Source organism: Ceratotherium simum, chromosome 17 (genome assembly GCF_057802395.1).
Source record: "Ceratotherium simum simum isolate JZ-2026a chromosome 17, ASM5780239v1, whole genome shotgun sequence".
Taxonomy (NCBI): domain Eukaryota; kingdom Metazoa; phylum Chordata; class Mammalia; order Perissodactyla; family Rhinocerotidae; genus Ceratotherium; species Ceratotherium simum.
The window spans coordinates 61,698,390-61,842,568 of NC_141916.1; the positions used below are offsets into that span (position 1 = coordinate 61,698,390).

General features: G+C 41.8%; 1 protein-coding gene, 1 long non-coding RNA gene and 2 pseudogenes across 4 annotated transcripts in view; 3 read left to right on the forward strand and 1 right to left on the reverse strand.

Moving 5' to 3' along the window:
- The first annotated feature begins 19,482 nt into the window (after positions 1-19,482).
- Positions 19,483-49,395, forward strand: LOC101391872 (small ribosomal subunit protein uS5-like; annotated as a pseudogene).
- Positions 49,396-49,712: 317 nt separating this feature from the next.
- On the forward strand, positions 49,713-102,966 carry LOC101392123 (long-chain specific acyl-CoA dehydrogenase, mitochondrial). Its single transcript, XM_087441932.1, has 12 exons — positions 49,713-49,721; positions 51,022-51,224; positions 54,390-54,545; positions 56,705-56,842; positions 58,125-58,289; positions 64,176-64,242; positions 69,032-69,196; positions 69,909-70,010; positions 70,995-71,108; positions 87,507-87,634; positions 96,371-96,457; positions 101,487-102,966. The coding sequence occupies exons 1-12, from the start codon at positions 49,713-49,715 to the stop codon at positions 101,578-101,580; spliced, it is 1,428 nt and encodes a 475-aa protein (XP_087298058.1). The 3' UTR covers positions 101,581-102,966.
- A 31,076-nt stretch (positions 102,967-134,042) lies between these two features.
- LOC147914845 (uncharacterized) overlaps positions 134,043-144,179 on the forward strand; it is an 11,042-nt gene continuing 905 nt past the window's right edge. Inside the window, exons 1-5 of one of the 3 annotated variants that reach the window (XR_015555022.1) lie at positions 134,043-134,528; positions 135,608-135,640; positions 136,004-136,124; positions 136,334-136,424; positions 143,710-143,831. This is a non-coding gene — a long non-coding RNA (uncharacterized LOC147914845). Of the gene's footprint in view, positions 134,529-134,984; positions 135,641-136,003; positions 136,125-136,333; positions 136,425-143,709; positions 143,832-143,988 lie in introns of those variants that run through there. The other 2 variants (XR_015555020.1, XR_015555021.1) reach the window with 2 other exon arrangements.
- Positions 139,611-140,275, reverse strand: LOC101392390 (methyl-CpG-binding domain protein 3-like 1; annotated as a pseudogene).

The window sequence follows — 144,179 nt, forward strand, 5'->3', positions numbered from 1 at the left end:
CAGGCTTGCTATGGTTGGATCAAATCTTGCAGTTCTCCAGCAGCAGCCTGACCTCAGCTCTCCAGGGAGTGGTGTAATTTCAGATCGAATCGCTCCCCAGGAATCTGCTGGGCTCTGTCTGTGCAGCTCCTGTAATTTTGTGGAGGGGCAGCAGGGCCTGGCCTAGCTGTGCCCTGTGGAGAAACACAGCCAGAGGGAGCACCAGAGGGAGCAGAGTGCACACACATTTATTCCCAAAAGTCCTGGTTACACATGATGTAACTTTTTACATACAATAGTTTCAACAGAGCTATTTTATGTATTTTTTTCTACCGGAAGGTAAAGAAAAAAATTTAATAAACTAATCATTTTTGCTATTTTTATACAAAGTGACAGGTCATGCACTTTTTTTGGTAAGTTTTTAAATCTTTTGATAAGTGCAAATACTAGATTCCTCTTTCTGGGTTTAAGGAAGGTGGCATGGGGCTGTCGCTGGGTAGCCTCTGGCTCCAGAGAGAGGGAAGGGGCTGGCTGCCCCTGGGACTCCTGCTGTGTCCCTTGGACAGGGGCTGATCCCCACGGGCACCACTGGGACAGAGATCCTCTCAAGGAGCCTGGGGTCCAGGTCCTGCCTCAGGGTCATTGAGACGCCTTGAGGGTCATTTCACAGACCCGCGGGGACTCGTGCTTGAGTCAGAACTCTCAGCAATGACCTTCGATGACTATGCTATGTCTGCAGTCCTGTGAGCCACCCCACAGTCTGGCTGGAGGAGGAAATTGAGAAATCAGGCACCCCAGGTTCAGAAATGTAGGAACGGTTCCCTAGCAGCCACGTGTGGCTAGAAACAGCCAGAACGCATCTTGAAGGATAAGCCTTTGGTTTGGCCTTGAAGGGAACCATCACTCTGGTCTTTTCCCTCCCATGCCAGGGGGACATTTGAATGCCAGGTTCTAGGGGACTCACTGGATGGCAGTGTCAGGGGCACATCACCCGCCTGGGGTCTGTCCTTGCAGCTGCCCCAGGCCCTCCATGGAGCGGCACACCCTGGGCATGAGATGGCTCTCTGCTATCTCATCTGAGAGGGCCAAGAGGGAAGAGGAGAGAGACCCCTGAGTGGTCACCGTGGTGGTAGCCTGGGATTCTGGACTTGAGGGGCACGGTCCACAGCCTCTCCACCCTGAGCGATGCTCCCAGGCCCACGGACATTGCCCTGCCACCTCTTTGCTTGAACCAACCATGAGCCTTTGTGAGGTGCTGGCCCCCCAGAGCAAGGCGTGAGGGACAGCAGGGCCCTGAACCCCTCAACTACAGACATGGCTGTGGCTCCGAGCAGCAGGGCGCCTCCCTCTAGGTGGCCTCAGTGGAAAGAGGTGGCAGGACTTGGCCTTCACGACATGGTTCAGATCGCTCAGATCTCTCCAAGCCGCATGATCTGTGACTCCAGCTTTACTATTATGGATCAGACAGCTGTAGTAAGGAAGGCCTACGTGATTTTTAACCGAGATACTTCTGTTATCTGCTAGGGGGAGGGGATGGAGGCAAACATGTCCCTTTGTCTCTTTCTGCAAGGACGTGAGTGACAGAACAGAGATGGGCTGCCTTGTGGCCAGGGCCACTGCACCGCCGCTAGGTTGGCAGAGCTCTTCAGGAAGAGGGTTTGGCTGCCCCCTTATCTCTGGCCCAGCGAGCACCAGACCACTCCTGTTACAGGCACCCAGAGGGCACTGGCCTGCCAGTCACTCTTCAACGGACATTGGCCCTTCCCAGGAAGGAGTGGGAAGAAAGCCAGGCTGTCCTCTGGAGAGCCAAGTCCGTCATCCTTACTCAGAAGGCATAGGCAGAGCCATCAGCCTTGGGGGAAAAGGGAGCATCTATCCAACCCCACCCCACACAGGCTGGGGGCTCCAGGAGGGGTGGGGCTCCAGGCTGTCAGAAACAATGCCCCTGCTGGGGGCCAAAGTGCACAGGCAGGCTGTGCTCCAGTGGCACGTGGATGGGGGTAAAGCCCTAGTTGACCTGCACGGTGGGCAGAGGGGGCATGTAGGGGCCATGGGGGGAAGGGCGGGTGCACAAAAGCGTAGTGGGGGACCTGAAGCTGGTGCAGGCTCTGTGGGACGGGCCTCAGCAGGGCTTTGATCCTCCGGACTTTCTCTGGAAGCCTCTCCAAGGGGCCCAATGCATTTGAAGGTGTTCTCTGAAAAGGAGATAGGATTTAGCAGAGAAAACAGCTAAACCCAACTGTGCATGGATCTGGTTTCGGAGCAGGGCTGCACATCCTGACCCTGGCCCCACCGGCCAGAGCTGGGGGCCTGAGAGCCTGGAGCACGAGGCAAGGCCAGGCACCTCTGACCTTCAGCATCACTCTTACCTGTGGACACAGGGTGGGTGACCAGGCCACAATAGGCTGATTAAAGCACAAAATGCAGCACACGTGTACCTGCACACACACACACACGCACACACACACACACACACACACACCAGCCATCACCAAGGACAAAACCACACTTCTGAACGTGTTAACACTCCACTGTGATCACCTTGGAAGGCAGTGCATTTATCCACCTCAGAATAGGTGGAGCTTGTGTGAGACTTACCTTTAGAGCCAAGGCCTGGATGGCCGTGCACAGAAGCTCCAGTTCATTCCCTGTAACCTCTGAAGGGTCAGGGTGGGCCTACCATCTTTTCAGTCTGGTTTGGCTTCTGTTTGCTTCCTAACTTCAAACACACCCCTTAAGACCCCCTCACCAACAAGGAGACGCTGAAACTGTATTTAAGCTTTTCCGGCATTGCCCACAGGGAGCTGGATGTGCAGGTGGAGTGTATCTGCAGCCACCTGAGGGACAGCACTCCCTGGGTCGTCCTTGGGTGGATGGAGAACCACGATCCCCAGGGAGGGCCAGCAGTGGGGTCCCCTCCTCCCCTGAGCACATAAAGGGCCCAAGGCCTGGGCTGGGGGAGCACTTGCCTCTGTTCTTTCTTTTCTGTTCCTCTTTGGCCTCCTTCTGGATTTCCTCCATCAGCCTCTCATCTTCCTAGAAGAAAAGCAGCAAGACAATGAGCTTGCTCCCAACCAGCTCCACGTGGTGCTGAGGCCCTGCTGGGACAGAGGGGAAGCCGGCTTGCTGCTGGTCAGCACACCATCATTCCTGGTTCCCTGAGAGTCTTCCTCCTTCATCACTGGATGGTGTTCCCATGAGGAAGCCCATCTGAAAGGCTGGGACCCAGGAGAGGGGTCTGTGCATGGCAGGTGGCTGTTGGGGGGCTGGGCTGAGAGCCTGTGTTGCTCACTCAGCTGTAGGGGAAGCAGAGGGAGAACTTCTGCAGCTCAGGGTGGGGCTGGGGGAAGATTGATAAGCCAAGGGTTTTGGAAGGGGGTGAGTCTGGGGCAGGTAGGGCCTGAGGAGTTTCAGATCCTGCGTCTACAAGCTCTGAGTACAGCACCCCTTTTTTGTAGAGTCCACTGGAGTCTTGCTGACTCCCTTAACTGAGCTGAACAAATGTCCCCTCAGGCCTGGTGAGCCCTCAAGCTGGTCTTTAGCTCTTTGACAGCTGGTGGCCTGTGGAAGGAGCAGCATCCTGCCTGCACAAGGGTAGCCTGGGTCAGGTCTCCAGTACAAGAGGAAGGGCACAGCAATTTAAGGACAAGCCCCTACAGACATTGCTGTCTCCCCTTCCCAAACTCAACACTTGGTAGGCCTGATATACTCACTGGCAATTCAAATTTGGATGATCTCAACCTGGGAACAGGAGCCAAAGATGCACTCTGGGCACAGGCAGCTGTGTGGGCTTCACCAAGGAAGCTCTGGGGGCCGCTCTGGGCAAGCAGGGGGCCGGGTCTGTGCCACATGCAGCTCCCACATCTCCACCTGCCCCAGGCACTGTGGTGGGAGAAGTGGGCTGCCGCCCTAGGACAGACCACGCCAACCATGGCTGCCTTGTGTAATGTGCTGGAGTTTGACCGTCTCCTCAGCAGCCCTGCAAAGAGGCTTCCCAATTTATCTGGGGACTGCAAGGATTGCAGGGACACTCACTGTCTTGAAAAAAACCCACCAAGATGGTCCACGTCTTTGATGGTGCTCAGGGCTGCTGACCAGCTGCTGACCAGTGTGGCCGTGAAGGTCCATAGGACTTAGAGTCCACCTGCAGGGCTTAGGCTCAGTGAAGAGCAGAGTGGGATACTACAGCCACAATCTGACCGCACTGACTACACTGATTCAAACTCAGTGACAGGCAGGCGTGGTCTGTTTCCTGGGGCTTCCCAGGTGCTTCTCCAGGAGTTAGGAGCAGTCAGGCTGGGAAGAATTGTGGAGATGGCAGGAGGGCACGAGCAGGTTTCAGTGCTACAAGAAGCCTCCTGGAAACATGAATTTCCCTGGACGAGACATCAGAGCCAACCCATGTGGCCAGGGGTGTTCTGGGCTGGAACAATATCAGTGATAACTCTGGATTTTTCATGCTCCTCTGAGGCTCTGACTGGCTGATGACACCCATGGAACTTGTACAATGTGGATGGAGGGCCACAGAGGGGAGCACATGAGCTGGAAAGAACATCCGGAAATCCTTGGACCAGAGGAGAGTGTGGCAGCCCCATTGTGGGGCCGAGCAATGGACAGTTTGCATATTTACTTAGCATGTTATTAATGTCACAGCCAAGATGGTAATTAATGACTTCACCACACAGTTATAAACCCTCAATGACTCTGGACTCATGGATTTCATCCCGTCAGTGTGTATTGGACACCTACTCTGTGCTAGACACTGTTCTAAGTTTATTGGTTAAACTTTTGATCAACAATAAACCGAGAAGTCATACTGATGGAATGAGTAAATACCTATGTGATATATTCCCTTTATTTGATGGATAAAAATATTTTAGGACACAGTCCCTGTGTTACCGGTTACATCGCAGGTTTTTTACTCACCACACAACAGGGGCCAAATAAAAACCGGAATGCCAGGCTTATGGCAAGGAAAGCGTTTTTATTTTGGGTGATGTCAGCCATGAAACAAGAGCTCTGAAATTTGTCCCATCTCCCCGAAAGTTGGGAGGCAAGGGGTTTTAAAGGTTATGAGGAACGTGGCTGCTTGTAGGGAGGGGGAGCCTGTGGCCTTGTTGGTCGGCGCTTTCCCATCAGCCTGCATTTGGCCTTGTGAGGCTGCTGGCAGAGAGGAGGGTGGTGAGATAAGGGAATCGTAGGTGGGTGTCTTTTAACTGTCTCCGTGGTGGATGGTGGATTCCGGTGCCAGGAAGCCAAAGAGTTGAGGCCTGAGAAGCTTTAGCTTCTTGATATCAGTTTCCCTGTAACAAACCTCAAGAACTGGTTATTAGCCAAAACATCAGTGTGAGCCCAGTTTGAGGCCACCTGGTCTTTTAACAATTTGTAACCTCTATCGGCCTTGTGAAGTTCAGGGATACAAAGGTTTAAAACACCCATATTTACATATGAATGTAACTTAGAGAAACAGGGATAGAGGGTGAGTGCTTTTGGTTTTAACCCTGTATACTCTGGGTCTAATGTAGGGGAAGTGATATCAGGACCGGTATCACGTGGAGACTGTGGGCTCCATGGGCAATAGTGGGAGGCCCTATTAAATTCGCCTACATTCTCCAGGCCTCAGATGTCAAATGACAGTCTGGACTCAATCATCTCAAGGCTTCTTTCCACCTCTGACATTTGGAAATTCTTATCAAACACCCAAGTCTTTTTCAGCCTCACCTGGCCAGGTATTCTGAGCAAGGCAAGGGGAAGAGGAAAGCGGACAAAGGTTAAGTTCCCATCAGAGAATCACACATCTGGGAGGAATCCTGGTGGGCATCATGTCCACCTCCCAGGTGATGCATACAAATTCTCTATAAAAACCCCAAGACATGGTCATCTAGCCTCTTTGCGATCACTCCAAATGAGGGACTTATTACTCTACCAAATGATCACTAAGCCAACCAACATAAAGGGCCCTAATAACTCAGTAGTGTTTGGTGGACACGGTCTGAAGTCTCCATGTGATTGTCAAGATAAATTCTACCAATTATCTAGAGTAGGAGGTGGCAAACCTCTTCATTTGCGTCGCAGTGGCAGGCCTAGGAAAAAAGATTTTAAAAAAAGGAAAGTGATCAAGAAAACTGGAAAGTGGGAGAGCAGTGGCTCTACATCCCTCACTGGCACCTGGGGCAAGTTCCTGAACATCTAAGTCTCAGCACTTCATCTGTAAAATGGGTTGCTGTAAGGACTGAAAGAGCTGACGTGTGTAAAGGACTCAGCACAAAGTAAGCACTCATTGTTAAAGCAGGAATGTCATGAAAAATGGCAGGAATAAAGATTTTAGAAAGATGAGAAGTTTCAAGAAAAAGTGGTATTCATTGGTGTCTTGACATGAGTACAGCCATGTTTGGCCACTCCATTGACCTACAGCCACCAGCACAAAAAGAAATATAAAAGCTGCTTTCTGCGTGGTGGGAACTGGCCCTTCTCTCACGGAGGGAGTTGCACGTTGTAACATTTCAAGGCTCTTGGAGCGTCGTAGCACGGGATGGACTGGCCATCTATGCCGGGCTGGGACGATAACCAAAGAGAACAATGCACGTACACAACTACTGTGCTGGGATGTTAGCCAGGGGGCTCAGTGCACCTACGCCACTGATAACCATTTTGTGCATGGGAACACTAAATGCTTGCTCTGCAAACTCTGTAATTGCTTACTCTGAAAATTACTGATGGTATAAAAACTGCTGGAAACTGAGCCCTAGTGAGAGTTCCACCTGTGGAAGGGACACCTTGCCCAGGACGTGTGATCCTTGCCCAGCCGCGTCGATTGACAGGGCTCTCCCGGCAGTGGGGCGTGGATGTTGTGAGTAACTGATTTGATGTGAAGTAATTGATTTGATATGAAGTAATTGATCTGATGTGTTCTCTTTTCGGTCAACCTGGTGTTTCTCTTTCCGGTTGATTTGTGTCATTTCTCTTCAGCCGATGTGGGTGTTTTCCCTTTCCAGTCGGGCTGATGTTTTTTCCCTCTTAATATTTGACCTATTTGGATCTGTTTGCAGACTATCGCCTTTACTATCCTCTATATAATAAAATATACCTTCAGTCCATTTGTTTGGAGTGGAAAGTGTCTTTTACATCTCCGATCGAATCCCCAAACCTCTCATAACAATTGGGAGATATCCCCAACATTTCTCTCAGTGGTATGAGGGACAGGTTTCCTGACTCTGGTCATTTATTAATTATAACTATTAGCAGTATATCACCACCACCTCCACTGCCAGCACCACCACCTCCTCCATACCATCCATCACCACCACCACCTTCATATGTAGCTTGACATAGACAAAGGTGGTTTCAAATGGAAATACTTAGATATGTGAGTATATACAAGGGTCAGTATACACACCTATCTCTCTGTGCTTTTTCACCTGAGAGGGCCTAGAAGCAACAATACTCTAGTAGCAACAAGCAGACCAAGTGCCCAGATATTGGTTTCCAATACTGTTCTCCACCAGAAGAAGCCAGAGCTCCTTGGAGAAGTGGCCAATTTGAGGTCTGGGATAGGAAATATACAAGATGATCCTAGAGCATCTTGTAGAGAAAGTAAGTGCTAAAAGCAAACAAACATACAAAAAAGAATAATGGAGTATGTCAGAGGAGTTTAAACAGGAGCCAACTAAAAGAGCTCCCAATGTTCAAAGCTGGAATGATATGAGCAATAACATAAATAAAACAGTATTAGATTTTATCCTAAAGCATAAAATAAATACCCAAGAGTCCATATTAATGTAAACAGATGATTGAGTAAACTGAAAAATAGGGGAGAAGGGAGAAATCTCCCATTCGGAAGAATTTCAAATCATTGATGTAAATACTTCACCCTTAACAGGACAGAGCATAACACCTCATTCCTTAAGTGTGGGCTGCACAAAGTGATTCTCCCACATAGCAGAGGATGGGAGGGTGAGGGAAAAGAGGAACTTGACAGTAGAGACCCAATGAGTACTACCTTAGGCCAGGTGATCAAGGTTGACATCAACATGGTGACTCCCGTAGGTAGTACCCTTGATAAGCAGTGCTGAGAATGACAATTTACGTCACTGTGGTCTTCCTCTAGAAAACTATAACTCAGTCTAATCATGAGAAAAACATCAGACAAATGCCAACAGAGGGACATTCTACAAAATATCTGACCAGTACTCTTCAAAACTGTCAAGGTCATCCAAAACACAGAAAGTCTGTGAAACTGTCGCAACCAAGAGGAGACTAAGGAGACATGAAGACTAAATGTCTTGTGGTGTCCTGGATGTAATCTTGGGACAGAAAAAGACTTTAGGAGAAAACAGAACATTTGAATAAAGTGTGGAATTTAGTTTATAGTAATATACCGATATTGGTTCATTAATTGTGACTAATGTACCATACTAATGTTAGATGTTGATAACAGGGGAACCTGGATGTGGAGTATATAGGAATTCTAGCACTAGCTTCAAAATAATTCTGTAGATCTAAAAGTGCTCTAAACTAAAAAGTATACTTAAAAAAATAAATGAATTGACACAAAAACTTCAGTTATGAGTGAAAAAAATGTTTACTGATATTTTGTTTTGTTTTCAAACCTGATTTCTAGCTTAATTATACTGTGATTAAATAATTTACGCTAAATAATTTCAAGTTTACTTTACACTTTGTTCAGAGTTCATATTTCATTATTTAAATCATCAGAAGTTTGTTGAAACTTCCTTATGGCCCAATATGTTTAATTTTTAGCAAGTGTTCCATGTGGACTCGAAAACAATAAATATATTCTTAATTATTCAGTTAGAGTTTCATCTATTTTCTTTAGAAAAAGGTAGATAATTGTGATGCTCAAATTCTCTGTTTACAGATGTTTCTTCAAATCTTTTTGAGTTATGAAGACAGTTGTGTTAAAATCTACCCAAGGATTATGGATGTTTCTATTTTTCTTTTTAGTTCTTTGCATTTTTGCTTTATTTTATGTGAGATAATATCATATATATTATGTATGATAAATTTAACGATATATACAAATTATATACATATATATGTTTGCATTTAGATTTGGCATTTAGGGGGCCGGCCCAGTGGCTTAGCAGTTAAGTGTGCGCGCTCCGCTACTCGTGGCTGGGGTTCGGATCCTGGGCGTGCACCGATGTACCGTTTCTCCGGCCATGCTGAGGCCATGTCCCACATACAGCAACTAGAAGGATGTGCAATTATGACATGCAACTATCTACTGGGGCTTTGGGGAAAAAAAGGAGGAGGATTGGCAATAGATATTAGCTCAGAGCCGGTCTTCCTCAGCAAAAAGAGGAGGATTGGCATGGATGTTAGCTCAGAGCTGATCTTCCTCACCATCAAACAAACAAACAAACAAAAAATAAAAAATAGATTTGGCATTTAGACTTGTTACAGTTCTTGATAGACCCATACTTTCTCTACTGTACAACATCCCTAAAGTCAGTCTTGGTCAGATATGAACGTAGCAACAGTTTTCTGTGGTTAGCGTTTGCATGGGTTATCTTTTTCTGTTTTTTTCTTAAAAGTTTTTACCTATAGGTACCTTGTATTTAAATGTGACTGTCTAAGAGCCTATAGTTGTTTAGTTTTAATCAATTTAACAACTTTTTTATTTAACTGAAGTAATTAATCTATTCATAATAATTGGGACACAATTGAGTTTGAATCTTTATTTTACCACTGCTCTTTATTTGTACCAATTATTTTTCTGCCTTCTCTTTCACTGATCAGTTTTTGTTATAACATTTGCTTTTCTATTATCATGGCACTTATACATTTTTTGCTGTTACTGTATTGATTATCTAAGAGGTCATAACATGCATCCTTGCTTTATTAATAAATGCAAGGTTTTATGACATTTCAACTCCATTTTTTCCCTTTCCTGACTTATATACTATTTTTGTCATGTATCTTAATTCTATATCCATTTTAATATCCAGAACATATTATTATTATTGCTTTTAGTCAATATTAATTTGTTTACCCCTATATTTAACTTTTCTATGATTTTTCATTCTTGCCTGCATCTCCAGGCTTCCATATAAGCTCTTTTGAAGACTGTATCTAGAAGGTAGGCATGCCTACCTGATGGAAATAAGAACCTAGAGAGAGCCTTGAATCTTGTTTCCTTTCCATGAAGCAAATATTGTCACTGACTAGGTGCCTCCCGAGAAACTAAGAGGTGGGTTTGGAAGCAATTAACTGTTTTTCCAAGTTGTTTCTTTTCCTTTTGTATGTTAAGGAGATGTAACCACCAGCCATCCTGAAACTGACCAAGCCTCACCACGAGAGCTATGCCTGTGACCTTTGCCTTATTTTTAATGCAAAGATCTCTCCAGGAGGAGCTTAGGCCTCATTATGTGGAAGCATGTTCTCCAACTGAGGCTGTGCAAGCAAATAGCCTCCTCTCCCTTTTGAATATTCATTCCCCAACCAAGTAAAAGTTCCTGCTTTCCTTTGTTCAGGGACACCATGATTTTGGAAATGATTCCTCATGGCCTCCTATTTGCTGCAAATACACTTTACTTTGTGAGACAATTTCCACTGGTGTAGAGTTTTGTTTAACTCACCAGGAGGTGAGCCCACTTGGTTCAGTAACAAAGGGAGGATGTTGGGGGTAGTGGTTTAGGACTTCAAAGGGGAGGAAGGCAATTCACATGGTGATGGAAAAGGAAATGTTTGTAGACAACTGTTTACTGCGCCACCTATAGAGAATGTGGCCTGAGAAACAGAATTTCAATAAGATGGGCTTGTTGGTGCATTTCTTATCACACCCACTTTACATTATGCTATAGTTATCTCATGGTTTTAGTTCCTTCCTGGAACAGGCCTTCTATCTTAAATTCTTTTAGGCAGTTAGGGGGAAGGCCAAAGTTTCTTTCAGAGCCTTTTGTTCTTAAAAATAATCAAGGAAAAGAGACATATTTTGGGGTGGCCGATTCTGATCCCCTACACTTCCCAATTTAGTCAAACTTACACATTTTTATAATGTCCATATAGTTAATAATGTAGGTAAAGATAAAAAGTGATCTGTCCCTAAGTATTTCATACAATTCAAAAAAATATATGTAGTGCTCCTAAGAAATCAGGTTAGATCTGAAATTCAGTTGAGAATATAAAAAGTAAATACTTTTCTGTGCCTTTTGATTGGACAAGAGAAGTAGCCCATCGTGAACAAATATGTCAGAGGACAAAGTGTGTTCATGTTAAGAACACCACCATCACCACACAGGAAAGACTGATTGTACTGAAGTGAAAGAAAAAATGTATATGATGTACCTTAGGTAATTGTTAGTACATTGGAAAAAGGTAATTGTTGACAAAAAAATGTCATTTTTATGTACAGATATTATACAGTAGTGACTGCGGCAGGTGTACAAAGTGGTAGAAGCCATTATTCCTCCACTGAATATGATTGTTACCACACAAAGGGCACGATCTGCTCACCGCTAGACAAAAGCCAATCATCAAGAGGCAAGACGGTGGAAAAGAAAGGGCAGTTTATTACAGCTTGCTAGCAAGGGAGAAGATAGCCAACTAATGTCTCAAAGACCCATCTTAAGGCGGCACAAAATCTTATGGCAGTTAGATAGGCCATTGGGTTACAGGTGAGCGGGTTGGGAATGTTGACCTTCTGGTGTTACAGACTGGGAGTGCCACACCAGATCTTTCAGTTTCATTGATGATGGCTATCAGCATAGACTCTCTGTTCAGGGGGTCATCACATTCTTAAGGAACTCAAAAGAATGAAGTTATCATCTTATCACAGCTGGGAGGTACATGCACAAGCAGGGGTCGTAAACTCTACAGAGCAGTTAGACCTCCTGGAGGGTGCATATCCAGCTGGGTTAGTTTGTCAGAGGTCAGTCAATAGGGTTTCTTTTCTACAATGGCTTCCCTCATGTCAACCTTGTCTTGAGCTGGTATCATGATTATGCCAAATTTGTGCCTTGTTCAGCTCATAATCTTAATGGACAAAATTTCTGCTCCTATGAACTAAAATATGACAACCTTTAAAATATTTTACAAGGGATAAACATGTTTTGTGAATTCAGTGAGCAAATGGGATATTTTCATGTCTGTTCTAAAAAGTACTTTAACATATAAGAATACTCAATGGTCATCAAGATCAAACGTAATCAGCCACTGTTCCATGCAAATTAATGACAAATACTAATATATGTGTGCACATTTATATAAAACAATATTAGTATACAATATATAACATAAAATAAAATATTATATATTAATATTTAATATTAAATTACATTAGGAAACACACCATGCTTAAATCAGAAGCATCTTGGTGCAAATAGATCACAAATTTTTTGTGCAGTTACCGTGATGGGATACTGTCAACCAAGCGGAAGTTGTTAAGAAAGCTCTCAACAAGAAATCCTGACTATATGTAATGATGCATGCTTATTAGAAGGCCTCTGCCCTTGCTTACAATCAAAGTGAAAATTAATGAGACTAGTATTGTTAAAAATAATAAATCCAGGCCACTACCAAATTTTTTATGAGAATGTGATAAAAAAATATCGTGAATCAGTTTTATAGGATCCAAACACAAGGGTGATTTTTAAAATACCAACCTTTACATGCTGCTTAAGACCAGTCATTTAAGATGAAATATATTAGAACTTAAAGCTTCAGAATATTAAAGAGCCAAGACAGCGGCTGCTTTTTGTAAATTAGATACATTCATTGTAAATAGATTCTATCCTATTTAAATGCAAAATCTGAAGGCATTTAGGTTAATTTTGTATATCTCCATTCAAAAGGTGAAATTAAGATATCTATAATCTTTTTTTATGATAAGCCTCTTTCTTATAAGAGTTGATATTTTCATCCATAGATTCTGCATTGTCCATCTCTTTACTTTTTATTGTTGTTTATTTTCTACATCAGAAAGTATATTCCTATGTCTTGTTAAAGGTTTACATTCCTCTAACATATTTCAAAGGTACTTTCTCACGTGTTGATTTTCCTCCAATCAGAGACTCAGGGACCCGGCTACCTTCAGTTTGTGGATTTGCCATCATCAACGCGTGGCTTCAACTCTGGGTATGTTCCTGGGGTTTCTTCCACTCAGTTGTAAAGGGGAAATGTGTGGCACATCATGGGGCATGTTTTCATGGCCTGAGCCCATGCGTGGCAAATATCACACCCACCCCCATTTTCTTGCTGAGGACCACACTGCCTGGTCACACTCTGAATAGCAAAGAGGCTGGGAAAGGAAATCTTATTGTGGTGCTAGTGGAAAAGGAGAGAATTTGGTGAACAAGACCTCTTTTGTTTTTTAAAGATGTGCACAAATGCTATTTTTAGAACAATTAATTTTCTGGCTTGCACACGTTTTATTCAGTAAAAAATGTGACACAAAATCTGATTGCACAAATTAATCCCAGGGAACAAACTTATGAAAGAGAACAAGGACGTCACTCAATCAAGTTCACAGCACCACTGGCTCCTTGAAAAGCTGATTCACGGTGACTATCAAAAGGCGGTTGTTTTCTCAACTATAAGAAAACACACTACTAACAGTTGTAGAAGTGGGTGTGGGCTGATGTGAACCCCATTGCTCGGTCACAATGAGACACTGTCATGCATCCAGGACGGTGGACATCGCTATTCACTCAGCACACACAGAGCTGGCAGGGGAGCTCACTCCCCCCTGGGCTGTGAGCACTCTGCACTGCCCCGTGATTTATACGTTAGTGTCACATGGACACACAGGTTATATTCTCTAGTTTCAAATAAATTAATCCTTATAAAATGTATAAGTGGCTGAAAAATATTCCTGAGGAAAAAAATTAATCAGGTTAATTCCAAGATATGATATGGAGCAAAGATATCCTTAAGGATTGAAAAGAAAGCCAAACAAAACCGAAACCACAACAAAGGCTGATGGAGATGAGCTAAAACTAGGAGAATTCATCACCAGACAACTTGCTATAAAATATTATGTGAAGGGAACTTCTTCAGGCTGAGGCAAAACAACAAAGAGAACAGCCCGCACCATCAGGAACAAGGAAGAGCATCAGAAACGGCCACCTCTGGATAAACGTGAGGGCCTATTTTTCTCCTCTTAAATTATTTAATATACATATGACTTTTGAAGGAGAAAAGTACACCACAGGCTCAGAGGGTGGCGTTCAAGTCATATAAAGGTGACATGCATGACAACTACAACAGAGTGGAAGGTAGAAGAATCTATATGGCTGTAAGGCTCCTACATTTTGTTTAACTGGTAAAATGTTAAGTCCTAATTAAACTGCGAAACAATTTGTACACATAGTGTTATTCCCAGGACAACTAAAAATCATTACAAACTCATTCAAGAAAAATTGGACAACCCCAATAGTCCTATATGAAGAAATTTGAATAAGGCAGCAAAAACATTCACCACACACAGGTTTTTGTGAGAACATAAGTTGTGATTTCTCTTGCTTTACTGCCTAGGAGTGGGCTTGTGGGGTCCTATGTTAAGCATGTCCCACCCCAGGTCCTCGCCAAGTCCTCTGCACAGGCACTCTTCCCTCCCTCCAGAATCCTCGTGTGAGCCCTTTCTTCCCTCACAGTTTCCAAAGCTGCATCCTGGCAACAGGCCACATGGTGCACACTCTGCCACTGGCCCAGCTGGCAGCTGAAGGAGAACCTCGGAGCCCAGCTCTCCATTGAAGTTCAGACCTCCCCCAAGTGCTCTATGGGCTGTTCCCTGGGCAGGCTGTGCCCCTCACCCCACCCCGGGCACCGGGGGGCCAGCACCTGCCAGGAAGGCAAGGCTACCTCCAGCCTGCTCACTGCACCCACCCACTTCCCTTGGCCAGCTGGGCTCACCCAGCTGTCCCTGCCCCTCGGTCAACTCCCAGGCCACCCGAGAGGTATCCAGTGACTTTGCACCAATGCTTTCTCATAGCATCTCCAAAAGGATATTTCATGATCCTGCAGACCCTTTGCTCCTTTCTGGGGGTCCTGATCTCCATCCGCAGGCCTGGCCATCAGAGGAAGGCCATGCTGTCTGCTCACACCTCTGAGATGTCCTGCAGCTCACCGTCTGCTGTGGGCAAAGTCACTCCCTGTCTGGTCCAGGAGCAGGGAGTCACCCTGATGCTGCCCACAACACCCAGGTGTGCCCAGGACACCTGCACAGAGAAGACTGTGTTGCAGGCCCTTGGAAAGAGTGGGAAAGAGATGGCCAAGCAGGAGGAAGACCGCCCAGTCATAGAGAGGCAGGACGATCAGGGAAGGGGTCCTGATGGCACTAGGGGTGCACAGCCTGCTTTCAGGCCCCTGGGGGTCCAGGGAGGCCTCTGTTACTTCGTGCCCAGGCCCGGGTCTCTGCAGAGAAACTTCTATATCACGAGCTCAGAAGACAGATCCAACCAAAAATCCCAGACCTCACATGTGAACTCCAGCCCCAAAGGATATGCCATCACGAGCTCATACAGCTCCACCTGAGGGTTCCCGCCAGTTCAGAGGAGGAGGGATCTGGCCACATCCCAAGCCCAGCTGCCCCAGAGGTCCTCAAAGAAAGTGAGTGAGGAGGGCCCTGGTCTCCCTCTGCAGCTTCAGTGCTTTCCCAGAGGAAGAGCCAGCATGGGAAGGATGCAGGGGCAACAACAGGGCAGAAACAAACTTGGAGGAACACCCCACCCAGACCTGACAGTTCCAGGCCCCAAAAACACAAGATTCCTCTGCTCCCACACAGACAAGGGGACCTTCTGAGGCTGCCAGCACCCCGCGTTGGGTTTCCAAGTCACCACTGAAGACCTAGATTCAGAGAAGGAAGCAGCGCTCTAGCACATCAACAGTGCATTGCGGGGTGAGACCGAGGCATTCTGGGACTGCGGTGCCATGCACCCTTCCTGTTCTGTCCCCCTGCCTGCTGAGAGACTGCTCCTCCACCAGCTGCCCCTCCAGCCCCCTGCATGAAGCCACAGCTGGAGAAATGCAGGAACATCCAGGACTCCCTGGGCCCTGTGGCCATCCTACACTTTGCTGGAGTGGCCTCCTCTGTGCATCCTTTGTCTCGAGGAAGCACAGTTCACCAGGCCCCCTCTTCTCCCTGTCAGAGCCCCTTCCAGGCATGTCTTCATACTCGTTGCCCTCAGCCCCGTGCACCTTGCTGACCCCTGCTTCCTCCTCAGGATCAGGCAGGACTGACCTGTCTGCTAGGCCCCAAACCCCTCCACCCTTGCTCCCTCACCTGCACCAGGCATGGAGTGTGCAATCAGAAGCCCAGCTTCTCCCTGGCCTGTGCATGCAGCTGCTGCAGCGTCCCCTCCTCCCTTCATGTTGAAGCCCATCTGGGGGGCCCCTCTGAATGGGGGGAGGAGGCCATTTGCAACCCAAGGCCTCAGTCAGGGCTGATGCCAGTTCTGCCTTCACTGTAGCTCTCAGCACCTCGAGAATGGAGTCCCCCACACTCATGTGCATAGACTCTCCTGTCTTCACCCCACAGAGCACCCCTCCCATCACTGATCTTAGTGCCCCTCCCTCCCACCAGCCTACTGATCACTCCTGCTCTCAGTTCCAGCCCCTCGACCAGCACATCTGCAGGCTTGGCTCCCCAGCCAGCTTCTGACACTAAGGTCACCCTCATGGACACCACTCCACCTCCCCAACCTCTCCTCTCGGGGTCTCCCCTTGGCTCCAGTGGGAGCCTCTTCCCATCTGCCCAGGTGCTTCAGACACCCCCCCGTGACAGCATGGCCTCAGTTACAATCACCTGCCTGCACAGAGGTTCTGCAGCCCCATGCCAACTCTGAAACTTCTCGTTAACCCTGGAGCCACCGCCCAGCCCATATCTTGGGCCTCTGATGGATAGCAGCTCAGAGCGACCACCACTCACAGCTCTCCCCAGTATGGAAAACTGGCACCTCCAGCCCCGGCCTGGGCCCCAGCCTCTGCTCCAGGCCAGCCAGCCTTGGGCAGCACCACATGGGCAGGTTTTGGAGGTTCATCACCCACACCTTCCACCTTGGGCACCCATACCAGCACCTGGCCAGCCTTTGCTGCCACCCCAGTTGTATTCCCCTCTGGCACAGCCACTACCTCTAGCTTTGCAGCAGCCACCTACATGCCCAGTGCTGTGACCAATGGTGCGCTCAACATCTGGCAGCACTGATCGACATTTAACAGCACGAGCCCAGCCCCCTTCAGGTTGCAGGTTTTGGCAGCACCTAAGGGCTTTGGGAACAGAGAGGCCATCTCAGATCTGATCTGTTCCTTTGGGGCACTCAACATTACAGCACAAACAAGTGGGGCCCCAGGCACCACAACTGCTATGGAGGAATCGTAGACCTGAACACCTGGGGTCCCCCTCACTAGAGCACCCCCATGGTGACCACAGGACCCAGCACTAAGGAGAACCCTAGGTTTGGAGGCACAACTGCCCCCTCCTTAAGTCACATCCCCCTGGGGGCCTGCCCAGGCAGAGGTTGGGGCAGGTGCTGGTATGGGTGCTTATTTCCAACTGAAGGCCCAGCACCACTGCCAAAAAGGCTGCCTTTAGGGGTGTTTCCACCCTGGCCTCTACTCCTAGCAGCCCTGCCTCTGCAGCAGGCACAGCAAGGAGCAGCCTTGCCACTTGGGCCCCTTCTTCTGTCCCAGGCTTGGCTAACAGAAAACTGTTGGGCCATCAACCAGGTCATTTTCCTCCAGAACAGGATCCACTCCCTTGGGGTCTAAGAGGCAAATGCTGGCCTGAGATCCCTGTTTCCTCCAGAAGTAGCCAGTGTCCACCTTCCTCCCAGGCTGGACCGTGTGTGCCATGTGAAATGCAGGTCTAGACCTGACCTCCGTGATCCTGGATCAAACTGGGCACCAGAGACACAGCATTCCATTCCCACCCCTGCCCTGCAGTTTTCCCCAAAGGTGGGTGGTTTGGGGCAGTTGTCCATCCCAGTGGTCAGAGTCCTCAGGACAGCAGAGAGAGGTGTGTAGCAGGTTTACCTCCAGTCCTGGAGCATGGAGGAAGCCCCCTGCTGCCTACAGTTGACCATTCCCCTCTCGCTGTCTTCCTCCCAGAACCCTCGTGTCTTCTCCATAACTTACAATAAAGCCTTCTTCTTCCTTTGCATAATTCTCCTGTGTCTGTGCTCTGGAGATCAAGTGTGCAAGAGTATTGACCTGTGTGAGTGGTGACATGGGAGGCCAGACCTAACTGTTTAAAGGTTCCTGTGGCCCAGCTAATGGGGTGTAGAGAGGACACAACTTGAGGGCTACAAGAAGTGACACCTGAATATTAAAGGAGTGTTTTGAGTTGAAGTGATGCAGCCCAGGATAAAATGGGCCCAAGGGAGGGATCGACAGGGAGACTCATCCTTGAGTTTAGAACTGCTGATTCCCCCAACCTCTCTGACCCGGAGCAGCTGGTCATCCCTAGTGGACACCAGGAGTCCACACTCTCCACATTTATTCTTTTCTAATGGAGCAATTTCTTTTTTGACTTTTTACTTTTAAAGTTCTAGGCAAGTCACCTACATACATATCTCATCTACGGAGTAGAGGCCTGAAATCAAAGCTTCTGGGCTGGGGCAAACAAGGAAAGCTTTAATTCTAGAATGCGACATATCACTGAGCAATTTGTGATGCCTTGCTTTAAAAAAAGCAGAAGAACTCCCTAAATACATCTCTTCCCTTTTCCAAAAATTGGGGTGAAAGAGAACTATTTGCAAAGGAAACAGGTTAAAAGTTCATAGTAATTATAAAAGACTAAAAGACTTCCAGTTTGTGGTCCAATATGTATGGAGCTTAGAGATCATCACTCCTGTTGTCACAAAAAAAGGAAAAGCTGAACAAACTGAAAATCAACAATTCTTCTTAAATCCATCAGAGAATTGAGGTCACAGGGCAAACAGTCACCAAAAAACCAGAGAGACAGGTGAATACAAAGAATCACAGCTTAACGGAGCAGGCCTCTGCTGGAGCCAGGGTCTGGGCAGCAACACAAACTGTAATTGATGAAGCTCTGGAGGCTCAGTGTGGACAGGCTTGAGAGTTAAAAACTGAAGGAAGTCTTATGGGGGCCTCCACACTTTCATGAGTTTTACCTCCAGTAGTCCACCCCATTCCCAGGGTGAAGATCCAAGAAAACTCCTTCTTGCTTCTGGCAGGGAGAGCAGAAAAGCAACCATTTGAAACACACCCAGCACAGTCTGTTCTCCTTAAGAAAGTCTTCCCTCAAGGGAAACGGTTTTACCAGAGCAACCACCTTGGCTTCTACCAGAGCATCACTGGCCTGGGGAAAGGAAATACCCAAATTTAGTCCCCTCTAGCTTTCCATGTGTAGGAAGGCAAATACCCAACTCCAGCACCCTCGAGCATCCTCTCACCTAACAGAATAAAAGTCTGAGAAGCACTTGTAAAGGTCAAATCCAAGGGACAGCCTCACTAAAAGAATGAGATCCAATCATAGAACTATACAACACTTCTCCTTCCCCCACACCTTACCACTGCATTAATATGGTTCTTGGATCAAAATGGGATTTCAATGGAAAGAACTTCAAGTCTCAGATCTTGCTGAAGAAGAAGTATCAAGGGAAACCCAAAGAGAACAGGGCAGACAAAATAAACAACAAAAAACCTTGCAAAAAACAAAGGACCCCAGAGGAAACCGAGCTTCTGACACCTGTCGCAAGCAGCAAACAGTAAACATGGTTTAACTCCTAGAACATTAAAAACTCACATTAAAGGCCCATTTACCTCAGTTGCTTTTACCCAACATGTCTACCAGGCAGAGCTGCCCATATGGATTGTGTTGAGGGACAGTTCGTTTTGGCTGGGCCCCTTCTGTATATACAATTTGAGTCACCCCGGCTCAGCACATCAGCATTTTGGTATCTAATCTCATGCAATCCAGCAAAGAAATACCCTGCTGAGCCAGCAGTACTGGTCCACTGACTAGGCCACCTCAAGGAACTGGGGTTGGCCACAATGCCCTGGGGTGACATGATAGGTGCAAACCTTGGAACTCCTCTGGGTATTTGGTTGGGATGTGGGGGAATGGCTTGGCGTATGCCCTGAACAGGGGAAATGGGGTTGGAACCCCATTCTGACCAGGCACTGGGAGCCATGCCAAGACAGTGCTGGGAACCCTACTAAGATGACACTGCTGCCCTGATGGGTCCAATCATGGGAGAAACTTAGCCGTTGAAAGTGCATCAGGGCCCTCTGCAGCAGGATACCACTTGTCTGGGTTTAAGGGTGTTACCATTACCAGATATCCAACTCTATTATAAAACTCTTGTGATTCAAACAGTGAGTTACTGGTAGAACGGTAGAGAAAGAGACCACTGGAGCACAAAAGGTAGCCCGGAAAACAAAACTACACGTACACCTAGATTTGCAATATGACAGTGGCACTGCAGGTCAGAGTGAAAAACGGACCAACACAGCAAGTCCACATGGTGTGCGTCTCTGAGATCCTCTTATGAAAGTGCACTGGGGATCTTGAGAAAAAAGTCCACGAGTATTGTCGTCTCTGTGAGGGCGGGAAATCCTATCTATTTAGTTTAGTGATATATTACTGGTACACAGAACTATGCCTAGCACAGAAAATATTACGTAAATAGCTTCATTTTTGATTAGCAAAACCACAAAAATATATACCATCCCCAATAGCAGAACGGATAAATACATTTTTATATATACACACTGTAGAATATTTTGTATTGTTAAAAATAAATGAACTAGAGAAACAACCATAAAAATTTCAAAGGGCATAATATTAACCTATAAAGGGAAGTCACAGAAGAATACACCGTACAACATTTAATTTAAATAAGCGTAAAATAGAGATAGAATTAAATATGATACTCTTGAGTACTATAAACTAAAGCAAGGTAACAATTAACATAAAATTCAAAATAGTGGTAAATAGAGAAAATGGAGATTGCAAAGTGAACAGTCATTTTGTATGACTCAAAGTGGGTACTGGAACCTTAGCACTGTTTCTTTAAACTGTTTAAATACACACACAGGAGACTATAAAGATAAGTCTTTTTCTATTTCTTTATCTGGATGTGAGAACATGAGAGCCCTTTTTAATTTCTTTCTTTAAACCACACACACACATTTAAAACAAGAAGAAGAAGGACTCTTTAAGTTTCTGTCTGGGGCAAGTTGATGATCTGTTGGTTACTGTCGTGAAGACTAGTTTAAGAGGGGTTGGACACGATGAGAAACAGGGTGACACATCCAACGTTGTCTTTGAATCATGACCTACACTGGGTAGCAAATGTGAAAAAATAGATCATGGATTTTATTTCACTTTTCTTTAAACTTACCATGTAAGTTTTTCTGGCACATACGAAGTGCTTAACAAATGTTCTTTGAACGAATTACTTACTGTGATAACATTTAAATGTTTAACTTTCATAACATCCCGTCCTTACAGAGCTGATGAATAGCGGGCTTCACACCCAGGCATTTGGGATGATGCGGCTCCCTCTCCACCACTGTGTCATAATATGTGGTGAAAGGGTGGAAGGCTATGTAAACTCAGACGTGAATGCCTGCCACAATGACCAAAGCCACAGGGGAAGGGTTACAAGCGGTTTTTGTTCTCCCTTTCATGTCCCACGTGGCTTTTGACTTTAGCACAATAAGAATGCATTGATTTTATAAATAGGGTACTGCTGTTATTAAACAAGATGTAAAATATAGAAATGAGGAGAAAAGATTTAAAATCTCTAGAACATTTTATTTCAGTATACACTCTTTTATTTTTTTCTGACATTAATTTTTACAATTTATTTTTCATTTTGTTTGAATTAATTCAAAATTTAAAAACTTAACAGTTAAACACAGATAGTACTCACTCCCAGTCTTGTGCCCATCTTCCCATCGGCCGATCTTGACGTACGCTGGGTGAGACTTTGTTTTTACCTAACACATCCTGAATGTATATCATATCTGGACATAGCAGCATAGTACTCCATCAGGCGTATAGATCACAGATAAAATGTCACAATTTTTTTTACGTTATCCTTACTACTTCTAGAGTGGCAATAATTTTATCAGATTTTTAAAAACCTTCTAAGTGTTCTAGTAATCTTATGAAAAGACAGCTGTCACCTCATGACAGCCTTTCATGCAGGACCTCGAAGTTAACCAATGGATCCATGCGGGTCAAGGGACCAAATTTCTATTCCGAGGTTTTCCAACCCAGACCAAGTTTTAAGTTTCATTGGTTAGTTCAATGGGTGTTCAAGTTCATGACTTTCACACAGATTTAAAGCTTTAAACTTAATGTATTTTGGGGAAATGATATACACATTGACTTTCACACAACCAACGCTGCCAAACTCACTACTCCGTCATTATGACACATGGATCTTGCCTCTCAGTCTTACTGGATGTTTCTTTTCACCTAATTAGAATCTCATGATAATTAATATGGTATCTGGATGTTTCTCTGCATGGACAAGAGGGATTGAACCCATGTGGTTGATCTGATTCTTAGAAACATGTGGTTAATTTATCATTTTGGCATACATATTCAAACTTTTTAAAATTGCTTATTGTGATGATTGATGCTGTTGATGACACCTTCATATTTTTGTTAAGTCTATTAATACTGATTTGGTTAATCTGATACACACACTGACGTGCATTATAAACCATCTGAGAGGCTTGCAGCATGAACACAGGGGAAGGGGTGATAGGGTCACCATAGGCCTCAGTTGGGACTAGAAGGCGGGTAGTGGGGTGAGGGGGGACCCTCCAGGTATGTGTCCTCAGGACCCCCAGACCTGTCGGAGGGGAAGAGCAGGAAGAAGTCGGGCCCAAGGGAGCCCCGCGGATCCCGGGAAGCTGAGTGAGGACAGGAGGAGCCCATGGCCGGGGAGATGGAAGGGGGCTGGGCGGACCGGACTGGCCTGAGCCCCCGCGCTGGGGATGTCCCTGGCCCCCTGGGGGCAGACAGAGGCCCCGGGCCCTGAGTCCGGCCTCGGGGCTCTCGCTGTTCATCTCGGCCCCGCCCGGCTTGGCCTCCATCGCCTCCAACCCCAGACTGTGACTCTGTTCCTCCACCCCGGGACGGCAGAGCGCGACTTTTCTTCCTTTGGCTCATTTCTTGTATCTCGTTTTCCCTTTGTACTAGGAGCACCCCATCGCCCAATTGGACCTGAGGCTGAGTGTTGGGAACAGTCAGCGGGTAAAAGATGCAGATCCGGACAGACTTGATTCAGCGCCCACTACACGCCAGCCGCTGTCAAATTTCCAGAACCCGCCGCCTCCTGTCCCCTGTGCATTTGTCGGGGACAAATTTGCCCCCCACCCCCGAAATGCCTAGTGGAAACGTCTGAAACCTTGAAAGAATTCATTATGATCTCAAAGCAACAAACGTTAATGATAATATCAAAGTTTGGAGGATTTCTCATATTTTGTCAATGTGTGCGTGCATTATGAATTTAAAGTCTATTCCTAAGTTACAGATTGAACTGTACTGTGAAGCCACAAAAGTATACAGCACTTGTGTTCATCTAAAACTAAATATGTATCATTTTTAAACCAAGCAAATAGTGATATAGTGCTGTCATAGGAAAAATGAATATTAGAAATAACCTTAAAACCAACTTATCAATTTTATTTTCCCCAATCATTTTTTAGGAATAATCTATTTCATTTTAATAACAAGACTGTCAGTTTTGGGGAAATTAGAATTTCCCTCTATTTTTCATCTATTTTTAAAGTATTTAGAAGATATTCATCTTCAAGAGTAATGATATTCTAGAAGGGACCTGGACATCCTCTAGCCGAGAACACTTTTGATGCTAGTAAATTTTGAATTATATTTTACTGATGAGTCACATCCTTAATTGAAGTTAATAAAAGATTTGTTACAATAAAGTAAAATGCTCGTTATTAAATACTCTCTTCAAAAAAGATAAATTGTTTATTTTACTAATCTGGTATTTTTGTTTATGGAATATTTGAATTTTGATCTTAAAAAAATAAATGTACTGAATTTAATCTTTTAAATAAACTGCTCCTATGTATTTTTTTTTTTTTTTTTTTGCTGAGGAAGATGCCACCTGAGCTAACATCTGCTGCCAGTCTTCCTCTTTTTGTATGGGAGCCACCACCACAGCATGGCCACTCACAGATGAGTGGTGTAGGTCAGTGCCTGGGAATTGGGCCCAATCCACCAAAGCAGAACATGCCAAACTCAACTACTGGGCCACTGGGTTGGCCTGCTCTTATGTTTTAAAAAGATAAAATAAACCGTCTGCCAAAACCATGTAACCACCTATGTATATTTTACTTTCTTATTAATATCCACAAATATTAAGCCTAAGCAACCACATTTACTTTTATTTGGTATGAAATTACTACTTGATACTCTTACTTTACCTTGGAACTTTTGGCGTATTATTCTGAGCTAAGGGACTTGCCCAAACATTTTTCACTGGAAATTACTACTACTACTTCCACTAATAACAAACTCCAATTGCTTGCTTCCATTCTCATAAACATACTAGAATTGGGGACAAAAGTAGATGTTCCAGACACATCTTGCTTTTTGCTAACTAAAAATATGACTCAGCACAACTTCATGGAGTCTTGATTCCACTTAGTGGGGGCTTCGTAAGAGAATAAATTCACAGTAGTGTTCATGAAAGTTACCGGTGGACTCAATGTTTTCAGTGGTGCCCGTAGACTACATTTAGGAAAAGAACAGGAAATTTTTTTTTTTTTTTTTGCTGAGGAAGATTCACCCTGAGCTAACATCTGTTGCCAATCTACCTCTTTTTGTATGTGAGCCACCACCACAGCATGGCTGCCAATGAGTCGTGTAGGCCCACGCCCAGGAACCGAACCTGGGCCACCAAAACGCAGCAGGTCAAACTTAACCACTAGGCCACGGAGGCTGACCCTAGGAAAAATTTGTTTAAAGTCCTAACTTATACTAATTACTTAATTATTTGATTCATTACCACATTATAAAATATTTTACCTTTGAGGTTTCTGCTTTTCCTGAGATGGATGAACGTTTGATATACCACTGCTCCAGCAGTGGACAACTAAGTAAGACGGAACACACACAGTACACAAACATGTAGCAGCCTGAATGAACTAAGACAGCTGGCAAGCCCTGTCAGTCCTATCTCCAAAAAACATATACGGAGAATCTATTCACTTCCTTCCATTTCCACTACCATCTATTTCCAGGTGACCATCATCTCTTACCCAGAAGAGCCCAGTAACCTCCAAACTGGGCTCCATAGAACCACTCACTGATCCCTTCTTCACAAATGTAAACAATCATTCCACTCCACTCTGCTTAAACCGCCCCCATGGCTTTTTTTGATGCTAAAATGAAATCCCAAATCCTCAGCTCCAATGTCCTGCATGACCTGGCCCCAGATTGCTGCCCCCATGTCTCATGCCACTCTCCCACTCACTCACTACATTACAGTCCAGACACACCAACCTTTCAAGTTTTTCTCCCTCCAGGCTTTGCAACTGCTCTTCTCTCTACCTGGAAGGTAGAGGTGATCCACAAAATGAAAAACCACCTGCTACTCCATTCTGGAGTCTCATATATCTTTTTACCTTAACCAAGAAATAGTATATACATTGAGCATCCACTCCTCAAAACTAAAGGATGGTAGGTAAAAAAGAAAAATGAGGGAAGTTATGGAGACAGAACTATATCACAGAATCATAAGGAGCATGTATTTAGTATTGGCTGGGCAAGATGAGGAAGAAGACAACATGCACCTACCCCTCCAGCCTCCTATTTCCCCCCCTTGTGAGAGCCATGGACAGCAAGGAATTTCTCTCTGGACTAAAGTGCTAGCCAGTACATGACTGTGCTCCCTTATTTACAAATTTAGATGTTTTAGAGCTGTCATATTTAATGTCACTTTCCTGCTAATATCAAGAATTAGACTATTGGTATAATTGCAATGATTCTAGATGGAGCAGGAAAACTGAATTAGGCATCAATGGGTTTCTTCACAAGCATCCACCCTCCTTAGAAATGTTTCATGAAACTGAGTTACTTAACTCTAATTATTGGATCTTTATAAGTCTGACAGCTTTCAAAACAGTAGTTCTCTAGCTTCATATTCAAAAACAAAATCTGCATTATTTACTTTCTACAGCTGCTTTATTCTTCATTGAAGTCAAAAGAATGACCATGCAAGCAGGGAGCATGAAAACAAGAGGGCACACTCTTGGCCTGGCCTGCTCAATATCTGAGTTCCAACTGACTGTAATTGAAGCAAGTACCACCAGGATTCTGACTAAATTCTAAATTTTCAGTATATATTAGCATTTTCCATAGAAACAGAACCAGCTGGAGAAGATAAATGGATAGATAGATAGATAGGTAGATAGATAGGTAGATAGATAGATGAGAGAAAGAGAGCATACACATGAGGGAGATTTATTATGAGGAATAGGCTCATGTGATTGTGGAATATAAGGAAACAATGGAATATAAGGAAAAGTTAATATGCACCCACTGTAGATATTCAGTATTCATTCACTCATGTAGTAAGTATTCACTGAACACTTACCATATGCAAGACAAATGTGTCAGTGAATAAGACAAGACAATGCTGCACTCATCAAAATTCTATTAAAAAAGATATTTAAAAGGTATAATAGCTAACAGTTCTTTGCCACTGATTATGTCAGACCCTATGCTACATGTTTTATTCGCATGCATTTCTCATTTACTCCTCACAAATCTCATATTTTAAAAATTACATGTGAAGGAAATGTGGTTTGCTGAATAATGGCTTCCCAAAGATGTCCGTATCCTAACCCACAGAATCTGTGAATATGTTAATTTACACGGTAAAATGGAATCTTAGGGATGTGACTCAATTAAGGATGGTAGATTCTGGGTTCCAGGTGGTCCCAATATAATCAGAAGAGTCCTTATAAGAGGGAGTTGGGGGATCAGAGTCATTGGTAGATGTGAAGGCAGAAGCAGAGGTTGGAGTGATTTGAGAAGGGACAATGAGCCAAGAAATGCAGGCAACCTCTAGAGGATGAAAAAGGCAGGAAAACGACCCTTCCCTAGAGGTTCCAGAAGGAACACAGGCCTGCTGACACTCTTGACTTTAGGCCGGTGAAACTGATTTCAGACTTCTGATCTCTGGAACTGTAACATAATAAATTTGTGTTGTTTTAAGCCACTGCATTGGTGGTGATTTGTTGTACCGGCAGTAGGAACCTAGTACAGGAAGAGAATTTTTAGGAGGTGGGTGCACTAAACCACTGGTTCTCAGTTAGCGCTCTACCTTTCAGTGATTGAGTCATGAAATTTGATGTGGGAGCAGGTTATTTTGAAAATGTTCCTTGAGTGACTCTAATATTCACTCACTGCTGAATAAAAGCTTTTGGTAGGGAAATGAGAGATCAGAACTTGCTCAAAATTTCACGTGGGAGGTAGAACTTCCAGGCAACAACTACATTTCATTGCATCCTGGTGATATTTATAACTTTAAGTTGTTAAATCCCACTACCAACCGAAATTAAACATTCTAACTAAATAGGAGTATAAAGTCAAAATCATAAAAGGTACAATTCTGTACACACAAATATACAATTTTGTGAACAAGTTTTTACCTCTTCACAGATTTACTTCTTCACAGATTACAGATGGAGGTACTTTGCCAATAATCTTTAAGATTTTTCAGCATTTTACCTTCTGTACATGCCTAAAGCTGTCATTTAAACTTTTTGTATATTTTTCATTTGATATTTAATTATAAAAAATAAAACCCTCATCTGCAAAGGTCCCTCTGCACTCTACCTCAGTATACCTCAAAGTCGTTAGGAATCCATTCATCCTTCCCTTATTAGCTCCCTTACCCATGTGTACTCACTCATCACATATCATGTGTGTTTAGCACATACAAGACTCCCCTCTACAATCCTTTGTGCTTGTGGAGATACACAGACAAATAACACACAGTCCCCACCATCAAGAAACCATTTCCTTCATGTTTTATCAGTAAGTCCTAAACTCCTTTATAACTGTACCTTTTACATCAGATAATAATTGTTTATGTCTATCCCAAGACAGGGAGCTCCTGTGGGCAGGGAGCAGGTCAGGTTCATTTTCACATCTGTGGAATTCACAAATGTGTGCTTACACAGGGTTCTGATGGACTGAATCAACCTAAAAGGAGAATAAGGTAAACACACAAAGAATTCACTCTACAGATCAAATTTTTAAAATGAGAATATGGAAAATCACATTCTATTGGGAGAATTTTACCAGATTGAGATAGCAGATATGGCAGAGTCAGGGCGCTATGGTTACCAACCATTTCTGTTTCCTCCTGAGCACAAAGGAAGACAAGATTTTCCAGCCTCCTCAATACAGGTGGAGTCAAGCGAGGTCACATGGGATCACGTGACGAGTTATGGCCCATGGAACATGGGTCAAAAGAATATATGGCCCCTAATGTCAGTCTCCCTTCAGATTTTCTGTCCACCCTCTTCCTCTTTCTTGGCAACACCAGAGGCCACAAGTCAAAGACATTGGTCTTATAAAATGGAAAGAGTCTGGATACCTAAATGTCTGCATGTAGTCAGCCTCCTCCCCCACTACCACTTTCATTAAGAACCGTGATATAAGCAAACAATAAACTTTTTTGCAACGAGCCCCTGAAATGTTGGGGTTGTTTACAACAGGAGTTATGCCCTAACTAATATAGAAGACGATGGCTTTCCAGGCAAAAGGGAGCCACATGAACAAAAGCAGAAAGGCAGGAAAACACAGCGCATGGCTGGAAAATATGAGGAAGAAAAGAGTCAGAAGTCCATCCTAATGAAAAACTGAGGGGCCGGCCCGTGGCATAGCAGTTAAGTGCGCGCGCTCCGCTGCTGGCGGCCCAGTTTTGGATGTCGGGTGCGCAGTGATGCACCGCTTGTCAGGCCATGTTGTCGTGGCATCCCATATAAAGTGGAGGAAGATGGGCACGGATGTTAGCCCAGGGCCAGTCTTCCTCAGCAAAAAGAGGAGGATTGGCAGATGTTAGCTCAGGGCTGATCTTCCTCACACACACACACACACACACACACAAATCAACAACTGAGAGCCAGATGCCAGGAAGGCCTTGACTGATGAATGAATCTGAAAGAAAAGGAAGATCAATAGTTTTCTAAAAGTGATGCAATCGAAATAGTATTTTAGGAAGTACGGCTTGGCAGCAATGTGATCTGGACAAAAAATTTAAGTTCTTTCTTTCTTTTTAGCCCTGAGCTAACATCTGTGCCAATCTTCCTCTACTTTTTGTACGTGGGACACTGCCAAAGAATGGCTTGATGAGCACTGTGTAGGTCCGTGCCTGAGATCCAAACCCGTGAACCCCAGGCCGCAAAAGTGGAGCACGCGAGCTTAACCACTATACTACCAGGCTGGCCCCCAAATTTAAGTTCTTTTCATGGGATAAAATCCTAACTCAAGTTAGATTATAGAAAAAAGAGTTACTGACTCACATAACTAAAAAGCCAGGCATAGTTGGATCCAGGGGTTCATCAGAACTCAGTCTTTCTCTTGATTACTCAGCTTTCCCTGTAATGGTTTTATCTCAAGACATGATGATCCCCAGCAACTCCAACCTTGCTTTCTATTAGCATCAAGTTCAGCAGAAAGAGATTCTCTTTCCCAACTCAGGACTGAGTTTATTTTCACAGGACCTGATTAACATGTGCAGCTCTGAAATAATTACTGAGGTCAAGTTCAGGTCACATGCTCTTGGCTGCAGGAGAAGAGCAATCGTATTGTATCCATTACTTATTGCTGCAGTAATGCTGGGTAACAAACACTCAGAGAGCTTCAAGGGCCTACAGTGATAAGCTGCTCACATGCCTGGGGTCTGCTGGGATTTGCCAGGAAGGCCCTGTCCCACTCATGGCCTTCCATGGCATAGCAGAGGCAGAAAAGAGGATTCAGAAACATCCAAAGCTTCTTGAGGCCTCGATTCACTTTTATGTAATTCTGTTGGCCAAAGGAAATCACGTGGGTTGGGGAAATAAATTCCAACTTTATAGGAAAAACCCGAAGTTTTCAGGAAAAACCCCAAAGGCACATACTAAAGGGTGTGATGCAGTCAGGGATGAAGAACTGGGACCATTGATGCAAATAATCTATCACACCCATCAAAACTCCATGGGCAGAGTGGGAGAGGGATGATTGTCCAAGGAAAATATGAGTGCTATTGGTGGAAAAAGTGGTGAATAGATTCCGGTTAGCAAAGTCAACAGAGGGCCACTTGTGGCTGACAGAGCAGAAGCAGAGTGTCTGAAAATAGACGCAGTATTCGTTTCCCAGATCTGCTGTAACAAATTACTACCAACTGGGTGGCCTAAAACAACACTGTATTCTCTCACAGTTTTGAAGGCCAGAAGTCTGAAATTGAGGTTTCAGCACGGCAGTGCTCCCCTGAAGGCTCTGGGGAGAATCCATGCTGTGCCCCTTCCAGTTCCTGGTGGCTCCTGGCGTTCCTTGGCTTGGGGCTGCAGAACTCCAATGTCTGCTTCTGTGGTCACATGGCCTTCTCCTCTGTGTGTCTTCTCCTTTTCTTATACAGACACTTAAAAAAAAACTTTATTTTTTTAGAGCAGTTTTAGGTTTACAGCAAAATTGAGAGGAAGGTGCAGAGATTTCCCATATACTCCCTGCCTCTCCATGTGCATAGCCTCCCCTATTATCAAATTATTATTATATGACCAAAGTCATACATTTGACAAAGCTACATTGACACATTATAATTATCCAAAGTCCATAGTTTACATTGGGGTTCACTTTTGGTGTTGTATAGTCTATGGGTTTGGGCAAATGTATAATGACTTGTATCCATCATCATAGTGTCATATAGAGTATTTTCACTGCCCTAAAGATCCTCTGTGCTCCATCTATTCATCCTTCCTCCCTCCCCCAGCCTCTGGCAACTACTGATCTTTTACTGTTTCCATAGTTTAGCCATGTCATGTAGTTGGAATCTTATGGAATGTAGCCTTTGCAGATTGGCTTCTTCTTAATATGCATTTAAGGATCCTCTATGTCTTTTTATGGCTTGATAGCTTACTTCATTTTAGCACTAAATAATATTCTATTGTCTGACTCTACAACAATTTATTCATTTGCGCACTGAAGGACATCTTGCTTGCTTCCAAGCTTTAGAAATTATGAATAAAATTGCTATAAACATTCTTGTGTAGGTTTTTGTACGGACATAAGTTTTTAACTCCTTTGGGTAAATACCAAGGAGCACAATTGCTGAATCATATGGTAAGAGTAGGTTTAGTTTTGTAAGAAACTGTCAAACTGTCTTCCAAAGTGGCTGTAACATTTTGCATTCCCACCAGCAAGGAATGAGGGTTCCTGTTGCTCCACATCCTCACCATCATTTGGTGATGTCAGTGTTCTGGGTTTTGGCCATTTTGGTAGGTAATAGTGGTATCTCATTGTTGTTTTAATATAGGCACTTTTCATTGGGTTTAGGGTCCACCTAGTGAATGCAGAATGATGTCCTCTCGAAGTCTTTAACTTAATTCCATCTGCAAAGACTGTTTTCCCAAATACAGTCACATTCACAGGTACCAGGGGTCAGGACTTGGACATATCTTTTTGGGGGCTACAATTCAACCCACTACAGATGCTGTTATAAAGTGTCAGTAAAGATAGAATACAAGCTAATACAGACTTTTCAATAGTGGGAATGCAAAGAAAGTAATGTCTGAAAAATGTTAGAAGTAGAATCACTAGTATTTGAGACAGGTGAAACTTGTCCATTTCCCCACACTTTGATGACAGGTTATAATAAAAACAAGTCTCAGACCAAATTCTACCATTTCTACAGACATTTATTAGACATGTATTTGTGAGCAAGCACAAAGCAGTTCATACTACATGATAAAGAACCCAGTTCTTTGTCCTCTTAAGTGTTCTAATGACCTTTGTGTAAAAGTCCACTTGAAGCTGACTCAAGGATCAGGAGTGACGTCAGCATCATGGTGGAGTGAGCTTTCCCATGAACTCTTCCCCTGACAAGATACAACAAAAGGAACAGTCACAGACCAACAACGGAATCCCAGACAGTGAAAAGCTAGAGTGGAAAGATCCACACTGCCGCACATCTGAGAGCAGAACGTGCTGGGCCCCCGGAGGAAGTGGGGAGAGGTAAGGAGAACTCCTCTCCCTCCCCATCAGATCAGCGATCCCGGTCCGCGCAGCTCCCAGAGAGGGGGGAGGGGCGGCCCTCGGCGGGGAAACTGCTCTTCGGGCTCTCTCAGCCAGTGGGAAACTCCCGCACAGAGGACTCAGAAGAGCCACAGGGATACTATCAACATCTGAGCACCCCAGAGAGCGGATAAAGAGGGGCAAACGAGAAGCCTCCCACATCAGGGACCCAGAGGGCAAAAGAGAGCTCCCCTCTCCCCGCAAACCAGACCCTGCAGCTCAACCGACCAGACCAGACCTAGCGATTCACGGCAGACCAGACCAAGAGATCTGCGACAGACCAGACCAAGTGATCTGCGGCAGACCTGATCAAACGACCGGACCTGTGGATCGCAGCGGGAAAAAAACAAAAAACAAAAAACAAAACTGCGGATCACAGCAGAAAAACTGGGGCAGAGCGCAGGGGGCTTAGACTACACAGCCCTTTACCACCAGACAGTGGCGGCAGGTGGAAATTGCAACCAGAGATTTCCAGGATGAGGAAAAATAAAACCAACACAGGAACCACAATGCAAAAATATATGAAATCACCAGACCAGAAACAAAATGACAAGCACCCAGAAATCAACCCCGAAGACACAGAAATCCATAAACTAAATGACAGAGATTTCAAAATAGCTATCATAAAAACACTCAATGAAATACGAGACAACACAGACAAACAATTCAATGAGATTAGGAGTTTCTTCACAAAAGAGATTGAAATCATAAAGAAAAACCAATCAGTGCTGATGGAGATGAAGAACACAATGGAGGAGATAAAGGAGAATCTGGAATCTTTAAAGAACAGAGCGGACAATATGGAGGAAAGAATTAGCAGTTTAGAGGATAGGAATACAGATATACTCCAGATGGAAGAGGAGAGAGAACTAAGACTAAAGTGAAATGAAGAAAGACTCCGAGAAATATCTGACTCTATTAGAAAATGTAACATAAGAATTATAGGTATTCCTGAGGGAGAGGAGAGGGAAAGAGGAACAGAGAGCCTATTCAAGGAAATAATAGCTGAGAATTTCCCAAATCTGGGGAAGGAGCAGGAAATACCAGTAAGCGAAGCCAACAGGACACCTATATATATTAACAGACAAAGGCCTTCACCACGACACCTAGTGGTAAGGCTAGCCAGGGTCAACGACAAAGAAACCATATTAAGGGCAGCTAGACAAAAACAAAAAATAACGTACAAATGAACTCCCATCAGGCTCTCAGCGGATTTCTCAACAGAAACTTTACAGGCTAGAAGAGACTGGAATGATATATTCAAAATACTGAAAGACAAAAACTTTCAGCCAAGAATACTCTATCCAGCAAAAATATCCTTCAAATGTGACGGAGAAATAGTAACTCTCCCAGATAAACAAAAGCTAAGGGAGTTCATGGCCACGAGACCCCCACTACAAGAAATACTCAACAAGGCCCTCAGGCCTGAAAAAAGAAGAGAAAGGGAACACAAAGCTTGGAGCAAGGAGAAAAGTAGGTAGACAAACTCAGAAAAATAGTAGATCTTTACCGGAATAGGTTAGCAACCACTTAAATACTAAATTCAAAGATCAAAGGAAGAAACTCACCAAAAATAAATTTAACCTCATCACTGTAAACACACAGCCACAACACAAGATAGAATAAGGTACAACAAGAACAACTTAGAAGGGGAAGAGGAAAGTGATTGAATTGACTTAGTATAAGGAAATAGGAGGCCATCAGATAATGGACTATCTCATACACAAGATTTTTTGCCCAAACCTCAAGGTAATCACTAAACAAATAATCAAAACAAAACCACATGTGATAAACAAAGAGAAAACTAGAAGAGTCATAAGACACAACAACCAAACTGAATTGGCAGTCCAAAACAAATGGGACAAGAAACAAAGGAAATGCAAAAGAACCAGAAAATAAGTGAGAAAACAGCAACATTAAGCCCTCATATATCAATAATTACCCTAAATGTAAATGGATTGAACTCTCCAATCAAAAGATACAGAGTGGCAGGATGGATTAAAAAGCAAGACCCAACAATATGCTGCCTTCAGGAAACACATCTTAGCACTAAAGACAAGCACAGGCTCAGAGTGAAAGGATGGAAGACAATACTCCAAGCTAATGGCAAACAAAAGAAAGCAGGTGTTGCCATACTCATATCAGACAAAGTAGACTTCAAGATAAAACAGGTTAAGAAAGACAAAGAAGGGAAATATATAATGATAAAAGGAACACTCCATCAAGAAGACATATCACTTATAAATATATATGCACCCAACATAGGAGCACCAATGTACATAAAGCAACTATTAACAAACCTAAAAGGAGAAATGAACAACAACACAATAATAGTAGGGGATCTTAACACCCCACTTACAACAATGGATAGATCATCCAGACAAAAAGTCAATAAAGAAATAGTAGACTTAAATGAAAAACTGGACGAATTGGACCTAGTAGACATATACAGAGCACTCCATCCAAAAACAGCTGACTACACATTCTTCTTAAGCGCACATGGAACATTCTCTGGGATAGACCATATGTTGGGAAACAAAGCAAGCCTCAATAAATTTAAGAAGATTGAAATCATAACAAGCATCTTTTCAGACCATAAGGCTATGAAACTGGAAATGAACCATGAAAAAAAAACTGGGAAAGTGACAAAAATGTGGAGAATAAACAACATGCTACTGAACAACCAATGGATCATTGATGAAATTAAAGGAGAAATCAAAAACTATCTGGAAACAAACGAAAATGATAATATGCCATATCAAACCATATGGGATGCAGCAAAAGCAGTCCTGAGAGGGAAGCTCATAACGATACAAGCCCACCTTAACAAACAAGAAAAAGCCCAAATAGGCAACCTTAAATTACACCTAACAGAACTAGAAAAAGAACAAACAAAGCCCAAAGCCAGCAGAAGGAGAGAAATAATAAAAATCAGAGCAGAAATAAATGAAATTGAGACCAAAAAACAGTAGAAAGGATTAATGAAACAAAGAGTTGGTTCTTCGAGAAGATAAACAAAATCGACAAACCCTTAGCCAGGCTTACTAAGAAAAAAAGAGAAAAGGCTCAAGTAAATAAAATTAGAAATGAAAGAGGAGAAATTACAACGGATACCACGGAAATACAGAGGATTATAAGAGAATACTATGAGAAATTATATGCCAACAAATTGGACAATCTAGAAGAAATGGATAAATTCTTAGACTTATACAACCTCCCAAAATTGAACCAAGAAGAAATGGAGAATCTGAATAGACCAATAACAAGTAAAGAGATTGAAATATTAATCAAAAACCTCCCAAAAAATAAAAGTCCAGAACCAGATGGCTTCTCCAGTGAATTTTACCAAACATTCAAAGAAGATTTAATACCCATCCTTCTCAAACTATTCCAAAAAATAGAGGAAGATGGAACACTTCCTAAATCATTCTACGAGGCCAACATCACCCTGATACCAAAACCAGACAAAGACAATACAAAGAAAGAAAATTACAGGCCAATATCGCTGATGAACATTGATGCAAAAATCCTCAACAAAATATTGGCAAACCGAATACTACAATACATTAAAAAGATCAAGTGGGATTTATACCAGGGATGCAGGGATGGTTCAACATCCGCAAATCAATCAACGTGATACATCACATCAACAAAACAAAGAATAAAAACCACATGATCATCTCAATAGACGCAGAGAAGGCATTTGACAAGATACAACATCCATTTATGATAAAAACTCTCAATAAAATGGGAATAGAAGGAAAATACCTCAACATAATAAAGACCATATATGACAAACCCACAGCCAACATCATACTCAACGGGGAAAGACTGAAAGCCATTCGTCTGAGAACAGGAACGAGGCAGGGCTGCCCACTCTCCCACTCCTGTTCAACATAGTACTGGAGGTTTTGGCCAGAGCAATTAGGCAAGAAAAAGGAATAAAAGGAATCCAAATAGGTAACAAAGAATTGAAACTCTCACTATTTGCAGATGACATGATTGTATATATAGAAAACCCTAAAGAATCTGTTGGAAAACTATTAGAAACAATCAACAACTACAGCAAAGTTGCAGGGTACAAAATCAATCTACAAAAATCAGTTGCATTTCTGTATGCTAATAATGAACTAACAGAAAGAGAGCTCAAAAAGATAATACCATTTACAATTGCATCAAAAAGAATAAAATACCTAGGAATAAATCTTGCCAAGGAGGTGAAGGACCTATACAATGAGAACTACAAGACATTATTGAAAGAAATCCATGATGACATAAAGAAATGGAAAGATATCCCATACGCGTGGATTGGAAGAATAAACATAATTAAAATGTCTATATTACCTAAAGCAATCTACAGATTCAATGCAATCCCAATCAGAATCCCAATGACATTCTTCACGGAAATAGAAAAAAGAATAGTAAAATTTATATGGGGCAACAAAAGACCCCGAATAGCTAAAGAAATCCTAAGAAAAAAGAACAAAGCAGGAGGCATCACAATCCCTGACTTCAAAACATACTACAAAGCAATAGTAATCAAAACAGCATGGTACTGGTACAAAAACAGACACACAGATCAATGGAACAGAATTGAAAGCCCAGAAATAAAACCACACATATACGGACAGCTAATTTTCGACAAAGGTGCTAAGAACATGCAATGGAGAAAGGAAAGTCTCTTCAATAAATGGTGTTGGGAAAACTGGACAGCCACATGCAAAAGAATGAAAGTGGACCATGTGCTATGGCCATTCACAAAAATTAACTCAAAATGGATCAAAGACCTGAAGGTGAGACCTGAAACTATAAAACTCATAGAAGAAAATATAGGCAACACACTATTTGACATTGGTTTTAAAGGAATCTTTTCGGATGACATGCCTATGCAGACTAGGGAAACTAAAGAAAAAATAAACAAGTGGGACTTTATCAGATTAAAGAGCTTTTATAAGACTAATGAAACCAGAATCAAGATGAACAGACAACCAACCAGCTGGGAGAGAATATTTGCAAAACATACATCTGACAAGGGGTTGATCTCCATAATATATAAAGAACTCACACAACTGAACAACAAAAAAACAAACAACCCGATCAAAAAATGGGCAGAGGAAATGAAGAGACACTTCTCCAAGGAAGATATACAGATGGCCAATAGGCACATGAAAAGGTGCTCAACGTCACTAATCATCAGGGAAATGCAAATCAAAACAACACTAAGATACCACCTCACACCTGTTAGAATGGCTATAATCACCAAGACAAAAAACAACAAATGTTGGAGAGGATGTGGAGAAACAGGAACCCTCATACACAGCTGGTGGGAATGCAAATTGGTGCAGCCTCTATGGAAAACGGTATGGAGATTCCTCAAAGAATTAAAAATAGAGATGCCCTATGATCCAGCCATCCCACTACTGGGAATCTATCCAATGAACCTGAAATCAACAATCCAAAGAGCCTTATGCACCCCTATGTTCATTGCAGCATTATTCACCATAGCCAAGAAGTGGAAGCAACCTAAGTGTCCCTCGACTGACGATTGGACTAGGAAAATGTGGTATATATATACAATGGAATACTACTCAGCCATAAAAAAAGACAAAATCGTCCCATTTGCAGCAACATGGATGGGCCTGGAGCGTATTATGTTAAGTGAAATAAGCCAGAAAGAGAAAGACAAACACTGTATGATCTCACTCATATGTGGAATATAAACCAACACATGGACAGAGAAAACTGGACTGTGGTTACCAGGGGCAGTGGGGGTGGGGGGTGGGCGCAAGGGGTGAAGGGAGTCATATATATGGTGATGGACAAACAAAAATGTACAACCCAAAAATTTCACAATGGTAGAAACCATTAAAACATCAATAAAAAAAAAATATTCCAGAGGCAGATTCTATTAACCTTATAGCTGGCGTCAGAAATCCAATAGATGGACACACGACCGTTTGAGGATCAAGCTTGAGGTACTAAGTTTGAGAAGCATTTCTGATATATTTCAGCTAATCATATATCTTGAACACCACTAATTATCCCAGTGATATCTGGTTAATGAGTATGATGAACAGGTCATTAATTTTACTAATGAAAATATATTTCTGATATTTGCTTTGCTAGTTAGCAGGGCATCTGGGCTTGGTATCCACATCTGGTGAGACACAGAAGGCAGGAGCACTTGGTGAAACTGAGGCACAGAAAGAGTAAGTGATTCCCCTAAAGTCACATAGCTCGCGAGGGGCCTGGCTCATTATTCTGCATCCCACAATGATGAGCCCGTGCTCTTCCTCTTAATCTCTCTGGACTACTTGTATTGGTAAATACTCTAGAAGCAGCTTGACTCTACTGTTTTGAGGGTAGAACTGAAAAGAACAAGCTGTAATTGAAGACGTAGAAGAGATTAAAGAAAATCTGTGATGCAAGACACCCATGTCAAACTTTTCCCCAGTCACTGTGATCTAACAAAAAGAACCTTCAGGGTTGTGTGTGGCCAAATAGTTTAAGGTCCATTCACAACAGCAGTTACTTTGAGTGAAATACTTGTTTGAAATAAAGTATAAGCAATTAGTTCCTAGTTTCGTAAGTGCTAATATAAAAGATTCTGTTTAGTACCCCCAAATAATACTAATTTTATTTTATTTTTCTTTGTTTTGTTTTTTGGTGAGGAAGACTGGCCCTGAACTAACATCTGTTGCCAATCCTCTTTTTTTTTGCTTGAGGAAGATTGGCCCTGAGCTAACATCTGTGCCAATCTTTCTCTATTTTTTGTATATGGGTCACTGCCACAGCATGGCTGATGAGTGGTGTAGGTCTGTGCCCAGGATCCGAATCCAAGAACCCTGGGCCACTGAAGCAGAGCTCACTGAACTTAACCACTATGCCACCGGGTGGCCCCAATACTAATTTTAGATGGGGAGCCAATATTTGCTGCTATTGTATTTTTAAGGGACTTTACTTGCCAGCAATTTTTTTTTTTTTTTAATTTATTTATTTATTTATTTATTTTTTTTTAAATTTTTTGTTTATTGCAGTAACATTGGTTTATAACATTGTAAAAATTTCAGGTGTACATCATTGTACTTCTATTTCTGCAATTTAAATATATTATTTGTGATCACAGTTCCTCCATGATCAAATTGTGGTCAAATTGTCCTCCGTAGGAGGAAGAAAGTTCAAAGAACTTTTAAAAATTAAAAAATAAAAAAACTCTTATTTTTCCCCACTGGAAATCAATTAAACTCTTGGGATATTTTTTGTATAGCTCTAATTTTGCAATAGTGTGCCAGGAGAAAGGTGATCTCTAAAGCAAGTTTACACAGCTTTGGAGCAGATCAAGGTCTATCTATCTATCTATCTATCTTTCTATTTATATATCTTATCTAATTGAGTGAAACTTCAAATGTAATTACCTTCAAATTTATGGCTTGCTTTTATAGATCACAAAAAATACTTTGTTAAATGTCCCAGAAGGTAAATATCTTGAAATTGAGAAAATGGGACATTATTTATCAACTCTTTGTCAATCTAGGAAGGTAACATTGTGCTAGAATTTTCATTAGCTTCAAAGCCGACATATTATAGCATAGATATCTGTATTTCATCCAGAAGTAGCTGGGTGAAAATTCACAATGCAAATGTTATTTAGTGCCTATCTCCTTCTGGGTAATAAAGGAAAACCACTATCATCCTCTCAGTAATCAAAGAAAACTCCTGAGATTTCTCACTGCAGTTTTCTCTCTTTCAGTGAGACCTAATAGCTGGGGCAAGATCTACCCTCAATCTATAGATTCCACACAGCCTGTGACTGAGACCACACCCACCTGCAGACCTCAGCCACCAGCGAGAGCTTAGGGAGCTGGCACAACCTTGCATAGCCAACAAGAACATGGTGCCTCTTCTGGTTCCTGCAAGCTTTGGGGCTGTTCCTCCTCTGTGATCATTGGTAGTTAAGTTTCCCAGGATGCCGGGATTTACCTCTTGCATTGCAGCAGCAAGCTCCCAGTAGCTGTCTTAATCCACCCTGTCTCTGTGCCAGCAGTTGGCACCAAAGTCCTTTGCATTTCTTTCCTTGTTTCTTCTACTATAAGAACCATGAACCAAGAAGGCTTGTGCCTGGATTTTCAGGCAGGGCTGAGCTGTTTTTTCACATTTTTTCTCCAAAGCAATGAAGTCTTCCTCATCCATTCAACGTTTCTAAGCCCCAACCCCAACCCAGGCCTTATGTTCTGAAAATTCCATTTTGAAAGAGAGACACTTGACTGATAGGAGACTTTAGCTACTCAAAATGTGCGATAGTTAAGAAGAAAATGTTTACTAACCATTTAGCATGGTGGTTTACTAACATTTCATTTAGTATCACAACAATCCTCTGCAGTGTCCCCATTTCACAGTTGAGAACTCTGAGATCTGGGATAAGCAACTTGCCCAGGTTTCTACAGGTGGTATTTGGTAGAGTAGATAAAGCCCATTCAGTCTTCTATAGCATTTATTTATTTAACATACTCTCGGTCTCTCTCGCCCTTCCTCCCTCCCTCTCTCCCTCCTCTGTCCCCCCATCTCCTTTTCAAGATCAAAGTTCAAAATAATTAAAACAGTGGATAATTAGCTCATGAACAGACACAGGACTTATCTCCATTGTACTATCAGCACCTGATTGATATCTATTTGTTTATTACGTGCTGCCACAGTCAAGCTCCACAGGGTTAAGAAACATGTTTTATTCATTGTTGTCTATAGCACCTGGAAGAATGTCTGGCATGAAGGTAAGTATAAGGCTCCCTATACACATTTGTTGAATGAATGGACAAGCAGATGAATGGAATAGAAAGTCTAGAAATAGATCCAAATATATAAGGGAATGCAAAGCATAGAGGTGGCATTTTAAAACAGTAGAAAATATGGATTGTTCAATTAATGGTGCTGGGAAGAATGGTGAGTCCGCTGGGGGAAAAATGTATCATTATGCTAAAATAAGTGTCAGAGAGATTAAAGATCTATACATAAAAAAATGAATCTATAAAAATTCTAATGTAAACCATTAGAGAAATTTTCTGTGGTTGCAGATTGGGGAACTCCTGTCTATTTCCATAAACCACTGCAGTTCTTTGCCAGTTAATAAAATGGCATTACACTCTGTTGTTGGAAATGTGTGTATGTTTATGTGCATATGTGTACCTAGAGTAAGGGGACGGGGTCAGCAAAGAAGTAAACACTTAAGGAGAAAAGGGTGATGATTTCTTGAACAGGAGAACGGATGCCTCTTTCTCTTAGATTGAAGGGAAGAATGGATGGTCATGCGGATAAATCTGAGAGGGGACGTGGGAAGTTGAAGCAGTTCCCAGCAGACAGAGATAAGTGCAGGATGGCTAATTTTAAATAAATAAATAAATAATGCTCTTGAATTAAAAGTGTAATTCATGGCCCACATACTTTCAGTCCATAAGCTGCCACTCAACAATATTAGCTTGTAATTATAGATTAATTTGACTAAATATTTTCCCTTTGATTAAGATGCCTATCACCCAAGAAGCGTACCCTACAGAAACAATCCTCCCAATTTAGGAAGGGGCTGTAACAGATGCATTCTGTCCTGACATTCAGGTTTCTATGGAAGTTATGTCAAACTTACCTATTTAAATAAAGCTTAAAAAATTGTAAAATTGAGACCAGATCCAGTTACTATGGCAAAGGACTTATATTCTTGGAGAAATCTTACCATGAAGGTTTACCTTACCCTGCAGAGGAATAATTCCATATGACAGCAGCACACTGGCTCAGTAATCGTCCCTCTGACATTTTCCAGGGTCCATGGGACAGCATCACACAGCCTTAGACTTCTTTTGTCCAAGACTGTAATGCACTAACCCTTCTATAAAACTTCTCTACTTGATTAGATCAGTTTTGCTTTGCAACAGAGGACATACATGCTTCAAATGAACTCTATATAAAATAAATATAAAGAACAGAGCAGCCCTAGAATATAAAGTTTATAATACTTTTTACATTTGAGAAATAATTTTTTGTTTAAAAATGTGTATGACTAATATTTTTATTATGGGTGTGGCCCAGAGGGAAGCAGTTTAGAAGCAGGTCAGTGTTTGAAGCTTGGGGTTTAAACAAATCCATTCTTAATCCTGACAGTTAGATTTTCTGTAAAAAATTGTGTTGGCTAAAGATACTTAAATTCCTTTTTTTTTTTTTTTTAAAGAAAATGTTTCAACACATAAAACAGCAACTCGTTTTGAAACTATTGTCCTCTATAAGGGAAAAATATATATACTTCAGACAAATTTAGAAAAATAAATCCCAGACTCAGTTTTCTCAATGTGTCATCAAGGTATTCTTCAAATCAGACATAAATAATAGCTCCTAATCACTCAGTTTTTATGCATTTATAAACAGGCAGACACCTAGTGACTGTTGTTAGAAGAGCCGGCATTTTCCTGAGTCCAGGAAGGGGCCATGTAGACTGTGACACTGACTCACAGCTATCAGAGCAGAAGCACTGAGCATCCCCATCCTCAGACCCCTCCCCTAGAACTAAGAGGCACAGCACACACAGACACCAGTTTTTAAACACACAAGATGGTGTAATATCCAATACGTACTGCAAGAGTCAGAGGGGGAGAGCTATATATGTTTAGGACCTGTTTTTTCCTTCTCATACTCCAAAGGGTTAAAGATCTTTATTTCAACTGGAGAACTAGGGGTAATTTTTTTCTTCTTTGAACTTGAAGTTTTTTTGTTTTAAAAGTGTTTTTAGGAGTTGCTTTGCCTTTTTTGTACTCCAAAATATGGATATTTCCCAATGATGACAATAATAATTACCATTTAGAATGCTTATTACAGTTCTGTCATTGTTCTAACCACTAGATCCTCATTATCTGAAAAATCCTCCCAAGACCCAGTGATATAGGTACTGTTATTCTTCATTTACAGGTGAGTGAGTGGAGTTGCAGAGAATTTACGCTGTACCTACTAAGTCCGTGCCCCTAGTAGCTGGCCTGTTCCAAGCAGCCTGTGTACAAAGGGGCCTGCAGAAAATTCAGGCAAGCCAGAGCATTTTCCCAGCGGTCTGGCAGATTCCAGCTGAGCCCTTGGCGCACCTTCCCTTGCTTCTGTTTTCATCATGAAATAATCTCCTAACTTCTTGGCTCCACTTTCCTGCTGTCTGACGTGTGACCCCGTGACACTGCGTATTCCTCGTCATAGCTAAATGAATTTTAAAGCTTCCAAGGAGTGGGACAACCCCTCTGTTCCTTCAAGGTCTGGAATCTTGTGTTCTCCTTTGAAGAATGAACACTCTACTCCCCCAAAGGTGAAGAAAGTCTAAAGACTAACATTCTCAGCAGTTGCTTCTACCAGACCAGAACATTTAGTCAAAATTATTACTCAGTTTTAGAGTGTGGACAAATGAAACTTCCACACTTTAGCTTGTTTTCATATTAGCTTTAAAAATACCAAGTGATGATTACCAACTGATTACATCCCTTAATGAACTGTTCATTAGTAAAAGGGGCTTTGCCATTCTCACTTTCTTTTTCTAAAATGGGAAGAACCAGCAGTTGAAAGAAATGAACAGTGTAGAGACTTAAAGCTAACACTGGTAACACTCGCTCACCCAGGGGTCAGGCCACAACACAAGGATTATCTAAAGTGTCCAATGAAGATATTGGTCTAAATATTGAAAACTAGAAGGAGTAGCTTCTGCAAATCTTTTCCAAATGAATGACAGCTAACTAAATCAAATCGAAGTGTCAGGTTCTGTGGGTTTTATTTGTTACCCTGGCAACTCGGGAGGAACATGACCTCTCAGAAGAAATAAGGTAAAGAAAAACCATCATGGGCCGCCCTGGTGACATAGCAGTTAAGTGCGTGCACTCCGCTTCGGCAGCCCAGGGTTCGCAGGTTCGGATCCCGGCGCTGACTGACGCACTGCTTGTCAAGCCATGCTGTGGCGGCGGCCCATATAAAGTAGGGGAAGATGGGCATGGATGTTAGCCCAGGGCCAGTCTTCCTCAGCAAAAAGAGGAGGATTGGCAATGGATGTTAGCTCAGGACTAGCCTTCCTCACAAAAAAAAAAAAAAAAAAAAAGAAAACTGTCATGATGTTACTATGTACTGGGCTCCAACTGCTGCCAGACTGGATGCTTTACATATCTTGCCTTGCTTTATCCTCACAACAATCATGTGAGGTAGATACTACTACTATCTCCATTTTACAAATAAGGAAACAGAGACGGGGGAGATGAAGTAACTCAGAGTGAGGTTTCCAACATCAATCTTGGTCTGTCAAATGCTGTCACTTATGTTTTTTCCACTGTGCCATAAAAATAAAGTGGGAAGAGAAGCAGATCAAGTAGACCCCCACAGTGTCAGCTCCCTGCTTGGTACTGTTACCTCACTCCTACATTTATCACACTCTGTCTTATATTTTAAATCATCTTAGACAGTCTTATTTTCATAACTGTATTTCAAGCTCTTTGGAAGTAGGGAAACATTGTTCCCTCAACATTAGGAGGAACTCAGTAAGTATTTTTTGAATAAGAGAATGAATGAATAAGTAAATAAATTTCACTCTCTTAGGCTTTGGGGACTCTTTATCTCCTACTACCTCAAATCTAAATTCCTTGGTGTGATAGTCAATAATAATAATAATAATACAGGCCAACAATAAGTGAATAGTTATAATGCAGCAAACACCTGTGCCACATTCTCTATAAGCACCTGCACCTTAATCCCCACAATGACAATAGGCAACTGGTGAGGAGCAGAGTTGGGAGTCAAACATAGGTAGTCTTGTAACCGAGCAAGGGCTCCTTCTGCTTGCCACAACCCTGAAGCTTATCAATTGCAAGACAAGTTGGTGGTTGAGAAAGGGATTTACTCGATTAGCCAGCAAGTCGGAAGATGGTGGACTCATGTCCCAAAGGCCATCTTAAACAAGCACAAAGTTTAAGCAGTTATATAGGGCTAATGGGCTATGAAGGAGGGGCTCTGGAATGTTGACTGTCTGGCATCGGTGCCACACCAGGTATTTCACCTGTCATTGATGATGGATGCCAGCATAGATGTTCTTCTCCAAGAAGTCATCATATTCCTAAGAAACTCAAAAGAATATCTGTCACTACAGAGAGGTACATGTGTTAGGCAGGATTATAAAATCTACAGAGTGTGCGTATTTCCTGGAGGGTAGCTATTTATCACCTAGGCTAAGTGCAAGTTAAAACATATACAGCTGGGTGGGTTGGTTAGAAATTATTCTAAGTTACAATATGGCTTCCCTCATGTGAACTTTGCTTTAGGCTGGTATCAGTCTCATGCCTAAATCTGTGCAGTCAGCCCTACAACCTGGGTGCCTCCCAGATGCTACCTATCTATTGAACCTGAAAGTCTACTTCTTTCCAACATACATCCTCCAGTTAGATTGGTTTTCTCATCATCCTTCCTTTCTTTCTATAAGCCTTTCCTAATTTTGTTCCCTGCTCCTCTAGTGTCCTGACCTTTCTTTCTGTTCTGTTAACTCCTGAAGCTCCAAGTTCAAGGTACAGGCACTGACAGGGGCACCCCTGACAACTCTGGCCCTAATCGACATTTCATTTAATGAAAGCAAGCCTGGTAGAACTCTCAGGTAAAGGAAGGGACTTATTCCTGACAGGGAGATATAAATGGAAAGGGTTCATGGAATACTGGACAATTTGCCTAAATTCTCTGGGTAGTTTGTTTAATCTTTCATTTCATTTTAGCCCACATCACTCTGCATTCAGAAGCATATTTTTTATTTCACAAAAGGAAACATAGTAACTTTACAACCGAAAAACCTGGCGTTTTACTATTTCGTGTGACAAAGTAGGAAGTGCTACATGAAGCACTTCTGCTTATTGAGAAGTACAACAGCTGTCTCAAGGAGAAACACTTGTGTGATTATTTGAGCTGCAAGCTGAACTGTTTTTCATGGTGGACACCATGCTAACCAAATAAGGAAATTAAAGTTAAGGTGGTTCAAATTAACTTCACCAAGAATGGGACAAACTAACATCAGGGACATTCTGATGCAGTGTACTGAGAGGGACATGGCTTTACTTATGTACCAATTTTGCCACAAGAAGACCTCAAAAAACCCAAACTAAGTTATTTATACAAAATATCTGGCTTTTACTCTTCAAAATATTTGTAATGAATGGTAAAGTAAGAAGGAAGTGTCAGGTTAAAAGATACTAGAGAGACATGGTAACATAGTACCCTGCAAGGGACTTAAAAGTCCAGAAATAGCCAAAGCAAAACCAATGAATCACCAAAGTAGTCATCAGTAAAAGTTTACTGTGCACACACCAAAAAGACAGTTTGAGAACCGGGAGCACTCAAACCAAAATATGGAAGGAAATGATACCGAAACTCTTAATCTCAAGTTCGTGTGCCTGATGCGCAGTAAGCCAATCACTGAGACATTGGAGATGGATACAGGTTTATTCGAATTGGCCAAAATGAGAAGGTGAGAGGAAAGGTTCTCTCAAATCCACCTTAACAAGAGAAGAAAGCAGGGGGTCTTTATAGAGCTAAGGGTCTTTGGGTGGAGGAGTTTCAGAGAAACAAAGGGGAAATCTGTGTTTCTTTCACTCCAGACAAGCCCTGGGGCAATCAGACTTCTGGTCTCAACAGGCAGCTGAGGGTTAGTTATCTGATGATCATAACTTCATTGAAGGCGTTCTTTCTCTTCTGCAGAACAAGCTCATAAATCCTTGCGACCCTTGAGTCACCTCTCAGGCTAAACAAGAAAACAGCAAATTAACAATATTAACTTCTTTTCATCTGTGTCTGTGTTGGGAACAAAGTTGAAGGGTAATCACGTTCATATTGAATATTTCCAGTAACCCTCAGGTACCCGGCTTCAGAAGCTCAGGTGTATATTGTTATAGAGCAGCTCATATACTAGCAAGGAGACAGTAACTCTTCTTCACAGTGATTGGTTATAATCACTGTGAGAATTTTCTTAAATGATAGGCAATTGTAAGTGCTTACCTCATATCAACCTTGGGAATCAGTTCAAGTTTTGCTTGTGATTTCCAGAGGTATAAGCAGGAAATGACTCGAGTCAAATTAGTCTTGCAAAATACGTAAGTTAAGCTTTGTCTGTATGACAAAACTGGTTTGGTCTGCTCAGGGAATTTTCAAGGCTAGTATCTGTTTTTGCTTTCAGTAGACTTCATTGTAACAAAAGGATATTATTGGGACACTTGTTGAAATTGGAATACAGACTGTAAATGACTTAAGAATATTATAACAGGGCTAAATTTCTACATTTGATAACTGTGCTAGAGTTATTAAGACAATCCTTTGTTCTTAGGAGATATACACTAGGGGTGAAGGGACATGATGTATTCAACTTATTCCCAAATGATTCAGAAAAAAATATGTATACATGGCAAATGCAGCAAAATGTTAACAACTGGGGAATCTGAGTAGAGGGCATATAGGAATTAGTTGTGCTATTTGCAACTTGTCTGCAAATTTTAACTTATTTCTGAATAAAAAGTTAAAACAATAATTTTGGTGAAATATTGATAAGGTGAAACCAAAGTGCTCAAACTTAGAATTTTGAAAAAAAAAAAAACAAAAAGAAAAAAGTTCATTGAGGAAAAGAAGAGATAAAGATGCAAAATAACAAGATTACATGTCAAAGGGGCAATCAAAGCTTATAGTTCAAAGAGGTGTTGCAAGCATCCAGACCAACTGTTCAGCGTTTTCACATTGGAAAAAGGCTTACACACGACTGACGTGTGTGAAAAGCAGCAAAGTACATCATCAAGCACATAGATAATAGTTTCCTATCTCTATGCAAACAGAAATTATAATGAAACCCATCTCTACACAAATCACTAACCACTTCTTCTGAAATTACGAATCTTGGGGTTTCTTACTTTATTGTATTTCCTAAGGGCTTTGGCAGTAATTCTTAAAGTCTCGTAAGTGAGAAATCTTGCCTCTGTCATCTGCATGGGCACCTCTGGCGATATTCAGAGACCAGAAGCATGGCACCCACAGGACTTGATTTAAGGATCACCACAAAGGCCTGTTTACCCCAATAGCACCCCCATAGTTCTGCCTCAACCTGCCATATTCACCTTGATGGGACATGAATTTTACTTGATGTTTTTCATATCTTCTTGATCTGAAATATCACTATTAGAGCCAATTCTTTGAATCAGAAAAATAATCTAATTTTTGCCAAATTGCCATTATTAAAAGTCACCATCACCTGAAAAGGCTTGTGAGTATGTGAGCGAAGGAGAATAAAATCAGCTAATGCAGAGTGTTGTATGAGGAGGTTCAGCAACAGTGTCCTGGCCCGGGTCCCGGCCATGGTTCGGGTAGATAGAGGTTGGGGTTGAAGAGCTCGCTGAGGCCAAGCTGAGGACAAGAGGGGGCTCCTTGTCACTAAGCTGGGCCTCCTGGTCAGGACATGAAGATAAAGTCCTTGGAGGAGGTCTATCTCTTCTCCCTATCAAAGAGTACGAGATCACCAACCTTTTTCTGGAGACAGCTCTCAAAGACAAGATATTGAAGATTAGGCCCCTGCAAAAGCAACCCTGCACTGGCCAGTAGACCGAGTTCAAGGCATTTGTCACCATAAGGGACTACAATAGCCTTGCTGGTCTGGGTGTTAAGTGCTCTAAGGAGGTAGCCATCGCCATGCACAGGGCCATGGTCCTCGCCCACCCTTCCATAGACGCAGGGTGGTGAGGCCACTGGGGGATCAAGATCGGCAAGCCCTAGACCATTCCTTGCAAGGTGACAGACACCTCTTGGTGTCTCTGTGCTGGTGTGCCTCATTAACGCCCACAGAGGCACTGGCATCATCTGGGCCCCTGGGCCCAAGGAGCTGCTGAGGATGCCCTGTATGGACAACTGCTACACCTAGGCCAGAGGCTGTGCTGCCATTCTGGGCAACTTCGCCAAGGCCACCTTTGATGCCCTCTCCCAGATCTACAGCTATCTCATCCCACCACCTCTAGAAACAGGCTGTGTTCACCAAGTCTCCCCATCAGGAATTCACTGACCTTCTAGTAAAGACCCACAGCAGAGTCTCTGTGCAGAGGATCCAGGCTCCAGCTGTGGCCGCCACATATTGTTTTCATACAAGAAAAATAAAGTGAATGAAGACCGTTAAAAAAATATCAGTTGTGAGACGTGCTAACTATACAGAATCCTGGATCACATGGTCAGATGTTCTGATTCAGCAAGTGTTGCTGCTGGCGTGATTCTCAGAGCCTCTGAGGCCACGGAACTAGTGTTTTATCATCATCCTCAGTTTCAGTGGCTCAGCAAGACCACGCAGGGGAGGGTCTTTTATTGCCCCATACTAGCAGGTTACTTGATCAGCCAATTATCATCTTGAACAACCAAGAGTTCGGTCCTATGAAGCTAATAAATACCCTGGCTCAGACCAGGTAGGTCTGAGGTAGGTAAAGTAATGGTCCAGGTAGGTAAGACCTCCAGCCAGCGAGTCCATAATCCTAGCAAGCCTGCATGGAGCCCTGTGCCCCCCTGCCCACTAATATTATTCACATGCCTCTGTTTGGAATTAAACATTCTCTTTTTAAGCTTCTTTTTTATATTCTGTGTTGTTAGTTCTTGATTTCTGACACCAAATGTCTTTTTAACTTGCATCATTTCAGGCCCTCGATGGTGCTCAGGGCAGGCCACCCCAAGAAGCACCACTCTGGTATGCGGATTATTTCAAGCTGAAGACAATAAAGACTCAGAAAACTCAGGAAGAACATTTGAATTTCCCCTCCCAAACTGCCTAAAGAATTTAAAACAAAAGATCTGTTTCAGGAAGGAGTTATTATCATGATGGCTATAATAATAATGTAAAACATATGTTACAATAGGAAAGGCACCAAGCCCCTTTTATCAAAAATTCTGTCTCTCCCTGGCCATATTCTCTATAGGTGGCCCTGAAAAGAGTTGTCAGACAAACATTTGCATTTCTATCTCCATGTTAATTGTATTCTTCCTCTCTGAAATCCCAAACCACTACCCACCCCCAACACCTTCCTCACCTTTAGCTACAATACTTAAGCAGCTTAGACAGAAGGACCAGCTGCTCATTTCTGAGTTTCTCCCATGTATACATGTTATTCAACTTGGTATTATTTTCTCCTGCTAATCTGTCTTGTTAATGATTTGGCCAGCCATAAGAACCTTAAAGGAAAGTGCAGAGAGGGATTCTCACTCTTCCCTTAGACCCTTGATAACAGTCCTTCACTATTAGAATGCCTTCAAGTCCTGCAGAAATGCTCTCTGCAAACTCTGTAGAGTTCAAAAACCTTAAGCGATTTCCTTTTACCAAAAAACCAAATCCATAAATCTCAATATCTCAGACTTCATTCAATTGAAATGTAGATTATAAAACAGTATTTGATGAATGAGGAAAAAGGAAATGGCAAGACAAATTCAAACCAAATACTATTGGAGAACTGAAGGTTTTTATTTGCATACGGAATATATTTAATCTTTTTTCTAGGAAGTGGCCACTAATTTTTGCAAGAAAAGAATGATAATGGCACAATTCTTTGAAAATAATGTTTGTATAGTTGTCTATGTGAAGTAAATCAATTTCCGATTTTACAAGATAAACTTCATGTAACTTTCTGTGGGTTTGCGTTTGGGTGCATTTTGAGGCCCATAGCTTGTTTCTCAAAGCGGCTCAGGTCCCTAAAAAGAACTGCTTAAGCACGTGAGAACACGGCAGGGAAAAGTCCCAGTTCCGCTTGTAGAACCCTGCGGTAAGACTCCAGCGGCGACACTCCGCCACCTCGCGGCGGGGCGCTCGTCAGGGCGGCTGCGCGGCGTCCGAGCGGGACCGCGGGCGCAGCTCACGAGGAGGCGCGAGCGCCCCGCGCTGCCCCGCCATGGCCGTGCGCGTGCTCCGCGCCTGCCTGCGCTCGCGGGCCGGCCCGTGGGGGTCCGCGCCCGCACGGTGAGTGTCTGCCGCGGCCGGCGCGGCACGGGGTGGGCTGGCGGCCTCGGCCCGGGCGGGAGGCGGGGAGCCGCCGGGCGTGTGCGGCCTGTGGGGGCGGGCGCGCGGCGCCGCTGCGTCTCGACCCGGGGAGCTGCGGCGGCCGCCCGCGCGCGGGCCTGGACGGAGCGCTGGAGACGTGCCCGGAGAGGAGAGACCCGTCGGGCGAGGACGGCCGCTGGAGGTTTACTGCCAAATCCATTAATAGTTAAATGCAGCGGAAGTAGTGGAGAGAGCTGCTAAGTGGCTCAGTGACCGTTAAGTAGTGTTTGTGAGATCAAAAGCTTCAGATAGCGTCTGGCACGTAGAATCCGTTCACGGGATCAACTGGAAGCCCTGATGACTCACTGTTTCACGAGGGTAACAGGTCAGATCAGTTAGCTCGTTACAGCGCTGTGGTGCTCTTAAGACGCTGTGGGAGAGCAGAGAGAGAATGCCTGCTGTTCCCGAGGAGGGTGGGCAGGCGTCCCCCGTCACCGAGGAGGTGACTTGACTTTGGGGTACATGCACTTTTCTCAGCTCTTCCCCAGAACTTCGTGAGACAGTGATCCTCAAATTTTTGGTATCAGGACTCTATTATGCTCTTCAAATTGGAGGATCCTAAAGATCTTTTGTTTATGTGGGTTGTCTATCGACATTGGTATCAATAGATATCTACAAAACTGAGAAATTTTACAAATAGTTCGTTAAAAAGTAACCATGATGTCGTTACATGTTAACATAAATAACGTTTTATGAAAAATAACTTGTTCCAAAAAAAAATTAAGAGTGTCATTGTTTTACATTTTTGCAGATCCTTTAATGTCTGGCTTAGTAGGTAAGAGAATTACCTGCTTCTGCATTGTCTATTGTGATAAATTATTTTGGTTGGAAGATAGAAAGAAAATCTACTCTCATGTAGAGAATATTAGAAAAAGGAGGACCTGGGGGTCTCTCTGAATAGGTCAGGAGCTATAGTTTTATTATAACAGCCTCTTAAACTTTAATGTGCAAATGAATCACTTAAGGATGTTGTTAAAATACAGATTCAGGTTCACTGGGTGTGGGGTGAGGGCCGAGACTCTGTTTATAACCAGCTTCCAGTGTTGCTGAAGGTGTTGGTGGAGACTCTGTCTCTTATAATGTAAACAACAGGAAATGTAGGGAAACAATAGCCAATTTATTCAGGACTTTATAGAGGAAAAGGGCCAGTTTATTCATTACAGGTTCCTTGGTCTTTAAAGAAAGAAATGGATGGGGGCTGGCCCCATGGCTTGGCGGTTAAGTGCGCGCTCTGCTACTGGTGGCCCTGGTTCGGATCCTGGGCGCACACTGACGCACTGCTTCTCCGGCCATGCTGAGGCCGCGTCCCACATACAGCAACCAGAAGGATGTGCAACTATCACATACAACTACCTACTGGGGCTTTGGGGAGAAAAGGAGGAGGATTGGCAATAGATGTTAGCTCAGAGCCGGTCTTCCTCAGCAAAAAGAGGAGGATTAGAATGGATGTTAGCTCAGGGCTGATCTTCCTCACACACACACACAAAAGTATTTGTTGACTGAGTGAATTAAGAAGCCATTAAAGATGATGATTTAGATGACAGAGTAGCAACCAGAAAAATGTTTCTGAAGACAAAAGGCAGACGAGGTATAAAAAAGGTATAATACTGTTCACAACTAAAGGTTACCACTTAAAAGACATCTCAGGTTGTATTAACAAATAAAACTCAACTAAAAGTTGCGTATAAAAAATAAACCTAAAGCAAAATGATACAAAATGTATATTAAGTGTATTAGTCAGCTCAGGCTGCCATAAGAAAATACCATGCACTGCGTGGCCTAAACAATAGAAGTTTATTTCTCATCATTCTAGAGGCTAGATAGTCCAAGATCAAGGTGTGGCCAATTTGGTGTTTGTTGAGGGCTTGCGTCCTGGCTTGTAGATGATCGCCTTCTCCCTGTGTCCTCATGTGGGCTTTCTTTGGTGCTTGTGCAGAGGGAGAGATCTCTCTCTCTCATAAAGCTGCCCATCTTCTCAGATTTGGACCCCACCTTTATGACCTCACTTAATTGTAATTACCTCCTCAAAACCCTATCTCCAAATACAAGCACATTGGGAGTTAGAGCTTCAACATATGAATTTTGGGGGGACACAATTCAGTCCATAGCGTTAAGGAAAGATATATAAACTAGAACAAAATAATCCATTTCAGGGGAAAAAAAGATTGAAACAACCTAACTGCCAATAAACAAAACTATTCTTTTCTGCACAAAGACTGGAAAAAAAAACAAAAAAAGCAGGGTCCAACTAAGGAAGAGAGAAACCCAAACAGAATTTCATGCAAAATAGAAAAACATTTGTTGGTAATACATGAATATGTGATAAAAATTTTTTTGGATGTGAGCTTGAAAAGGTACAAAGTGGTACACAGATTTGCAGAACTTTTTCAAGAGAGTACCCTGGGTTGGGGGTGGGGGGGGAATCTGAAGACCATTGTACTAAAGGACTACATGGCAGTCTCAGTTTAAGCTTCGTGTTGGGGGGCAGAGGGGTGAAGGGTCAGTTTCTGAAGATCTTGAATAATTCTGTACTACTCCTTACAGAGATTGGTGGGCATTCTGATTTTGATTTACAGCCAGATTAGCTCTGGAATGTAGCAATAACATCAACATAGTTTATATTCTATACACCGGCCATTTTAAATTGTATAATTCTAGATAAAATATTAATTTGGGAGAGTTTGCATTACCTTAAATCTTAAACGTTGTACATGACGTGAAAACTTACCAGTATTATTCAATTGTGATGTTTGAATTTTACGTAATTTAACCCACATCATGTGACAACACTCTTTTCCCTCAACTCAAATATGTGGTCTGTTCTAGGCATGATGTCCTCTTTGGATGTGAAGTGTGAGTCAAAAAACAGTAAACTACTTCTTAGTCTTAGCCAGGTGAGGTAGATCCTGTCAAAAGGGGTGCTCAGATTTGAACAGGTTTGTCAAATTTCAGGCTCTTTCTACCTACCTCTAAAGTGTCTCTGGGGGAAAAAAATATCAGGGCTTTTCCATGTTGTTCAGTGACATTAATTTGGATAGGAAGAGTAACAATTCACTTAATTTTCTTAATGTATATATTTTTAAGATATTCTAATTTCGGAGGGGAGGAACGTCTAGAAACTCCTTCTGCTAAGAAATTAACAGATATAGGAATTAGAAGAATCTTCTCTTCAGAGCATGACATTTTCCGGGAAAGTGTAAGGAAGTTTTTTCAAGAAGAAGTGATTCCTTATCACACAGAGTAAGTGGCACATTTTCCTTTAAAGTACACTAGGGGTACCGTAAGGGCCATTTTCTAGAATGCTATGTGTTCTGCAGAAAAGATACTGTGTTTAGTGCTTTATAAATCTTTTTATTGCTCTTCAGTATAATACTGTAATATTATGGGACTCCTATGCTAGTTCAAAGCTTTATAAGTGAATTTTAAAATATACAATTCAAAAAAAAGAAGGAGGGCGTCCGACCCGGTGGTGTAGTGGTTAAGTTTTTGGGCTCCACTTCGGTGGCCCTGGGTTTTCAGGTTCGGATCCTGTGGACCTACGCACTGCTTATCAAGCCCTGCTGTGGCAGGCGTCCCACATATAAAAATAGAGGAAGATGGGCACAGATGTTAGCTCAGGGCCCATCTTCCTCTTGTTACTGAGGAAGATTGGCAATGGAGGTTAGTTCTGGGCTAATCTTCCTCACAAAAAAAAAAAAAAAAAAAAAAGGAGGTCAAAAGGCACAAACTTCCAGTTATAAAATAGATAGTTTCTGGGGATGCAGTGTACAGCATGGCGACTACGGTTAGTAATACTGTATTGATATTTGAACATTGCTAAGACAGTAGATCTTAGTCCTCATCACAAGAAAAAAAAATTTTGTAACTGTGTATGGGGAAGGATGTTAACTAGACTTGTGGTGCTCATTTCGCATTATATACAAATATTGAATCATTATGTTGCACACCTGAAGCTAATATAATTTTATGTGTCAATTATACCTCAATTAAAAAAATCAAAATTTGAAAATTTGCAACTCAGTCTAAGAGTAGTATTTTTGAAAGCTCTGGTTAAGTAGCCACAAAATATTAGTCAATTTCATATTCTTTCTTTTTCTGCTTTATGAATGAATTGAAATACATAAAAGCTCAAAAGGCCAGCATAATGCAAATCTTGGTAGACAATTGGCAACCTCAATGTATTTTTATTACTGGATGAGATGCTTATTGATTAACTAATTAATTACTAATTACATACTTATTGACCAAAAACCTGTCATTTCTATTAAAATAGGGTTTTGCTATGTTTCCAAAATTTACTCAGTGCCAATACTTTACTACAATTAGAATTGTTTTTAAAAATTATTTAAAAATAGCTTTCATTAAGTTTTTACTAATACTTTCTTGATAAGAATGACCAAAACTAGCTAAACTCTGATGCTGTACGTAACTAATCTTTGGTAAAAGCAGCTAGCTTCTTAAAGACAAAAGAAATGTAGTGTACTTCACTCTAGGAGAATCTTTTTTGTTTATTTCTTTACTGACTTTAAATTTTATTCCAGAAAAATTGTTGGTGAGGACTTGAAGTAAAAATGATAGAAGTTGACAAATTTGACGTTGATAATAAAATATTTCCAAAGCTACTTTAGGCAGTACACAAAACAAACCAAAGCAACACACCATAATCAAACTCTTTCTTCTAAAATTTTTTGAGGTATCGGTATTTACCTTTAATCAGTATCTTCAGATACCCCATATCTTACTAACTATATCCAAATACCACTTAAAAAATAAAACACAAATAAAAATTCTCAGATTCTTTAACTGTTTCCAGCTAGCCATCTCTTTCCTCATTCTCATTTTTAAAGAAAAGCAGAGGTTGTACAAAGCTACCCAAATATCTAATCTCTTCAGAAGTATCTACGCTGCAAGACACTTCTGCTCAGTCTGTGGTTTCTACTTAAACTGTGATAAGGTTGCCTATTCTTGTCAGCTTACATATATGCTCGTCCCATAAGTTCAGCACTCCTAAGGAAATATGCAGAGGGCACTTGCCTTTACAGGACAGGTTGGGCAAATCCCCATGACCACATGGCAGAACTACACTTGCACCCTAAGAGTACCAGCTGAGGGAAACTATACCCGTGAATATCAGTGGATGCAATTTGCAGGTTCAGTAAATAGTCAAGAGTAGGGGCGGGGAAAGAAAGTGGCAAATATGAGAAAGTAAGGAAGAGAACAGGAAGGAGGAGAAATGGTAAAAGAATCAGATGCAGATAGGAGGGTGTGGTAATTGTCAACAACAATTACCTTAAATTAAGGGAGCATTCCTGCACAAAATCATTCATAAATTCAAATTGTCACCATTTAAATAATATGAGAGAAAGTTTTTCTAATTTTAAATTGTTTGCTATTTGCAGATGGGAGAAAGCTGGAGAAGTGAGTAGGGAGCTTTGGGAAAAAGCTGGGAAACAAGGACTGCTCGGTGTCAACATTGCAGAGCATCATGGAGGCATCGGTGGGGACTTGTACTCGGCCGCTGTTGTTTGGGAGGAGCAGTAAGTATGGGGACATTTGGAGTTGAGTCTTGTTTGTAAGCACACTGCTCACTTTTCTGAAATGATGAGAAAAAGTTTTCTAATCTTCATATAAGATTGAAAATTCAGTGTAAAACATGAAATATTATACCACCCAAGTACTCTTGCACATTTTTTGAATGTGGGAAGATAGGACAATCCCTTTTTAAGTTGTTAAAATGGGTGCTGTTGAAAATTAAGGAGATAGCTTCATTTCTAATTGACCCATTTGGTTAATTTTCCTCTTTTAGAAAGATATTTGAAAGAGAACAGAAGAGTGGAAAAATATTACCACTGAACATACTGAAAGTTTTATATATGAGAACAAATAAAGATTTGAACCAATTCATCAAAAAAAAAGCAAAGAGGTTTTTTAGATGAAAAAAGTTCATCTTTACTACCAATCAAATGCAAATTAAATTAACCTGGAGGTATCATTTTGAGTATCTACAAATGATAATGAAAATGAAAAATCATAATACCCAGTGCTGACAAGGTTGCTGTGAAAATGACATACTCATATACTATTGGTGGCATTTAAATTAGAGCAGTAAATGCTTTGAGGATTAAAAATATGGATACATATAAAAAGTAAAAATATTTCTGCTCTTTGATCTAGGATGCCACTTTGGGGAATTTCTCTTAAGAAAATAATTTATTAGAAAAAATAGCAGCTATGTACAGTAATCATTGTCATGTTAGCTCATAATCCCCCAGATTTGGAAGCAATCTAAATGTCTGACAGTGGGAGAATGAATAAGTAAATTATAGTACCTAAGCAATTTGTAATATTTTGCAGCTATTTAAGAATATTATTGTGACAACTGTGATTGAAAAAATAGGATTTTTATCATGTATAATTTAAGAAGAAAACAGCTAAGTACAAAATCTACACCATGACTGCAGCTATATTAGAATATATCCTATGGCAAAGGTAATTTGCCAGGATGAAAATAGTTGCTGTGTTAGGGTGATATAGTTGTAGGTGATTAATATTTTTAAAAGTTTTGTCTTTTAATTCACTAAATAAGTGTTCATTGAGCTTTGTTAGAGTACTAGTACTATGTTAGAGCCATAAATTAAAAGAATAGTAAAAACAGAGAAAACCTTCAGGAACTTCTTAGGTTTCAGGGAGAAACAGGTTGTTACCGCACGATGTGAAAAGAGCTTTAATAGTTTGTTGTTTTTTAATTGAAAATCAAAGAAACTAAAAACAGAACAAAGCTATTTTGTGCTTTAAATTTTCTTCTTTTTTCTTTCTAAGAGCATATTCAAATTGTACAGGCCCAGGTTTTAGTCTTCATTCAAATATTGTCATGCCCTATATTGCAAACTATGGCTCAGAAGAACAGATTCAGCACTTCATCCCCCAGATGACAGCCGGGAAATGTATTGGTGCCATAGCAATGACAGAGCCGGGGGCCGGAAGGTAACTCAGTGTTCGACTGGTTTTGAAGTCTTGGAAGCAGTGCTCTAACAGCAAGTATTTTCTCAGTATTTGCTTTATACAAAACTCTGAGTGATATGCTAGGAAGAATACCAAGATGAAAATAGCATAATTCACCACCTCAAGTAACTTCAAACTCCAGTAAGAAAATAAGGCCTTATCGTAGACAAATAACAGTAGAGCAGATTGTAATATCTGCTGTCTTTGAGATGTTAACAGTGTAACTAAAATGAAATGGTGGGATATGAGTTGAGTTTTGGGCATGATGAATTTTAGATGTGGTATGACATTCATATGGAAATGTCCAGCAGGCTGTTAAAAATGTGAATTTGGAACTCTGGAGACAGATTGAGCGGCAATAGGTTTTAAAAGCCATTCATATACAAGCAAGAATTGAAGCAATGAGAATGAATAAGATCATTTATTCAGTCATTTGGTGGTTACTTAGTAAGTGCCTTCAGTGTACCAGGTATACAGTGGTGAACAAAACAGTTGTGGGCTCTACTTATTGAGGAGAATGACAAGACACAAAGGAATGTATTCCTAATTATAGATTATGATGGGTACTGTGAAGGAAACAAAGTGCTATGCTAGAGACTAATGGTGCATGTGTGTTTGGTGGGGGAAGGAAAAAGCAAATTTAGACAGGAGCACTAGGGAAGGCCTCTGAAGAGTGGTTATATTTAAACTGAGACCTGATGAATGAGAAGGAACCAGTTATGCAAGTATGAGGTGAAGGGAAAGGATGAAAAGGAGACCAAGGAGGAAACCTTGGGTATCATGTGTCATTTGGAACTATACAGGGTGCAGCAACAGAGACAGAAGGACTGAGTTTGAAGGAAATCTCGACAAGTGCTCTGTCTTGAGCACGAGGGGAAGTGTGTTTGAAAAGGCGATAGGACAGTAGTGAGGAGTTCGTAATGTCAAGGCCACAGAGATGAGAATCAAGAAAAGGTCATGGCAGGCCACTGGGGATCTTTTGATTGGGACTTCAGTGGAGAGGAGGGGCAGAAGTCACTTTGGAAGGCAGTGAGATGGGTATTGAGAATACAGACTGATCCTTTTCAGAGTTGGGTGCTGAAAGGCAGTGTAAAGAGGGGCAGGAGTTGGACAGGCAAGCACGGTAAGGGAAATGGTTCAGGTAAAGAGAGCCGCACCCTACAGGCCAGTTGGGAACAGGCAGTGCAGAGGAAGAACTTGAAGGTGTAGCCGAAGCAGTAATTGAAAATCCAAGACTTGTTTCTGCAAAGATCAGGCCCTAATGTTTTAAATTTTCTTTTTTGACACTGCAATTTATTTTTAAATGTCTTAATATTCTATAGTGTCACTTGGCAATATGCTTAATTTGTATTTATCTTTCCCAGATATAAATCTGTAATTACAAGCCAATACTGATACTTAATTTTGCCAAAATAAAAGGCCTTTGTTTACTTCTTTTGCCTAAAAATGTGACCTAAAAGAAGTAGGAATTTAATCTTCTTTCTTTGCTTTTAAGAGAATTCCCTAAGATAACTGGCTGACTGCCTGATATTCTGATTGCATCATGTCAGCTCTGTGATCAGCAGGTTCCAGTTCCAACCCACTGCATGTCAGCTCTCATCTAGAGGCCACAGAATAAATGAGATCTTGATTTATCCCCAGTTTACACATACTCAGAGGCTTCATTGATTTTTGTTTATTTAAATTCTCTGTCCACATCTGTGGTTAGGTACATGTAATTAAGAAGGAAGCCGAGAATGAGGATGGAGAAAAGAGGCAGATTTTTTGGAATCTGCCTCTTTTGGAAGGTTGGTGAGAGTAGGGGAAGGATTGCAGATGAGTCTGATATTTGGAGAGACAAGCCAAGGGGCCGAGAGAGTGGAGAAAGCTGCTCGGGAAGGAGAGGATTAGGGTGTTGAGGGATTATGGTGAGAAGTGGAGAGAAAGCATGTGGGAGGGAAGAATAAAGAAGATGGGACTTCAGAGGTGGCGTGGCCCCTCCTGTGCTCTTGCTGTGGTCTGGCCTTCGCAGAAAGAGGTTGAGCTCGCTGGAGCCAGGGCTTTGCTGGCCCTCCCTTGCCACACACACAGGAGACCCTGTTATGTACACTTATGCACGTTTGTATGATCCCAGAACATTTCATATGCTTTCATGCTGGTTTTCTTATTTGGCCATCCCAATAACCAGTAGGAAATAGAGAGGTATTGTGAGCCCTATGTAAGGAGAAAACAGAAAATGAGAAATGAAATATTTTAACCGAGCTCATAGAGCGGATTGATGTTCTGACACCAGCTGTATGATCGTGGGCCCAATCTCTGAGCCTCAATGTCTGTATCAGTGAGATCAAGAAAATGACACTTATGGGGCCGGCCCTGTGGTGTAGTGGTTAAGTTCGCACGCTCCACTTCGGCAGTCCAGGGTTCGTGGGTTTGGACCGACACACTGCTCATCAAGCCATGTTGTGGTGTCCCATATAAAGTAGAGGAAGATGATCACGGATGTTAGCTCAGGACAAGTCTTCCTCAGCAAAAAGAGGAGGATTGGCAGATGTTAGCCCGGGGCCGATCTTCCTCAAAAAAAAAGGAAAAGGACACTTACTTAATGGGATTATTGTAACGGTCTGAATTCTTGGCAATAATAAGTGATATATTTTATATATATATATATTTTTTAATTTTATTTATTTATTTTTTCCCCCAAAGCCCCAGTAGATAGTTGTATGTCATAGCTGCACATCTTTCTAGTTGCAGTACGTGGGACGTGGCCTCAGCATGGCCGGAGAAGTGGTGCGTCGGTGCGCGCCCGGGATCCGAACCCGGGCCGCCAGTAGCGGAGCGCACGCACTTAACCACTAAGCCACGGGGCCAGCCCATAAGTGATATATTTTAAAACCATTTTTAATATTTCATATTTACCATTCAAAAGTTTTTTTAGAAATCCACAAACTGAGCTATGTCATTACCTTTATTACCTTTGATATGTCCCTCTATAGAAGAATTATTTTAATAAACTATGTACAGATTTTAGTAACTGATACTTCATTCTGATTTGTGATGAAAATTATGATGTTAGACTACAACAGCATGCAGCTTTAAAATGTTTCCTATAAACATCCATCCTTTTGCTGAAAACCAGGCTACAAATTGATTTACAGATTTTTGTCATTTAACTTGTCTTTCACATAGGTGGCTTTGTTTCTAATGTCGGGTGTCCTCAAGACCGCCTCTCAGCGTCAGTGGTTTGTTAGGAGGAGTCCCAGGATTCAGTGTATAATCATCCTCACAGCTATAATTTATTACAGTAAAAGGGTACAAAACAAAATCAGTGAAAGGAGAAGCCTCATGAATTGAAATCCACAGAAAATCAGGAGCAGCCTCCAAGAATCCTTACCTGATGGAGCCACACAGGACTACTTAATTCCTTCAGAAGCAAGTTGTGACAACACATGTGAAATTTTGCCCACTGGGGTAGCTCCTTAGGGACTCAGTGCCCAGGGTTTTATTGGAGGCTGGTCACACAGGCGCCTTCTGCTTAGCGTGTACGATAAATTAAGATTGCCAGAAGGAAAGCAGGTGTTCAGCATAAACCATGTTGTTGGCACAAACAGTTTAGGCACAGTAAGCCATTCTTACCAGTTCTGGGAATGGGGAGAACTCTTCTGAAATCCAAGTTCTCAGACGCCAGCCAGGAGCCAACCTTGTAATCAGGCCTTTCCAAGAATAGCAGCCTGAAGCCTGCTATATTAACTCTTTTCTGCACACTTGGCTTTTTTTTTTTTTTTTTGAGGAAGATCGGCCCTGAGCTAACATCTGCCAATCCTCCTCTTTTTTGCTGAGGAAGACTGGCCCTGGGCTAACATCCATGCCCATCTTCCTCTACTTTATATGGGACGCCGCCACAGCATGGCTTGACAAGTGGTGCCTCGGTGTGCACCCGGGATCCGAACCAGCGAACCCCAGGCCGCTGCAGCAGAGCGCACGCACTTAACCGCTTGCGCCACCGGGCCGGCCCCTGCACACTTCGCATTTTTAATAATGTAATTTAACTAATGTTTATTGAGTGGCTGTTATGTGCAAAGCATGTGCTAGGTGAGGGGCATATAAACATGATCTTGATATACACTGTGTCCTTAAAAGGCTCGAGTCTGATCAGTGGGGTGGGTGGGAAAGAGGAGGTCTTTTTATTAGTAACTGAAATTCAGGGAAATGCTCTAGGAGAGTGCGTTAGTTTCCTGTGGCTTCTGTAACAAATTGTGACAAACTGGGTGGCTTAAAACAGCAGAAATTTATTCTTTCACAGTTCTAAAGGCAGAAGTCCAAAATCAGTATCAATGGGCCCAAATCAAGGGCCACACCCCTGCCAGAGGTCCTAGGGGAAAATCCATTCCTTGCCTTTCCCATCTCCTGGTGGCTGCCAGCGTCCCTTGCCGTGTGGTCTCATCACTCCAGTCTCTGCCTCTGTGGTCACCCTACTCCTGCTCTTCGGTCTGTGTAATCTCCCTCCTCCCTCTGCCTCTCTCTCAAAAGGACGTTTGTGATTGCATTTAGGACCCATCCAGATAATCCAGGATAATCTCCCTATCTCAAGATCTTTGAATTAATTACATCTGCAAGACCCTTCTTCCATATCAGGTCACACTGACCTGTTCCAGGGATTAGGACCTGCTCTCTTTTGAGGGTCATTATTCAGCCTGATACAGAAAGCCATAAACAAACTGCCATCGGATATATAATATAAAGACCATATATAAGAAGAAGAATCAGAAGAATTTCACAGTAATACCTGATGTGGCCTATTTATACATGATGCTAATCGTTATATGATATTTATGAAAATTGGAAGCTGCTTAAGTGGTCAACAATAGGAGATTGTTTAAAAAAATCATGATAAATCCATATGATGAAATTCTATGCTGCCAATAAAAATTATCTTATAGAAAAACAGATATTATTAAGAGATCAAAATCATATGTATGGTTCCAACTTTAAAAAAATACATATATATATGTGTATCTGTTTCCATTGAAAAATACTGGAAGGCTGTCTTTTTAAAATGTTCATTCCAGGAGGTAAAATTATTTTTTAAATCCTTTTTCTCCTTTTCTGAAATATTTTCTGTATTTTTCATATATATATATTTTTTTTTTGTGAGGAAGATTGGCCCTGAGCTAACATCTGCCAATCTTCCTCTTTTTGCTGAGGAAGACTGGCCCTGGGCTAACATCCATGCCCATCTTCCTCCACTTTATATGGGACGCTGCCACAGCATGGCTTCGACAAGCGCTGCCTCAGTGCGCGCCAGGGATCCGAACCGGCGAACCCCGGGCCGCAGTAGCGGAGTGCGTGCACTTAACCACTTGCGCCACCGGGCCAGCCCCTGTATTTTTCATATTTTAATTATGAATATGTTTTATATTTAGAAAAATAATCTATTCTACTTTTAGAGCAGGCTTGTTAGAAGAAGTAGCATTTGAGACATAGTCTTTTAAATCTGAGCTTTTGCTCCCTAGAGATAGGGGAAAGGACCAAGGTGAATAGAGGCAGGCAAGCATATGGTGGCAAATGACCTCAGGGATATAGTGGGCTGTGAAGTGTCATCTGAGTCCAATTTGGGGGTCTTGAATATGGGCCTTGTTATGCTCTATAAAATCTGGCTAATTTGTATAATCTTAATCATATATCCATTTGTGTATGTGGTTTAGAATATAAAACATCAGACATGATTTTTCAGTGTATTTGTGTGAACATTCCTAATATTAGTTAAAGATCAATTTTTAGAATGGTGTAACTGGTTTGAATTATTACATTACATACGTGCTTAGATAACAATATTTGCATAATTCAATTTTTACCAATTGATGAATTTTTTGTCCTTTTTTTCATTTACAGTGATTTGCAAGGAGTGAGAACAAATGCCAAAAAGGATGGAAGTGACTGGATTCTCAATGGAAGCAAGGTGTGTAAAGAGGGGCTTCCGTAGCCCTTCCCTCCAGTCATGCTGTGGGTAACAGTGTCTCAAAGACTATTCATTATTGATTCTCTCAGATCTAGGGATTCACAAAGGAATTGAATTTACTTGAGTTTACACAGAGACTGAGTTGTTTTGGAGACAGTAAGAATTTTGCAACATTTCTGTTACGTGAGATCTGTTCCTCTTCCGCGTTCCATTTTGCATGTTCCCTCACTGATACGGAAAATGTTGTTTTAGCTTCCACACAGCCCTTATCAAACCAGAAAAGGTAAGGTAAGGCTCACATTGTCCAAATATGGGACAAACAATAGTTAATGGTTATTAAACTTGACGTTGATGAGAAATTGGGAAAGAGACTTTCTCGTATCAAGAAGAGTTTCAAAAGATCTTAGGCGAGAAATATATCTTAGAATTTGAGAGCCCTTCAGTCCTTCTGAGAGTCATGTCAATTGGAAAGCCCCTCCAATTAAGGTTACAGACAGGCTTAGGAATAAATATATCTCTTAGAATCTCATATCACTGATGGCAGAGGGTTTTGTTTTGTTTTTTTGCCTAAAACTGTGTCTGGTATACACTCAGTAAATATTTGTTGTTGACTCAGTGTTAAGTGAGGAAAAGATGATAATTTTCTACACTAAGGTGGTCTTTCTGAAAATATATTTCAAGACCTGATAAAGGACTAATTTCTGTTTTCTTTTAAATTTTTAAAGAATTTCTAATTAGTTTTAGACTAATACCTTTGCACTTACAAAATCACAAGCTTGAATGCTGTGGCACTGTCAAATTGCTATACAGTTTTCTAAACACTTTCAATTTCTGTGCTTATGCTGTCAAGGACTAATAACAGTTGTGGACTGACATCAGTCTGGAAAACATTTTGAGCAGCCCGGTTCTAAAGACCATTCCATAATCTAGTTTCATAGTTATACAGAAAAAAGATATCTGGTATCAAATAAATTTGGAAAATGTGCACAACTTCTCCCTCTTTGATATGCTGATAATGCCTCGTGTACCTATAAAATTGGATACAGTATGATTTATGCCTTAGGAAATTCTCTTTTTATAGACTATGTTGAGTCACTGGTGTTTTTCAAATATACTTTAAGAAATATTTGTCTAAATTATTCACCCTAAGGATTATAATAAACAAGTGCTAACTGATATATAATCAGTTAACTCTGCACACAGAGGGCTTGTTTTGACAGAAGAGTAGGAAATTTGGTCAAAAGTGAAAGGGAACCATATTCTTCTATGACTCCAGCTTTCTCAGCAGGCCCGATCTGCTCAGTTACAGTTGTCAACTTAAAAGCAAATTCACCTGTTATTTCATCCTCAAAATGAGTTTATTTGGGAATAGCCAAAAGAATTGCAGTTCAGAATGTGCATGCTGTGGTGAACCATAGGCAAATCCAGCAAAGAAGGGAGCTACTTTTATAGAGAAAAGGAGTACTGAGGGGCTGTTGTAAACAAAAGTCCATTGGGGGAATGTAGCAGTTCAGGGTGGCAATGGCTTCTCATTGGCTGGGCTGTTGCTGGGAGGGGAGAGAAACCTTCCTTCAATAGTAAAGTAGTTTTACTTCCTCTTGAAGATGCAAGCACCTGTGTCTTCCTGTTTGCTGTAATTGATGATGTGTGATAGGGCATGAGAGCTCTTCCTACAGGTCTTCCCAAGTCCAATTTAGTTAAGACTTCTTTTATTAATTTCCACACAGTCTTCTATGGGAACCACCCAGGAAAGTACCACTGACTGTATTTCAAAAACTCTATTAGGAATGATGAAAAATTTAAAGGAATAAATAAGTAAATGTAGTACATCAATAAGATGACCCAATATGCACCCTTTAAAGCATTGACATAAACTTTTTAATGGTATAGGAAAATAATTATATTAAATGAAAAGATCATATTAACATTTAAGTGAAAAATGCATATAAAATGTAAAATATAGAATAACTTCAACTATATTAAAAAAAAAAGACCAGAAAGGAAATTCACAATGATATTTGTATGATGGACTCATGTAATATTGTTTTTTCCTTTTTCTTTATAACAATATGCTATCTATATAACAGCTACAATCAGCTACAATATATATATTGTATATATAACAGCTATAACAGCTACAATAATTATGTTATAGGTATTCAGTGCTAAAAAAAAAAAATGTTGGCCCTCAGTAGGGATAATCTCAGCCCTATAAAAGTTTTGACTGTTATAATTAACAAAGACATTGAGAAAGTCCTCTTAGAAAGAGAATTCCCTTATAAATACTCACATTAGGTCAGGCTATTGTGGAAATGGTTCAGAATCTATTAACCTTCTGTAATCATGTCCAAGAAGAACTGTTGGGAGAACTCCATTCAGCTTTACCAAATGGAGATCAGAGTGTTAAAGTGAACAGGTTTTGTCCTATAGACTGCTCCTCCCTTCCTTTCCATTCCATCGTTTATTATCTATAGTTAATATGTGTCCAAGACCATGGATTTAGAGCATATAGGTACTAATTTCTGGATGCTGTGTGAGTGAAAACAAACAAAAAAGCACCATTTCTGGAATTCAACTGTGACAGCTACACAAATAGTCATTATTATCTTAGAAAGGTAGGAAATTGGGAGACCTGGAGGGTTTTTGAGCAAGGGGTGGTGTAATGGAGCAACACTGTAGAAAAATATTTTTACCATGATGTATAGAATTTTTTTGAGGGATATATTTTTCTCATTTATTCAACAAAAATCCCTGAGGCCTCCTATATGTCAAACACTATTCTAAGCACTGAGGATAGATGTGTGACTAGGAAATGGTCCCTGCCTTCAAGGAGCTCCTAGTACAGAAAGATGTTGAGGATCTTTTATTATTGCATCACTTATAACCATGCGACCACCACTGCCTTCATTTGCTGTCATATAGACAACACTAACATCATTGGCCCATTTCCCATTATTTGTAAGTATCAGCACTGTGGATTTTAGAGCATAAATCTTCTTATAAAGGGCAGGGATGTTAGGTGATGAGCGTAACCAACACCATTTTATTTATTTATTTTTTTTAATTTTTATTTTTATTTTATTTTTTCCCCCGAAGCCCCAGTAGATAGTTGTATGTCATAGTTGCACTTCCTTCTAGTTGCTGTATGTGGGACGTGGCCTCAGCATGGCTGGAGAAGTGGTGTGTCGGTGCGTGCCCGGGATCCGAACCCCAGCCGCCAGCAGCAGAGTGCGCACACTTAACCGCTAAGCCACGGGGCCAGCCCACCAACACCATTTTATACCTCTACTATTTCAAAGGGATAGAGACGAAAATAGATCATTTGAATACAGTTTGATAAGTACTAAGATGATGGTAAATTCAGGTGCTATGGGAGCACTTAACCCAGCCTGGGGAATTTGGGAAGACTCTTTGGAAGAGGTGATGTCTGAACTTAGTCCAGGATGAGTAGGATTCATTCTAGCAGAGTTGGGAAAGGGCCTCCCAAGTAAAGGAAACAAGATTTCTGAAGACCCAAGATTTCCGAAGACCCATAGGTAGGGAAGACCTTGGAATATGGGGGACAGCAAGTAATTCAGTTAAGCTGACCTGAGGAAAGGGAATGAGGGAAAAGTTGGGCAAGAGATAGCAGGACTAGTAAGCTAGTGCCAGTTTGTGATGAGTTTTATATGCCCTGCTAAGTTTTACAATTTATCCCAAAGCCTATGAGGAGCTAGTCAAAGATTTTAAAATGTGAAAGTGGTGTGATCAGATTGCATTTTAGAAAGATCTTTCTGACATCATGGTGGATAATAGAGCTACAGAGAGATCCCTTGTAGGAACTTAAGCAAGAAATGATGAGGGCCCTAAATAAGATACAGCAATGGAAGTGAAAGGAAGTGAGTAGACTGAAAAAGTGTTGAAATGGATTAGAGAGAACTAGATGTCAAATTGAATATGAAGCAGGATGATAACATGATTTATTGGTGCCATTCATTGAGATAGGGAAAATAGGTTGATATTCAGGATTAGATAGGAGTAGAGGTGGGAAGAAATATGTTCTGCCCATGAGTATCAGGTGGAACTCGCCAGAAGCAGGTCGGTATACAGGCCTGGAACCTAGCAAGAAATTTGACTTAAAGATTTGGAGTCATTGGCGTATAGATGGCAACTAAAGCCATGGAAGTGGTTGAGACAACCCAGGAAAGAGTCAGAACGAGAAGATAATTATTAATATTTGGTCCGAGTATATTTGTTTTCTGGATAAATATCACGTGACAATCTAATATCTCTAATTTGTTCTTTTATCCCTCCTGTATCGGTATCTTCCTTATTTAGGCTATTTGGAAAGTAGTAGGCCACCCATCATGAAAATCAAAACTATGCCTTTTCAAAAACTGTTAAGTCTGAAAGTAGAAAGACTTTAATAGTGTAGTGCTATTAGAGCAGATTCCTTTTTCTCATCTACAGCTTCTTTCTAAAATAGTTTATCATTTTTATAGTTTTATCATTTTATACAGTTTATATCATTTGTTTTAATTTGAAAAGAACATAATCTCTGTTATTATTATTGTTTACAGTATGAATAGTGAAAAGAAAACATAGGCTTCCTTTTTGAAGCATTGGGTATTTCCCCCTGCTCTGTAATAAGCTCATGTGTGGATATGAACACTGCAAATACTTGGACAGAGGACAGAGAGTGTACGAAGCATGTCTTGTCGGGTTTTTTCTTGAATACAGTCCCCTAGCCGTGACCTGCACATGGACCTGAGTTGTTGTAGAGCGTTACAGGATACTTGGGGTTTTTCAGGTATTCATCACTAATGGGTGGCTAAGTGACATTGTGATCGTAGTGGCAGTCACAAATCGTGAAGCTTGCTCTCCTGCCCATGGCATTAGCCTTTTTCTGGTGGAAAATGGAATGAAAGGATTTATCAAGGGACGAAAGCTACATAAAATGGGACTAAAAGCCCAGGTAAGTCATAAATCATATTCAGGTAATGAGGTAATAATTTATAAATAATATAAACTCAGGTAATAATTTATAATATAAATTATTATTTATAGATAATTGAGTTTTCATGATTATGCCTTATATATAGAACTACATATAGTAGTGTCATACTTTCCTATGCTGAATTCCTAAAATGTGTTTTTCAGAAATGATAATGGAGATTTAATCCAGCATTTATGCAACTGTGTCTCTGGTGGTCAGCAAGGGAAGTGAATTTTGAATATCTACTTTAGAAATGGCAAAATTAACTGCATGATGATAGGCCTTCTATTTATGAAATTGATTAAAGAAAATTATGAAATAAAAACAAAATATTTTTTCTATTATTTGGTAATTATTATTTTTTTATTACCAAAAGGAAAAACATGTTTTACTTAATATGCATTAGAAATTCTTAGTCCTCAGTACCTACAGAACTGGACAATATTGGAACTAGAATGGCAGTGTATTGCAGTGGGAAAGCCACAAGTTTTGGAATCAGATGGCCCTAGGTTTGAATCCCTAGTTTACCACTTCCTAATTGTGTTCATTAACCACTCCGACTTGGCTCCCAGTTTGTTTGGTTTTTGTTTTTATTTTGTTTTTTTTTTTCCTTAAATGGAAATAATTACCTCCTTGGGTTACTGGGAGATTTAAATGAGGTAATTCTGTACTTAATCATATGATCTCTTAGGATACTGCAGAATTATTCTTTGAAGATGTACGGTTGCCAGCTAGTGCTCTACTTGGAGAAGAGAATAAAGGCTTCTATTACCTCATGCAGGAGCTTCCACAGGTCAGAAGTATTAAAGATTTTATCTTTTGATTAGATAATGGACTTGCAATAGAATAATACAGAACTATATAAATCCATGCATACAAAACGTGTGATATAGCCAGTCATTTGAGTATAACTTAAGGTCTTAAAAATAATATGAGTTTTGTAGGCTAGATAAGTAAATAACTGAACTCAGGGATATCCAATCAAAGCTTATAAGTGAGTAGGGAAAATAGATATTTCAGTTCTGTGATTCTTTCTTGGAATGATTTAGCTTCTTAACTATAAGTCAAGGATTCATAGCTCTTTGTAAGGAAATATCAGCCAAAACATTTGGCAGGTTTTTTTTCAACTATGCTTCGGGATCAAAGGGGAAAGCTGTTAAGTTCAGACTGAAAAATTTTGGCCATATAGGGTTAGCCCTCACATCTGTGTCTTTGGTGTGGTTGCTGAGTGATCACTGAGCCTTACGTGCCCACATAAGGGGGTGCACCTGCCCAGTGACTCCACAGCACAGGCTAAACAGGAAACTGGGGACAAGGGCTAGGAACGCTGGCATGGACATAGAATATGAAGATCACCAGCAAGATGGAATTAAACTCACTATGGATACTTTTGCACTAACAGGCAGAATTTAACCTGTGTAGTTTAAGATGTTGATTTCCAGAGATATATTAGGAAATGTGATGTGCAGAGATCAATAACTTCAGAATTTCTTTTTTCCTGGATGTGTAAAGAGAAGAAAGAAAGAAAGAAATTACACATATATCTATAAATAGTAAAAACACTCATTCATAAAAAACGATTTGCTTTAGAGAGTTATTACAGATATGTTAAAATATTCTTATAGACCTCAATGAAAGCCTTTTCTTATAAAGAGTTAAGAAATAAATTAATCTGTGGTTTTATAAAGATGATTTGTATAATTTATTATTATTGAAATCAAGTGAAAATCACTATCATAATTAGAATAATATTCAAGACCTAATTTTTGGGTTATAGGAAAGGCTATTGATTGCTGAGTTGGGAATTTCAGCCAGTGAATTCATGTTTGAAGAAACGAGGAACTATGTTAAACAAAGAAAAGCTTTTGGGAAAACAGTTGCACATATACAGGTAAGCTTGTCGTCATGGTTTGGTATTAGATGCTATCAGTTTACTCATCTGAAATGGGTCTAGGCTAAACATAAATATGGAGTAATTTTCATATAGGTGGTGTCAGAATCCATGGGAGTGGATGAGGTCACTGAGGGAGAGACGGTAGAGAGTAAGACAAGAAGAGGTCCTAGGATAGAGTTCTGAGGAAAGTTACAAGATTTAAAGGTGGAATAGGAAAGGAAGAGCTTACAAAGACAACTGAGAATGGACAGCCAGAACAGAGAAAGCAAATCAGGTAAGTGTTGTCACAGAAGCCAAGAGAAAGAGGATTTCAAGTAGGAGGCAGTCAGGCCAAGTGCTGCTTAGAAGCAAGATAAGATGAAGGTCAAAGAGTGCTTATTGGACATAATGATATGTAGTTTATTTCATAAGAACCCTTGATGGACTGGTGTGGCTGTGGTGCCAGGCCAGAGTGAGTAGAGGAAATGGAAATGAGCAAGTAAAGATACTGATGACAGGCAACTCTTTCCTCAGTTTGGCTCTGAATGGTACTTGAGAGAAAGGATGGTAACTGGGGGGCAAGGAGAGGACGGGGGAGGCCAGGGGGGGAAATATTTGGGGGTCAAGTGAGATATTTGGAGATGGTTAATTTTTTGTTATTATTATTAGGATGAGAATGCTGGAGCATATTTTAGTACCTAGAGAAAGGATTTAGTAAAGAGGGAAAGATTGTAGATATGGAGAGGGTGATTAACTGTGTATGATCTTTGGGTACGTGTGAGGGTGTGGGTGCCCAAGCACCTGGAAAGATAGACCTTGCCACCCCGACAGGAGAGGTCCTTCCTCCTTTGTAGCAGGAAGAAAAGAGGAAAGGATGGGCATGGGGTCAGCTCTGTTGATAGAAAATTGCAAGCTCTCTTCTGAAGACTTCCATTTCCTTAAATAACAATAGGGAAAGTCGGTTCTTGAAAGAAATATAAGTGAAGAGGGCATGTAGTTGTCTGAGAGAGAGGAAGGTTTGAAATACCCTTTCAGAGTGAGAGACTAACTAACCAGAGAAACACAAAAGCCTGCTGCAGCATTGAGGGCTCAGATGAGGTTATTGACCATGAATTTACAGTGGTACCTTCTGCTTTTTTGTGTACCAGTCTTACTAGAAGGGTTTAGCTGCCCAGGTTCAAGCACAGAGAAGGTGGATGATTGTGTTTAATTAAGGTTGGGTTTTACCACGAAGTTTAAGGTATTTGCAGAAGAACTCAATATGTAGTGGCCATAATCACTAACTATGCCAATCAATTTTAGACCCTCTAGTTTATTCTTAAATGAAGGAACAGTTTATAAACAATGCAGTCCTCAAATTGGTGAAACATTTTACCAACAAAAAACCTGGAGTTGGAAATCTACTTGAAAAGTGTTAAGGGTTCTAGGTACTTTCGCCATAAGCAGCTTTACTGTAGACATCTTTGCTGCAAGCATTGTCACTGCAAACATTTTTGCTGCGTAGTTAATTGGCTGTAAGACAATTTTGCTGTAAAAGGTAAAATGATGAAAAATAGAAGAAGGACATTAAAAAGGAAATAATGAAAAAGGAATAACAAAATTAAGACAACTTTACTGTGAAATATAAAATATATGAATACACTTAAAATGTGTGTAGATTCATGGCAATACCACACAAATAACTGATTTTATTTTGTGGGTTGTACCTAAGCATTTGTCTTTAAAGTCTTCATTCATAGTATCATACTTTTTTTTTTTTTTTTTTGCTTGTTGATTTGGCGTCCATTGCACTTTTTCTTTTTTGCTTTAATTTCTTCCTTCATAAGAGAGTTATCAGTTTACAAATACTAGGATGTATATTTGTAACTGAGCTCTGTATTGTGTTGTGAAAGCCTTCTACACTGTTCTTGGCATATTGTCACGTGTCCATTGATAGACATTCCAAAGTTCTATGGGAGATGTGAAGCTAAGATTTGTATAATGTTGACCTTAAACAAAGAGATAGCCGGTTGTTTCTCCAGCACAAATGGGTTTATTTGGGATCAGCAAAGAATTGCAATTCAGGGACTGCAACCATAGTGAGCCACGTGCAAGTCTCCCAGCAGCAAGGGAGGAGAAACTATAGAGGGAAGAGGAAGTTGGGAGGGCTGTTGTAAATGAAGAGTCCATTGGAGGAAGGGAGAGTTCAATGTGTAGCGGCTGCTGTTTATTAATTTGACATTCTCCCCTTTTGATCAAGATCTTTCTCTGAAAGCATCGCTGATCAAGAGTCAGCTTTTTCTGGTTTCAGCAGCTTTTTGTCCCTCGATGCCAGGAACGACTTTTCCTCGGTATCGTATCGCAGGGAAAGTGCACAGATTAGAAACCTATTGAGGCCGCACTTGAGTAATGAGAGGTAGAAGGGAGAACTCTCAGGCTTTTTTCTAAAGTCCGTGTGTTATCAAGATCATAGGCATCGGAGATCATCTAAAGCATTAAGTCATCATCAAAGATTTGGCAGACAAACTTCCAACAGACCTGGTCTAGATATCTTGGGAAAACTGTCTCATCAGATGTTGTCTGCTTCAATCCAGGAAATCTTTACTTTCAGGTCACCAGATGATGTGCAGGTCCAGTCAGGGTTTGGTGCTTTCTTTAGGTGTGTCACATGAATCCAAGAGTCTATTCCCTGGAGTTTTGTGGCACTAGGGTTAGTTACCAGTACCTGATAGGGGCCTTTCCAGGTTGAAGAGAGTCCTTCTGGTGGTGTCTTTTCCAATAGATGAAATCTCCAGGTTGTAAGGGTGATGCTTAAGGTCTTTGTCTCCCTGGAGAACACTACAAAAAGATTGCTCTACCAAAACATGGTTATTTTTAATAGAAGCAATTAGGCCTTTGCAATATTGGAGTATATCTCCTTTAACAGCTGTGGGTCAAAAGAGGCAGGAACTAAGTGCATTGGGTGTCTTGTGACTATTTCAAAGGGTGAGAGTTTATGAGTTGTAAAGGGAGTGGATCTGAAATTTAGATGGACCAACAGCAATGCTTTTGGCAGAGGTGTCTGGAGGTGTCTGGAGGGTCTCTACAAATTTCACCAATTGTCTTTTTTTTTTGGTGAGGAAGATCAGCCCTGAGCTAACATCCATGCCAATCTTCCTCTTTTTGCTGAGGAAGACTGGCCCTGGGCAAACATCTGTGCCCATTTTCCTTCACTTTGTATGGGACGCCCTCACAGCATGGCCTGATAAGTGGTGTATCGGTGTGTGCCTGGGATCCGAACCTGGGCCGCCAGCAGTGGAGCGTGCGCACCTAACTGCTATGCCACGGGGCCGGCCCCCAGTTGAGTTTTAATAATGCCATTAGTGCAATCAGCTAAACCAGAAGATTGAGGGTGGTAAGCACAGTGAAAGTGTTGTAAAACCGACCAAACAGTGCAGACATGTCAAAGTACCTGACCAGTCGAATGGGTTCCTCGGTCACTATGAAGCTTGAGAGGAGTTCCCCAGGTAGTGATAATCTTTTCCAAAAGGACTTTAGCCACAGAAGAGGCAGTAGCCTGTCGGCAAGGAAAGGCTTCAGTCCAGGGAGAAAACATACAGACCATGACTAAAACATATTTATATCCATGAGATGGGGGAAGTTGTATGAAATCCATTTGCCAAAGCTTGAATGGTCCATTAGGCAGTTAAAAATGTCCAAGAGCAGTACAAACAGGCTCCTCTGGATTGTATTTGGGACAAGTGGGACAAACAAAATAGGCACTTTTGCAGCTTTGTTAACATTTCCCCACCCATATTGATTCATCAGTATTGAATCATTTTGTCAGTAGACCAATGGTTTAATGCATGTACAGTGGTTAGGAGTGAGAATTATAGAGTCTCTGGTAGGACCAGGTTGTTATTTGGTCCGAGCCAGACCTCTTTTTACCAAACCAGCAATTGTTGAATTTCTGATCTTGTTTTCCCTTTTCTGATGCCAATTGTTTGGCTTATCTAGCTAGTTTTTCTAACTTATAATTTGGGGAAATATCCCTTTGGATGATAACAGAAGCTTGGCTGCTGTTGGTTCCTTTAAATGGCTGCATTTCTTGCAGAAATGTCAGCAAGGTGATTTCCTTTAGCTTCCAGAGAGTAAAGTTTAGAATGCCCCGAGATCTTAATAACAGCTAAAGCAGCAGGTAAAAGTATAGCATCTAATAATTCCAGAACACAGGGGCCATTTTTAATTTTATTTCCGCTGGAAGTGAGGAAGCTATGTTGCTTCCACAACATTCCAAAATCATGAGCTACTTACTCCAAAAGCATATCTACTATCAGTGTAAATATTGACAGTTTTGCCCCTGGCTGAAGTACAAGCCCATGTAAGAGCTTATAATTCAGCCTTTTGGGCCAAAGTAGCCATAGGTAAAGGTGCTGCCTCAGCAATATCAAAAGGAGTGGCTAATAGCATACCCAGCACAGTATTTGCCATCGTCACCCTTTAAATAAGAACCATCAGTAAACCACGAGAAGTTGCCATTACCCACGGGAGTTTTCTGCAGCTCATCACAAGGAGTCAGTGTTAAGCAGTCGTGAAGGACTTTGTCAGGAATAGAGAAGAGAAGAGTAGCAGGGTTAAGGTTATTACAATGTAAAAGAGTTGAGGAGCAGTTAACCAAAGGATTTCATAGGAGATGGGGTGGCTGGCTGAAATATGTGAGGAGAACTCAGGAGGGCTTCTACTGCATGAGATACAAAGATGGTTAAAGGGGATCCCACAATGATTTTCTTGGTGGCCTTCACCAAAAGTGGTGTAGCAGTAATGGCTCTAAGGCAAGAGGGGGTATCCTCATGCCAGAAGGTCCAGTTGCTGGCTATAATGCCCTATGGGTTGATGGTGGTCCCTGTGTTTTGGGATAAGTACCCCAAGGGCATTCCCTTCCTTTTCATATACCAAGAGGCAAAAGGGTGGCTGGCCTTGTGGTGCAGTGGTTAAGTGTGCATGCTCCGCTTCGGCGGACTGGGGTTCGCAGATTTGGATCCCAGGCACACACCGACGCACCGCTTGTCAAGCCATGCTGTGGCGGTGTCTCATATAAACTAGAGGAAGATAGGGACGGATGTTAGCCCAGGGCCAGTCTTCCATGGCAAAAAAAAAAAAAAAAAAAAAAACACTAAAAGAGGAAAAAGGGAGTCTGATAATTGGGATGCCTGAGGGCAGATGGGTTCATCACACTCTCCTTTAAAGCCTTAAAGGCTGTGTCGTCTGATTCTTCCCATAAAATTGGGTCTGAGTTGTTGTTCTTTAGTAAAACATACAGACATTGGCTGTAAGAGAGAAAATTGGAATCCAATTTTAGCAATAACCAACTAGCTCAAGAAAACCTTGTAATTGGCTCTTAGTTTTAGGTTTTGGGAAGCTCAGGACACCATGAAGCCTATCTGGATCTAGTGTAGCCCTTGTTCTGCTGTCAGATGCCCTAAATGTCGAACCTGGGTTTGGGTAAACTGCAGTTTCTCCTTGGTGACCTTATGTCTCTTTAAGTCTAAAAGCTTTAGCAAGTGGATGCTGTCTTCTTGTGAGGCGACTTGGGAGGGAGAGCAAAGAAGCAAATCATTCACATATTGCAAAACGGTAGAACCCCTAGGAAACTATATCATCCAGATCAGCCTTCAGGATTTGTGGAAAGTAAGGGCTTGTGGTAAAAATGTGAGGCATTACTGTCCAGATGAATTATTTTCCTTCCCAAGTGAAGGCAAAAAGGTACTGACTACCTTCATCAACTGGAATACTAAAGAATGCACTGCATAAGTCAATTACCATAAAGAATTTGCTTCTAGTGGGAATGGATGTTAGTAGCATATGCAGGTTAGAAACAACAGGGTGTCGAGGGATAACGATGTTGTTTATTGCTCAGAGGTCCTGGATGAATCTCCATCCTCTCCAAACTGCCATTGGGTTTTCTCACAGAAAAAATAAGAGTATTACAGGGAGTAGTATAAGAGATAAGGAGGCCTTGAGCCTTGTAATCTATTATAGGCTTTGTACCTTGAAAGGCTTCTTTACTAATAGGGTATTAATTAATTCTGGGGAGAGGTTTTGAGGGATCTATTTGAATCTTGATGGAAGGTGCACTATGAATTTTACCAATATCAATTGGAGATTTTTCCCATAACGAGGGTGGTACCTGATTCAACAGGAAAAAATGATTAGTGTTTCCAGAATTAGCTCTAGTACTGTCAGAGATGGAGAAAATAAAAGATGTCAAAGGGTCATTTAATTTACCTGGTTGGCTGTTTAGATGACTACTTTCAAATTCTAAAGTTATTTCCTCCTTTCAGGAGAAAGAAATCCCTATATGATACTATTAACCTTAAACAAATAGCCAGTTATTTCTCCAGCAAAAATGGGTTTATTTGGGATCAGCAAAGAATTGCAATTCGGGATGTGCATGCTATGGCAAACCATAGGCAAATCTGGAGAGAAAAAGAAAGGGGCTTGCTTTTATAGAGCAAAAGGGGAGTAGGGAGGGGCTAGACCAACTTAGAACTTTGGTTTTGTTCTAAACTTTGGCTGGAACTTTGGTTTTTGTTCTAAACCAAAGTCCACTGGAGGAGAGTAATGGTTTAGGGTGGCAATGGCTTCTCAGTGGCTGGGCTGTTGCCAGGAGGAGAGAGAAATCTTCCTTCAGTGGTAAAGTAGTTGTACTTCCTGCCAGAGATGCAAGCCATCTGTCTCTTCCTTTTAGAGTAATTGACGATGTATGATAGGGCATGAGAATTTCCCCTACAGGCTTTCCCAACTCCAATTTAATTGAGGTTTCTTTTATTAATTTCCACATTTTCTCCTTTTGATCAAGATCTTTCTTTAAAAGCATCACTGATCAACAGTCAGGTTCTGCTGTCTTGTTCCTCAGTGCCAGGAAGGACCTTGCTTGGTTATTGTGTTCCATGTTGGAGGGAAAGTACATAGTGGTTGGAAACCATTTAGGCCACATTTGAATAACAAGGAAGGTTAGGAGTAAGAACTCTTAGGAGTTTCTTCAAGTCTATAGTAGTCCAAGGTCATAAGCATCAGAAATCATTTCAAATTGTTGAACTAACATCACCTTATTAGAGACATCATCTTTACAAAGGATCAACAGACAATATGTACAGAATTTTACAAGTATGTGGAGTAAAATTAAAAGCAATATTATAAGCCCAGTTTGCAGGGTCATTCTAAATTAGGAGCGCAGACCTGAAGGTAACCAGCTGACCAAATCAAAAGACAGTGGATTATTAGGTGAAGCTTGTTGTGGCCAATGTGCTTGCTCTCTATATGTAATTGGGTTTCTACTTCCCCAGAGGCCTTTATCCATGTGCGACAGGAGGTGTTTTCCACTGCATGGACACCTCCTTACTCAGCAAGTAGATAATCAGGGGCTATACAGTTATTCAAAACTACCTTGACCAGTGAGTTAAGTGAATTTTGTTGAGCTGAAATTGCTTTGGCTGTGGAGTCGGCCAACTCTTCTAATGTCAGGGGGAGATTCCTGATCATTTGTTCGTTGGCGCTCACTCCAATCCGCGGGAAGAAAGCTTTTCCCACGGAGGCAAACCTGGGATCACGCACACCTCCTGGCAGTTCTTGTTTAAAGTGGTTATAGAGATTTAATGGGACAGACCAGTGAGAGGTCTCTATTGGTTATGTAGAGAGAGTAGGACAGGGAATACAGCAAAGGCACCCTGTCCTTGTATTCTCCAGTTGTCAGCGCAATGAGTTGCCCAAGCAAAAAGGCCATTACCAAAACTTCCACATGAGAAAGTATAACCAGGGGGTGTACATAAGGCTCCCACATAAGTGGGATTATCTATGGACTCATTCATTGGCATAGAAGCAGTAACATATTCTAACCAAGGCTCAGACATTATGTTGTTACATCCTGAGAGATTGCCTAAATATATGGATATGTCAAGAAATTTATAGATGGCCCAAGTCTCATTAGTGGCCCCACTGAGTTTTTCATATAAATATTCAAAATATCTTCTCTTCCCCTCCCAAGGCTGGGTTAAATTGAAACAAGGTGCAGGTTTAGGCAGGCTTAGCACCCTGACTATAAAAAAGGCCTGTGGAACAATTTAAACAGACAATGGCATTTAGATCCAGTGAAATTCCTAAGGGGTCATTACTGTCTTGGCCAGACTGAGGTTTCTGATGGCAAATCCAGCAATCAGCGAGGTTTCCCCTTTTGGCAGAGAATTGGGAAACGTGGACAAGAGCATTGTTCTTCCAAGAAAGAGGGATAAAATAAAGTAAGAAGTAACAGTGAGAAAAGGGCATACAGGCCTGGTCCAGACATCCTGGGAAAGCTATCTGCTTCAGATGCCAGCTGCTTCTCTTCCTAATCAGTTTGATTTGGAGGTGTCTGGTGTTTGTTCAGGACCAGATGTCAGGTGGAGCCTTCTTTAGCTACGAGGTGTGTACCCAAGGCTGGAGTCCCTGAAGTTTGGCTGCCCTCCAGGTAACGAGGAGGACTTGGTATAGTCCCTTCCGAGGATATTTCAAGGGTAGTAAAATATTGGGAATGTTAGTTTGGAATGTTGTAGCCAGACATTTAAGGAAACTAGAAGAATTTAGGATCTAGTCCAGCTTACAGGTACACAACAAAACCTTAAAGACAATTAATGAGACTAGGAAGGGGCTGTGCTAAAAAAAGTCCATTGGAGGAACGTAACAATTTAGAGTGGCGATGGCTTCTCATTGGCTGAGGTGCTGCCCTTCTTATTGGCTGGGCTGCTGCCAGGAGGGGAGATAAAACTTCTTCAGTAGTAAAATAGTTGCACTTCTTGCCAGAGGTGCAAGCATAGTCTTTTCCTGTTTGGAGTAATTGACAGTGTATAATAGGGCATGAGAGCTCCTCCTACAGGTCTTCCCAACTCCATTTTAGTTGAGGTTTCTTTCATTAATTTCCACATTTCCCCCTTTTTGAACAGGATGGGTGATTTATCAAGAATCTTCAACAAACAGAAACAGAAAGCAAGTTTTCTCCTTGGAGTTTTGAAGTATATTTGTCTATTACCAAAGTTGAGGGTAATTGCTATTTAAAAATTCCCTTCTAGTTGTTTATTTGCTTCAGTTAACTTAGAAATAGTAATTGGGGGTTTAGCATTTGAATCCTCAGAGGGTCCAATTTTAAAGGGGCAGGTTTTCATAGAGGGGAAAAGAGGAAAGTCATACCGGGGGTGGACCTGAGCACAAGATGGCTGCAGGGGTGGAGTGTGAGACAAGATGGCAGCTAGGGGTGAAGCCTGAGACAGAGGAGTCTGGAAAGACAAACAAGATGGTGCCTGAGACAACAGAGGAGGAGGAGGGGAACATGAGGCTGCAGAAGCCACTTTGTTCTTCAGTTTTTTAGTTATTTCAGTTAGTTTAGACACAGTATCTTGTAGTGAGGCATTTTAGAGTTTTGTGTGTGTTTAGAAGCCTCCAGGTACCAGTTAAAATAAATATACCACTCATTTTGCTTAATTTTAGAGCCATAGTCTTCCAGTTTGGTTTTAAGAGAAATGAGTTTGAGGAGATGAAAAATTCTGCATAATGGCCATTGTAGTTCTAGAATACTTTTGGTCAGTTTGGCGCACTTAGTTAAAAAAAAGCACATGCAGGGGGCCCATAGTTTTTAAACATAAAATTGGCCAGGGTCCCTATGGTGGGGGGGGGGCTGCCCTCAAAATATTTAGATGACTGAGATCCCATTTCTTAGAGGTTTTTCTCTAGAGCACAGGGATAATTCTCAAACTGCTTGAACAGCTCAAACAGCCTGTAGTCTTAATACCAGCCAGTCCAATAGAGCAGTCCAATTTCATTAAGATGGACTGAAAGTCAAATCAACGCAATTCCAAGGGGCAATGTAGTTCCAAAGAACAGTCCAGTTCCCAAGGGAATTGGACCAACGAATGATCAGTGCTGTTCCAAGGGACAGTCTGCTCCCAAGGAAGTCAGGCCGGAAGCTGGACCAGCTCAGTTCCAATGAACAGTCCAAAAGTTGCACCAAAGGCTAACCAGTTCCAAGTGTGGGAACAATCTGGTTCCAGAAAGAATCGGGCTAAGGCCAGCACAGTTCAGAAGAACAGCCTGATTTGAAGAATCAGGCCGAAGTGTCACCTGACTACTTGCAGACAAAGAAGGCCTTAACCAGAAAAGGACAAAGTCTTGAAACAGATCTCAAATAAAGCCTGGAGAGCCTCAGAGGCAAAGAGGGCAGAAGCTCGGATCCAGGAGAACCACTTACCCTCAGACTCCAGAGTAGAGGAGAAAAGTAGTGAGCTCCATGGGCTCTTTTGTGGGTACTGCACCTGTTTGCTCACCAGCCTCGGAGTCATCAGGGGGGTCTTTCCTGTATCCCCTATGAGCTGCCAAAAATGTTGACCTTAAACAAGTAGACAGACAGTTATTTCTCCAGCAAAATTGGGTTTATTCAGGATCAGCAAAGAATTAGAATTCTGGGTCTGCGGGCTGGCCCCGTGGCTTAGTGGTTAAGTACGCGCGCTCCGCTGCTGGCGGCCCGGGTTCGGATCCCGGGCGCGCATCAACGCACCGCTTCTCCGGCCATGCTGAGGCCGCATCCCACATACAGCAACTAGAAGGATGTGCAACTGTGACATACAACTATCTACTGGGGCTTTGGGGGAAAAAAATTAAAAAAAAAAAAAATTCTGGGTCTGCAACCATGGTGAGAATGTGCAAGTGCCCTAGCAGCAAGGGAAGAGGAAGTTGGGAGGGCTATTGTAAACAGAGTCCATTGGAGGAATTGAGAGTTCACTGTGTAGCGGCTTTTCATGGGTTGAGTTGTGACAGTCTCTCATTGGCTGAGCTTCTTGCCAGTCAGGAAGAGGAAGTCTTTTTTGCTGTTGTGCTCTGCAATCACTCTAGGGCATGAGAGCTCCCACTTTTGGCCTCCCATATCTAATTTAATGACATTTCTGTTTATTAATTTGACAGTAGTATAAAAATGGGACTACTGTGTTGTCGATGCAAAATAACCAATAACCATTCTATAGATAAGAGAAATGAGGTGAGTTTACTTGAGCCGGAGTGAGGATTATAACCCAAGAAGGTCTTAGAAAGCGTCCCAGAGAAGCATGGTTTTCAGTACAGTCTTATATCTTTTTAGAACAAAGAACATACATTAAACACCCAGGATGCATTTTTATCAAAATTTCAAAGAGGTGTTAAATTGTAAATTAGCAGGTCAACATGACTGTGATGTCAGGAAAGGGACTAATCCAGGCTGGGCGTTACCCATAGGGCGTTACAGTAGGGCGTAGGAGGTGAAGTATGCATTCTTATCTTAAGAGAGTGTATTCTTTACTTTAATGGTTGAGCAGATGTACAATGTATGTTTGATAGGCCATAAGTCAGGCTTTTGGTTCAAGCTAAATCAGTTTTGAACCCGAGTAGTTACCCCATATACCTCAATATGTGAGAATCTCCTCTCAATGCCAATAGTCACCCATCGAGAAATAATGATGTACACGATTTATTCTTTTTTGTTTCACTGAGCAAATATATATTGATTGCCTTCTAAAGGTTGTGTGCTCAAATGTGGTGTGATAGGTCTAACTCTGGAAATACACACTACAGGCTCATAGCAATATGAAGGGAGTGATATCAATGTGACTTTCCCAACTGTACTCAAAGTGGAGTTAGTGTCATTTGCTTCTCAAATCCACCCACCACCACTTTCACATCAAAACTATTAAAATGTTCATGCCTTTAGCCCCGTATTCTGGATACTTTAGAAAGTAAAGCACATAGACATATTGTCTATCCCCTTGGAAATCTACACTTGTGTTTATGGACTTTCATATTAAATTGCAACAAAGATGACTAATATTACCCAGATTGCCTGTATAGCTCAGACTGTTAAATGTGATTTCACATTTAACCATGAAGAAAATAGAAAATTGGTTTCTATTTTAAAATAGAAAATAGTGTTTTCCCATCAGAGAAAAAGGTTCTTTCAAAATATTTGTTCATTTAATAATATATATGTACATGTGTATGTATTTTGATAGCAAAAAGAGAAGCAGTTTTAATCCTTTTCAAAGTGTGTCATTTTATTGTTGTCTTCTTTCAAAGAAGACAAAGGTAGTTTACTAAAATTTCACTAGGGGTGGGCCGGCCCCGTGGCTTAGCGGTTAAGTGCGCATGCTCCGCTACTGCGGCCCAGGTTCAGATCCCGGGTGCGCACCAACGCACCGCTTCTCCAGCCATGCTGAGGCCGTGTCCCACATACAGCAACTAGAAGGATGTGCAACTATGACGTACAACTATCTACTGGGGGGCTTTCGGGAAAAATAGGAGGAGGATTGGCTATGGATGTTAGCTCAGAGCCAGTCTTCCTCAGCAAAAAGAGGAGGATTAGCATGGAGGTTAGCTCAGGGCGGATCTTCCTCAAAAAAAAAAAAAAGAAAAATTTCAGTAGGGGGCAGTAGCATTCTGCTTCCACAGGTATATTATTGATATGAGTAGTAGTATGTTTTCCAAGTGTAATATGTTCTTAATATATGTTCATATGTTATATAAATATATGTTCATATATGTAATATGTTCATATACATATAAAAGTATATCTGAGATTTCTGAGATATTTCTTCTGATCTTCTTGTTTTATCTAAATAAGTATCTTTGAATAATATTTTCGTATTCAATCTAGGTATGTATTCAGAGGCGATGAGTGACCAGTACGTGCCTAACTCTCCTGTTCTAGAGCTGGGTACACAGTGGTTCCAGTTATTAAATTGGAATAGATGACCTTTAAATGTCATATTATACTTGGCCAAATGTCATTTTATGACCGTATAACTATTCAGTTTCCTTTCTATTTGTTATCTTTGAATTTTTAACATGTGGGGCCTTTCTGACTGTTTGGATGAGCTTCACAAAATTTATTTTTTTTTTAGAATGGAGACCTACCATACTTAAGTAGCAATATTTACAGGCTTTTCCTTTCTTTTCATCTGTACCCTCCATAGTTGACGTCAAGTCTTATGATTTTCCATGGAATCGACAATAAAATAGTAAAATTCAGATATTAAATAATGATAATGTCTGTCATTTATTGACACTTTCTGTGTGACAGGCACTGTGCTAAATGGATTGTCTCATTTTTTTTCTTAACAACTCTATATAGTAAGTATTATATTTATCCTCATTTTACAGATAAGGGTATTGAGGCATAGAGAGGTTAAGTAACTTGCCCAAGATTACAAAAATATTCTAACTCTGGAACCTACACTCTTAACCCATAGGCTAGTTTTACCACCCAGAAATTTAAAGTAGATAGACCTTCCTTTCCTACCCCTTTCTTCACCTATGGACAATGAAGTGAAAATTCAGTGTTCTTTTCTAATGCAAGCTTGAGTTACTTCCTGTGTGGTATGTGCTCTTGATTCTAAGGGCGCAAAGTATTAGGAAAGGAATAGGAGAGGTGAAAAATAGCACTTCTTCATTACTTTCCTCCAGAAAGGGAATATCCACTTAAGACCTTGAGTGTGGGGTTAATTAACTATAAAATTAGGTAGCAAATGTAAGTTGTTATATTTTATCTTTGAGTCATAATATACTGGAGCATAACTATTGATGTTGTGTAAATGGAATACTGGGCTTGACAACCTCTCCAAAGCATATTCCACTTCCATAGTTCGATGACTCTAAGAATTTTGTCATTCAGAACTCTGAAAGAGACTGTATCTGATCCACTTAGTAATTTCAGGGGATTTTTTTTTTTAATGCTAGCTGCTGTATTATCTATTAGCAACTATTAATAAATCTTTAAAAATACTGCTATGAACATGTTCATGATTCACAAAAAGCACCTTGCTAGTAACGTGTGGTACAATTATTAGTTACCATTCATTAGAGAATAATTTCTGAAGGCATGGTGCAGTGTCTGCAGTGAAGAGCACACCCAACTCAATGCCAAGGATATGTAAACATTTAATCTCTTTATTCCCAGAGAGTAAATTATGTTCTCTTGGAGACATTAATTCCTTCAAACCTGTGGACTTCACTGAATGCACTGAAGCAAGAATTCTAAGTGAGCCCATCTTGGTCTGAACTTGAACTTCAGCTTCTAGAAGCTCCCAGCATTCCCATAGAAACAGCTCTCATATGAGAGAATTGGGCTTAAAGATCTTCATCCTCTCACACTGTAGACAGTGTGTAAATTCTCACATGTGTCATCACAGGGAGAGGGGACAAAAGCATCTTGAGACTTGTCAGATTCCCCCTTGTTTCCAGATGAAGTGTCATGGTGGTGTTAAACTAAACCAGGAGCAGGTGTAGAGCTCAGCTTCAGGGATTTTCATGGAATCTGTACTCATCTGTTTCCAATGCGTAAAAGAGTATTTACCCACTTTTTCATGTCTTGTTCCATCTTTAGATGTTCTGTGAGTAAACTTGGATTTGTGGGGTGGGAGTGGGAACTCTGTGCTGATTAAAGAGTAAAGATTTGGTCTAATTAGATAGGAATGAATAGAGAGGGACATAGAAAAAGGAAGGGAAAGAATGAGGGGGAAAGAAAGTTGGTTTTCTTTTTGAAGAAGAAGATTGGCCCTGAGCTAACATCTTGCCAGTCTTCTTTTTTCCTTTTTTCTCCCCAGAGCCCCAGTAGATAATTGTATATCATAGTTGTAGAGTTATAGCTGTTCTGTGTGGGAAGCTGCCTTAGCGTGGCTTGATGAGCGGTGCGTCAGTCTGCACCCAGGATCCCAACTGGAGAACTCTGGGCCACCGAAGCAGGGCATGCGAATTTAACTGCTACACCACCACACTGGCCCCAAGAAAATTTTGATGTAACCCACCATGTTCTGAATTATAGGCCAGGATACAGAGGTGGAAGAAGTGTGGCACCAGCCTTCCCACTGCTTGGTGTGGAATCATTAGATGCCAGTCACATTGTCTGTTTCTAGAACATGAAGGGGTAAAGCCAAGGGAGAGGCAGCCAGCTGGATTTTTCATGAGCACAGTAGTTGATACACCTATGAGGAGTCTGTCCCTCAGAGCTCCTGCTCCACTGGATGCTCCCTAGTCTTGCCTGGTCCTGGGTCTTATTAGACCCCTTTTCTGCTCTTTTCCAGACATGGAAATTACCCATACTGTCCCCACCACAATGATGCTGAAAGGTTTGGTTTTGTGGTTTGAGAATTGCTGTAACCAGTGGTAGAGGCAGGGCCAGTGTCCTCTGAGAACCGGGTCCCTAAAGCCTTCCTTGGAGAACTCAGTCATGGCTTTGGACTGCATAGATGGGGTGCATTTAATTTCTACTTTGAGTTTCACTGTGCCACCGTTTGTCACTAACTTCCATGCCTTTGATTAGCCACAGTGAAGGTCTCACTCATAAGTTACCCAGAAGAATTATCAAAACTCTGTTTCTATCTGAATTTCCAGAAGGAAGATAGAGCCAACTGACCATAGTTGGGCCTTGAACCTACAATGGGGTGTATTTTTGGAGGTTACTTAAGGTGGAAAGCCAGTATTTCAAATCCAAGCCAGTTTCCTGAAGGAGGTTTAAGATTTGGTACCAAAGTGACCAGATACAAATTCAAAATTCAAGGTGTGAGAGCCAAGAGTCAGGAATGCAGGAAAATTTGATTGAAGTGAGAGCAGTTGAGAACAGTTGAGGATGGACTAGACAGAATGATTTCCAAGAACACTGTTGATTGTCTGTGGCCAGTAGAAGGAGGTATATGGATATGTTAACATTGACAGCTGCAGACCATTCAGTTCAAATTAGAGACTGTGCTAGACCAGCTGTTGAGAGGATGAGAGGGAGGGTGGGGAGAGGTGGAAGAGATTGGGGGAACTGGACTTTGATCTTTTGAGTGCTGTGATTCAGTTGTTCTTCTGTTGCATTCTACAGATCTAGATTTAATACTTTGCAATATAAAATAATAATGACTAATAAACAAAAGTAAAATTTTTGATGTTGTCCTTCCAGTTTGTTACTTTGTTACTTTACTCCATATCAAAGAAGCAGAATAGGGAAATATGTATACTTAATTTCTTTAATAGAGAAAAATTCTTCGTGGATTTAGATTCGGGAGGAAAATCAGTGTTTTCAACAGCTGTACCCAAAGGACTGTACCACAAGATGGTGCTCACCCGTTAAAATCATCCTGTTTTTCAAGAAGTTTCCCTAAATAGTTTTAATTTTTAAATCTAAAACATGAGATGTTATTTACATATTTACCTATTTTTGCATCTTTTCTTTTAGTATAAGTTTCCTTAGCAATGAAATATAGTGGGTTTTAAATTTAAGCTGTCTAGTTAACATATGCCTCTTTTTTTGAGGGAGAACTCCCAGAAATTCCACTTTTGTTTTGCTCTAGAGATCTTTTATTATACAATTTTTGATATGCCAGGTGACTCAAAATATGCTCATTCTTTTCTTTCATTTCCTTTAAACTTAAGACAGTGCAGCATAAGCTAGCAGAATTAAAAACACACATTTGTGTAACCAGAGCTTTTGTGGACAGCTGTCTCCAGCTGCATGAAGCGAAACGTCTGGACTCGGCCACTGCTTCCATGGCGAAATATTGGTATGTGTCCGGCAGTAATTACAGTGTGATGTTTGCACAGTCTGTTATGGAATTCTTCCAACTTTAGACTCAGACTTGAGGGTCTTAAAGGAAGAAGGCTACATAAATGAAAACTGGCAATAAGAACCAGCTTTTAAAAAAATGCTGAAAGGTCCTATTAAGCCTATTTGTGATGTGCTAAAAATTACTTAAGTTAATATTTAACTTTTAGCTTGCCATTGAAAATAAAATATTGAGAGACTGAAGTAGGATGATTGATTAGTTCATTCAAGTAATAGTTTAATTTCAGATTATCTGAAGAGTGGCAGTATAGTGAGACCAAAAAAGAAGAGTAAAACTTCGAGACCTGAGATAGAGTCCCAGTTCTTTCACTAAATAACTGTAATTAATTTTAATTCTCTCTGGGTCAACATTTTCATATCTGTGAAATGAGTGGATCAGACAGGATTTTTCTATGTAGGGTGTTTTCCAGACCTAAGAAAAATTTCTGAAGAATTTCTGTCCAAATTTTCACATACTCTATTAAGTGAAGGGAAAAAATGTGCTATTAATATTAAAAAGACTTTCATTTGTATTAAAGATGATTAGCAATGTTGTTAAATATAAATTAATTGAAAAAAGGCCCCTATAAGGCTTTTGTGAAGTTTAAGATGCAAGAAAATAGTTTAAATCAGGTTCCGGAAGTGGGTTTGGTTTCCTCTGTTTTAAAAATAAACATTCTCACATCTCATTAGCCCAAAAATAACCTAGAAAAATTCCTGTCATCATTAACTTGTGTTCAGTTCAGTCAGAAGTAGAATGGGGAAGTATGCAGAAGAGTGCCTTATGTAATGATTCCAAAATAAGAAAATTCCCAGGTTGATATTGATGTGACATCACTAAGAACTGACACTTTTGGGGGAGACATGTTACATTTACCTTTATAGCAGGTTCTTTGACTAGTTGGAAAAAGTGTGAAAAAAAATTTTAGATGTTTTTGGAAAAAGAAATATCTGGATAGCTATTGACTTCATTATTCTTTGAAAACGCAGGTTTATAGACATATTGGTATGTCACGTTGAAGCAGAGGAAGCAACTAGTTATGGCCCAGTAAATATTTCACTAAAATACTTAGCAAACACAAAAAATTATAGAATTACAAATATTTCTGTCACCAAGTCTTGTGTGTTAATCATTATATTATTACTGTATTCTTAGGAATGTCCTCACCTGTCCTCTGGCTTGAGTTAAAAATGATTTTCAATAGGAAAATGTGTTTATCTTTTTTTTTTTTAATTTTTTGTTTATTGGAGTAACATTGGTTTATAACATTGTATAAATTTCAGGTGTACATCATTATACTTCTATTTCTGCATAGATTACATCATGTTCACCATCCAAATCCTAATTACAACCCATCACCACACACATGTGCCTAATTATCCCATTTGCCCTCCTCCCTCCCCCCTTGCCCTCTGGTAACCACCAATCCAGTCTCTGTCTCTATGTGTTTGTTTATTGTTGTTATTTTCTACTACTTAATGAGGGAAATCATACGGTATTTGACCTTCTCCCTCTGACTTATTTCACTTTGCATAATACCCTCAATGTCCATCCATGTTGTCACAAATGGCTGGATTTCATCGTTTCTTATGACTGAGTAGTATTCCATTGTGTATATATACCACATCTTCTTTATCCATTCATCCCTTGATGGGGTTGCCTCCAAGTCTTGGCTATTGTGAATAACACTGGAATAAACACAGGGGTGCCTGTATCTTTACGCATTGGTGTTTTCAAGTTCTTTGGATAAATACCCAGCAGTGGAATAGCTGGATGATGTGGTAGTTCTATCCTTAATTTTTTGAGGAATCTCCATACTGTTTTCCATAGTGGCTGCACCAGTTTGCACTCCCACCAGCAGTGTATGAGAGTCCCTTCTCTCCACATCCTCTCCAACACTTGTTTCCTGTCTTGTTAATTTTAACCATTCTGACAGGCGTGAGGTGATATCTCATTGTAGTTTTGGTTTGCTTTTCCCTGATAGTTAATGATGTTGAACATCTTTTCATGTGCCTGTGGGCCATCTGTATATCTTCTTTGGAGAAATGTCTGTACAGGTCTTTTGCCCATTTTTTAATTGGGTTGTTAGTTTTTTTGTTCTTGAGATGCATCAGTTCTTTATATATTTTGGAGATTAACCCCTTATGAGATGTATGGTTTGCAAATATCTTCTCCCAATTGTTAGGTTGTGTTTTCATTTTGTTGATGGTTTCCTTTGCTGTGCAGAAGCTTTTTAGTTTGATGTAGTCCCATTTGTTTATTTTTCCTATTGTTTCTCTTTCCTGGTCAGACATGGTGCTTGAAAATATGTTGCTAAGACCAGTGTCGAAGAGCGTACTGCCTGTGTTTTCTTCTAGAAGTTTCATAGTTTCAGGTCTTACATTCAAGTCTTTAATCCATTTTGAGTTAATTTTCGTGTATGGTATAAGGTAAGAGTCTACTTTCATTTTTGCAAGGGGCTATCCAGTTTTCCCAACACCATTTGTTGAAGAGACTTTCTTTTCTCCATTGTATGTTCTTGGCTCCTTTGTTGAAGATTAGCTGTCCATAGATGTGTGGGTTTATTTCTGGGCTTTTGATTCTATTCCATTGATCTGTGTGTCTGTTTTTGTGCCAGTACCATGCTGTTTTGGTTACTATAGCTTTCTAGTATATTTTGAAATCAGGGAGTGTGATACCTCCAGCTTTGTTCTTTTTTCTGAGGATTCCTTTGACTATTCGGGGTCTTTTGTTGTACCATATAAATTTTAGGATTCTTTGTTCTATTTCTGTGAAAAATGTTGTTGGAACTTTGATAGGAATTGCATTGAATCTATAGATTGCTTTAGGAAGTATGGACATCTTAACTATGTTAATTCTTCAAACCCAAGAGCACGGAATATCTTTCCATTTCTTTGTGTCTTCTTCAATTTCTTTCAGCAATGTTTTATAGTTTTCAGTGTACAGATCGTTCACCTCTTTGGTTAAGTTTATTCCTAGGTATTTTATTCTTTTTGTTGCAATTGTAAATGGGATTATATTCTTAATTTCTCTTGCTGCTACTTCGTTGTTAGTGTATAGAAATGCAACTGATTTTTGTATGTTGATTTTGTATCCTGCAACTTTACCGTATTCATTTATTACTTCTAAAAGTTTTTTGGTGGATTCTTTAGGGTTTTATATAAAATCATGTCATCTGCAAATAGAGTTTCACTTCTTCCTTTCCAGTTTAGATCCCTTTTATTTCTTTTTCTTGCCTGATTGCTCTGGCTAGGACTTCCAGTACTATGTTAAATAGGAGTAGTGAGACTGGGCATCCTTGTCTGGTCCCTGTTCTTAGAGGGCTACCTTTCAGTTTTTCACCATTGAGGATGGTGTTAGCTGTGGGTTTGTCATATATGTCCTTTATTATGTTGAGGTACTTTCCTTCTATACCCATTTTATTCAGTTTTTTTTTCATAAATGGCTGGTGTATCTTGTCAAATGCTTTCTCTGCATCTATTGAGATGATCATGTGATTTTTATTCTTCATTTTATTAATGTGGTGTATTACGTTGATTGATTTACAAATGTTGAACCATCCCTGCATACCTGAAATAAATCCCACTTGGTCATGGTGTATAATCTTTTTAATGTATTGTTGTATGCGATTGCTAGTATTTTGTTGAGGATTTTTGCATCGATGTTCATCAGTGATATTGGCCTGTAATTTTCTTTTTTTATGTTGTCCTTGTCTGGTTTTGGTATCAGGGTAATGTTGGCTTCATAGAATGAGTTAGGGAGTTTCCCCTCCTCTTCAATTTTTTGGAAGAGTTTGAGAAGGATAGGTATTAAGTCTTTTTTTAATGTTTGGTAGAATTCACCAGGGAAGCCGTCTGGTCCTGGACTTTTATTCTTGGAGAGGTTTGTGATAACTGTTTTGATCTCCTTACTGGTGATTGGTCTATTCAAATTCTCTATTTCTTCTTGATCCAGTTTTGGAAGGGTGTATGATTCTAAGAATTTATCCATTTCTTCCACATTGTCGAATTTGTTGGCATATAGCTTTCATAGTATTCTCTTATAATCCTTTGTATTTCTGAGGTGTCTGTTGTAATTTCTCCTCTTTCATTTCTGATTTTACTTATTTGATGCTTCTCTCTTTTTTTCTTGGTGAGTCTAGCTAAAGGTTTGTCAATTTTGTTGATCTTTTCAAAGAACCAGCTCTTGGTTTTATTAATTTTTTCTATTGTTTTTTTAGTGTCTATTTCATTTATTTCTGCTCTGATTTTTATTATTTCCCTTCTTCTACTGATTTTGGGGTTGTTTTTTCTTCTTTTTCCAGTTCCTTTAGGTGCATTGTTAGATTGTTTATTTGAGATTTTTCTTGTTTGTTGAGATAGGCCTGTATTGCTATAAAATTCCCTCTTAGAACCGCTTTTGCTGTATCCCATAAATTCTGATATGTCATATTTTCATTTTCACTTGTCTCCAGGTATCTTTTGATTTCTTTGTTGACCCAATCATTGTTCAGTAGCATTTTCTTTAATCTCCATGTATTTGTGGCTTTTCTGATTTTCTTCCTAGAGTTGATTTCTAGTTTTGTACCATTGTGGTCAGAAAAGATACTTGGTATTATTTCAATCTTCTTAAATTTATGGAGACTTGTTTTGTGGCGTAATATGTGATCAGTCCGGGAGAATGTTCCATGTGCATTTGAAAAGAACATGTATTCTTCAGTTTTTGGATGGAATGCTCTGTATATATCTACTAGGTCCATTGTTCTAGTGTGTCATTTAAGGCCAGTGTTTCCTTATTGATCTTCTGTTTGGATGATCTATCCGTTGGTGTAAGTGGAGTGTTAAAGTCCCCTACTATTATTGTGTTACTGCCTATTTCTCTTTTTATGTCTGTTAATAATTGCTTTATATATTTAGGTGCTCCTACGTTGGGTGCGTAGATATTTACAAGTGTTCTATCCTCTTGTTGGATTGTTCCCTTGATCATTATGTAATGCCCTTCTTTGTCTCTTTTTACAGTTTGTGTTTTAAAGTCTATTTTGTCTGATATGAGTATTGCTACCCCAGTTTTCTTTTCATTGCCATTTGCGTGGAGTATCTTTTTCCATCCCTTCACTTTCAGTTTGTGAGTGTCTTTAGGTCTGAAGCGTGTCTCTTGTATGCAGCATCTATATGGGTCTTGTTTTTTAATCCAGTCAGCCACCCTATGCCTTTTAATTGGAGCATTTAGTCCATTGACGTTTAAAGTAGCTATTGATAAGTAAGTACTTACTGCCATTTTTTAACTTTTTTTTTCTCAGTGTTTTAGTAGTCCTCTATACAGAATTGATGGACTCTTTAATTTGAACTCTGTCTGAAAGCTCTACTCTTTAACTCCCCTCCTGCGTAATTTTATGTTTTTGATATCATATCTAACCTCTTTTTTGTGCATTTGTATCCATTACCCTCTTATCATGGAAATAGATAATTTTTCCTATTTGTGGTCTTCTCTTTTCGCCTTAAATCAGTCCCTTTAACATTTCCTGTAGCACTGGTTTCTTGGTGACAAACTCCTTTAATTTTTGCTTCTCTGGGAAACTTTTTATCTCTCTTTCCATTTTGAATGATAACCTTGCCGGGTAGAGTATTCTTGGCTGTAAGTTTTTTCCTTTTAGCACTTTAAATATATCGTGCCACTCTCTTCTAGCCTGTAAGGTTTCTGCTGAGAAGTCAGCTGATAGCCTTATCGGGTTTCCTTTGTATGTAACTTGTCTTTCTCTTGTAGCCTTTAGTATTCTCTATTTATCTTTAATTCTGGACATTTTGATTATGATGTATCTTGGTATGGGCCTCTTTGGGTTTATCTTGTTTGGTGCTCTCTGTACCTGGATGTCTGCTTCCTTCCTTAGGTTAGGGAAGTTTTCATCTGTTGTTAAATCAAATAGATTCTCTGCTCCTTTGTCTTGCTCTTCTCTTTCTGGGACACTTATAACACAGATGTTAGTGCGCTTGATGTTGTCCCAGAGGTCCCTTAGACTGTGCTCACTCTTTTTAATTCTTTTTCCGTTACCTCTTTAGCTTGGGTAATTTCTTCTAGTCTTTTGTCTAGCTCGCAGATCCGTCCTTCTGTATCCTTTACTCTGCTTTTGAGTCCTTCTAGTGAATTTTTCATTTCCAGTATTGTAGTATGCATTTCTGATTGGTTCTTTTTTATATCTTCCAGTTCTTTGTTGACATTCTCACTGAGTTCATTTATTCCTCTCCCCACATCAGTGAGCATCCTTATCACTCTTTGTTTGAACTCTCTGTTGGGTAGGTTGCTCATTTCTGTTTCACTTAGTTCCTTTTCTGGGGTTTTGTCCTGTTCTCTTACTTGGAATGTATTCCTTTCCCTTCTCATTTTGCTTCTTTCCCTGTGCTTGTGTCTGTGTATTAGGTAGGGCAGCTATGTCTCCTGCTCTTGGAGAGGTGACCTTATATAAGTGATGCCTTAGGAGGCCTGCAGTGTCCTTCCCTCATTTCTCGATGTTCCAGAAGTGACCCCTGTGTGGGCTATGTGTGTCCTTCTGTTGTGCCGTGTTTGCTCTCCCTGTAAGCGCCCAGGGAGGCTGAATTATGCTCCTTGCCAGCTGTTGTAGTGCTCAGCTGCTTGTAGTTGTTGTGGGCCCTTCAGTCTCTTTATCGGGTGTGGGGAGCCCCAGCACAGTTGGCTGCAAGGTCTAATAGCACATTTGTGTTGCAGTATTTCTTTTAAGTGAGTAGGCCCTCAGCGTGGCAGGTTGTTAGGCTCAGGGGCTTACATTTGCTATAATCCTGCAGCCTTTAGGTCTCTTGTCAGCTCTCTGAGGATTGTAGCTGGGTGGGGCTGGCCTCAGGCATGGGAGCACCCAATTGTTTCATGCTTTGGAAGGTGGGGCAAACCCCCTATGTGGGTCTTTGAGAAGCACAAGTCTTCTGCAACTGACAAGCCCTGCCGCCCACAGGTCCGCACACACAGTCAACACAGTCCTGCCCCGTGTGCGCGCCCCGACCTCCTGAAGTGAACCCAGTCTCTTCACGGCGGTAGCCCCACACACTCCACCACTGCCCCACACTCTCCACCCGCTCCTTGTGCACACTCTACCCCACTGAAGTGGGCTCAGTCGCCAGGCTGCAGAGAATCCAGTCACCAATCTATGCAGGCCCACAAGTTGCCTGAGGGCTTGTTGTTGGGTGGGGCTAGTGCCTAGGGTGGGCTGCCTGCCCTTGCTGAGCTGCATTAAATCGGTGCTCTAGTGGGTGGGGCAGACCTGGGCTAGCAGGCCCCAGGGAGAACTCCAATGGTGTCTGTGTCAGCAGGCCCACACCAGGCCACAACAATGGCCGCCACCAATGTCCCAGTCCCTGGAGAGGTCTCACCTCTCACTGTGATGCACTCAGAGCCTATGAGGTGATTCTCTTTTCACCAAAGCACTGTGCAGTTTTCTTTCTGGTGATTTTAGGTTGCTTTCTGAAACGGGTGCGTTTGTGCGTGGGCCCTTCAAGAGCCGGTTTTAATTTCTTTGTGAAGCAGCTTTTCTGGGGGTACTCCCCAATGTTTTAGTAGCAGGCAAAGTCAGATATTATGCCACTCATCTCGATTGTGCTTGGTCCACAAAATGCCCACAGTGGGGGCGCTCCCCGCTCAGGCCCTGCTCCTCCAGGGACGGACCTTTGGGCTGCTCCCGGGCGGCCGTGAAGCTGGCGGCTTGTGAAGGTGGCGTTTTTTTTCTCTCCAGAAGGGAGTTTCTGCCTCTTCCACCTCAATTAGGATTGTCCTTTGTTGCAGGAACTCCTCTTATCCAGTTTTCAGTTCTCTCTCAGTGGTAATTTTTCCATGAGTAGTTGTAAATTGGCTGTGTCTGCGGGAGGAGGTGAGTTCAGAGTCTGCTTACGCCGCCATCTTGACTTCTCTCCGTGTCTCTTCTTTTTGCTTTATGTTTCCCACTGTTGAAAAATAAATTGAAAAGACTTTTGTACTAACTTATATTTTTATATTAAGATGAAAAAAATCCTTACCGATTATCTTATGGATTTTAATGATAATTAAGATTGTTGTGATGAGATCAGAAAAGAATATTTCTCAAGTACTGCATATTAATGCACATAAACTTCAGGAATAATAATTCCCAAGTAATCTTTAATAAGTTTCCTCTATGATGGCATGTACTTTAATAGTAGTCTGCCCTGTTAGGTTTTCACTTTTACTTTCAGTTTATTTCTCAAAACGTTAAAAAAATTTTTTTTCACAGTTACTGAAATTCAGAATTGCAACCTTCAGGTAGCAAGTGACATCTTTGGAGGAAAAGAAGACATATTACAAAGGCAAAAGGAAATAGGTGGCTGTAAAATTATACAGTTAACTTAGATCATATAGAGAATCTAAATAAATTAGACCAAATTCAAGTTTTTACTATATCCTTTTCAGGCCTAAAGTAGCCAAAATCTCATAATCTAAGCTTTCTGTGTTTTGTTTCCAGTCTTAAAAACCCAGCCAGAAATATAGTTGACAAAGAAAGTATTCATTGTGGGAAAATTCTCCTGAGATTTATTTTGTATGTAATTTATATCCATTTTCTCTGGTTGACTAATACGCCTCATTTTAATTGATAAATGTGTGCATTTAAACACTCATAAATCATTTGTTTCCTGATTATGAAGCACCTCATGGAAGTCCATTTCAAATGTACCTTTTCTGCTTTTTATTTTGGTCGTCTAGGGCGTCTGAGTTACAAAACAGTGTAGCTTATGACTGTGTACAGCTCCACGGAGGCTGGGGATACATGTGGGAGTTCCCAATCGCAAAGTGAGTATGGCTTTTATGTTACACTCTCCTGGCTGATGGGAAGAAAAGAAAATTTCCTTCCTGTACTTTGTACATTGTACATATATTCTATATATGTACAATGGGAATATAGAGGGAAAGGAGATGCAAAATCTTTATATTTTTCAATTGACTGCAGAGTGTGTTCAAGCAGATTTCCATGGCTTTATGTTATTGGCTCACCACTAGGATTTTGTTATTATTAAAGAAAGTGAAGAGACCAATACACTAAAGCTTGAGGGTTGGCTTCATTTGAATCATTATATAGAAGGACTAACATTAATTTTTTTATAGTTGAATAATATTTTATTTTATTAATTAACTATAATTATTCATGTTATTTCTCAATTTTTACTATGACAGCAATGCTACAACAAACACCTTTATACATTTATCAGATACGTGTTTTTGATTACAACAGGACAGATTCCCAAAAGAAGTATTGTTAGTTCGAAAGTATGCATATTTTAAATATTAATACATTTCCAGACTATTTCCTTCAGTTTGTAGCAACTCATACTCAAATGAACAAAGTCTGAGGATGCCTTCTCCTCCTAAGCTATGAGTGTTATTGCCTTTTAAACTCTGTGCTAATCTAATGGGTAAAAATAGGTTATTATTCTTCCTTTAATGTGCATTAACTATTATTTTATTTTGTTTTACTGTGGTAAGAACACTTAACATGAGATCTATGCTCTTCACAAATTTTTGAGTGTACCATACAGTATTGTGAACTATAGGTACAATGTTGTATGCGGATCTCTAGAGCTTATTCATTTTCCTTAATTGAAACTCTATGCCCATTAATTAGTAACCCCCTTTTTCCAATCCCCTTAGCCACTGGCAACCACCATTTCTGTTTGATTCTATGAATTCGACTATTTTAGATACCTTATATAGATGAAATCATGTAGTATTTGTCTTTCTGTGACTGACATTTAACTTAGCAACATGTCCTCAAAGTTCATCCAGGTTGTCACAGATTGCAGAATTTCCTTCTGTTTTAAGGTTGGATGGAATTCCATTGTATGTATATACTACATTTTCTTTACCCATTCATCTGTCCATGGACATTTATGTTCTTTCCACATCTTGGCTACTGTGATTAATACTGCAATGAACATGTGACTGCTAATATCACTTGGAGGTCCTGATTTCAATTCTTTTGAATAGATACCTAGAATTGTATGGTAGTTCTGTTTAATTTTTTAGGAACCTCCACGCTGTTTTGCATAGTGGCTGCACCAATTTACATTCCCTCCAACAGTGTGCAAGCATTCCAATTTCTCTACATCCTCACCAACACTTGTCTTTTGTTTTTTTGTTAATAACCATCCTGACAGGTGTGAGGTGATATCTCATTGAGATTTTGATTTGCATTTCCCTGATGATTAGTGACATGGAGCATTTTTTCATGTACCTGTTGGTCATTTATATGTCTTCTTTGGAAATATCACTTTTTAAAACTAAAGAAAAAAATGACACTACAGAAAAATTAACCTCCATATGAAAAGGATCTAAGTTGTCATATCTTAAATATTTGATCATTTGTTTTCCTCTAAAAGACAAATCAAAAGTATTAATTTTTTCCAACTAGAATTATTTCCTTCAAATTAAAAGAAATTAAATTTCACTTTTTCATTGTAGCACGTATGAATATTCCTGTCATTAGTTCCCAGCAGTCCCAGTTTGTCGATAGGTAGCATCCTCTTCCGTATTTCTTCCTCCATCTCCATAATTTCTTCTTTCCTTCTTCCAATAGTCTTTTGCCTTGATAATATCCCCATGGCGTTTCTCCTCATCACTCTAGAAAATATATTTTCCTCTTATTTAGCAATATTTTCAGTTTATAAAATTTTCCCAAGGAAGTTTTTGCTATATAGAGAGAACTTCAATTTAGTTCTGAATCTGAGACTGAGAATCTTATGGGCTTCTAAAAACTTTCTAATTTTAATCTAAATACAGAGTATCCAAAGGGAAAAATTATCAAACTAGTATTCAAACTGACTTTCAAATTTGTCATTTTGGCAAGCATAGTGAAAACATTTGATAGACTTATAGTTTTTAATGAGGAAAGTAAACATTTTATTAAAGTTACATTAAGAACAGGAGCTCCAGCATAGATATAATTTACTAATTTTCTCTAACCATTAGGCAGCTCAGAAAGCTTAAATCACAGCGTGTATATAATATATAACCTTTTATAAAAACTCAGCCACAGTGAGAGCTTTTCCCTTCTTTGGGAATGCAGGCATGAAGTAGCTAAATGCTTTCTTTTTTAATCCATCCTTGGACTTGGATTTTGGTATATCCTTTTCAGAACTACTTCAAATAGGTCTTAATCAGAAGCAGATTTATTTTTTTATCTTTGTATAGTCATGAAACCAGAAGTAAACACTGAGTTATGCTAGCAGAAATTAAATTATCACTGGAATTTTTCCTGTGCATTTTCATGTTTTATTCATAATATTAATTCATCTTATTCACAATATTGACAATATTCACAACGCTAAGAAAGTAAAATAATAATGGATGTTTATGTTTTCCTACTTAACTGTGCTGTTGCAACTTCTGCTGGGAATGTAGACATGTCGTGGTTCAGTGTTTGTCTAGTTTAGTTTGGGTTATAAGAAAGGCATCCCAGGTGAAGAGGAGTCAGCCATCTACAGGGCCCACGATCAGAGTGGAGCATCAGTCTTGGTCTCTTTTCTCAGAGGCAGTTACTTCAGGTGAGTAGCAAGCAAAAATTGTAGCTTGATGGCTTGTTTGAAATCCCTGGTTTCAATTTGAGAGACTTCTATTTCCTTTCAGAAATAATAATCCCCTGTTGCCCAGCTTGTTAGTTCAAAGATTGTATGAACTTTTAAACTAGACTGCTATTTCTCTCCCCAAAGACATGGGGAAGGAACTTTTTATAAGATGATAAGAGAGAGTAGTAGATAATATCAAAAAGCTAATCCGACACATTAGGTACTGTGTGGATGCAGTGTGCTGACTTTGATTTGATAGAAAAAAGTCATTGTAATTGTGTTTCTTAGATCCTCAGATTAAGCTATATTATTTGTGTGTGTGTGTGTGTTGCTGAGTCTTGCTTTCACAGATAAAAGAGGTACTTTTTTGTTTTGTTTCATTTTATTTTGGGGGTTTTTTTGTTTGTTTATTTTTAAATAACTGGTCTTGAGCATGTGAGTTTGTTTCAGTCTTACTCATTAGGCTTGGGGCCTATGAGAAGTGAGGCTTATGCTTTGCCATTTTTCAGGACTTCTCTGCCGTGCTGGGAAGAGCAGAGATACAGAGCTTCATCACTGTGTGGCTAAGCATTCCTTCTGCTGCCTTTCTCTGTTACTTTTAGTTGATGACTGAAATTAATTAGTAACCTATAAAAGGTCTACTGATCTCTGTCATTATCTACTCCATTGGAACTTCTTTAAAGTGAAAAAAAAAAGCCCAGCCTAGGCCATCACTGAGATTGCTGAAGTAGGCTGGAATGTCGGGTAGGTGCAGTAAATGTGGGGGCTGGATTTCGTGGGCAACAATGGAATCTGTTCAAAAGAAGAATTATATTTGAAACACAAATGTCTCTGGATTTCAAGTTTCATCAGAGAGTAGATATTGAGACTCTAAAATTCCTTCATAATATAGTAAATCAAATCAGTAAATACTTACTGAATGCTAACCATTTGCACGGTACCATGAGGAATATGGAGAAGAATAACCAGAATTGGTCATGTTCCTAAAGAGCTGGCACGTTTAATTTGTCTCAGAAATTAAATTAAAAAATAAACAAACAGGGGCCTGCCCGGTGGCACAGCGGTTAAGTGCACGTGCTCTGCTTCGGTGGCCAAGGGTTGGCAGGTTTGGATCCTGGGCGCACACCGACACACTGCTTGTCAAGCTATGCTGTGGCGGTGTCCCATATAAAGCGGAGGAAGATGGGCACGGATGTTAGCCCAGGGCCAGTCTTCCTCAGCAAAAATAAAAAGAGGAGGATTAGCATCGGATGTTAGCTCAGGGCTGATCTTCCTCACAAAAAAAAAAACCAAAAACACACAAACAGATTTTATGCTTAAAAAAAATGCCTTTCTGTTTGTCTGCTAGGAAAGTCCAAAGTTTTGATAACAAGTCCTGCGCACCTGGGCCAGGGACAAGATTGTGATATAATAAGAAAGATACTTGCCAAAGTGCCAGTCACGTAACAGGGACCATTAAATAGCAGCCGTTAATTAGTAAGGTATTAACTTCTCTGCCTCTCAGTTCCTTTACCTGCAAAATGATGATAATATTTATCCTCCCTGATCCCTGAGAGGGTACATTGAGATGAGAAAAGGTAAAAAGAACTATACAGTGTCATGGTTACTGTCATCACTACCAAAGGTGAATTTCTGATAACATTTTTTTGTTTATTTGTGGCAATGGACTCACCTACTCAGTATTTTAACCTCATACGTTACTGGAGTGATTATTAACCATTTCCAAAAAATAAGTTACTTGTTAACTTTTTGGGAAGTAATATTTTCTGAAGCATCAATTTATACCCTGATGGCGGCAGTGGTGGTGGGAATCTAAAGAGATGTTAGAAAATACATACTTTCTTTTTTCTTTTGTTTTCTATAAAACCAATGGATTTAAACTTTTTTGGGAAACATTAACGATAACAAGAAATTAAGATATTCCATCCATTTCTAAATCTAAAACAGCATCTTTAAGAATGCTATTGTATGTGCTGAATTTTACAAAATTAAAGCAAATTAAACATATTTATAAAAGTTATTTTGAATTTGTAATCTCTAGAGCAAACTAAAAGAAAGCTATGCAGATGATCAATATCTTAATAGAATTTTATGATTATTCCAATCTAGGATGAATGCCATACTGAAAAAAAGTAACTTATGAAGAACTTTTATTGTTTGAATTTCATTAAATGAATACTTTAATAGTTACCTGATGAGACAAAACTTATAATTTCTAATATCTTTTATTTATTCATTCGATCATCTTCTGATTTATCCAGAGCTTATGTGGATGCCCGAGTTCAGCCGATCTATGGCGGTACCAATGAAATAATGAAGGAGCTGATTGCAAGAGAGATTGTTGGTGACAAGTAGACATCTGCCCACATCCTGGAATCTGATTACAACTAATCTGGTTTTAAATCTACTCGAGATAAAATGCAACCTGGAAAGGGAGGAAACACTAAAATGTTTTTTTGTGAGGAAGATCAGCCCTGAGCTAACATCTGATGCCAATCCTCCTCTTTTTTGCTAAGGAAGATTGGCCCTGGGCTAATATCCATGCGCATCTTCTTCCACCTTATATGTGGGACGCCGCCACAGCATGGCTTGACAAGCGGTGCATCGATGCACGCCTGGGATCCAAACCTGCAAACCTGGGCTGCCGCAGTGGAGCATGTGCACTTAACCACTGTGCCACCAGGCCAGCCCCACTAATCATGTTTTTATATGCTTTATGTCTATGGAGAAAGAAATCAAATACAAACAGAAGATTAACACAGTGGGAGGAGAAATCTTTGAATCCAAAGATTCTAAATTCTCCAATATAAGGTTTAACATTTAATTTTTTATATAGGTAAAAGGCAAACATTTTCTGACTGTAGAAGCCTTAATGTCTCATTTATCCCTAAAATTCTAAAAAAGCATAATTGCTTAAATCTTTAAAGTTGAGGCAGAAGTAATTTTATTATACTATAAAAACATACTTACAGCACATTGACTGTGAAAGGGAAAAATAAATATAATTTAGAATGCAAAATAATTTCAGCTATCTTTTGCTCTGAATTCTCCAGAAACAGTGGTTTCTACCACTGCACTGTAAGCCTATGTTTGTAAGCAATGGAAACCTTTGTTTAAACAAAAGCTGATGCAGAGTCCCTGTGAAATGCTGCTGAGTTAAGACCTGCTCTAGCTGAAGCAGAAAGCCTCCCTACCTACAGCCCTGGAGCCACTAGGACTCGGCCAAGCATGTGCCTACCCTGACTAGAGAAAGCGCTTGGTTTTCTGAGATACCCACACCTGGGCTGTCAAGACATTTCCATCCCAGTTTAATTTGCAGGAGAACACAGAATAATCCATCATCCTTTAGTTCCAAGATATTGGTATATTTTATAGGTATCAAAACAGTGCCTTTTATTTTGGAACAGTGTACTTTTTAAAATTATCGAGCACGTTCTGTCTTCCCTAAGCCAGGCTGTTCAATATGATGGCAAATGAAACTGGCAGGGTCCCTGCTAATAAGTGAATAAACAAAAAAGTTGTAATAAAGAAGCAAATAATTTCAGATCATGATAAGTGTAATAAAAGAAATAAAGTAAGCGTTTAAAATAGGAAGGTGAGGAGATGACATTTGATACGAGACTTAAAAGTAATTATTAAGAAATAAACCGTTAATTTAATTTGTAAACTGCAGGCGTCATTTCAGGACTTGTTTTTCTTTGCATATATAGTGGTGAGACAGTGAATAAAGTAGTTTTTAAATGGAAACAAATAGATGTGTTCTTATTCAACTTAGAAAACCTAAGCATTTTATTTGATGTTGTTGGTATTAAACATTGTTTTTTAATGTAACTGTTACAACTGGATAGAGCAGAAGGAAGAGAAAATACTTTGATACCATTCTGTCCTAGAATTAACACACCTTTGATTTGCTCTTGGGTAGAAGTTTGTGTGATTGCCAGCTTGAGTTCTTGCTCATATATACTAAATACCATGCAAAATGGGTTAAAATTAATTTTTATTAGATATTACTGTATTTGCTGCTTTCACCTTCCTCCTGCTACCAGGAGGCAATATAGGATTAGACAGACCACTTCCCCTGCCCCAGCCTCTTTCCCTTTTCCCCCAATCTTAACAGAAACTAGATTTTAGCAATACAACATCTGTAGTGTAAAAAGTAAGTTAGCGTAGTAGAAGAAGCCTTCTACGTAGAGATGGACAGACCTGGGTTTAAATGATGACTCTACTATTTAGGAGCCATTGGAACTTCGGCAAGTTATTTAACTTCTTAGGATTCCTTCAGGTGCAAATGACAAGAGAAACCCAATTCACACCATCCTAAGCAAAAGTACTAGCTTTAAAGGATTGTGGAGTAGCTCATACAGTCTAAAGAACTGTAGGAACTAGAGTCTCAAGGGCTGGATTCTGGAGCTTAAAACTGCCAGCACTTACACTATATCCACTTATTTTTACTTATCTTTGCAAATGGGCCTAATGAACACTGCAGAGAAGTTTCATTACAGGGCCTGTAAATATGACCTTGGGCTGCTCCAGGCCCGTGTCCTTCAGCACAGTGTCATTATAAGGTAGGGGAAAAGTGCCCTGTGATTGACAGTCCCCCCGAGTCCCCCCAGGAACACTCGGCCTGGGGAAGCGGTTCCTGAACAGGGAGTGGAGTTATCAAAAGAGAGGGACGAGAAAGTCTGCTGGGCAGACCTGAGTCACCCGCACATGCGTTGGCAGAGCTGCTGCAGTCCGTAGAGGTGGGAAGAAGCCCCAGTAATCTTCATATATCAAAAAGTGAAAGGCTTTCTGAGGTAGGATGTTTTCTTGGAATGATCTCTGGAATGTTTTCTGTCTCTTATAAGCTGGTTGTTTTCTTTGTCTTGCCAATTTCAGTCTGGTTTTGCACCCCCAGAAGAAGCATGTGTTGTATCATAGGCTTAAAGCTGAAAGCAAAAAAGGGAATTCAGAATGTGTTTCTTAATCTCCCATTTGGTTTTCATTTTTTAAATAGCTGATCTTTGTGTTTTGTTTGTGTGGCTTTGATTGTCCCCTAGGGAGGGGGTTTGTCATCTGTATCTCATGCAGTGCCAAGTGCTTGAGAAACGATAAATAATAATAATGCTGAAAAAACAGACTGGACCAACACAGCGAGAAAGCCACACTGTGTAAATAATTAATGAGAATCAAAAAGCCTGCATAATTTTGGGTTTTGGCTGAGATTTTTAGAATCATAGTTATTGCTTTAAAATTACTTTTGGCATTTCTTTCTTTCTTTTTTTTTAATTTTTTGTTTATTGCAGTAACATTGGTTTATAACATTGTATAAATTTCAGGTGTACATCATTATAATTCTATTTCTGCATAGATTACATCATGTTCACCACCCAAATACTAATTACAACCCATCACCACATACATGTGCCGAATTATCCCTTTCACCGTCCTCCCTCCCCCCTTCCCCTCTGGTAACCACCAATCCAATCTCTGTCTCTCTGTGTTTGCTTATTGTTGTTATTATCTACTACTTAATGAAGGAGATCATACGGTATTTGACCTTCTCTCTCTGACTTATTTCACTTTGCATAATACCCTCAGTGTCCATCCATATTGTCACAAGTGGCTGGATTTCATCGTTTCTTATGGCTGAGTAGTAGTCCATTGTGTATACATACCACATCTTCTTTATCCATTCGTCCCTTGATGGGGTTGCTTCCAAGTCTTGGCTATTGTGAATAATGCTGCAATGAACACAGGAGTGCATGTATCTTTATGCATTGATGTTTTCAAGTTCTTTGGATAAATACCCAGCAGTGGAATAGCTGGATCATATGGTAGTTCTATCCTTGATTTTTTGAGGAATCTGCATACTATTTTCCATAGTGGCTGCACCAGTTTGCACTCCCACCAGCAGTGTATGAGAGTTCCCTTCTCTCCACATCCTCTCCAACACATGTTGTTTCCTGTCTTGTTAATTATAGCCATTCTGACGGGCGTGAGGTGATATCTCATTGTAGTTTTGATTTGCATTTCCCTGATAGTTAATGATTTTGAACATCTTTTCATGTGCCTGTGGGCCGTCTGTATATCTTCTTTGAAGAAATAGGTGTTCAGGTCTTTTGCCCATTTTTTAATTGGGTTGTTAGTTTTTTTGTTGTTGAGATGCATGAGTTCTTTATATATATTGGAGATTAACCCCGTATGAGATGTATGGTTTGCAAGTATCTTCTCCCAATTGTTAGGTTGTCTTTTCATTTTGTTGATGGTTTCCTTTGCTGTGCAGAAGCTTTTTAGTTTGATGGAGTCTCATTTGTTTATTTTTTCTATTGTTTCTCTTGCCCTGTCAGACACAGTGCTTGAAAATACGTTGCTATGACCGATGTCGAAGAGCATACTGCCTATGTTTTCTTCTAGAAGTTTCATAGTTTCAGGTCTTACATTCAAGTCTTTAATCCATTTTGAGTTAATTTTTGTGTATGGTGTAAGGTAAGGGTCTACTTTCATTTTTTTGCATATGGCTATCCAGTTTTCTAAACACCATTTGTTGAAGAGACTTGCTTTTCTCCATTGTATGTTCTTGGCTCCTTTGTTGAAGATTAGCTGTCCATAGATGTGTGGGTTTATTTCTGGGCTTTTGATTCTATTCCATTGATCTGTGTGTCTGTTTTTGTGCCAGTACCATGCTGTTTTGGTTACTATAGCTTTGTAATATATTTTGAAATCAGGGAGTATGATACCTCCAGCTTTGTTCTTTTTTTTCAGGATTCCTTTAGCTATTTGGGGTCTTTTGTTGTTCCATATAAATTTTAGGATTCTTTGTTCTATTTCTGTGAAAAATGTTGTTGGAACTTTGATAGGAATTGCATTGAATCTATAGATTGCTTTAGGAAGTATGGACATCTTAACTATGTTAATTCTTCAAACCCGAGAGCACGGAATATCTTTCCATTTCTTTGTGTCTTCTTCAATTTCTTTCAGCAATGTTTTATAGTTTTCAGTGTACAGATCGTTCACCTCTTTGGTTAAGTTTATTCCTAGGTATTTTATTCTTTTTGTTGCAATTGTAAATGGGATTATATTCTTAATTTCTCTTTCTGCTACTTCGCTGTTAGTGTATAGAAATGCAATTGATTTTTGTATGTTGATTTTGTATCCTGCAACTTTACCGTATTCATTTATTACTTCTAAAAGTTTTCTGGTGGATTCTTTAGGGTTTTCTGTATATAAAATCATGTCATCTGCAAATAGTGACAGTTTCACTTCTTCCTTTCCAATTTGGATCCCTTTTATTTCTTTTTCTTGTCTGATTGCTCTGGCTAGGATTTCCAGTCCTATGTTAAATAGGAGTGGTGACAGTGGGCATCCTTCTCTGGTTCCTGTTCTTAGAGAGATAGCTTTCAGTTTTTCACCATGAGGATGATATTAGCTGTGGGTTTGTCCTATAAGGCCTTTATTATGTTGAGGTACTTTCCTTCTATACCCATTTTATTCAGAGTTTTTATCATAAATGGATGCTGTATCTTGTCAAATGCTTTCTCTGCATCTATTGAGATGATCATGTGATTTTTATTCTTCATTTGATTAATGTGGTGTATTACGTTGATTGATTTGCGAATGTTGAACCATCCCTGCATACCTGGAATAAATCCCACTCGATCATGGTGTATAATCTTTTTAACGTATTGTCGTATGCGATTTGCTAGTATTTTGTTGAGGATTTTGGCATCGATGTTCATCGGTGATATTGGCCTGTAATTTTCTTTTTTTGTGCTGTCCTTGTCTGGTTTTGGTATCAGGGTAGTGTCGGCTTCGTAGAATGAGTTAGGGAGCTTCCCCCCCTCCTCAATTTTTGGAAGAGTTTGAGAAGTATAGGTATTAAGTCTTCTTTGAATGTTTGGTAGAATTCACCAGAGAAGCCGTCTGGTGTTGGACTTTTATTTTTGGGGACATTTGTGATAACTGTTTTGATCTTCTTACTGGTGATTTGTCTATTCAAATTCTCTATTTCTTCTTGATCCAGTTTTGGAAGGTTGTATGATTCTAAGAATTTATCCATTTCTTCCAACTTGTTGAATTGGTTGGCATATAACTTTTCATAGTATTCTCTTATAATCTTTTGTATTTCTGAGGTGTCTGTTGTAATTTCTCCTCTTTCATTTCTGATTTTACTTATTTGTGCCTTGTCTTTTTTTTTCTTGGTGAGTCTAGCTAAAGGTTTGTCAATTTTGTTGATCTTTTCAAAGAACCAGCTCTTGGTTTTATTAATTTTTTCTATTGTCCTTTTAGTCTCTATTTCATGTATTTCTGCTCTGATTTTTATTATTTTCATTCTTCTACTGATTTTGGGCTTTGTTTGTTCTTCTTTTTCCAGTTCCTTTAGGTGCATTGTTAGATTGTTTATTTTAGACTTTTCTTGTTTGTTGAGGCAGGCCTGTATTGGTATAAAATTTCCTCTTAGAACCGCTTTTGCTGTATCCCATAAATTCTGGCATGTCGTATTTTCATTTTCATTTGTCTCCCGCTATTTTTTGATTTATTCTTTGATTTCTTCATTGACCCCCTAGTTTTTCAGTAGCATTTTGTTTAATCTCCACGTATATGTGGCTTTTCTGATTTTCTTCCTAGAGTTGATTTCCAGTTTCATACCATTGTGGTCAGAAAACATGCTGGGTATTATTTCAATCTTCTTAAATTTATGGAGACTTGTTTTGTGGCATAATATGTGATCAATCCTGGAGAATGTTCCATGTGCATTTGAAAAGAACGTGTATTCTTCAGTTTTTGGATGGAATGCTCTGTATATATCTACTAGGTCCATCTGTTCTAGTGTGTCATTTAAGGCCAGTGTTTCCTTATTGATCTTCTGTTTGGATGATCTATCCATTGGTGTAAGTGGAGTGTTAAAGTCTCCTACTATTATTGTGTTACTGTCTATTTCTCTTTTTATGTCTGTTAATAATTGCTTTATATATTTAGGTGCACTTACATTGGGTGCATAGATATTTACAAGTGTTCTATCCTCTTGTTGGATTGTTTCCTTGATCATTATGTAATGCCCTTCTTTGTCTCTTTTTACAGTTTGTGTTTTAAAGTCTATTTTGTCTGATATGAGTATTGCTACCCCAGCTTTCTTTTCATTGCCATTTGCATGGAGTATTTTTTCCATCCCTTCACTTTCAGTTTGTGAGTGTCTTTAGGTCTGAAGTGTGTCTCTTCTATGCAGCATATATATGGATCTTGGTGATTTATCCAATCAGCCACCCTATGCCTCTTAATTGGGTCATTTAGTCCATTGACGTTTAAAGTAGCTATTGCTAAGTATGTACTTACTGCCATTTTTTAACCTTTTTTCTCAGTGTTTTAATAGTCCTTCTCTGTTCCTTTCTCCTTCTATACAGAATTGATGGTCTCTTTAGTTTGACCTCTGTCTGAAAGCTCTACCCTTTAACTCCCCTCCTTCCTCATTTTATGTTTTTGATATCATATCTAACTTCTTTTTTGTGCATTTGTATCCATTGCCCTCTTATCATGGAAATAGATAATTTTTCCTATTTGTGGTCTTCTCTTTTCCCTTTAAATCAGTCCCTTTACCATTTCTTGTAGCACTGGTTTCTTGGTGACAAACTCCTTTAATTTTTGCTTGTCTGGGAAATTTTTGATCTCTCCTTCCATTTTGAATGATAATCTTGCTGGGTAGAGTATTCTTGACTGTAAGATTTTTCCTTTTAGCACTTTAAATATATCGTGCCACTCTCTTCTAGCCTGTAAGGTTTCTGCTGAGAAGTCAGCTGATAGCCTTATGGGGTTTCCTTTGTATGTAACTTGTCTTTCTCTGGCAGTCTTTAGGATTCTCTCTTTATCTTTAATTCTGGACATTTTGATTATGATGTGTCTTGGTGTGGGCCTCTTTGGGTTTATCTTGTTTGGTGCTCTCTGTGATTCCTGTACCTGGATGTCTGCTTCCTTCCTTAGGTTAGGGCAGTTTTCATCTATTATTTCTTGAAATAGAATCTCTGCCCCTTGGTCTCGCTCTTCTCCTTCCGGGACACCTATAACACGGATATTGGTGTGCTTGATGTTGTCCTGGAGGTCCCTTAGACTGTTCTCACTCTTTTTAATTCTTTTTCCTTTTACCTGTTCAGCTTGGGTAATTTCTTCTAGTCTTTCGTCCAGCTCGCAGATCTGTTCATCTGTATCCTCTACTCTGCTTTTGAGTCGCTCTAGTGAATTTTTCTTTTCCAGTATCGTATTCTTCATTTCTGACTGGTTCTTTTTTATATCTTCCATTTCTTTGTTGACATTCTCACTGAGTTCATCTATTCTTCTCCCCAGATCAGTGAGCATCCTTAACACTCTTTGTTTGAACTCTCTGTTGGGTAGGTTGCTCATTTCTGTTTCACTTAGTTCCTTTCCTGGGGTTTTGTCCTGTTCCCTTACTTGGAATGTATTCCTTTGTCTCCTCATTTTGCCTCTTTCCTTGTGCTTGTGTCTACGTATTAGGTAGGTCGGCTACGTCTCCTACTCTTGGATATGTGACCTTATACAAGTGATGCCTTAGGAGGCCTGCAGTGTGCTTCCCTCAGTTCTCAATGTTCCAGAAGTGACCTCTATGTTGGCTACGTGTGTCCTTCTGTTGTGGCCTGTTTGCTATCCCTGTATGTGCCCAGGTAGGCCGAGTTATGCTCCTGGTCAGCTGTTGTAATGCTCAGCTGCTTGTAGTTGTTGTGGGCCCTTCAGTCTCTTTATCAGGTGTCGGGAGCCCCAGCACAGTTGGCTGCCAGTTCTAATAGCACATTTGTGTTGCAGTATTTCTTTTGAGTGAGTAGGCCCCCAGCGTGGCAGGTTGTTAGGCTCAGGGTCTTACATTTGCTATAAGCCTCTAGCTTTTAGGTCTCTTGTCAGCTCTCTGAGGATTGTAGCTGAGTGGGGCTGGCATCAGACATGGGAGCACCCAATTTTTTCATGCTTTGGAAGGTGGGGCACACCCCCTATGTGGGTCTTTGAGAAGCACAAGTCTTCTGCAGCTGACAAGCCCTGCCGCCCACAGGTCCGCACACACAGTCAACACAGTCCTGCCCCGTGTGCATGCCCCGACCTCCTGAAGTGGACCCACTTTCTCCACGGCATGAGCCCCACACACTCTACCACTGCCCCACACTCTCCACCTGCTCCTTGTGCACGCCCTGCCCCACTGAAGTCTGCTCAGTTGCCAGGCTGCAGAGAATCCAGTCACCAATCTATGCAGGCCCACAAGTTGCCTGAGGGCTTGTTGTTGGGTGGGGCAAGTCTCTAGTGTGGGCTGCCCGCCCTGGCTGAGCTAGATTAAATTGGTACTCTAGTGGGTGGGGCAGACCTGGGCTAGCAGGCCCCAGGGAGAACTCCAATGGTGTCTGTGTCAGCAAGCCCACACCAGGCCACAACAATGGCCGCTGCCAATGTCCCAGTCCCTGGAGAGGTCTCACCTCTCACCGAGATACACTCACGGCCTATCAGGTAAGTCTCTCTTCACCAAAGCACTATGCACCTTTCTTTCCGGTGATTTTAGGATGCTGTCTGAAACGGGTGAGTTTGCATGGGGGCCCTTTAAGAACCGGTTTTAATTACTTTGTGAACCAGGTTTTCTGGGGTTACTCCCCAATGTTTTAGTAGCAGGCAAAGTCAGATATTGTGCCACTGGTCTCGATTGTGCTGGGTCCACCAAAAGGCATTTCTTTCTTTGATAGTATCATTGAAAATGACAATATGTAACAGAAGCTCTTTTGATTTGCTATTTAAAACCTGACTGCAAATCTTTATAATCTAATAATTTTAGTAGTTTATTAAAGGTATAAGATATAAGGTATAGTCAAGGTATAAGATTTCTGGGAGATTTTTATTTTTCATATGTCAGTATTATTTTTGGCACACACAGCATTTATTTATTTGGAGTCATTGGAAAGATTTGACATTGAGATGGAAACCAACGGTAGGCCTATCATGTCTACTGCTTTATAATAAATGTTGGAAAGAATTTATACTCTGTTTTTGAAATCTTATTTTCCATTAAAAAAAAAAGTACAGAAAACTTCAAAAACAGTGATGATAATATAATGAACCTCTAGTTTCAACATTGGCCAGTGCCTCTCCCCCCTTTTTTTCTCAGTTATTTTAAAGCAAGTGCCAGACTTAATTTTATTTCACATACACATATATATTGCAGAATAGGTATTTAACTGATGAAGATTTTTTTACATAACCACAAGGACATAATCAAAATTTAAAAACTTTAACATTTAGTCCCAAATTAACATTAAATTTGTCTTGGTTGTATCAAGAATGCCTTTTGTAGTTGGTTTGTTCAAATCAGGATCCAAACAAGGTCCACAAATTGCATTTTGTTGTTTTGTCTCCTAAGTCTCTCTTTTTTAAAATAACAATCCTCCCTTCTCTCTTTTCTCCTTCTCTCTTTCTTTTTAAATTTCATTTTTTAAATTACCATACAGCAGATTTGCCTGTTTTTGGCGTACATTTATAGAGTAAAATTGCGTTTCGTTCTTTGAATTTTAGCATGTATATAAATTCATGCAAGCACCATCACAATCAGGATACAGAATAGTTCCATTACCCCAAAAGACTGCCTCACACCGTTTATGCTCACACCGTCTCTGCACTTCTAACCACTGGAAACCACTGATCTGTTCTCTTATTATCATTTTGAGACTGTCATATATATGGAATCATACAGTATGTAACATTTTGAGAATGGCTTCTTTCTCTTAGCAAAAATGCATTTAAGATTGACTCATGTCGTGTGAATAGGTCATTCCTTTTTTAGCACTAATTAGTATTCCACTATACAGATGTACCACAGTTTGTTTATGCATTCACCTGCTTAAGGATGTTTTGGTTGCTGAGATTAAATACCCAGGAGAGGAATTGTTGGGTCATGAAGGTAAATGTATGTTTTACTTTATAAGAAACTGTCAAGCTGTTTTTGCAGAATGTCTGTACCATTTTGCCTTCCCACAAGGAATGTAAGAGTTCCAGTTGCTCTGCATCTCCTCTAGCACTTATGTTTTTTATTTCAGCCATCTAATAGGTATGTGGTGGTATCTCATTGTGGTTTTAATTTGCATTTCCCTAATGTCTTACGATGTTGAACAGCTTTTCATGTGCTCAAATAACTTCCACATATCTTCTTTGTTGAATCGTCTTTTCAGGTCTTTTGCCCATTTTTAAGTTGGGTTGCTTGTTTTCTTAGTTTCAAGCTTTGAGAGTTCTTTATATATCCCAATACTGTCAAGCACAAGGCAAAGCCAGGCTGACAGATTCAGCCAGTAAAAAAACAATGAGCCCTTTTTGGACTCATTTTATTGCTTACATAGAGAGTGAAAAGACAAGTAGCCAAAGGTGCTAGCTGTCTGTGGCCTTTGTACAGGATGACACTGAAACAAAAGAGGCCAAATGACTGCCGCAAGAATGATGGGACACTGCTGCTGAGGAGTCCCATTCCATAGTGCTGCTAATCAGCTTTGTAGCTGCAGGTGTGCCGTGAGCGTGGCGAGGCAGAGAGCCTCAGACCCCATCAGAACCCTGAAATGATAGGAAACTGTCTCATGACAGCCCCCTGCATAGACAGGGAAGTGAGTGAGAAATGGCTTGGGGGCAGCACCTCACAAATCTCCCATGCTCTCCTGTTCCAGGGGGGTCCCAGGCTCTCTGTCAGGAGTCAGCTACCATCAAGCCTGGCGTGTTTGGAAATGTGCAAGGTCATCAGGCTCTGGCTGTTTCCCTATAGATACAAGTCGTTTGTTGGATATGTGATTTGTAAATATTTTCTCCCTATCTGTAGCTACTTTTTTCATTCTCTTAACAGTGGGTTTCATAGAGCAAGTTTTTAATTTTGAGGAATTCCAGTTTATAAATTCTTTTCTTTTATGGATCACACATTTGATATCATATCTAAGAACTCTGCTCAAACTCAAGTCATAAAGTTATTCTATGTTTTCTTTTAAGAATTTTATATTTTTGTTTTATATTGTTCATTTAGATCTATATTCCATTTAGTAATTTTTATGAGGTGTGACATTGTTATATGCACTTTTTTGCATATAGATGTCTAATTCTTCCAATACCAGTTGTTGAAGAGTATCTTTTTTTTTCATTGAATTGCCTTTGCACTTTTGTCAAAAATCAATTGACCATATTTGGGTGGGTCTATTTCTGGAATCTGTTTCATTCACCTATGTATCTTCTTTGTCTTAGTTATAGTAGCTTTATAGAAAGTCTTAAAATCAGATAATGGGTTTCCTCTAACTTTTGATTCTTGTTTTCCAAAATTGTTTTGGAAATTCTAATTTTTTTCCTTTCCATACGAATATTTGAATCAACTTGTCTATATCTATGAAAAAATCCTGCTGGAGTTTTGATTGGAATTGCAGTAAACCTATAAATCATTTTGGAGGGAATTGCCATTTTTACTATGTTGAATTTTCCAATCCATGAATGAGAATATCTCAGTTTGGGAGTGACGTCAGCATCATGGCGGAGTGAGCTTTCCCGTGAACTCTTCCCCCGACAAGATACAACAAAAGGAACAGTCACAGACCAACAACAGAATCCCAGTGAAAAGCTAGACCGGAAAGATCCACACTGCCGCACATCTGAGAGCGGAACGTGCTGGGCTCCTGGAGGAAGTGGGGAGAGGTAAGGAGAACTCCTCTCCCTCCCCATCAGATCAGCGATCCCGGTCCACGCAGCTCCCAGAGAGGGGGGAGGGGCGGCCCTCGGCGGGGAAACCGTAGCTCTTCGGACTCTCTCAGCCAGTGGGCAAGTCCTGCACAGAGGACTCAGAAGAGCCACAGGGCTACCATCAACATCTGAGCACCCCAGAGAACGGATAAAGAGGGGCAAACGAGAAGCCTCCCACGTCAGGGACCCAGAGGGCAAAAGAGAGAGCTCCCCCCTCCCCGCAAACTTGACCCTGCAGCTCAACCAACCAGACCAGACCTAGCGATCCACGGCAGACCAGACCAAGAGATCTGCGACAGACCAGACCAAGTGATCTGCGGCAGACCTGATCAAACGACCGGACCCGTGGAGCGCAGCGGAAAAAAAAAAAAAACTGCAGATCGCAGCAGAAAAACCAGGGCAGAGCGCAGGGGGCTTAGACTATACAGCCCTTTACCACCAGACAGTGGTGGCAGGTGGAAATTGCAACCAGAGATTTCCAGGATGAGGAAAAACAAAACCAACACAGGAACCACAATGCAAAAATATATGAAATCACCAGACCAGAAACAAAATCACAAGCACCCGGAAATCAACCCTGAAGACACAGAAATCCATAAAGTAAATCACAGAGATTTCAAAATAGCTATCATAAAAACACTCAACGAAATACAAGACAACACAAACAAACAATTCAATGAGATTAGGAGTTTCTTCACAAAAGAGATTGAAATCATAAAGAAAAACCAATCAGTGCTGATGGGGATGAAGAACACAATGGAGGAGATAAAGGAGAACCTGGAATCTTTAAAGAAGAGAGCAGACAATATGGAGGAAAGAATGAGCAGTTTAGAGGATAGGAATACAGATATACTCCAGATGGAAGAGGAGAGAGAACTAAGACTAAAAAGAAATGAAGAAAGACTCTGAGAAATATCTGACTCTATTAGAAAATGTAACATAAGAATTATAGGTATTCCTGAGGGAGAAGAGAGGGAAAGAGGAACAGAGAGCCTATTCAAGGAAATAATAGCTGAGAATTTCCCAAATCTGGGGAAGGAGCAGGAAATACCAGTAAGCGAAGCCAACAGGACACCTATGTATATTAACAGACAAAGGCCTTCACCACGACACCTAGTGGTAAGGCTAGCCAGGGTCAACGACAAAGAAACCATATTAAGGGCAGCTAGACAAAACCAAAAAATAACGTACAAATGAACTCCCATCAGGCTCTCAGCGGATTTCTCAACAGAAACTTTACAGGCTAGAAGAGACTGGAATGATATATTCAAAATACTGAAAGACAGAAACTTTCAGCCAAGAATACTCTATCCAGCAAAAATATCCTTCAAATATGATGGAGAAATAGTAATTCTCCCAGATAAACAAAAGCTAAGGGAGTTCATGGCCACGAGACCCCCACTACAAGAAATACTCAACAAGGCCCTCAGGCCTGAAAAAAGAAGAGAAAGGGAACACAAAGCTTGGAGCAAGGAGAAAAGTAGGTAGACAAACTCAGAAAAATAGTAGATCTTTACCAGAATAGGTTAGCAACCACTTAAATACTAAATTCAAAGATCAAAGGAAGAAACTCACTAATAATAAATTTAACCTCATCACTGTAAACACACAGCCACAGCACAAGATAGAATAAGGTATAACAAGAACAACTTAGAAGGGGAAGAGGAAAGTGACTGAATTGACTTAGTATAAGGAAATAGGAGGCCATCAGATAATGGACTATCTCATACACAAGATTTTTTGCCCAAATCTCAAGGTAACCACTAAACAAATAATCAAAACAAAACCACATATGATAAACAAAGAGAAAACTAGAAGAGTCATAAGACAGAACAACCAAACTGAATTGGCAGTCTGAAACAAATGGGACAAGAAACAAAGGAAATGCAAAAGAACCAGAAAATAAGTGAGAAAACAGCAACATTAAGCCCTCATATAGCAATAATTACCCTAAATGTAAATGGATTGAACTCTCCAATCAAAAGATACAGAGTCGCAGGATGGATTAAAAAGCAAGACCCAACAATATGCTGCCTCCAGGAAACACATCTCAGCTCTAAAGACAAGCACAGGCTCAGAGTGAAAGGATGGAAGACAATACTCCAAGCTACTGGCAAACAAAAGAAAGCAGGTGTTGCCATACTCATATCAGAGAAATTAAACTTCAAGATAAAACAGGTTAAGAGAGACAAAGAAGGGAAATATGTAATGACAAAAGGGACACTCTACCAAGAAGACATATCACTTATAAATATATATGCACCCAACATGGGAGCACCAATGTACCTAAAGCAACTATTAACAAACCTAAAAGGAGACATTAACAACAACACAATAATAGTAGGGGATCTTAATACCCCACTTACATCAATGGATAGATCATCCAGACAAAAAGTCAATAAAGAAATAGTAGACTTAAATGAAAAACTGGATGAGATGGACCTAGTAGACATATACAGAGCACTCCATCCAAAAACAGCTGACTACACATTCTACTCAAGCGCGCATGGAACATTCTCAAGGATAGACCATATGTTGGGAAACAAAGCAAGCCTCAATAAATTTAAGAAGATTGAAATCATAGCAAGCATCTTTTCAGACTATAATGCTATGAAACTGGAAATCAACCACCAAAAAAAAAACAACTGGGAAAGTGACAAAAACGTGGATATTAAACAACATGCTACTGAACAACCAATGGATCATTGATGCAATTAAAGGAGAAATCAGAAACTATCTGGAAACAAACGAAAATGAAAATATGTCATACCAAACCATATAAGATGCAGAAAAAGAGGTCCTGAGAGAGAAACTCATAGAGTTACAAGCTCACCTTAGCAAACAAGAAAAAGCCCAAAGAAGCAACCTCAAATTACACCTAACAGAACTAGAAAAAGAAGAACAAACAGAGCCCAAAGTCAGCAGAAGGAGAGAAATAATAAAATCAGAGCACAAATAAATGAAATTGAGACGAAAAAAACAGTAGAAAGGATTAATGAAACAAAGAGTTCGTTCTTTGAGAAGATAAACAAAATTGACAATCCCTTAGCTAGACTTACTAAGAAAAAGAAAAATCTCATGTAAATAAAATTATAAATTAAAGAGGAGAAATTACAATGGATACCATGGAAATACAGAGGATTATAAGAGAATACTATGAGAAATTATATGCCAACAAATTGGACAATCTAGAAGAAATGGATAAATTCTTAGACTCATACAACTTCCCAAAACTGAACCAAGAAGAAATGGAGAATCTGAATAGACCAATCACAAGTAAAGAGATTGAAATAGTAATCAAAAACCTCCCAAAAAATAAAAGTCCAGGACCAGATGGCTTCTCCGGTGAATTTTAACAAATTTTCAAAGAAGATTTAATACCCATCCTTCTCAAACTATTCCAAAAAATAGAGGAAGATGGAACACTTCCTAAATCATTCTACAAGGCCAACATCACCCTGATACCAAAGCCAGACAAAGACAAGACAAAGAAGCAAAATTACAGGCCCATATCGCTGATGAACATAGATGCAAAAATCTTCAACAAAATATTGGCAAACCAAATATAGCAATACATTAAAAAGATCATACACCATGATCAAGTGGGATTTATACCAGGGATGCAGGGATGGTTCAACATCCGCAAATCAGTCAACGTGATACACCACATCAACAAGACAAAGAAAAAAAACACATGGTCATCTCAATAGATGTAGAGAAGGCATTTGACAAGATACAATATCCATTTATGATAACTCACAACAAGATGGGAATAGAAGGAAAGTACCTCAACATAATAAAGGCTATTTATGACAAACCCACAGCCAACATCATACTCAATGGAGAAAGACTGAAAGCCATTCCTCTGAGAACAGGAACCAGGCAGGGCTGCCCACTCTCACCACTCCTATTCAACATAGTACTGGAGGTTTTGGCCAGAGCAATCAGGCAAGAAAAAGGAATAAAAGGAATCCATATAGGTAATGCAGAAGTGAAACTCTCACTATTTGCAGATGACATGATTTTTTTGTGTGTGAGGAAGATCAGCCCTGAGCTAACATCCATGCTAATCCTCTTTTTGCTGAGGAAGACCAGCTCTGAGCTAATGTCTATTGCCAATCCTCCTCCTTTTTTTTCCCCAAAGCCCCAGTAGATAGTTGTGTGTCATAGTTGCACATCATTCTAGTTGCTGTATGTGGGACACGGCCTCAGCATGGCCGGGGAAGCGGTGCGTCAGTGCACGCCCAGGATCCAAACCCAGGCCACCAGTAGTGGATCGTGTGCACTTAACCGCTAAGCCATGGGTCCAGCCCCTGGATGACATGATTTTATATATAGAAAACCCTAAAGAATCCATTGGAAAATTATTAGAAATAATCAACAACTACAGCAAAGTCGCAGGGTACAAAATCAATCTACAAAAATCAGTTGCATTTCTGTATGCTAATAACGAACTAATAGAAAGAGAGCTCAAAAAGATAATAACATTTACAATTGCATCAAAGAGAATAAAATATCTAGGGATAAACCTTACCAAGGAGGTGAAAGACCTATACAATGAAAACTACAAGACATTATTGAAAGAAATTGATGATGACATAAAGAAATGGAAAAACATCCCATCCACATGGATTGGAAAAAGAAACATAGTTAAAATGCCTATATTACCTAAAGCAATCTACAGGTTCAATGCAATCCCAATCAGAATCCCAATGACATTCTTCAAGGAAATAGAAAAGAGAATACTAAAATGCATATGGGGCAACAAAAGACCCCGAATAGCTAAAGCAATCCTAAGAAAAAAGAACAAAGCAGGAGGCATCACAATCCCTGACTTCAAAACATACTACAAAGCAATAGTAATCAAAACAGCATGGTACTTGTACAAAAACAGATACACAGATCAATGGAACAGAATTGAAATCCCAGAAATAAAACCACACATATACAGACAGCTAATTTTCGGCAAAGGAGCTAAGAACATACAATGGAGAAAGGAAGGTCTCTTCAATAAATGGTGTTGGGAAAACTGGACAGCCACATGCAAAATAATGAAAGTGAACAATCTGCTATCCCTATTCACAAAAATTAACTCAAAATGGATCAAAGACCTGAAGGTGAGACCTGAAACTATAAAACTCATAGAAGAAAATATAGGCAACACACTATTTGACATTGGTCATAAAGGAATCTTTTCAGATGACATGCCTACCCAGACTAGGGAAACTAAAGAAAAAATAAACAAGTGGGACTTTATCAGATTAAAGAGCTTCTACATGACAAAAGAAACCAGAATCAGATGAACAGACAACCCACCAGCTGGGAGAGAATATTTGCAAAACATACATCTGACAAGGTGTTGATCTCCATAATATATAAAGAACTCATACAACTGAACAACAAAAAAACAAACAACCCGATCAAGAAAATGGGCAGAGGAAATGAACAGACAATTCTCCAAAGAAGATATGCAGGTGGCCAATAGGCACATGAAAAGATGTTCAACATCACTAATCATCAGAGAAATGCAAACCAAAACAACACTAAGATATCACCTCACACCCGTTAGAATGGCTATAATCACCAAGACAAAAAACAACAAATGTTGGAGAGGATGTGGAGAAACAGGAACCCTCATACACAGCTGGTAGGAATGCAAACTGGCACAGCCTCTATGGAAAACGGTATGGAGATTCCTGAAAGTATTAAAAATAGAGATGCCCTATGATCCAGCTATCCCACTATTGGGAATCTTTCCAAAGAACCTGAAATCAACAATCCAAAGAGGCTTATGCACCCCTATGTTCATTGCAGCATTCTTAACTATAGCCAAGAAGTGGAAGCAACATAAGTGTCCCTCAACTGACAATTGGATCAAGAAGATGTGGTATATATACACAATAGAATACTACTTAGCCATAAAAAAAGACAAAGTTGTCCCATTTGCAACAACATGGATGGGCCTGGAGGGTATTATTTTAAGTGAAATGAGCCAGAAAGAGAAAGACAAATACTGTGTGATCTCACTCATATGTGGAATATAAACCAACACATGGACAGAGAAAACTATATTGTGGTTACCAGGGGCAATGGGGGTGGGGGGTGGGCACAAAGGGGTGAAGGGAGACATATATATGGTAATGGACAAACAAAAGTGTACAACCCAAAATTTCACAATGTTAAAAACTATGAAAACATCAAAAAAAATCAACTTTTATTTTTATTGATCTTTCATACTGTCTTTCATTTTTTCCCACTCTCCTCTTGGTGACTTCCATCCTTCTGCTAACTTTGGGTTTCATTTTTTCTTTTTCTATTGCTGTGTGTTGTAAGTCAGGTTGTTTCTTTGACATCTTTTTTCCTTTATAATGTACAAGTTTATCACTATAAACTTTCCTCTTAGTACTACTTTTGCTGCATCCTATAAGTTTTGGTGTTTTTATTTTTGTATGTCTTGAGCTATTTTCTAATTTCCCTTTTGATTTCTTCTTTGATCTAGTGGCTGTTTAAGAGTTTGTTGTTGAACTTCCATGTATTATGAATATCCCAGTTTTCCATCTGTTATTGACTTTTGGTTTCATGCCATTGTCTTTGGAAAAGATACTTGGTATGATTTCAGTCTTCTTAATTTAGTTAAGACTTGTTTTGTGACCTAACACGTGATCTGTTCTGGAAAATAATGTGTGCCCTTGAGAAAAGACTGCATTTTGTTGCTGTTCAGTAAAATGTTCTGTGTATGTCTGATAAGTCCATTAATGTTTTCATGTCTGCTGTTTCCTAATTTTCTATCTGGATATTCTATCCATTGTTAAAAGTGGGGTACAGAAGACCCCTACTATTTGCAAGTTATATAACTGAGAAGGCTCTAATATTGAGACTATATAAAGATCTCTTAGAACTCAATTATAAAAAACAAAGAAGTCAATGAAAATGGGTAACCAACTGCAATAGACATGTCTCCAGGAGAAACACAGATGGCCAATAAGCACTAGATAGATGCTCAGTATCATAAATTATTAGGAAAATGCAAATTCAAATCATGATGTGATACTATTTCACACTCAAAATGAAGGCTATACTCAACATAATGGAAAATAACAAGTGTTGGTAAAGATGTGGAGAAGGGGAAACCCACACACATTACTTGTTGGAAAGTAAAATGATGCAGCCACTGCAGAAAACAGTTTGGCATTTTTTAAAGTCTTAAACCTAGAATTACCATTGACCAGGAGAGTCACATGGTAGGTATGTCCAAAAGAGCATTGGAAACATATGTTCAAAGAAAAACTTGCCCACGGACATTCAAAGCAACATTATTCACAGTGGGCCAAAAGTGGAACAAAACCAAATTTCTATCCAGTTATGACTGCATAAACCAAATGTGGCCTATTAATAATATAGGATATTGTAGAGCCATAGAAAGGAATAAGGTACTGCTATATGCTCAGCCATGGATGAACCTTGAAACGTGTGTGCTCACTGAAGCCATCCACAAAGGTCACAGATAGCATGATGTCATTTGAATGAACCACCCAGCATAGGAAAATCCATAGCGGGGAGAAAACAGATGAGTTGTTTCCATGGGCTTGGGTTAGGAGAAAATAGAGTGTGAATGAGTATGGGTTTGTTTGGGGGTGTTGAAAGTGTTCTGGAATTAGATAGTGGTGATAACCACATGACATAATCATTGTACTAAAAGCCACTGAACTGTATACTTTAAAGTGCTTACGATGGTGTATTCTGTGTTAAGCAGATTCTCCTCCATAAAAATTTTGAATTTTTTAAAGTAATCAGGGTATTGATTAATTTCAATTTAGTTAATTTTAAGTTGGTTGGAAAATTTAATAAGGGTAATTAATGGATTTATTGGGGGTAGGGAACGTTGTAGCCAAGAGAGTAAACATCCTACGAGGGCTATAGTAACAAATCCTATAATTGTACAAGCAACAGTCTAAAATCCAGTCCGTTTCTCTTGTTCCCAACTTGGGCAGACCAGCCATGAAAGTAAGTCAGTGATCTCGGGGGCCTTGGGTGTCTGTTCAAAGATTTGGGTAATATGCAATATTTTAGCCTCTTGGGCCATCTGGTGGAGGTAGGTTTGAAATTGTGAGTTGATGTACATTCAGCAAGTGATTCTAGGAAAGGTGCAAACCCTTCCTTCCTTGGCAGGTATAGACAGTCTAGGGCCAGGCCATTTTCTAAAACCATTTAGGCAAGAGACTCATGAGACTGTTGCACAAGAGCTAGGATAGGGTCTTACGGAGTTGTCCATGTTGGGTTAAGGTTTTTGATACTTCTTGGTTGCCTCAGTTACCTGATTTTGTGTGGGTAGGGCCACCGCACCTGTGCCTAGTCCAGTCAGTCAGTCCTAGTAGAACTGAAAGCCCAGCGCTAAAGGACTAACAGTGTCTCTATGAGTTGGTGGTAGCTAGTCAGGGCAGGAAACTCAGGGGACCTGCAACCTGAGGGAAGCAGGCTGAGAGAGAGACAGTGATGCATTGCAGAATATAGCCTGGAGAAAGCTGCTCAGAGGGCTTGGGAAGAGAGAAGCTCACTGGATGAGAGACTTGTGATATCAGCCCACAGTAAAACCCAAAAATGGATGCTCCTGGTGTAAAATATTCGTTAGGGGTCCTGAAGGTAAAACCAGTCATTTGCAGCCATTCACTGGTTACCTATGGTATATGATTTCAGGGGGTATGGTTAAAGTGTTTGTGAGCCAAGAGTTGTTTGGGCCTGGGCACAAAATCACCAAGGTGGCTACAAAGGCTACCCCAAAATGACCCCTCAAGGAGCAGCTGGGGCAGAAAGTGGGTGGAGCATTTTGAAGGAAGCCTGGGGCAAAGATGGTGTTATTCGATGGAGTTGGCTACAACTAAGTCTCTCCACAGGATAAGCCCTTCAGCTGGGGTACAATAGGTGATGGGAGGCCAAGTGACAGACCCTGCGACTCCTGATTCCCAGTGCACGGGCAGGCCTTTCAGCCCATTGGACATAAATGGTAGTGGTGTTTGTGAAGCATCTTGATGGCAGTGTGGAAACTATAGGGGACGTGTGGTGGGAGACGTCATGATAGTGTCGGGAGGAGCTGTGTGTGAGATTATGGTGTTGAGGGGGCGGGACTGGAGGCAGGTGCAGTGGGTGTGTGACCAACAGTGGTCAGTGACGGGACAGCTGGGGTGTAACTGGACAAAGCAGGGACCAGCAGAAGTCATGCATTTAAAACAAGACACCAGGCCCAAATGGAGCCACTTAGGCTAAGCCCCATGTCAACAAGCTGAGACTTAATTAGACTTTCGGCCCTCCCAGGAATGGAAACTTAAACCAGTCAATCAGGTATCACCTGATGCGCAGCAGGTAGGTCATCTTCCTGATAGAGCCCTGCCATCCCCTAAAGGAAGGTAACCTTGCAGTAACCAACCAGCTTTTTTATCTAGTGTAACTTCCTTGTTCCTGCTCCCTTCTGCCTATAAAAGTCTTTCATTTTGTACAGCTCCTTGGAGCTCCTTTCTTTCTACTAGACGGGATGCCACCTGATTCATGAACTGTTGAATAAAGCCAATAAAATGTTTAAAATTTACTCAGTTTTATTTTGTTTTGTACCAGTTTGGTGACAACAGTGGGATCCAAAGGTGACATCTGATGGCTTCAGGGATAAGAAACACAGGCATTGGTACTCGCAAAACCTTTGAGTTCTCCTTCTTTTTTGTTGTTTCCGAGGGCTGTGGGTAAGTTTCTCTCGGATCTGAGATGCACTGTTTTTGGATTGAGCTCCTGATCTAACTGGTTTTCCAGTCCAGGGTCAATGGGTCAGTCTGGACTGACAGGATGCTCTAAGAGCCCTTGGTTAGTCAGCAGTGCCAGGCAAAGACTTAGTGGGTCAGCTTGAGCTGCCAGATGGTTCTACCAGGAACCCGAGTCCCTGGCCCTTGGTTAGTCCACAGTCCCCATTTGTTGGGGTCTGCTGGTTGAGTCTGCAGTCCCCATGTGTTAGGGTCTGCTGCTTCAGTCCATGGTTCTTTCTAATGGAGAGGAGTGGAAGAAACGTGTGCTCCATGCACACCCAGTCCTTGAAAACTTCCCACATGCATTTTACATGCATTTTGTCCTCTGTTGACTGTCGATGGTTCTAAGGAAATGGTGAAGGTCCAGTGAGGAGGAATTGTGGGTTTCTGCATGACTACCTTGAGGAGTGCTGCCCCCTCAACCTGAACAGCCACCCAGTGCTACTAGAAATGAAAAACATCCCATCACCGTGGATTGGAAGACTCCTTATTGTGACGGTGTCAACATTATCCAAAGAGATCAACAAATGCAGTGCAGTCCTTATCAAAATCCCAAGGATGTTTTGTGCTGAAATAGAAAAAAACCCATCCTAAGAATCTTATGGAATCTCCAGTAGCCCAGATACCCAAAACAATCTTGAAAGGAGGTACCAAGTTGGAGGACTGATTCTTCCTGATTGAAAACTTACTACAAATCTACAATATCAAAACAGCATTGTCATGGCATAAAGACAGACATATTGGCCAATGGAAACAGAATTGAGAGCCCAGAAATTAACCCTCACCCATGTCATCAAATGATGTTTGACAAGGGTGCCAAGATTACTCAATGGGGAAAAGTCTTTTCAACAAGTTGCACTGGAAAAAGTGGATATCTACATGCAAAAGAATCAACTTGGACCCTTACCTAACACTGTGTACGAAACTTGATTGCCAGTGAATCAAATACCTAAATGTAAGAGCTAACGCTATAATACCCTTAGAAGAAAACATAAGACAAAACTTGACAAAATAGGATTTTGTAATGATTTCATGGATATGACACCCAAGCAGCAGCCAATAAAATAAGAAAATACATGTGCTGGTCTTCATGAATATTAAAAAGTTTTGTGCCTCAAAAGACATTATCAACAGAGTAAAAGCACAGCCCACATGTTGGGAGACCATATTTGCAAACCATGTATCTGTGAAGGCCTTAATATCCAGAATAGATAGAGAACTCCTAAACTCAACAACAAAAAACAAACAACCTAAATCAAATTTGAACAAAGTACATGAATAGACATTTCCTCAAAGAAGATCTGCAAATGATCAATAAGCATATGAAAAGATGCTCAACACCAGTAATCATTAGGGAAGTGGAAGTCAGAAACAGTGAGAGACCACCTCACATTCATTAGGATGGAATCTATCAAAAAAAAAAAAATGAAGAAAAAGACTAGAACCAGTGTTGGCCAAGATGTGGAGAAGTTGGAACCCTTGTGCACTGTGGTTGGAATATATAATATATAGTTGCTGTAGAAATCAGTATAACAATTCCTAAAAAAAATTAAAAATATAATTACATAGGACCCAGCAATTCCACTTCTGGGTATATACCCCCACAAAGAGTTGAAACCATGTTCCCAAAGACATATTTCAACACCCATGTTCATAGCATCATTATTCATAATAGCTAAAACATGGAAGCCACCCAAGTATTGGAATCAAGGAAGGGCTAGCTGCCCAATGCACCCCTTAATCCAAACGGGATACCCACTCTTGTAGAAGGGAAAAAGCTTTATTACGAGGTTGGCCAGCAAGGAGACAGGAGACAAAGGTTAAATCTTTCTTCTGGATGGGCTGTTGAAAAGGGTTTTTTAAGGGCAAAGCAGCAGGTGCAGGAAGGTTGGGGGCAGTCCTAGGCATTTTGTGCAAGTGCAGATTTTCATTTTCTGTCATACATCCCATGTTCAAAAGACGGTGTTCTTAACATGACTGGCAGGGGAGTTCTTGGTCCCCCAGGTCATCCTCCAGTCACTTGTGCAGTTGCGGTTTGAGTCTTGCCAGCTGTCTTGTAGTCTCACTGGCTCAAAGCAGTTGAAACTTGCTCAAGGAGGACAAAGGGAGTTTCTGAAAAACAACTCATGGCCCAAGATTAGATCCTTAGTAAATATCATATGGGACATGGCTTAAGAAAGTAGTCTCCAGGGGACTGTTGATAAAAATCTGGTCGGGGCCCCAATTTATTTTGGGCTTGGTTTTGGGCCTGTCTATGGTATCTGTCCAGGGATGTATGGATGAGCAAAATGTGGAATATACATACAATGGCATATTATTCATCCTTAAAAAAGGAAGGAAATTCTAAGATACAGCACACCATGGATGAACCTTCAGGATATTACTCTAAATGAAATAAGCCAGTCACAAAAATACAACTTGAGTGATTTCCCTTCTATGAGGTTCCTGAAATCACCAGATTCAGAGAGACAGAAAGTAGAATGGTGTTTGCCAGAGGGTGGGAGGAGGGGGAATGGGGGATTATTCACGAATGGATACAGAGTTTCAGTTTTTCAAGATGAGAAGAGTTCTGAAGATGGATCGTGGTGATGATTGCACAGCAATATTAATGTCTTCAATACACTTAAAACATACTTAATGTATCAATGGGGCCTGATGACTTTTCCTGGCTGAGCACATGCTTGTGCTGTTGCACATCTTACCCCTCACTGTACAGTTGGGAAACTGGCCCAGGAAGAGGCAGGTACTGGCCCAGACCACAGGAGGTCGTCAGAGTCCTGAAGACTAGAGAGAGCTCCAGCTTCCTTGGCCAAGACTCTGCCCCTTCCCTCAGGTTTCCTTTGGCAATGAGAGGCGTTAAGATCCTAGGGGGTTGCTGCCTACCCCTCTCCATATGGGGTCATTTTTCTCTCCTCATCATCGCATGTGCACAGGCACACCCACTCACACTGACTTCTCATGTGGGGACCACAGAGATGCAGTGAAGAAAGAGCTGACACCGGGGAAGTGACAAGAGGCAGGAGGGAGAGAGGATAGAGGCAGCTCTCCCACGGGGCAGTAACATCTGTTCTCCTAGATACGTGCCCAGGGGCCCAGAGATGGGCAGAGGAATCTCTAAGGTTTCTAGGTTTCTACCTGTTCCAGACCCATCCCTGGCCCAGCCTGGGGAGCACAGGACTGGGATCCTGTAGTCCACCTCTGTGGGCACCCAGAACTGTGATGAGCCCAGCCTCCCCTTGTGTAGGCATTGGGAACAGGAGAGAAGACCTCAGTGAGGGTCCTCCTGTATAAAGTGGAGTGCATCCAACTGGTGACTCCAAGTCTTCCATGTGCTTGCAACGTGTCTGTTGTACTGGGTTCTCTGTCGATGACCTACTGTGCTCTGAAACCCTGAGAAAATGCTTTCCAGCCCCTGGAGATCCTTTAGAACTGAGGAGGCTTGGGAGCTTGGGTAGATGAGAACTGAGGATAAGGAAGAAGATGCCAGAGCACTGGACACCAAGTCCAGAGTCCAAGGAGAAGACTAATCCTTGTTGGACCCTTGGGGTCCTCATCTGGAGGTAGGGGGAATCATTGTCATGGCTGAGGGTAGGATGCCTTGGGAGTGAAGAGGACACCAGGTGGGGAACAGCAAGAGGGGGGGAAAGGTAGGCTCCCGAGGTTCCTCCCACTCCCTCGAAGTCGACAAGTCCTGCTCCTTTAACCCTGGGACCCTGGAGAGCCTCTGCCTTGAGGACACCTGAAGAAAAGTTCCTTTCTGTTTGGTGGAATTCCTGCCTGGGCTGCAGTGCTAGTGCGGGCCACCAGGGGGCGGGCAGCCTCTTGTGTCAGTGGTGGCCAGTGAGTTTTTGTTTTTATTTTTTTTTCAGTTGTATTGAGATATACTTGATATACAACACTGTGTAAGATAACACTGCTGTGTGGTATATTTGAAAGTTACTAAGAGAGTAGATCTTAAAACTTCATCAGGATAAAAAATTTTATTTCTGTTTGGTGATTCATGTTAACTAAACTTATTTTGGTAACCATTACATAATATGTATATATATATATCAAGTCATTCTGCTGTAAACCTGGAATTTACTCGGTGTCCACTGAACTTTACTTGAGCTCCTGCAGCAGCCAAGAGTCAAGCAGAGGTCTTTCTGGCTGTCCCTCTGTCTCAGAAACAACTTGTACCTCCTATTACTAGTGTTCATCTACACAATCAAAGTTGGTCAGAAGCAGGGGGAGGGGTCTTCCCATGTACTCATTCAGCAGCTGTGCACTGAGCACTCACCCTGTGCCAGGTGCCCTGGTGAGCCAAAGTGCAGGATTGAAAATGACCAAGTGGTCCCTGCCTGCCAGGAGCTCACACTCTAGAGGGGAAATGGACAAAAGCGAAGACATGAGAAAGAAAAGAGCAAGTGCTGTAGAGAAACACAGCAGGGGGCTGTGAGGGAGTGCTGGGGGGGTGGGTCACTGGATAGGAGGGTCTGAAAGGCCTCACTGGGTTGACATTTGCTGGGAGCAGAATGACAAGAGCGAGCCAGCCCTGCACGAGTCTGGGAGCAGTGTGTCAGGGAGATGGCACCACTAGCTCTGAGTCTCACAGGCAGAAATGAGTTTGGCCAGAGGAGGTTAGAAAGGTGGCCAGTGTGGCTGGAGGGAGGCTGGGAGGAGAGAACAGGAGCTGGGGTGGAAGGTAGGGGCAGGGCCTGGTGGGCTGTGTCAGTTACCTTTCCCTCTCTGACTTCATTGCCCCTAACCTTGCATTTCAAAACTACAAATGTTGACTATCTTGCAATATGTGTGGATTAGTAATCAGGCACGTTTTGGCTGGGTGCCTCTGCCTCAGTGAGTTTAACAGGTTGGGGCTGTGGCCTCAACTGAGGCTCGACTAGGGGAGGACTGGCCCCCAAGTTCACTCTCAGCCTTCAGGATTCAGTTTGGACTGAGAGCCTGAGTTCCTTTCTGTCTGTTGGCCTGGGCACTCCCATGCATCTCTCCTCTCTAGGCCTCCACATGGGCAGCCCCAGTGCACTGGTATTTGATTCCTCAATTACAGGGATTTGACAGAGTGGGAGAGTGAGAGAGATGGCACATGAGAGACGGAGTAAGAGGAAGTGGGAGACTTTTTTAGTTAAAATTTAGACAAGATATCCCATCACTTTGGCTGTTATTATGTTCAGAAGCCAATTACTAACCACTTAGTGGTTCCACTGGGATGGCTATACCATGGGTGGGGCTTACTGGGTACCACTGTGGAGGCTGCCCACCTCATAGGCCAAGATGAGGCACTTGGGTCTCATTCTCCATAAAACAGGAAACGATTGAATGGTTTTATGCCACAGGATGGCAATATCTGAATTTCCATTAGTTGCAACCCCCTCATGATGCTGACCTGAAAATGAGGCAAAGTCGGAAGTGACTGTCCCAATATCACATTTCTAGAACCCAGGCCTGTTTTGAGTGTTGTTCTGTACTACATCCCACCCCTCCTTGTTATTCTTCCATCTCTAAGTTTGTGCATTAGGTACATGTGACACCAGCCCACAGGGGTAATAGATATCTCATATACACCGGGTGACGTCCTTAGGAAGTAGATTCTAGCCTGATCCCCATGGTGCAGGTGTGGAGACTGGGGAGGGCCTGAGAGGCACAGGGACTTTCCCAGGATGCAGAACTGGTAAGAAAAGGGAGGTCTGCATTCATCTCTGTCTCCTCAAAGCTAGGACCCTAGTTAGGTTTCCAAGGAGCTGTGGCTAGGGCTTTATGGGCTCATTGTGTACAGTTCAGGAGATGACATGGAGTCATAGACCTCAACGGATCTTAGAACTCTGGTAACCAGGCACCCACAGCCCGCCATCCAGCTCATTTGATTGGAGACAGTCAACAGGGAAAGATGTTTTGTTGTTGTATCCCAACTTTTGGAGGATCTGGGCTCAAAAAAGCCCAGAAATAGAATCTTTTTGGTAGTTGCCGACGTTGGCTCAGCCCTCATCCCCAATGCCTCTGGGCATCTGGCAGGAGGCAGTGAAAGGTAACAGAGGGCAGCCCCGGAAAGGCTAGTGCAGGCCAGGACACAACTGTGATCCCACCTGATCAGCCCCCCAACCCATTGCCCCTCTTTGTGTGTGTGTGTGCATGTGTCTCTGTGGAGGGAGGAGGCAGGGCATGAGGGGTGGGTCATTCCTAGGCAGGAGCTGGTTGTTAGGTGTCGGAAGCCTGGTGAGTCTGTCATGTTTATACCCCAGGTCATGGCTGGCAGCATGAGAAGTTGAGCTCCTCTACTCGTATGTTACTAAGCCCTAGATGTTTCATCTCCTTCCCTTCCTGACCAGAGTTCTTTGCAGGGATGCCCCTCTGTGCCTGAACAGAGGAACAGACTTTCTCTTTGGGGTTGGCCCCAGTGGCAGTGTGCAGGCAGCCCCTGATTCCTTCTGGCCCAGCTCCTGGGCAGTCTTTGCAGAACTCCACTCAGGATGTCGTCGAGTAGCTGCCCAATGCTTTCAACTCCACCAACTCACTAGACAAGGGGCAGGTGCATGAGGCCACAAACACCATCCAGTGCTGCTCTGAGATGAGAGCAGGAGCAGAGGGCTTCCACACTCAGGACCTTGAGGTGACAGGGTTGGACCACAACTAGGGCGGGACCAGACTGGGGCTGTCGCTTTTTCAAACTAAAGGGGATGTAGTTGCATGTCACCTTGCCTGGTTGGGAGATGAGCTGCCATGAACCTCTTCCCCTTGTCTGGTGTGAACTTCTGGAGGCCACTGAGGCAGAGCCAGAGGGTAAGGGGGACTGCAGCCTGGGTATTCATGGAAGGGAAGTGGGATCTTTCCGGTCTTTAGAAGGACACATGGAAAGTCAGCTATGTGGAGGAACTTTTCTCTTTATCCCGCTCCAGCGCCAGCTGCAGAGCTCCAGCCAGCGGCAGAAGCAGAGCAGTGGGCAGTGGTGGAGGTAGAGCTGGCTCCAGCTCCATTGACACCACCCCCTCTAGCGCTGGAGCCAGTGTCCCCTCCACCAGCAGTGTTGGAGCTGGAGCAAGGGCCAACATTGACTGCAGCAGGAGTGGGAGCTGCTGAGCTGGAGTCACCTGGACCATCATTTCTAGTGAGAAGTCCATCTCCACCTGTGGCCAATAAGGAGCGTGAGAAGAAGGCTAACCTCACAGCCTTCCCTCCTAAGCTGGTGGTGGAGCAGTTGACCATGACGCATGCGGTGAGCAGCTGGGCTCTCAGGGCGGGTGGGGCAGGCCTTCCCTCAGCCATCGTTGCCCCAGACCTGATCCAGACTCCTATGATCTGGGCCCAAATCCCGGCTCCACCGCTTACCAACCGTACAACCTGGGCAACTTTCTGAACCCCCAAGCCTTTGCTGTCCACCTGCAGACGATAGTGTTGGACACTAACAGGACCTGCTGCACAGAGTGGCTGTGCCGGCTCCATGAGGTAGAAGAGATGGAAAGCTGGGTGGGGCCTGGCCCATCAGTGTGTGTTGGGGGGTCACTGTGTGCAGCCAGGTCCCTGGTGGCCCAATCGGCTGCTCAGGAGGCTCAACAGCCTCCGGACTTATTAGACACCTGATGTGTACTTCACTACGAGGGAGACAGACAAGGCCCGTGGTTGTAGCTGCCATGGGGGAATGTGCATCAGAATGGGGAGTGGAACCAGAGGGGGGATCAGGGTGGTGGAAGATGTCCCCCTGGGATGAGCCAAATTGAGCCACCATCTGGAGTTTGGAGTAAGCCAGGACAGGCTGGATGCAAATGCCCCTCTCTCTTCCCTGACAGTATTGGGTCCTGGGTCATCCTGTGCTGGGTGCCCGCAGTAGACAGAGAAGAAAAGCCAGGGACTCGCACAAGGCTCAGGCCACGTCCTGATCTTCCTGAGCTCCAGCTCTAAACTGTGACCCCTGTGTGGGACTTTGGGGGCTGTGGACACAGAGCTGGGATGTGGCAGGGCTGAGTGACACTCCCCCTGTTCCCCAGGAGCTCTTCCAGAAGGTGGTGCCCTCTCCGTGCCTGGGCTCCACCTGGGGCAAGAGGAACAAGCCCGGCAATGAGCACCTGGCACCCACTCTCCAGGCCACCATTGACCACTTCAGAAGGGTGGCCAGCCTCATCATCACCACCTGCCTTGGGGATCCGAGCATGACGGCCCAGGACAGGGTGAGGGTGGTGGAGCGCTGGATCCAGGTGGCCCAGGTGTGCTGTGGGAGGCCCAGTGGAGCCCCTCTCTGGAGACTTGGGAACTGCCTCCAACTTTATCAGCTCCCAGGATTGAAGTGTGTGATCTAAGCCCCTGCAAGTCCCTAGGCCCTTCCTGCCAGGGGCCCGCTGACCTTGACTCCAGGTCCCAGTGGGAGGATGCTCACTTCCTACCTGGCTCCTTCCCTGGGTTGAGCTAAAATCCTCCTCCCTGTGAGTGTTACTCTTTGGGTCCTAAATGTGCCCTTCTGGGACTCTCTGAGCATCTGTCTCATCCAGGAGAGGAGATTTAAATAGAAGGGGACTGAAGCTAGAGCAAGCGGGGCTCTAGCACCCCACCTCACAGCTCATTCTCTTCCCTTCCCCAGGAGTGCGAGATCCTGAAGAACTTCTCCTCACCACGCACTGTCATCTCTGCTCTGCAGAAAACCTCCCTAAGCCACCTGATGAACACACTGGGGAAGTTTCCTGGTGGGTAGGCCTCTCTCCATAGGAAGACCAGTGTGGATGGGGGAGCTCCTGTATGTCTGTCATTGACCCCTCAGTCAGCTGGGAACTCCTGGGAGGCAGCAAATGCTGGGGACAGGGCCTGGGCCTCTGCGGGGGGTTTCTAAGCCTCCCGGGGTCCTTAGTGCACCAGTTCTGCTTCACGACTCAGTTTCCCTAAATGTCAGGTACTGGGTTGAGCCACATTGGAGATTTTCAAGTGTTTATAGCAACAGAACTCTACGCCCAGCTGAAACTCAAAGCAGTCAAAACAGAGCTGCTCTTTGTAGAGCTGGGGAGTGGAGACCCCAGTGACCAACAGGAGAGCCGCCTCCCAGTACCACGAGAGCTTAACACTCAGAGGATCCCAGTGAGAACACTCCTCCAGGCAATTTGAATCTCTCAGGTTGTCAAAGAAAAGGGATTTGCACTCAGTCCCCTCACATTATTCCTAAATTTATTCCTCCTTCTTTCCCCTCCCCTCAGTGAGAGCTCTGAAAAACATAAGGAGCTCTATAGCCAAGACAAGTCCTTGAACAGAGAACTGATGACCAATGTAGAGTGGAGGCTGGGGGTCTGGAAAGAGAGGAGGGGGAGGAGGGGGACTGGGCAGGCTGTGCTTTTGACAGTTTCTCACTTGAACTTTCTCTGAAACGTTCCCGTCTATCTTGTCCAGATTAACAAGCAGAGGGATCTGTTTGGCCCATGGGCAGGTGGGGTGCTGCTTGTGGGCGGGAGGCCGTTGTCATGGGACACAGTGGTGTTGGCTGGGCTGTTCCAGGAGAAGTTGCTGAGCTGGCGCCATCAGGTCTCTGGCTTCCATGCACGTCCATCCTGCTGGATGTAGCTTCTTCCAGGCTGTTGGGTGGTTGGGGTGGGTTTAGCCCTCAGCATAAACCTGTCCTCAGGAATCCAGGGCACTGCTGCTCCTTCTCTCTTCACCATGTCTCCAAGGTGGGGGGCCACCTGCCTGCCCCAGGGACGTGCACGGCAGAGGATTCCCACGTCCCAGGTGGACAAATAGACTGCTCATCCTTGTGTCTGAATGCCTGGACCAGAGACAGATGTGTGTGCATTCTGGCACTCCCCACTGGACCCCTAGAGGTGTCACCCGAGTCAACCACACAAGTCTCACCTGAGTGCCCGATTGGCAATGACACATGCCCCAGGTGGCTTATGACAAGCGTCTAGGCAACTGATGGATTCTTAGTGGATCCTGCTGAAAGGAGGTTAGGAGCTTCATGTAAATGAGGAAGCAAAGTGTCCTGTCACCCCCTTCCCTGTTGATCAGAGGTGGCACCTTGTGACTCCAGTTCCTGAGTAGATAAAGAAAGAGTTCAGTGCAGGGGAATGTCCTGAGGGGTTGCTTGTCTGTCCCAGCCTGGGGGCCAGACACTCTAGGGGACTGGGGTAGACAGGAGCCACTCAACCGGACTCCCAAGACACCCCATCCTCTCCATCCATGGCTTGGCCCAGGACCACACTTTGAGAGCACAGGGGACAGGACTATTGTCAGTGGTGGTGCTGGGTTTAGGTGAGGATGTTGGAACAGGGCCTCTGGCTGGGAGGGGAAAGTGGCCTCTCCTCTGTGGGCCCCTGAGCAACTCACTGCCCCTGTTTGGGCCTCTTGTCTCCTCATCAGGGAAATAGAGGGATGGTGATTGTGTGGTGCAGGCCTCACAGGAGGGTGATGAGGTAAGAGGGAGGAAAGGAATGTGGGAGCTTTCTGCCTGCTCCACCTGGAGGGGTGAGGGCCAGAACAATGATGACAGTCTTGTGACACTGAGTCCTCAGGAGAACCTGTGAGGTAGCTGGAGTTCTCACACCTTCCAGATGAGGAAACAGGCTCGGGGAGGCCAGGCCACAAGCCCATGCTCACACCCAGAGAAAGAGTTGGAACTGGGCTTGTTCTGGAATCACAACACCTTGGAGGATGGAGTGGCATTGGTACCAGTTGACTCGAATCAGATGTCCAGGGTCGGAGGCCAGTAGTGCTGGAGAGAAATGGAATGAGGGGAGTATGGCCCGCTGACACTGTCCTCGACCCTGGCAGGAGGGGCCCTCCACGTTTGTCCCCCCAGAGAGCAACCCCCAGAGAGTGCAGGAGAAGCAGCAGCAGCAGCAGGTGAGTGTGCCTGTGGGGGAGGGGCTCTGCGCTCCCAGCTGGAGGCCTCAAATCAAGAGAGGAGGGCCCTTTCTCTTGGTGCCACAGTGCCCAAATCCCCCAGTAGAAGTGACCAAGAGGAGGGCCTGGAAGAGCTGGTGCAGGATGGGTTGTTTTGGGGAGGGCCAGGGAAGGCACACCCTGTGATTTGCCAGAAGCCGGCCCTGGGAGGTGAGGAGGAGGAGTGTGGTGTTCTTGGGGTGTGAAGGGAGGAGGAATCGAGGGGAGGCTGCTAAGGGTCCTAGGCTGCTCCCTGTGGGAACCCTGGGGTGGGCCAGGAGGCTGAGGGTGAGGACTTTTCAAGGCAAGGTGTGCAGGCGGTCGACTTGAGAGCAAGGGCTCATCCCATCCACACCCGATGTCACAGGGTGTCGTCCCCTATCTTGGCACTTTCCTTGGTGACCTGCTGATGCTGCACCTGGCAATAGTTGATTATTTCTAGGTGGGTGAACCTGAGGACCAGGCAGGGAGGACTGGGATCCTGAGCCTTGCGATGCAGGAGCCCCCAAACTGAGCTCTGAGCTCTCAGCACTTGGCACATCTCTCATGAGAGCCTTGCAGCCACCCCTGGGAGCTGGGGCATCAGGCCCATCTTAGGGATGAGTGAACAGAGGCTCCGCCTGAGACACCCTATCCGGTTCCCCAGGCTGGGGAAGCTCAGAGCTGCCTGATGGCACAGCTGCGTGAGGTTTTATCTGAGCTGGACTCATACTCTCCCTCCCATGCTGCCCATGGATGGTGAGAGAAATTGGGCCCCTCCAAGTCAGGCAGCACATAAGTGGCTGAGCAGTCCCATCTGCCTGAGGCCTCAGCCTCCAAGTCTGTCATCAGAGAGGGTTGTACTGCCAGGTCCCTCAGCCTCACCCCCATGTCCCCCTTTTCTGGAGCCCAGAGCCTGGCCTAGGTCCAAGTCCTGTTTTCTCTGCATGCCCGGCCCCCTCTGGGGACCTGGCAGTAGTGCAACATGAGAAGGGGTGGGCATAGGGGGCTAGTCAGGCTAGGGGGCTCTGTCTGATGGACTCTGGCTGTCTGCCTTCCAGGGGAATGAGATCAACCTTGAGAAAAGGACTGAGGTGAGCAGCTGTGGCACTCCCTGCAGGGGAGGGGAAGGAGGTGGAAATCAGAGACCCTATGGACAGAACAGTCCCTGGCTCCACCCCCTGTATCTTACATTGAGTGGAAGAGTTTGATAACAGAGAAGTGGGAGACCCATCCAATTGGCGGGTGGGTTGAGGGGAGGATGGCATCAAGGAAAACTTCCTGGAGGAGGGGCTGATTATTCCCATTCTGAGAACAGGTAGAGCCTGGATGGAACTGGAGGGAAGGAGGGTTCCCAGCACTCGTCCCCTGCCCCACTCCTCACCCCGCACAAGGCCCCTGCAGCATCCCCCAGCCAGGCCCTGTCTGCATCCTCCTCTTCTTCCCTCTGGTCCCAGGAATACCGAGTCATGAGGGAGATCCTGCTGCTCCAGGTGGCTGCAAAGAATTAGAACCAGAGCCCGAGGAGCGATTTGGGGCCTGGTTCCAGGACATGGAGCTGCTCAACCAGAATGATAGGTCAGGCCGGGCAGGAGTTGGGTGAGGGCAGGGGTGGATTCTCCCTGTTGGCCAGTCCAGAGAGCCTGTCTCAGTGGCCCCCCAGTCAGCCCTAGGCCTTATTGCATGGCGACCTCTGGGACATCCAGAATCCAGCTGCTGGGCAGGCAGTGGGGGGACATCAGAGGTGTGGATCCTGGTAGGCTCACAGGGGCCTCTCTGTCCTGTAGCTACAGCCTGTCCTGCCAGCTGGAGCCCCAGGCCTAGTTGGCCAGCAGAATACTCAAGGCCAAGAAGAACCGGCCGTCATCAAGGTCAGGGGTGAGTGAGTGTCTGGGCCGAAGTGACTGACTCCTAGGGGTTCAGTAAGGCTTCGGGCTAAGCGGGGCCTTGGGGAGTCGGACAGCTGGCACTGGGATCCCAGCTCCACTACTGAGCAGTCCTGTTACTGGGGTGACTCTCTTCAGCTTCCTGAGACTCTGTTTCCTCCTCTGTGAAATAGGTGATACTAAATGATCACCCTCGTGGCAGGGACAAATGGGGTACTGGTGGCTGACACTACTGAGCACAGAGTCCGGAGCACCCAGTGCAGTGGGGACAAGGTGGGGGGCCATGATTCTGAGGGAGGCCCCCCAAGATAACCGGACTCTTCTACTCAGCCACCAGGCCCCAACACCGAGCCCCATACCAGTGGCCGATCACAGCCCTATCCTCAGCAGCGGGGACACAGCTGGGAGGCTTGCGATGCACAGGGCCAGCTCCTCACACACGACGGGAAGGGGAGCATTGTAAGCTGATTCCTGGGGACCCCTGGAGCCCAAGAGAGAGGGGACGACCCCACCCCAGCTCCCTGACAACTCTACCCCAGCACCTATTCACCCATTGGGGAGGAACAGTAGTTATGTGTTGAAATAATAAATGCCATATTTGAATATTATATTCAAGTCCTGTTCCCTTTACAGCCTGGGAGTTGTGGTGTGGTTCTGTCGCTTTCTGTAGGCATGTGAGAGAGACACAGAATCTCACATTTCTCCTTGAATCAAGAACTCTTCTGAGTCATCAGCTTATTGTATGTAGGAGAAGGGAGAAGGGCCAGCCCCTTCCCTGGCTAGTGGGGCCACTCCCAAGTCCCCCTAACTCAGAGGACAAGTTCATTTCAGTATCATTCAGCTGCTCCAGGAGCACACACAACCTCCCGCCCGTTCTCTTGGGATTTAAAGGTTGAAGGTACTTTCACAGGCAGAGCAACAACCACTGAAATGTGGGTGTCTTTAAAACAGCACTACCCAGGGCCAGCCCCGTGGCTTAGCGGTTAAGTGCGCATGCTCCGCTGCTGGCGGCCTGGGTTCGGATCCCGGGTGCGCACCGACGCACCGCTTCTCCGGCCATGCTGAGGCCGCGTCCCACATACAGCAACTAGAAGGCTGTGCAACTATGACATACAACTATCTACTGGGGCTTTGGGGGGAAAAAAATAAAATAAATAAAATAAATAAAAAAAAAAAAACAGCACGACCCAGGACCATGTGGTGCCACAGGCAGGGGCTGCCTTTCTACATTCTGAGGAACAGGGAATGTTTTCTTCTTCTCTTGTTGAGGTTTCTTTCGACCAAATTTTCAGATCTTATACTTTTCAGGTTCAATCTCGGGGATTGCATCAGCTCTAAGTGGGGAAAACAATGTAAAAACATCGAAACGTGCATGTGGAGAGGACAAGGCCTGAGGAAGGTCATTTGCAAATGCACTAAAGGCAGGAAGGACTTTCCCTCCTGAGGCCCCTCTAGGGCCTCTGTGTTCACCCCTGACCTAGATTTGAATCCTGCTGGGATCCTTGTCCAGGACTCTGAATTCCTTTTCCTGCTTGTTTTGTATCCAAGGGGAAAGTTCTGTGACGCAGCTTTCAGGCTACCACTGGGCCTCGTTCCATAAACACGACAGCTCTCTGTGAACCAGGACTTCCAGCACCCTGCCTGCAATTCGCTTTATGCAATTCACTTTAGGGCAGAAATTCCCTAGAAGGCCCCCAGCCTCTCTCTCAGGTTCATCCTGGCTCCTCCTCCCTGGCTTAGTCCAATGGAACCCCGGGTGAGCTCTGCTATGAAAGGATAAGAGACCATAATCCTGGCCAGTGAGTGACCCCACACTCTCCCTTGCTGTCCAGGGTGACTTCTGAGCCCATGTTATTCTGAGGTCCATGGTGTTGGACAATACTCCAGTTTACACACTCAGTGTTGGTGTTACCAACTTGTCCAAATGGGGCAATTGGGCCCGAGCCCTGCAAGTGTGTTGCCCTTGGTTGGCTGTGTTTTTTACCCCAGTCTTGTGCTGTGGTTACATCACAACCACCTGTTGGGATGTGAACCCTGTTTGGAGCTTTGAATGATGAGGCATGACAGGGGTGTGTGGGGGGTCCAGCAGAGAATGCCATGGAACTGATGATCCATGGACGTGAATGAACACAGCCTTATCAATTAAAATACTGAAATGCTTCCCATCTGGTTGTGAACAGACACTGCTCTGAGCTCACAATGAGAACCCACCCCATGACTAGGAGTTTTCAAAGGGTTACCACATGGCATTTTGAACCTCATCCCTTGGGAACACCCGGTAAGACAAGGGCCAGATGAATTGGTTGGAACTTGTGAGTTATCCCCTCCTTTCTAATGACTGCAAGTGTCACCCAGACACACAGGCTGGACTCTGCCAGGGAAGCCTTCTCAGGACAGCCAGAAGCTGAGGATGAATCCTGGTTCCCGGCATCCCAGGCCCTTCCTGACACAACACAGCCATCCAGGAAAGTGATTTGGTAACGGAAAGACTGGGAAGGCCGTACTTCCCCTTGAAAGAGAAAGAGAAGTGCCAACAGCGAAAGCTTGATCCCTCAAATAGACAATTGCATCCCACCAAGCAGTGGGTTCTTGTTAGATTACTGATGCTGAAAAGGTCTCTTTTAATAATAGCATGATCCCCCAACTGCCATGTCCATCTTCATGAATCAAATTTCCAACACATATGGATCCAAAAAACTGAGGGAAATCTGGTATTTCCTTAGGTGCAACTCTGAATTAGCATGCAACAAAGAACATAAAAATGGAGACCTAGAAGTAAATATCTAATTTGAGAACATAGACATAAAAGGGCTTTTGAAATAATATTTCGGAATATTACACAAAAAGAATAATCCACTTTAAGTGGTTTTACTGTGACTGTGAGGGGAAAAACTGAATCATCCCGTGACGTTGATAACTCGCTGCTGACTTGAAAGTAAAAATAAATAATGTGCATAGTAAAGGAAAATGAGAGAACAGCATGAAAAAGGAAGATCTTTCTCTCCTCACCTGAAACTCAACCTCTCACCTCAGAAAGAAATCACTGTCTATATTTTCTATTTCACGCAGCGGAGTTTAATAAAAGAAACGTATTGGTATGTTTTAAAGTTTCAAGAGCTCAAAGTAAGGAAACATTAGGGACGCTGCCAAGAGACCTCACTGAGGTGCCTGCTCCATTTCATCTGCTCTCAGGAAGTCCTTCTTGGCCCCTCACTTTCTCTGCCTCGCTAGCAAGTCTGTCTGCCATCAGTGCTATCACCAGTCTCTCTCCTGTGCTCTTCACTGCCCTTTCCTCCTTCCTGATACCTTCCTCAGTCGCCAGAAATTGTTGGCAGTGGAGCTGTGGAATGCCCAGATCAGCTCCTGGAATCATCTCTGCCAAATCTGAAGACCCGCAGGAGTGGGCATGGGACCTGGAGTGCAGACCACCTGCGAGCACACCTGGCAGGGATTCGCCTGTGTGACTAGGTGCAAGTTTTTGCAACACTTTGGTAAGATTGAAAGGACTTACCAGTTGTCCTGCACTGCTGCAGGCCTGGAGTTCTTGTGGTCTCTTGGGCCAGCAGACCTGGTGGGGCTGGTCCAAGTTGTCCTCCCAGAGACCCTCCATTGCCAGGATGGGATGGGATTCTAGTAACCGGCCTCTTGAATATGTCACTGGACATTCTCAAAGGGATGAAGATGCTTAAACCAGGCTTTGGTTTGGACTGGTTCCCACAGTCACGCTGCTTCCTCTGTGAAGACGTGACTATCATCCTTCTTTTCCTCTTACCCTACAAAAATAAATCATGAAATTGGGTCAAATGATAAAGGAAGCCTGCCTTTTTAGGACAATTATCCTGGCTGTTTTGTACTTCCACCCTCCCTCTACCCTCTGGGGATGGATCTGACCTGCATCCTGGGATGTCATCAGGCAGATTTGCATCAAGAACAGAAAGCACAAGGTCAAAACTCAAGGCTACTCCAGATCACTTCTCCCCTTCCATCCTGTTAACACCCCCTCCTTGTTTGAGTGTGATTCTCTTCTCTTCTTGTCCTTGGCTCAATAGCAAAAAGACAAATCAATTTAAAAAATGGGCAAGGGACCCGAATAGACTTTTTCCAATGAACACATACAAATGGCCAACAGGTGTATGAAAAGGTGTTCGGCATCACTAATCATCAGGGAATGCAAATCAAAACCACAATGAACTATCACTTCACACCTGTTAAGATGGCGATTATCAAAAAAAACTAAAGATGGCAAATGTTGGTGACGATGTGGAGAAAAGGAACCCTTGTGGGAATGTAAACTAGTACAGCCATTATGGAAAACAGTATGGAGGTTCCTCAAAAAATGAAAACTAGCATATGATCCAGCAATCCCACTTCTGGTATATACCCACGGGAATTGAAATCTGGGTCTCAAAGAGAGTACCTGCACTCAAATGTTCATTGCAGCTAATTCACAATAGCCAAGATACGGAAGTAACCTAAACATCACTGATGGATGAATGGATAAACAAATGGAATATTAGTTAACCTTGAAAAAAGAAGGAATTCCTGCCATTTTGACAACATGGATGGACCTAGAAGACATTATGCTAAGTGAAATAAGGCACACAGAGAAAGGCAAGTACTCGCTTATATGTGGAATCTAAAATAGTCATACTCATACAAGCAGAGGTTAGAATGGTGGTTGCCAGGGACTGGGGGGATGGAGAAATGGGGAGCTGATGGTCAAAGGATACAAAGTTTCAGTTATCAAGGTAAATAAGTTCTGGAGATCTAGGATACGGCATAGTGCCTACAGCTGACAAGACTGTATTGCATACGTCACATTTGCTAATAGAGTAGATATTATGTTGTGTTCTTACCACAGAATAATAATACAAAAGGAGAGGAGAGAAAACTTTGGGACGTGATGGATATCTTTGTGGCCTTGATGGTGGTGACAGTTTCAAGGGTGTATACTTATGTCCAAATTCATCAAGCTGTATATGGAAAAGTATGACATCATCATTGATTCTTCTGCACCTTGAAATACGCCGTGTCCTCATCACAAGAGAAAAAAATTTGTAACTATGTACGGGGACGGATGTTAACTGGACTTATTGTGGTGATCATTTCAACATATATACAAACATTGAATCATTACGTTGTACCCCTGAAACTAATATCATGTTGTATGTCAACTTTACCTCAATTAAAAAAATACAACAGACAAAACCATTTGAATATTGTAAATGAGTTCAGTGAATCCCTGAAACTGCCCCATTCCCATATGACAGTTACAGGAAGCAGAGAGGATGAAGTAAATGGAAGAAAGTTGTACAAAACAGTATTAAAATTAAAATCATTTAAGTTGCTATCAGCTCCTTGTGGCAAAGTTCTGTGAGCACTGATTTTTCACATTTTTCCTGGAAAAGCATACCTTCAGATCCAACCCATAATAGTTTCATCATTTGCTCTAATAAGAAAATTTCAACTTAATAAATAAAACCAAAAACATCCCTTATGTATGAATAAAGTTAGTGAACTTTACAGAGAAAAGAGCATATTTGCACAATCTTAATAAAGGAAACAGAAGAACTGAATGATGATTGAGTCTCAGTCAAGCTTATCTTTGAAAGCCAGTAAAACCAGGTTATCTTTTCAAGGATGTGTGTAGAGCTGTCAACCTTGGAAGATAGAAATAGTGGCCTCCTCTGGAGCAGAGGGCAGGCTTGCTTACTGCCCAGTATAATAAAAATAACACACACACCCGAGGCAAACGTCAGCAGACTTCCTGCCCGTTATCAAAGATTTGAGTTCCTTAAGCTCTGAGTTCTTGCAACCCTCTGTGTCTCACCTGGCCCACTCTGTGTCACCCTGTAGGAAGTGGGATTTAGTGAACCAGTGCAAATGCTGATACTCTGGCCACTGCTATTGCTGTGTCATTAAGTCCTTTGTCTGTGACCCATGGGTCTCGTGTCTTTTGCCAGCATCTGTAAGACCATGGTAGGCTAACTTACTGGTTTGCAGGTAAGGTAAAATATCAGACATTTCACAGTTCCTGACAAGCCCTTAAAGTAACTAGTAGTCTTAGGAAGAGAGAGCTATCCAGAACATTATACATGGATGGTCTCCACAGAAGACTTCATAAGTGTCCAAAACTTCAGTAAGTCTCTCTGACCGCTTTTATTTCTACCCCAAGTAGAAGGAGAGGCACAAAGCTATTATAGACCTAGGGCTTGTGCAAGCCACCTGGAGACCTAGTGAACAGAAGCTTCCCATGGGGAACAAAGACAGATAGGCATATTTCCAAAATGGACCCATGTGCCTCCCAGTCATCAAAAAGACAGTACATTATCTTAATTTATGTTGATTTGATTCATTAAAATCTTGTGATGGGCCAAAGATACACTTCTAAGAGGAGTGAGGCACATGGCCGTTGTAAACAGATTAACACATTTGGTGAATATCAAACTTTGAACTAAACTTAGTGTTCTAATCAATTAAAAGGTACAACAAATTTAATTAGGTCAATTAAATGATATTTAATGGTATACCTGATTATTACTCTGCAATAATGAACAAGCAGCTCATATAAATAACTATAACTGGTCTTTAAAATATGATAGTCAAGACTGTTTGAGATAAGCTGGAGAGAAGGAAGGGGAGAAATAGATAAAAGTTAGCTGCTCTGAAGCCACTCTCAAGACCCCTGGATCTACATGTAACCCAAGAGATTGAGGCAGATGGCTGTGTGCCTAGATCCTCCTGCACTGTGCTTCTCAGGGATGTCACAGGGCTGAGGCAGCTTCCTGAATCGTGTTTACACGCCCATGTGTACAATACCCCTGACCATGGGGGTGAACCAGCATTGAATCATCCCTTACACCCCTCTAATTAACAAGTAGATTTCAGAATCATTGTATCACTACATGATAATTTATTCCTCAAACCTGTAGGATGCCAAGCTAAAAGAAAATCAAATTTCAATGGCTTATTTTCTTTGAAGGACCAAGAGGTTCTTTCACATTTGGAATCCGGATTAGAGGATAAATCCATCAAACCAATGGAAACAACTTAAGAAATGGACAGAGGGATATTTCATTCATATGTACACAGTTTGCACTGTGGCAAAAATAGAGTTATATTTTTAAAAATTAGAATTTTTTGAAATTTTATAGATATTAAAGACTTTGATCTGCTTATACTCTCTTTGGTTTACCAAATCAAACTTACTCTTTAATGGGCATTTCTAGCATTGTGTGGTAATAACTGTAGCTTTTTTAAATTCTTATTTTTCCCAGGTCAAAGACCAAGGGCAGAGGTCGTCGAGAGGTCAAGTCTAATCTACCTATGGATGTGGCAGCCTTAACTATGGATGTTCAACCCAGACCTTGCCAGCAGAGCCACATCTCATCACCCACAGGTGAGTTTTTACTAGTAATCACAGATACTTGAGGATATAAAAGAAAATTCTTTATTAAGTACCAAAGTTATAGATTCCTATCTTGGGTTCATTACTTCGAATTTTTGACCCAAATCATATATATCGATTAGACCATGTTCAATTCTATGATCTTTAGAAGATGCAGCCTACAGCTGAAGAGAAACAGATACGACACCAATATCTTATCCTCTCTGAAGCCCAACTGAGAGCCCCTGGAGTCAGAAGTTTTCAAGACAAGAAAAAGTCATCCTTCTTCAGAACAGAGAGAGTAGAGGCTATTCAAACATTCAACTTTAAATTGTTAACATGACTTGTTAGAATGTGATG

Coding starts and splice junctions, on each gene's coding strand:
- LOC101392123 (XM_087441932.1), top strand. Junction 64,243..69,031: donor GGATTCTCAATGGAAGCAAG/GTGTGTAAAGAG, acceptor GGGGTTTTTCAG/GTATTCATCACTAATGGGTG. Junction 70,011..70,994: donor TCATGCAGGAGCTTCCACAG/GTCAGAAGTATT, acceptor TTTGGGTTATAG/GAAAGGCTATTGATTGCTGA.